Source organism: Coregonus clupeaformis, chromosome 14 (genome assembly GCF_020615455.1).
Source record: "Coregonus clupeaformis isolate EN_2021a chromosome 14, ASM2061545v1, whole genome shotgun sequence".
NCBI lineage: Eukaryota > Metazoa > Chordata > Actinopteri > Salmoniformes > Salmonidae > Coregonus > Coregonus clupeaformis.
Genome location: NC_059205.1, coordinates 26,061,630 through 26,177,832, shown reverse-complemented (window position 1 = coordinate 26,177,832; position 116,203 = coordinate 26,061,630). Strand labels below are relative to the sequence as shown.

At 43.8% G+C, this 116,203-nt stretch overlaps 2 protein-coding genes and 1 long non-coding RNA gene across 6 annotated transcripts; all 3 read left to right on the top strand.

Moving 5' to 3' along the window:
* Nucleotides 1-40,078: 40,078 nt before the first annotated feature.
* Nucleotides 40,079-47,899, top strand: LOC121581553. 2 transcript variants are annotated; one of them, XM_041897051.1, is made up of 13 exons: nt 40,079-40,254; nt 40,380-40,457; nt 40,717-40,794; nt 40,875-40,934; nt 41,055-41,144; nt 41,436-41,489; nt 42,742-42,822; nt 43,018-43,077; nt 45,111-45,173; nt 45,795-45,869; nt 46,059-46,098; nt 46,177-46,228; nt 46,370-47,899. In XM_041897051.1, exons 1-13 carry the CDS (start codon nt 40,213-40,215, stop codon nt 47,358-47,360), a joined length of 1,764 nt encoding a protein of 587 aa, XP_041752985.1. In that variant the 5' UTR covers nt 40,079-40,212; the 3' UTR covers nt 47,361-47,899. The 2 variants fall into 2 exon arrangements, with proteins under 2 accessions (XP_041752985.1, XP_041752984.1); XM_041897050.1 differs by having other exon boundaries at nt 46,056-46,098.
* Nucleotides 47,900-58,487: 10,588 nt separating this feature from the next.
* Nucleotides 58,488-65,266, top strand: LOC121581704. Its single transcript, XR_006003240.1, has 3 exons — nt 58,488-58,554; nt 65,022-65,081; nt 65,191-65,266. It is a non-coding gene; the product is annotated as an uncharacterized LOC121581704 (long non-coding RNA).
* Nucleotides 65,267-65,461: 195 nt separating this feature from the next.
* Nucleotides 65,462-83,743, top strand: LOC121581112. Of its 3 annotated transcripts, XM_041896496.2 has the most exons (35): nt 65,462-65,512; nt 65,620-65,664; nt 65,835-65,900; nt 66,028-66,123; nt 66,250-66,321; nt 66,430-66,489; nt 66,744-66,812; nt 66,908-66,982; nt 67,453-67,521; nt 67,598-67,669; nt 67,820-67,876; nt 67,965-68,036; nt 68,289-68,357; nt 68,481-68,552; nt 68,656-68,724; nt 68,869-68,940; nt 69,026-69,091; nt 69,208-69,282; nt 69,396-69,464; nt 69,564-69,635; nt 69,744-69,812; nt 69,904-69,972; nt 79,190-79,237; nt 79,322-79,405; nt 79,501-79,569; nt 79,664-79,735; nt 79,837-79,896; nt 80,051-80,125; nt 80,317-80,376; nt 80,507-80,569; nt 80,657-80,740; nt 80,822-80,861; nt 80,980-81,031; nt 81,147-81,561; nt 81,694-83,743. In XM_041896496.2, exons 1-35 carry the CDS (start codon nt 65,465-65,467, stop codon nt 83,440-83,442), a joined length of 4,374 nt encoding a protein of 1,457 aa, XP_041752430.2. In that variant the 5' UTR covers nt 65,462-65,464; the 3' UTR covers nt 83,443-83,743. The 3 variants fall into 3 exon arrangements, with proteins under 3 accessions (XP_041752430.2, XP_041752431.2, XP_041752432.2); XM_041896497.2 differs by lacking the exons at nt 68,656-68,724; nt 68,869-68,940; XM_041896498.2 differs by lacking the exons at nt 68,481-68,552; nt 68,656-68,724; nt 68,869-68,940; ... (3 more) ...; nt 69,564-69,635; nt 69,744-69,812.
* The last annotated feature ends 32,460 nt before the right edge of the window (nt 83,744-116,203 follow it).

Here is a 116,203-nt window from a genome sequence, read left to right as displayed (position 1 = left end):
TACGACAGAGCCTGGATTCAAACCAGGATCTCTAGTGGCACAGCTAGCACTGCGATGCAGTGCCTTAGACCACTGCGCCACTCATAAAGCATGTCTTGTCTACTACGTGAGCTAAAGGACTGGAGATTCATCTTCTTCTTTGTCTTCTTTCGGTTTTATTGCGAACTACGCGCAAAAAGGTGTATCGTCGCTTCAAACTGGACGGGGGTGAAGAAATTCACAAAAGAAAAGTAAATTCCATTATGGGGAAGAGAAAATGTTAATTCATCCACACAAACTACAAAATAATTTGAAAAATAATAATAATATACACTACCAGTCACAAGTTTGGACACACCTACTCAGTCAAGGTTTTTTATTTATTTTTACTATTTATTACATTGTAGAATGTCATCAACTCGAGTGAGGCCCAACACATGTTCCTTCTGATCAGCAGAAACACAAGAAATCAAAACATGCGTGCTCCTCGTAATCTTCACTGATGGTACTTTACCCAAAGCTTTCATCACCATTTTTTATATTTTCAACGTATTCATCAAGTTGGGGACCAATACTCCCAGAAAACATAGGCTACTAGATACTGTACAATGGGGTATTATCAACACTGGACGTTTTCTCTCCCACAACAATTTTGTTTATTTTTCCATTATTTTGGACAAAAGTCTATTCATCCTTATTTCCACCGCCATCAGATTCAAACTCCATACCCACTTCTGCCATTGACTCATCGCCCGCTGAATGTCAAATGCTAATGCTCTGCCGCCCAGAGTTCAGTTTCCATTTGCGCTTTTAGAATTACATTTACTGTAGGGCAGGCCCCGTTTGAATACTTTTAAGCACACCCTTCCTTCTCCCCTACCTTGAAATATCACTGGTCTGATGACTGGACAGTAAATTTGATTTAAATTGTATACCCTCTCCATATCCCTCTCATCTCTGCTAGTTGATGAGAGAGGTCGAAGGAGAATGGCAAGAATCGTGCAAGCTAACAGGCGGGCCACAAACAGACAAATAACGGTGCAGTACAACAGTGGTGTGCAGAACGGCATCTCGGAACGCACAACTCGTTGATCCTTGTCACGGATGGGCTATTGCAGCAGACGACCACGCCAGGTTCCACTCCTATCAGCTAAAAATAAGAAGAAGCGGCTTCAGTGGGCACGCGATCACCAACACTGGACAATTAAGGAGTGGAAAAACATCACCTGGAACATGACAGCGAGGGGGGTCCATTTCAATATACTGTTGAGGAGCCCCTCCACCCCACAAAAGGGGACATTTTCCCATGGACATTACATGCTGATTGATTATTATTATCCCATTATTGAAAATATTTATTTCATGTACGTTTTCATTTCAGGAAATTATGAAATATATAGGCCATATAAAGTTGGTTTTAAAGCTATAAACCTTAGTTCAAACAATAACGAAGCGGGCCCTGTCAGCCCCTGTTTTGGTAAAAAGCTGAGGGATGTGCCTGGAGAAATGTAACCACTCTCAAATTCATTGACAGAGCTATGGATGCAAGGACTGACCATCCATGATATAAAAATTATAGTTTTAACCATGTTTTGAGGCTATACAGTGTTTGTTTACATTTACATTGTTTACATTGGAGAAAAACAAGCGTATATTTTGGGTTCTGATGGGGTACGACAGTTGAACTAATTAAGCTCATGAGGCATTTATAAGTTATATTCTTTAAGAATCAATAGGTATATATCATTAAGATTGATGTAGCAATTAAGGAATCTAGATTTAACACGTGCGTTAAAAATCTGTCAGTGTGGGTCCCCTGGGCAGCTGGGGCCCGTTTCAATTGAAATCCCTGAAACATATCAAAGCCAGCCCATGGAAATATAGGGCAGGCCTAGTTCTATCACATTATTTTGTCATTTTCTTACCGTTATTAGGAGAGTTGGGAGACTCAACTCTCTTATTGTGACCTATTTATTATATGTTAAAACTTTGATGTCCTCTATTGACAAGATACAGATCTTTATGTCTCCAGGGTTGGATCTCAATATAGCTTCCTCTCCACTTCCGCTTTAATAATCTACACTGATTGAAATAACTGAACAGGTGAAACCAAAATCCCAGTATCCACCATATTGCTTTCACCTGTCCAGTGTTTTCAGGTCTGCGCAGCTGAAGGGAAGGAGCCAAGGAGATGAATCCAAGAGTATTGAGATGCACCCAGTTTTAATACAATGTTGCTGAAAAATATGCTCTTCCCAGTGTAAGTGTATGAAAAGGACTCAAATGAAGTAGGCTTAGTATGCTGCCTGCCAATTATTCTTATCAGCAGTTCATAGATAAATACCAACTTCAGTTTGCAGGTGACGAACGCGCCCTATTTCAGCCAACCTTTCTTGGTGAGGTAAGAGGAACCCACCTTACTGGTTTGATCGCTTGCTTATGTTCTTCAAGAGAAATAGTCAATAAAGGGAGGTGAGGGAAGTAGATTACGTTTTACAGCCTAGCTCAAATAATCAATGGTTAGTGCTATCTGGGACATCCCTACCTTAAACCCTAACCCCTACCCTAACCCTAACCCTAACCTTAACCTTAACCATAACCCTTACCTAAACCTAACCTTAACCGTTCTAAATGTCAGCTTCAATTGGGTGACGTCAGAGTTTGGACGTCCCAAGGATCCCGTTTAGACTTTTCAAAGAATCAAGTCCAGACAAAAAAACAACTATTCGGCACACCCTCCCTTTCAGCAACAACAGCAACTGCTTTTACAATCGGTTCAAAGACGCTTTTACAAAAAAGTTCAAAGACAAACAACCACCGCAGGCAGTCCTAATGGTAAGAGGTGGAGCGCTGCTCTCGCTCGATGCATAGCCGCGGGAAGTAGTTTGGGGGTGGGGGTGCTGCGATTTTTTGAGGGGGAATGAAGAAAAAAAAAAGCCCATGCTGAAGATATCTATTTTGGTCTCTAATACAGGACTAGTAAAGGCCCAGTGCACTACTTTTGTGAACAAATTTAAACTAAATGTATTTAAATGTTTACCAGCATTTGGAACTTGAGTCTGATCATTATCTGTACAAAAAAGTGAATATGATAATAGTTGTGGAATATAAAAATACTTGCTTGATATATGGTTTCCAGTTTCTTTAAATACTTTGCAAATGCAGCTTATTTCTCTGTGAAAACTGAAATGGTCTATTCAATCCTTTTCCATTTTAGTAGACACTTTTATCCAGAACAACTTACAGTAGTGAGTGCATACATTATCATATTTTTTCGAACTGGTCCCCCATGTGACTTCAACCCACAACCCTAGCATTGCAAGCACCATGCTCTACCAACTGAGCCACATCATCACATCACATCACATCATCACAAACTAACTTTGCACCGTTTGATGTAGCCTAAATGTTTGAGGACAGGGTTTTGTTCTTTCTGGATTCCATTATAATGACAATCGCAGAGAAGGGGACAAGGCAACAACTCTTACAATTCCAACTATTGAATCGTGCAAGATACTGTTCTTAATTATGCAACTACCTTTTCTGCCAAAGCTGAGATGCGGAAAGATGACAGCGCTACAGATGTATATATCGTCCGCTAATACTAGTAAAGGCAAAGTGCACTACTATTGGAATGTTTTTAATATATATATATATATATATATTTTTATAAGCACCCTCAGCACCCCTACTTCCCGCGGCTATGGCTCGAAGGGATGTTGTTGTGAATATTGGAACTATTTTGGTTATAAGTTTAAGTGATGTTTTGATCTGTGGTGTCAGCCGAGATGGATTATTGATTGGGGGAAATACAATGCTGTAAATTGTAAACTGATGGCAAATTGCTCTTGCGTTATTATGGGAGATTAATAACATTGGTTAACATTTGTCTTGACAGGATCAGAAAGGGCAATATGATGCCATGGTGGATTTGGAGTGTGAGAGAGAAGTTATGGTGACACTTGTGCTGTTGAATAGCATCATTATATTCTAATCTGAGTAGACTTCGTATGTTTTCTTGAATCCAAGAGCCAGGACCAATCCTTCTGTGTAATTTTATAAATCCTCTGTGAATGAATGCACATAGGCTACCTAGCCCAAGAATGTACTGTTAAGAAGTGTAGCCTACCCTTCCCAGTGGGCAAAACCTGATTTGAATTATGACATATCATCTTGGACATAAAAAAAATTAAAATACTGACCATAATATGACTTACACTATATGACCAAAAGTCTAGAATGTCATTGTATGCTGTAGCATTAAGATTTCCCTTCACTGGAACTAAGGGGCCTAGCCCGAACCATGAAAAACAGCCCCAGACCATTATTCCTCCTCCACCAAACGTTACAGTTGGCACTATGCATTGGGGCAGGTAGCGTTCTCCTGGCATCCGCCAAACCCAGATTCGTCCGTCGGACTGCCAGATGTTGAAGGAGGTGAGGGCTCTGGGAGTGTGGTGCCAGGAAAATAACCTCTCACTCAACATTAACAAAACAAAGGAGATTATCGTGGACTTCAGGAAACAGCAGAGGGTGCACCCCCCTATCCTCATCGACGGGACCGCAGTGGAGAAGGTGGAAACGCAGACAGTGTGGTGAAGAAGGCGCAACAGAGTCTCTTCAACCTCAGGAGGCTGAAGAAATCCGGCTTAGCACCTAAAACCCTCACAAACTTTTACAGATGCACAATTGAGAGCATCCTGTCGGGCTGTATCACCGTCTGGTACGGCAACTGCACCGACCGCAACCGCAGGGCTCTCCAGAGGGTGGTGCGGTCTGCCGAACGCATTACCGGGGGCAGACTACCCGCCCTCCAAAACACATACAGCACCCGATGTCACAGGAAGGCCAAAAAGATCATCAAGGACATCAACCACCCGAGCCACTGCCTGTTCACCCCGTTATCATCCAGAAGGCGAGGTCAGTACAGGTGCATCAAAGCTGGGACCAAGAGAATGAAAAACAGCTTCTATCTCAAGGCCATCAGACTGTTAAATAGCCATCGCTAGCACATTAGAGGCTGCTGCTGCCTATTGAAATCACTGGCCACTTTAAGAAATGGAACACTAGTCACTTTAATATTGTTTACATATCTTGCACTACTCATCTCATATGTATACACTGCATTCTATTCTATAATATTCTTCTGTATCTTAGTCCATGTCGCTCTGTCATTGCTTGTCCATATATGTATATATTCTTAAATCCCATTCCTTACTAGTTTTGTGTGTATTAGGTATATGTTGTGAAATTATTAGATACTACTTGTTAGATATTACTGCACTGTCGGAGCTAGAAGCACAAGCATTTCACTACACCCGCTATAACATCTGCTAAACACGTGTATGTGACAAATACAATTTGATTTTATTTGATTTGCAGCGTGTTTCATCACTCCAGAGAACGCGTTTACACTCCAGCCGACGCTTGGCATTGCACATGGTGATTTTAGGCTTGTGTGCGGCTGCTCAGCCATGGAAACCCATTTAATGAAGCTCTCAACGAACAGTTATTGTGCTGACTTTGCTTCCAGATGCAGTTTGAAACTCAGTAGTGAGTGTTGCAACCGAGGACAGACGATTTTTACGCGCTACACGCTTCGGCACTCAGATGTCCCGTTCTGTGAGCTTGTGTGGCCTACCACTTCGCGGCTAAGCCGTTGTTGCTCCTAGACGTTTCCACTTCACAATAACAGCACTGACAGTTGACCGGGGTAGATCTAGCAGGGCAGAAATTTGACGAACTGACTTGTTGGAAAGGTGGCATCCTATGACGGTGCCACGTTGAAAGTCACTGAGCTCTTCAGTAAGGCCATTCTACTGCCAATGTTTGTCAATGGAGATTGCATGGCTGTGTGCTCGATTTTATACACCTGTCAGCAACAGGTGTGGCTGAAATAGCCGAATCCACTAATTTGATGGTGTGTCCACATACTTTTGTATATATAGTGTATTTTTCTGACCACCATACGACCTGTGCTGTTTGTGCTGTATTTTGTAGCCTACTGGGCATAGGGGTGACGTCAGAGTTTGGACGTCCCAAGGATCCCGTTTAGACTTTTCAAAGAATCAAGTCCAGACAAATAAACTATTCCGCACACCCTCCCTTTCAGCAACAACAGGCTAGGCTGGCAAATCGTATATTGCCACTAGTTCACAGACAAACAACCACCGCAGGCAGTCGTAATGGTAAGCGGCGGAGCGCTGTTCTTGCTCGAAGCGATTCATGTCATTGTGAATATTGGAACTATTATGGTTATACATTTAAGTGATGTTTTGATCTGTAGTGTCAGCCGAGATGTATTATTGGTTAGGGGAAATACAATGCTGTAAATTGTAAACTGATGGTAAATTGCTCTTGTGTTATGGGAGATAGCCTGACATTGGTTAACATTTGTCTTGACAGGATCAGAAACGGCAATATGATGCCATGGTGGATTTGGAGTGTGAGGGAGAAGTTATGGTGAGACTTGCACTGTTGAATAATATAATTATATTCTAATCTGAGTAGACTACATCTGTTTTCTTTAATCCAAGAGCCAGGACCAATCCTCTGAATGAATGCACATAGGCTACCTAGACCAATAATGTACTGTTAAGGTGTGTAGCCTACCCTTCCCAGTTGGCAAAACCTGATTGAATTATGACGTATTATTATTATTCTGGTTGCAAACTGGTTGAATTTTAATTAGATTTTTTTCAGCTGGTCATAATTCTGATTTTCAAGGAGAAAAAGGTGTTGATTCACGCGCAGAGCGCGGTAGGTGTTTATTTCGCCTTCGCAGAAGGCAGGAATCGTGGTCACAGGCAGGCAATGGTCATACGCAAACAGGCAGGTGAATCAAAACTAGGACTGAAGACTATAACTGGGTCTCACAAACGAGCTAGGAAAAGGCTTAGTAGAGTAAAAACGAACAATACCTCACAAGGCACAAACAGAATGAACTGAACTAAATAAGGAGCTGATGAGACCAGGTGAGTAACACAGGTGAAATCAATGAACAAAAATGAAAGACAGGGCTACGTTCAAGAACACAAAGAAACAAGGCTACGTTCAAGAACACAAGGTTGACTAAGAAAATAAATACAGAACCTTACACCCATAGACTTCCAGTCATTGCGCTAACCCTAGTCTGACTCTGGGGAAATATATAAAGGGCCTGAAGTATCATTTGAAAAAGAAAAGGTAAAGAGGCAATAAAGCGACAAAATATAATATTTTTCAAAAGTTATGTGTCTGTCATATCATTCCTGCAACAAACATTGTCAGAAATGGGTGTAATTGGAAAATCTCTTCCTCTTCTCTTCAACTGCACGTGTGTGAGTTTGAGTGAGCGAAAGGGAGAATGAGCTAGAGAGAAATGGGATACATTTTACATGACTTACCAAGGGAGGTGTCTGTTGAATCAAGACACAAGGGTTTTGCACCTGGAAAAAAAAAAAGGCGAGTTAAAATAGGATTTTATTTGCTTTACAAACGTATATTATTAGAAGCGGTGCTATTTCAATTGGATCTGCTTACACTACCCTCTTATATAAAAGGGTTCCAAAAGGGTTCTAAAGCTGTCCCCATAGGAGAACCCTTTTGGGTTCCATGTTGATTTTTCTGTGGAAAGGGTTCTACATGGAACCAAAAAGGGTTCTTCAAAGGGTTCTCCTTTTTTTTTTTGAGCGTAAGATCAGGCAATCATGGGCAGCTGAATAGCATGTCTCTTGGGAAATCCAGTCTCAGTGAGACCTGATGCAGAGAAAAAACATTAGTGATCCTCAGCATAGCTAGTAAAAACGTAGCTCTTACAAAGCTGGTTAGTAGGAATTAATACACGTTGAAGATCAGAGTATCAAACAGAAAAAAACACAATTTTGCACAAAAAAACACTGTCAATGACTATGGATTTAAGGAGTAGTAGTGCTGCTCTCTCCTTTCCCTAAGAAGTGGCAGAATAGGTCACTGGTAACTGAGTGTGTGGCCAAGCATTGCTGTAGAGGCCATGCATCAGGTCATTGACATGTTTGAGGAACTGTAAAGACAGAGACAAAACATGACTAACCATTACCTAAGGTCTTCACTAAGTTAGACTTAGCCTACAAGTACATTGAATATGTTGCCCCTCAGCAATCTGGCAGTCAGGCAGACATACGGAGATATATATATATATATATATATATATATATATATATATATATATATATATATATATACACATACTCTACCGTTCAAAAGTTTGGGGTCACTTTCCTTGTTTTCGAAAGAAAAGCAATTTTTTAACATCAAATTGATCAGAAATACAGTGTAGACATTGTTAATGTTGTAAATGGCTATTGTAGCTGGAAACGGCTGATTTCTAATGGAATATCTACATAGGCGTACAGAGGCCCATTATCAGCAACCATCAGTCCTGTGTTCCAATGGCACGTTGTGTTTGCTAATCCAGGTTTATCATTTTAAAAGGCTAATTGATCATTAGAAAACCCTTTTGCAATTATGTTAGCACAGCTGAAAACTGTTGTGCTGATTAAAGAAGCAACAAAACTGGCCTTCTTGAGACTAGTTGAGTATCTGGAGCATCAGCAATTGTGGGTTCGATTACAGGCTCAAAATGGCCAGAAACAAATAACTTTCTTCTGAAACTCGTCAGTCTATTCTTGTTCTGAGAAATGAAGGCTATTCCATGCGAGAAATTGCCAAGAAACTGAAGATCTCATACAACGCTGTGTACTACTCCCTTCACAGAACAGTGCAAATTGGCTCTAACCAGAAAAGAAAGAGGAGTGGGAGGCCCCGGTGCACAACTGAGCAAAAGGACAAATACATTAGAGTGTCTAGTTTGAGAAACAGACGCCTCACAGGTTCTCAACTGGCAGCTTCATTAAATAGTACCCGCAAAACACCAGTCTGAACGTCAACAGTGAAGAGGCGACTCCGGGATGCTGACCTTCTAGGCAGAGTTGCAAAGAAAAAGCCATATCTCAGACTGGCCAATAAAAAGAAAAAATTAAGATGGGCAAAAGAACACAGACACTGGACAGAGGAAGATTGGAAAAAAGGTTTATGGACAGACCAATCGAAGTTTGAGGTGTTCGGATCACAAAGAAGAACATTTGTGAGACGCAGACCAAATGAAAAGATGTGAAGTTGTCCTGTCCAATTAGCAGAAAAACACCCCCAAAGCATAATGTTTCCACCTCCATGTTTGACGGTGGGGATGGTATTCTTGGGGTCATAGGTAGCATTCCTCCTCCTCTGTCACGGATTCAGCCGAGGCTGCTCCTCCTCCTTGCTCGGGCAGGCTTCAGCGTTCGTCGTCCCCGGAGTACTAGCTGCTACCGATCTATGTGTCGGTGGTTGTCTTCTCTGGTCTTTATTGTTTACACCTGTTTCCAATTATGTTGTATTTTATTCCCTTTATAACCCTCTGTCTCACATTGTGTTTTGTGTGTGATTGTTTTTCGTCATTTTTGGCTGTTGCTATTTTGTGTGCGGGTTAGTTGTTCCTCTCTGTTTGGAGGTTTGTTTTGTTACTTTGTATTTACTGTGTACAGTAAAGTACGTGCCAGTAGCTCGGTGTCCTGCTCTTGACTTCACCCACCGCATACACGTCGCACTGACAGAATCACACACCAAGACATGGAGTCAGCAGGAGCGGCGGTGCCAGCTGGATCAATGGAAGAACGCGTAGAACAACAAGCGGCCATGATCCAGGCTCTCGGCACCGCCATGGAACGGGTGGTGAGCACCATGGAGCGATGGGAAAGAGTAGGTTTGCCTTCACCTCCTCCGACGATACCACCACCATCAGCGATGCCACCACCATCAGCGATGCCCATCGCTTCACCTCCGGGGTCCAGTGGGATTCGGCTCTCGCTCCCGAGGGCTTATGATGGCACAGCTGCCGGGTGTCAGGGTTTCCTGCTCCAGGTCGAACTCTACCTGGCAACCATCCACCCGGTGCCCTCGGGATACGAGAGCGTGTCCGCCCTCATCTCCTGTCTGTCCGGCAAGGCGCTGGAGTGAGCCAATGCCGAGTGGGGGGGAATAGACGCCGCTACTGTCAACTATGCAGAGTTCACCCGCCGCTTCAGGGCAGTATTCGATCATCCACCAGAGGGTAAAGCGGCGGGTGAGCGTCTATTCCACCTCAGACAGCGCAGGAGTTCGCACTGGACTTCTGGACGCTGGCTGCCAACGCGGGATGGAATGAGAGGGCCCTCATCGACCACTACAGATGTAGCCTGAGGGAGGACGTGCGTCGGGAATTGGCCTGCAGGGACACCAACCTTCGACCAACTGGTGGATATGTCGATTTGCCTGGATACCCTGTTGGCTACCCGTGGACGTCCGCAATCGGGGCCGTCCATTCCATCCCCCAGCACCTCCGAGCCGACCCCTATGGAGCTCGGAGGTGCTGGTACTAGGAGAGAAACCGGAGAGAGGCCGTCCCCTGCACCAACTGTGGCCGCAGAGGACACACTACTGGTCGGTGCTGGGGAGGGTCTCCTAGGAATTGAGGCAGTAGGCAGCGCACTGAGGAGTCATTCCAGGTGAGTAGGCACCCAACTCACCCAGAGCTCCCTGTTGCGCATATGTGTTTTAAAGTTGTGTTCCCCGAGGTTTCTCCTCATTCCCAGCATAAGGCGCTAGTAGATTCAGGCGCAGCTGGGAATTTTATCGATCGCCAGTTCACCTATAAGTTAGGGATTCCTATTGTTCCAGTTGATGTGCCCTTCCCTATCCATGCCCTAGATAGCCGCCCTTTGGGGTCTGGGCTGATAAGGGAGGTCACGGCGCCTCTCAGGATGAAAATGCAGGAGGGCCATGAGGAGATAATTCGTTTGTATTTGATTGATTCTCCTGCGTTTTCCGTGGTGTTGGGGCTTCCCTGGTTAACTTCTCATGACCCCAACATTTCATGGCAACAGAGGGCTCTCAAGGGATGGTCTGATCAGTGTTTTGGGAGGTGTGTAGGTGTTTCCGTAGGGGCAACGACGGTGGAAAGTCCGAACCAAGTTCCCACCATGCACATTCCACCTGAATATGCCGATTTGAAGGCGATTTTGAAAGCGACTCAATTATCACCCCATCGACAGGGGGATTGTGCGATAAACCTCCAAGTAGGCGCTGCGCTTCCCCGAAGTCATGTGTATCCTCTGTCTCAGGAGGAGACGGCGGCTATGGAGACATATGTCACCGAATCTCTGAGACAGGGATACATACGGCCATCCACTTCCCCTGCGTCATCGAGTTTATTTTTTGTGAAGAAGAAGGATGGGGGTTTACGGCTGGTCTCAACCAGATCACAATCAAATACAGCTATCCTCTCCCTCTGATTGCTAGTATGACGGAGTCATTACACGGGGCGCGATTCTTCACAAAATTGGATCTCAGGAGCGCGTACAACCTGGTGCGCATTAGGGAGGGAGATGAGTGGAAGACAGCATTCAGTACCACCTCGGGTCACTATGAGTACCTCGTCATGCCATACGGGTTAATGAATGCTCCTGCAGTCTTCCAATTGTTTGTGGATGAGATTTTCCGGGACTTGCATGGACAGGGTGTAGTGGTGTATATTGATGACATTATAATATACTCCGCTACACGAGCCGAGCATGTGTCCCTGGTTTGTCGGGTGCTTGGTAGACTGTTGGAGCATGACCTGTATGTGAAGGCGGAGAAATGTATGTTCTTCCAGGAGTCCATCTCCTTCCTGGGACACCGGTTGTCCGCATCAGGGGTGGAGATTGACCGCGTTTCAGCCGTGCGCAATTGGCAGACTCCCACCACGGTGAAGGAGGTGCAGCGGTTCTTGGGTTTTGCCAATTACTACCAGAGGTTTATCCGGGGCTTTGGGCAGGTAGCAGCTCCCATTACCTCCCTGCTAAAGGGGGGTCTGGTGCGTCTGCAGTGGTCGGCTGAGGCGGACAGAGCTTTTAGGCATCTGAAGGACCTGTTTACCTCGGCTCCAGTGCTGGCACATTCGGATCCCTCTTTGGCATTCCAAGTCGAAGTGGATGCATCCGAGGCTGGGATCGGTGCAGTACTGTCTCAGCGCTCGGGGACGCCACCTAAACTCCGCCCCTGTGCTTTCTTTTCTAAGAAGCTCAGTCCGGCGGAGCGCAATTATGATGTGGGGGACAGGGAGCTGTTAGCTGTGGTTCAAGCCCTGAAGGTGTGGAGACATTGGCTTGAGGGGGCTAAACACCCTTTTCTCATTTTGACTGACCATCGTAACCTGGAGTACATCCGGGCGGCGAGGAGGAAGAACCCTCGCAAAGCAAGGTGGGCTATGTTTTTCACCCGATTTGTATTTACGCTCACCTATAGACCAGGGTCACAGAACGCTAAGGCAGACGCCCTGTCCCGACTATATGACACAGAGGAGAGGTCCATTGAGCCCACTCCTATACTTCCGGAGTCTTGTCTGGTGGCACCGGTGGTATGGGAGGTTGATGGGGACATCGAGCGGGCGTTACGTACCGATCCTACTCCCCCACAGTGTCCAGAGGGTCGGAAGTACGTGCAGCTCGAGGTTCGTGATCAATTGATATATTGGGCTCACACGTCACCCTCCTCTGGTCATCCTGGGATTGGTCGGACAGTGCACTGCCTTAGTGGGAAGTACTGGTGGCCCACTTTAGCTAAGGACGTGAGGGTTTATGTTTCCTCCTGCTTGGTGTGCGCCCAGTGTAAGGCGCCTAGACACCTGCCCAGAGGGAAATGACAACCCCTACCCGTTCCACAACAGCCGTGGTCTCACCTATCGGTGGATTTTGTCACGGACCTTCCCCCTCCCAGGGGAACACAACGATCTTGGTCGTCTCATTCCTATGCCTGGTCTCCCTACAGTCCTACAAACTGCTGACGCCCTGTTTACACACGTCTTCCGGCACTACGGGGTACCTGAGGATATAGTGTCTGATCGGGGTCCCCAGTTCACCTCTAGAGTCTGGAGGGCGTTTATGGAACGTCTGGGGGTCTCGATTAGCCTTACCTCAGGCTTTCACCCCGAGACTAATGGGCAGGTGGAGAGAGTGAACCAGGATGTGGGTAGGTTTCTGAGGTCCTATTGCCAGGACCGGCAGGGGGAGTGGTCGGGATATATATCCCCTGGGCAGAGATAGCCCAAAACTCACTCTGCCACTCCTCAACTAACCTTACGCCTTTCCAGTGTGTGCTAGGTTATCAGCCGGTCCTGGCACCTTGGCATCAGAGCCAGATCGAAGCCACTGCGGTGGGGACGAGTGGTTTCGGCGCTCGGAAGAAACCTGGATTGCTGCGCATGTCCATCTGCAGCGGGCTATCAGGCGGCAAAAGGCGAGCGCCAATCACCACCGCAGTGAGGCTCCGGTGTATGCACCGGGAGATCGGGTCTGGCTCTCAACCCGAAACCTGCCCCTTCGCCTGCCCTGCCGGAAGCTGGGTCGGCGATTTGTGGGGCCATTTAAAGTCCTGAGGAGATTGAACGAGGTCTGCTATAGGTTACAACTGCCCATTAATTACTGCATTAACCCCTCGTTCCATGTGTCTCTCCTCAGGCCGGTAGTAGCTGGTCCACTCCAGGAGAGTGAGGTATGAGAGGCTCCTCCGCCCCCACTGGACATCGAGGGGGCTCCGGCGTACTCAGTCCGTTCCATCTTGGATTCGAGGCGTCGGATGGGGGGCATGCAATATCTCGTGGAGTGGGAGGGGTACGGTCCGGAGGAACGATGCTGGGTCCCTAGGAGGGACATCCTAGATCCCTCCATGTTGAGGGATTTCCACCGGAGTCATCCGACTCGCCCTGCTCCGCGTCCTCCTGGCCGTCCCCGAGGCCGGTGTCGGCGCACGGCTGGAGCCGCACGTCAAGGGGGGGCTACTGTCACGGATTCAGCCGAGGCTGCTCCTCCTCCTTGCTCGGGAAGGCTTCGGCGTTCGTCGTCCCCGGAGTACTAGCTGCTACCGATCTATGTTTCGGTGGTTGTCTTGTCTGGTCTTTATTGTTTACACCTGTTTCCAATTATGTTGTATTTTATTCCCTTTATAACCCTCTGTCTCACATTGTGTTTTGTGTGTGATTGTTTTTCGTCATCTTCGGCTGTTGCTATTTTGTGTGCGGGTTAGTTGTTCCTCTCTGTTTGGAGGTTTGTTTTGTTACTTTGTATTTACTGTGTACAGTAAAGTATGTGCCAGTAGCTCGGTGTCCTGCTCTTGACTTCACCCACCGCATACACGTCGCACTGACATCCTCCAAACACGGCGAGTTGAGTTGATGCCAAAGAGCACCATTTTGGTCTCATCTGACCACAACACTTTCACCCAGTTCTCCTCTGAATCATTCAGATGTTCATTGGCCAACTTCAGACGGGCCTGTATATGTGCTTTCTTGAGCAGGGGGACCTTGCGGGCGCTGTAGGATTTCAGTCCTTCACAGGGTAGTGTGTTACCAATTGTTTTCTTGGTGACTATGGTCCCAGCTGCCTTGAGATCATTGACAATATCCTCCCATGTAGTTCTGGGCTGATTCCTCACCGTTCTCATGATCATTGCAACTCCACGAGTTGAGATCTTGCATGGAGCCCCAGGCCGAGGGAGATTGACAGTTATTTTGTGTTTCTTCCATTTGCGAATAATCGCACCAACTGTTGTCACCTTCTCACCAAGCTGCTTGGCAATGGTCTTGTAGCCCATTCCAGCCTTGTGTAGGTCTACAATCTTGTCCCTGACATCCTTGGAGAGCTCTTTGGTCTTGGCCATGGTGGAGAGTTTGGAATCTGATTGATTGATTGCTTCTGTGGACAGGTGTCTTTTATACAGGTAACAAGTTGAGATTAGGAGCACTCCCTTTAAGAGCGTGCTCCTAATCTCAGCTCGTTACCTGTATAAAAGACACCTGGGAGCCAAAAATATTTCCCTCATTAAAATGCAAATCAATTTATAGCATTTTTGATATACGTTTTTCTGGATTTTTTTGTTGTTATTCTGTCTCTCACTGTTCAAATAAACCTACCATTAACATTATAGACTGATAATTTTTTTGTCAGTGGGCAAACGTACAAAATCAGCAGGGGATCAAATACTTTCTTCCCTCACTGTATATATATATATATATATAGCGAGAGAGAGAAAGACATCAAAACATAGGCTATTTAAAATTTTTTGTCTGCAGGCTGGATAACTTTTGTACTTCCCTTTGTTCCCTTCAAAAACAGAGAATCAAGAATTGAAAAAGGCAGTTGAGAGTTGTAACGTTAGAATGAGTGTTGAGGGGGAGCAGGGATAGGCAAATTGTATCCTATTGTCAAATACAAAATTAACAAAAATACAAGGATCCCTGATGAATCAAGAAAAACTTCATATTGGGGGTTACACGTTTCAAGAATAAGGCTAGTTTACAATGTCTCTCTCACACACACACACAATCAAGGTTTCCAGTATGTATATTCATCAGGAACTGATATGCATACCTCCTTATTTATCTACTGAAATGTAAATACAATTACTGCACGTATTATGTTAATTGCTTAAAATCTTTAAGGGAAAATATAATAGTCATATTTTCAGGGTCAAATTCAGGTGCAATCATTTTTGACTGATTATTGATGGAAATAAATGTGATTTAAAATAGGGTTTTGTAAATCCTGGTGGATTGTAGTAGGATGTTGAAATAAAAGACATAGGCCTACGTGTTATTTGTTCAATTCTGAAAACAAATTTAGAAAGTCATATTAGAACATCAAAACAGCATTCAGTGGAACAGAAGAAAAGGTACAGCACTATAAACAGTGCAATTAGCTAACACTGACAAAATATTACCATTAGAAGCCAACACACACAGCAAGCTACCAGATATCATTAATTAAACAACCATTATTTAATTGTACTGCAGTTTTACTGCATTTTAATGGCAGTGATTTTTTTGTAAGGGTATCCTGTATTATTGTACATGTTTATCTTACATGCTGGTAGCCTAGAACAAATGTTATGGAAGTGAATGTGCACTTTTCAATTGGGTGGACTGAAGTTATGAAAAACACTGCCATAGCCTGTAGTAAAAGTAAAAGCATTTATAGCATCAGAGATTTTCTAAATTAGGGACCCTTTCTGATAGCTATAGGATCACACAGACTGTCACAAATGTTTGCTTTTTATTAACTATCAAATGCGATGATTTGGAGGTGAAATATCACATTTCTTTGTTTTTCGAAATAGTATTTCATCACCTGCCGAATGAAAACCTAAAATGGCCCTACTCCTGAAAATATTAATCTGTCCGGATAAGCTGAAGTGGACTCGGCCTGAGTTCAATTATCAAATCAAATCAAATTTTATTTGTCACATGAACCGAATACAACAGGTGTAGACCTTAGCGTGAAATGCTTACTTACAGGCCCTTAACCAACAATGCACTTGTTGGCACAAATAAGAGTTAAGAAAATATTTACTAAATAAACTAAAGTATATTTAAAAAAAGTCACACAATAAAATAACAATAACAAGGCTATGTACAGGTGGTACCGGTACTGAGTCAATGTGCGGGGGTACAGGTTAGACGAGGTAATTGATGTAATATATACTCCTGAGTGGCGCAGTGGTCTAAGGCACTGCATCGCAGTGCTAACTGTGCCACTAGATCCTGGTTCGAATCCAGGCTCTGTCGCAGCCGGCCGCGACCGGGAGACTCATGGGCGGCGCACAATTGGCCCAGCGTCGTCCAGGATAGGGGAGGGAATGGCCGGCAGGGATGTAGCTCAGTTGATAGAGCATGGCGTTTGCAACGCCAGGGTTGTGGGTTCGATTCCCATGGGGGGCCAGTATAAAAAAAAAAAATGTATTCACTAACTGTAAGTCGCTCTGGATAAGAGCGTCTGCTAAATGACTAAAATGTAAATGTAAAAAATGTACATGTAGGTATGGGTAAAGTGACTATGCATAGATAATAAACAGCAAGTAGCAGGGGTCAATGCAAATAGTCCAGGTAGCCATTCGATGAACTGTTCAGCATTCTTATGGCTTGGGGTAGAAGCTGTTAAGGAGCCTTTTGAACCTAGACTTGGCGCTCTGGTACCGCTTGCCGTGCAGTAGCAGAGAGAACAGTCTATGACTAGGGTGGCTGGAGTCTTTGACAATTTTTAGGGCCTTCCTCATACACCGCCTAGTATAGAGGTCCTGGATGGCAGGAAGCTTGGCCACAATGATGTACTGGGCCATACGCACTACCCTCTGTAGCGCCTTGCGATCGGATTCCGAGCAGTTGCCATACCAGGCGGTGATGCAACCAGTCAGGATGCTCTCGATGGTGCAGCTGTATAACTTCTTGAGGATCTGAGGACCCATGCCAAATCTTTTCAGTCTCCTGAGGGGGAATAGCCATTGTTGTGCCCTCTTCACGACTGTCTTGGTGTGTTTGGACCATGACAGTTTGTTGGTGATGTGGACATTTACATTGTTGACACTGGAGCACCTGTCAGTACATCAGGAGTAAATGTCACTTGGCTTTTCATAGCCGGGCATTTAAAGGTTGAAATAGCAGGTGCGGTAGAGAAAGAGAGTTGAAAACAGGAGGTCTGATTGTGAAGTCGTATTTTTGTAGTTGAAGGATCATTCTCTGTAGCCTTGGTGTAGCTGCGGCTAGCAGTTTTCTCATGATTGACTCGAGGGGCTTGTGGTCGTATTCTACAATTACTTGTCATCCATAGACATACTGATGGAAACGGTTACATCCAAACAGAATGGCGTACAGCTCCTTTTCGATTTTAGTGTAGTTGTTTTCACAATCTGTGAGAGATTTGGAAGCGTAGCCGATGGGCTTTCCTTCTTGCAGTAGCACTGCACCTAGTTGGGGTCGTAGTAGGCAAGGATTCATCCTGGTTCTCTCGTGAACAAGTCTTACACTTTCTGGAAAGCCATGTTGTGTTGCTTGCCCCAGAGAAACTTGTTGGACTGCTTTAGCAGCTGACGCAGGGGTGCGTTGGCATTGGAGAGGCTGGGTGCGAACTTGGCTAAGCAGTTGACGATGCCAAGCACTGTTTCCAGCTCTGCGTGGTTCTTTGGTGGCTCCATCTCCTTTATGGCTGAGATCTTCTGTGGATCTGGCTTGATTCCATTCACTGTGAGACGATGTCCAAAGTAGCTGACCTCTGTAGCGCCGACTGTGCTCTTCTCGGGGTTGAGCCGGACTCCTCTCTCGCGGGACCTTTGCAGCATCGCGACCATAGACAAGAATGTCGTCCACAATTGCCACAACTCCGTCGAGTCTTTCGTACATCTTATCGATCTTTTGCTGAAACTCGTCTTGGGCTGAGATAATCCCAAAAGCCAGGCGACGAAACCTGTAGCGTCCAAACGGTGTGTTGAACGTTGTGAGCTTAGATTACTCTTCTGTGAGCATGAAAGCCCAGTAGCCTGATTTGGCGTCCATGACACTGAAATAGCGTGCTCCCGCTAGCTTGTGTGTGATGTCATCTAGTGTCAGTAAGGGATAATAGGGGTGTTTGATAGCCTTGTTCAAGTCTCTTGGATCGAGACGTACTCTGAGCTTGCCTGTGCGTGGTTTCTCCATCACCACTAACGCGTTGACCTAATCCGTCGGTTCAGTAACCTTGGTGCTCCATGCTTTCCAACTCTTTCTTCAGACGGGCACGGAGAGCAAGGGGAATCTTTCTCTGTTGGTAGACCACAGGGGTTGCGTCTGGGTCAAGGTGAATGGTATATTCTCCTGGGAATAGTCCTATTCCTGTAAAAACATTTGCAAACTCCTCCATGACCTTCTTTGTCTCCACTGGTGCTGTCACTGATAGCACTAGCTTGATGAGGTCCATGTCGAAACATGCTTTAAGCCCTAGCACTGCAGGTGCTCCAGTGTCAACAATGTAAATGTCCAACATCATGTCACTTTCCTTGTATTTGCATTTGAAAGTGCATGTGCCTTTTACTGTGAGCTGTTCACCACCATAACCAGTCAGTGTGCGAGTGGTGGGTTTTAGCTCGCACTCAGATGTCAAGCTGCAGTACTCATTCAATAACGTTTACTTGTGCACCAGTGTCTAGTTTGAACTTTAGATCTGTGCCTTGTGTTCCTATCTCAATGTCAGCAAAGGCTTGCTCTGTCTCTGATATCTGACTTTTCTGTGTCACTGAACTAATAAACAGTTCATCAGCATTTGACTCTTTGATTTCATCTTCATTCACTGTGTGTACTGTTTTCCCATGGTGAGCTCTGCACACCTTTGCAAAGTGATTCCATTTTCCACATTTAGTACACTGTTTGCCTTTAGCTGGGCAATTTTCCTGTTCGTCATGCTCTTTGTATCCACAATATCCACATGGTTTGGGGCGTTTTGAGTCTCTGTCACTGTTTTGGAGTTCTGTCTCTCTCCGTTCTGAAGCGCGCTCTCTGGGCACCCGAGGTGTGCTTTTATGTCTGCCTGACTGCTTGCACTGTTTGTTCATGTGATGCGCTCGTGCTGCCGCCCGAAATGGTTTTCATCTGAGCCTGTGCTAGCTCGTGAGATCTGGCTATGTCGATAGCTTTGTCCAGCGTTAGCTCAGACCAATCATTCAAAAATGTCTCTCTCACTCGCGGTGAGTGTATTCCAAATACAATACGGTCCCTGACCATCTCATCTTTGTTTGCATAATCACAGTCTTTCACATGCAGACGCAGCTCAGTCACAAACTGTTCAGATGATTCGCAAGCTCTCTGTACTTTCTCATGGAATTTGTACCTAGCAAAAATCATGGCCCGAGACCTCTGTTTCAGGAAGTGATGTCACTGAGTACTGCCCCTATATATAGAACCTTCCACCCCCACCTGGGATATGGATGCCTGGTGAATACCTAAGGGTCGAAACGTTCTTAGAAATAAAATCACCTGGAAGCATGAGCAGCACTGTGCGGCATTTCCCAATCTGTTTTCCATGAATTTGCCTACAACTCCAGCACCTGCGGAAAGTACCAGGATGTGCTACGACTGCGGAATCTTCAGCTTTTGGCTTTGAGACAGCTGTCGGCTAATTGTGATTTTGGACAATATCTTGGAGATGCACTGAGAGATTAGCTTGTAAGTAGGGCTCTGCTCTGAATCTTTACCGCACAAGATGCTAGCAGAGAAGGATCTAACATTCAGAAAGGCATGTGAGATGGTTTTGTCAATGGAGTTAGCTTCTAAGAACACCAGGGAGTTTTCAGGGAAAACAAAAGAGGCTCAATCAGTAAATGCAGTGAACAAAAATGCAAAAACATTTCCCATGAGAGGAAAAGGTCAGTTCAAGCGCAGCAATGACACTGGCAAGGAACAGTATCAGAGAAATGACAAGGCAAGAGAATGCAGGTCAGCAACCATGCTACAGGTGCAGAGAAAACATTCTGCTGGTGATTGCAGATTGAAAAATTTGAAATGCCATGTCTGTTCTAAAGTTGGACAGATAGCCTGTGCATGTAGGAACCACAGAGCGGGACAGATACAGTATGTTGAAACTACTGACAAAAATTACAACAAGAAAAACGAGGATGATTTAGAGCTGTTTGGGGTGTATACAGTTTACACTACCTACAATGGGAAAAAGGGCATTACAGTGAATGTCACTTTGTATGGAAAGGAGTTGCATATGCAGTTAGACACAGGGGCCGCTGTCTCTCTGATCTCAGAAGTGTGTTACCAGGATGTTCTGTCTCACCTCCCGTTAAAGAAAACGCAGTTACAGCTGAATACCTACTCAGGTGAGAAAATCCCTTCGCTAGACAACCTAGACCTACTCCAATTCCAATACCGCCCCAACAGATCCACAGGTGATGCAATCTCTATTGCACTCCACACTGCCCTTTCCTACCTGGACAAAAGGAACACCTACGTGAGAATGCTGTTCATTGACTACAGCTCAGCGTTCAACACCATACTGCTCTCCAAGCTCATTACTAAGCTAAGGACCCTGGGATTAAACACCTCCCTCTGCAACTGGATCCTGGACTTCCTGACGATGGGCCGCCCCCGGGTAGGCAACAACACATCCGCCACATTGACCGCCAACACGGGGGGTGTTGCTTAGTCCCCTCCTGTACTCCCTGTTCACCCACGACTACGTGGCCGCACACAACTCCAACACCATCATTAAGTTTGCAGATGACACAACGGTGGTAGGCCTGATCACCGACGATGATGAGACAGCCTACAGGGAGGAGGTCAGAGACCTGGCAGTGTGGTGCCAGCACAACAACCTCTGCCTCAACGTCAGTAAGACCAAGGAGTTGATTGTGGACTACAGGAAACAGAGGGCATAGAAAGCCCCCATTCACATCCACGGGGCTGTAGTGGAGCAGGTTGAAAGCTTCAAGTTCCTCGGTGTCCACATCACTAAGGTCCTATCATGGTCCAAACACACCAACACAGTCATGAAGAGGACAACGCCTCTTCCCCCTCAGGAGGCTGAAAAGATTTGGCATGGGCCCTCAGATCCTCAAAAAGTTATTTAGCTGCACCATTGAGAGCATCTTGACTGTCTGCCTCACCGCTTGGTATGGCAAGTATGGCCCAGTATATCACTGGGGCCAAGCTCCCTCCCACCCAGGACATCTATACCAGGCAGTGTCAGAGGAAGGCCCTAAAAAAGGCATCTTGACTGGCTGCCTCACCGCTTGGTATGGCAAGTATGGCCCAGTATATCACTGGGGCCAAGCTCCCTCCCACCCAGGACATCTATACCAGGCAGTGTCAGAGGAAGGCCCTAACAAAGGCTCCAGCCAAGTCAAAGACTGTTCTCTCTGCTACCACATGGCAAGCGGTACCGGAGAGCCAAGTCTGGGACCAAAAGGCTCCTGAACAGCTTCTATACCCAAGCCATAAGACTGCAGAACAGTTCATCAAATGGCTACCCAGACTATTAGCATTGACCCCCTTTTTTTTTTTTCACTGACTCTCTTGCACTGGCTCTCTGCACACTCACTGGACTCTACCCCACACCCTCACACATACTACACTGACACGCCAACACACACATACACATACACACACACTCACACACACACACACACAGACACACTTTTACACTCTTCACACGCTGCTGCTACTCTGTTTATTATCTCTCCTGATTGCCTAAGTCACTTTTACCCCTACTTCTATGTACATATTATTTCAAATTAATTGTGTGTCGTCTGCGTAGCAATGATAGGAGAGACCATGTGAGGATATGACAGAGCCAAGTGACTTGGTGTATAGAGAGAATAGGAGAGGGCCTAGAACTGAGCCCTGGGGGACACCAGTGGTGAGAGCACGTGGTGCAGAGACAGATTCTCGCCACGCCACCTGGTAGGAGCGACCTGTCAGGTAGGATGCAATCCAAGAGTGAGCAGCGCCGGAGATGCCCAAATCGGAGAGGGTGGAGAGGAGGATCTGATGGTTCACAGTATCAAAGGCAGCAGATAGGTCTAGAAGGATAAGAGCAGAGGAGAGAGAGTTAGCTTTAGCAGTGCGGAGAGCCTCCGTGACACAGAGAAGAGCAGTCTCAGATGAATGACCAGTCTTGAAACCTGACTGGTTTGGATCAAGAAGGTCATTCTGAGAGAGATAGCAGGAGAGTTGGCTAGAGACGGCACGCTCAAGAGTTTTGGAGAGAAAAGAAAGAAGGGATACTGGTCTGTAGTTGTTGACATCGGAGGGATCGAGTGTAGGTTTTTTGAGGAGGGGTGCAACTCTCGCTCTCTTGAAGACGGAAGGGACATAGCCAGCAGTCAAGAATGAGTTGATGAGCGAGGTGAGGTAAGGGAGAAGGTCTCCGGAAATGGTCTGGAGAAGAGAGGAGGGGATAGGGTCAAGCGGGCAGGTTGTTGGGCGGCCGGCCGTCACAAGTCGCAAGATTTCATCTGGAGAGAGAGGGAAGAAGTCAAAGCATAGGGTAGGGCAGTGTGAGCAGGACCAGTGGTGTCATTTGACTTAATAAATGAGGATCGGATGTCGTCAACCTTCTTTTCAAAATGGTTGACGAAGTCATCCACAGAGAGGGAGGAGGATTCAGCAGGGAGGAGAAGGTGGCAAAGAGCTTCCTAGGGTTAGAGGCAGAGGCTTGAAATTTAGAATGGTAGAAAGTGGCTTTAGCAGCAGAAACAGAGGAAGAGAATGTGGAGAGGAGGAAGTGAAAAGATGACAGGTCCGCAGGGAGTCTAGTTTTCCTCCATTTCCGCTCGGCTGCCCGGAGCCCTGTTCTGTGAGCTCGCAATGAGTCATCAAGCCAAGGAGCAGGAGGGGAGGTACGAGCTGGCCGGGAGGATAGGGGACATAGAGAGTCAAAAGATGCAGAAAGGGAGGAGAGGAGTGTTGAGGAGGCAAAATCAGGAGATCGGAGGGAGAAGGATTTAGCAGAGGGAAGAGATGATAGGATGGAAGAGGAGAGAGTAGCGGGAGAGAGAGAGCGAAGGTTGCGACGGCACATTACCATCTGAGTAGGGGCAGAGTGAGTAGTGTTGGAGGAGAGCAAGACAGAAAAGGATACAAAGTAGTGGTCGGAGACATGGAGGGGAGTTGCAGTGAGATTAGTAGAAGAACAGCATCTAGTAAAGATGAGGTCAAGCGTATTGCCTGCCTTGTGAGTAGGCGGGGACGGTGAGAGGGTGAGGTCAAAAGAGGAAAGGAGTGGAAAGAAGGAGGCAGAGAGAAATGAGTCAAAGGCAGACGTAGGGAGGTTAAAGTCACCCAGAACTGTGAGGGGTGAGCCATCCTCAGGAAAGGAACTTATCAAGGCGTCAAGCTCATTGATGAACTCTCCAAGGGAACCTGGAGGGCGATAAATGATAAGGATGTTAAGCTTGAATGGGCTAGTGACTGTGACAGCATGGAATTCAAATGAGGAGATAGACAGATGGGTCAGGGGGAAAAGAGAGAATGTCCACTTGGGAGAGATGAGGATTCCTGTACCACCGCCGCGCTGTCCAGATGCTCTCGGGGTATGCGAGAACACATGATCAGATGAGGAAAGAGCAGTAGGAGTAGCAGTGTTTTCTGTGGTAATCCATGTTTCCGTCAGTGCCAAGAAGTCGAGGGACTGGAGGGTAGCATAGGCTGAGATGAACTCTGCCTTGTTGGTCGCAGAATGGCAGTTCCAGAGGCTGCCGGAGACCTGGAACTCCACGTGGGTCGTGTGCGCAGGGACCACCAGATTAGAGTGGCAGCAGCCGCGGGGCGTGAAGCGTTTGTATGGCCTGTGCAGAGAGGAGAGAACAGGGATAGATAGACACATAGTTGACAGGCTACAGAAAAGGCTACAATAATGCAAAAGATATCGGAATAAAATGAACTAAACATCTGGGGAAGCGACAGAGCGGGGCCTCCCTCACTTACCCTTCACTGAAACACTCAAATATAACTCTCCCAACTTCCACTTTAGAAATTATAATTGTTGTAAACTACAGTGGTTCAATGTTTTCTAGGGATAGACTCTAACTTAGTTTATTCAGCTAGCTAACTTGGTACAGTATTCTTCCGTGAAAACCGCCCAGGGCACCGTATCCTATGACGCCATAGCTAACTAGCATGCTAGCATCCAATAACACACGGTTTAGCACCAATACTTGGTTACAACAAACTACCAATAGTGTGTTAACACACTAAACAGATCATTTGTGTCCGTGTCTAGTTCCTTTCATAACTCAGAAATAATTAAATGTTGGCTAGCTAGCACAAAGTCAGTCTTGCTAGCTACACAAGTGGACTACACATCTCGAATGTTCAGAAAGTGAAGTTTTACGTTGCAAAATTCTCATTGACTAAAATGATATTGTATTTAGTTGCTACAGTACTGCTAGATGGTAGTGTTGGCTAGCTAGCAATGGCTGCGGTGTTGACTTTGTTTGAAAAACGGCGTCGCTGCGAACGAATGTACCTGGCTAGCTAAACTCGATAGTTTCTCTATACTACACCTTTATCTTTGATACAAAGAGAACTATGTAGCTAGCTAACATTACACTAATCAAATCGTTCCAATGTAATGTGTGTCATATTACCTGCGGAGCGAAGTACAGCATGACTACTCACTCCAACTCCAAAATCTCAACAAACAAAAAAAACATATATACCATGCACAATGCACATCCACTAATGATGACAACTTCTGGTAGCAGGTGTTATAGAAAATTAACACAGGTCTCATAAATAATCTCTCAAGCACAAGCCCACAGCTAGTGAGTAGCCAGCTAATCTTTATATTTAAAGTCTAGCCAACTTGGATCTATTTGCTTGCTAACAAGGTAGAATAGTTGAACTGTTATGAATACACACTCCTGTCCATCTCCAACTGTTTGAACAACATAGCCTGTTCACTTTGTTTGGATGTTGAAAGCAAGTGGTCTACCTGGATAAGAATATGCTTATTTCTCAGAATGAGAATGACAGTTGTGGCTAGACAGAACATAAGTCTGTGGCTAAAATGCTGCTAGCGGTACATGGAACCGCAATGCCGCACACTACAGAAACTGAGCATTAATTTTCCACAATCAAGTTAATTGATACTCATTTTACATTTACATTTTAGTCATTTATCAGACGCTCTTATCCAGAGCGACTTACAGTTAGTGAGTGCATACATTATTTTTTTAATACTGGCCCCCCGTGGGAATCGAACCCACAACCCTGGCGTTGCAAACGCCATGCTCTACCAACTGAGCTACATCCCTGCTGGCCATTCCCTCCCCTACCTTGGACGACGCTGGGACAATTGTGCGCCTCCCCATGGGTCTCCCGGTCACGGCCAGCTACGACAAAGCCTGGATTCGAACCAGGATCTCTAGTGGCACAGCTAGCACTGCGATGCAGTGCCTTAGACCACTGCGCCACTCGGGAGCTTATACTCCCGTCTGCTCTGTTAAAAATGTTGGGAGTTGAGACAAAAAGGGTATCGTTACAAAGGTTAGGTTCTCCTTTATTACAGTACAATAATGTCTCAATGTGTTTTGGTGTCCATATGACCGATTATGTCGTACCAAACCTCAAATGCAAATAGCGAGTTGAAACTGCTTGTTGTCAGAGAGGATGAAGGTGATCTTTCGTCTCTTTGTTGTTGTGAGTGGCAGGGGGAGGGGCTTGGTGTCTGTGTGCGAGTGGGAAGGTGCACAGTGCACACAGCACAGAAGGGTCGAAGGAGACGAGACCAAAAAGACAAACACTCATAAAAACTGAAAAAATTTAAACCTCGATTCTTGCGATACAGGCGTTTGGAACATAGCACAAAAACATTAATTCGAAATAATTAAATATATCGCCCAGCCCTACATCAAAGATTTCAAGTAACGATAAGGACACGCCCTGACACTCATTTTCCAGAAGGCAAGAACAGTGCCATACGCATTGAAGGAAGCTGTGGACAAAAGTTGGATATGTTCGAGGAGACAAAGATCATCACCAAATTGACTGTCGTTCCAAAGAGTGTAGCGATTATAAGGCCACCAACAACCAGTGTGGAAGAGGAGACTTATCCCTTACCAAACAGTGAGGACTTAATCGCTCAACTAGCTGTATGGACATCAGTCAGCAAGTTGGATCTCTCGCACGCCTACCAGCAGCTCCAGAAGGATGCAGATTCTGAGAAAAATCTGACAAACAACACTCACCGTGGGCTGTACAAGTATCATCGCCTTAGCTACAGTGTCTCAAGTGCTACTTACATTTTTCAGTTGGTCATGGACCTACAAGGAATCACTGTACGGTGTGGACACTGTGATCTCCCACATCATGGACAATTGAGAAGAAAAACCCATTGTGTTTGCTTCGCAGACACTATCAGACACAGAAATGAACTAGGCCCAGATTGAAAAAGAGGCCCTGCCAATCATCTTTGGAGTCAAGAAGTTATCTATACGGACAAAAGTTCACGTTGATCACATACCACAAGCCTTTTCTGGCTATCTTGGGACCCAAGTCTGCAGTTCCAACCTTAGCAGCATTGAGAATGCAAAGATGGGCACTCATACTCATGGCGAACAACTACGACATCGAATACAGAAAGTCAACTGATCACATTAACGCGGACGTGTTGTCAGGACTACCAAGAGAAGACAAAGACATCACAGCTGAGGAGGGAAGCATATTCTACTTCTCACATGTGGATGAGCTGCCAATTTGTTCAAAAGACATTGAGCAAAGTACAAGTAAATATCCTCTACTCAGCAAAGTGTGGATCACAGTAAATGGGTGACCGTGCTACGTGACCGATGAAACCATACTTCATGAGAAGAAACGAGTTGTCTAAAGACCAAGGCTGTGTACTCTGGCGCTTACAAGTGATCAACATTCTGGCACCTGTCGTATGAAGGCCTTAGCCCGTAGTTACATCTGATGGCCAGAGTTGGACAGTGACATTCGGAAGAAAGTGCAGAGTTGCCAAATCTGCCAAGCAGTACAGAAGATGCCAGCTGTCGCATCACTTCACCCTTGGAGAGGGCCCAAGAGGGTGTGGCAGAGAATTCACATTGGTTTAGCTGAAAAAGACAAGCAGTACTTTTTAGTGATCATCGACAGCTATTCAAAGTGGTTGGAAGTTATTCACATGACTTCAATGACATCAGCGAACCTCATCGAAAATCTACGAAGCCTACTCGCATCCTATAGATTGTGCGAAGAAATCATCTCAGACAATGGACCCCAGCTGGTCTCTTCAAATTTCAAACAATTCATGAAAAACAATGGAATCAAGCAGACCCTTCTTCCCGCCTACCATCCTGCCTCGAACAGCCAGTGCTTAATTTGTGCCGGTGTAACAATATACACTGGGAGTCAGGAACCAGGTGCAGAAGGTGAGTTTAATGATAAGAATAAGGCAGGTTCACAAAACAGGAGAAGTGTACTGAACGTGACCAAAACTGCCTGATGACTGAGGCTACTGAGGGCTAAATAAAGGGAGAGCAATCAAGGTGATGATGAGGTCCAGGTGTGCGTAACGATGCAGGTGTGCATAATGATGGTAGCCAGGACCGGTGGTTAGTAGACCGGCAATGTCGAGCATTGGAGCGGGGGAGAGGGAGTAGAGCTCCCTAGGTCACCACCCTCTCGCGCTCACATTTTGCTCCGGCACCTCCCGATTTACAAATTAGGCACTGCGAACAGCGCAGCAGAAAGGTCAGTCCAGATACTCAACCGAGCTCTGATGAAAACGTCTTGGAGGACAACTGACAATCTAATGTCGCTCTCAAGCATCGCCTAGACAACTTTCTTCTCAAGAAGCTTTTTTTTTTTTTTTTCCTTCAAGCTCTATCAAATTGATTGTTGATCATTGCTAGACAGCCATTCTCAAGTCTTGCCATAGATTTTCAAGCCGATTTAAGTCATAACTAAGCCACTCAGAAACATTCAACGTCGTCTTGGTAAGCGCTACATGATGGAAATGGTGGTCACACCAGATACTGACTGGTTTCCACGCCCCTACTTTTTTTTTAAAGGTACTATATCTGTGACCAACAGATGCATATCTGTATTCACAGTCATGTGAATATCCATAGATTAGGGCCTAATGAATTTATTTCAATTGACCGATTTCCTTATATGAACTGTAACTCAGTAAAATCTTTGAAAATGTTGCATGTTGCGTTTATGTTTTTGTTCAGTATATTTTCAAACCCTAGCGCCAGGATTGATAATGTACCTGTTTTATATGAGCTCACTTGCGCTGAGGTGAGAGGGGTGGCAATATCTGAGGTGTGTCCTCAAAAACGTGTGCCAAAGTTCCAATTTCAGTATTCCTGGTGGGGATATTTAAAACCAACCGAAAGATGGTCTTAGAGGTAACGTGGTTGGTTATGGTATTGATTTTGACAACGGAAGCGCAACCTTTACAGACGTGACGCATAGTGCCCATATGCACATGGAGAGATGTGCTTTTTTATGCCCGTAAACATAAAACATTTCCCATTTCGTTTCATTTGATTAAAAACCAAGCATAGCCTCCCCACCTCTCAATGAAGGCTGTTTTTTTTGGTCATGGCCAATCCATTCGCCAAGTAGTCAAGACTATCAACAATAAAGTGTTTAGCTCAGAATACAGCTTTGAAAGAAATCTTAATCACCAAAGCTTTATTAAAAGATCAAGTTTTGCAGCAGCCAAACATCACATTTTTATCTATGTAGGCTATTACATTATTGTAGGATGTGTGTAAAAACCTCCATGTTGGCCACAAGTGTCAAACTCATTCCACCTAGGGCCCGAGTGTCTGCGGGTTGTCGCTCCTCCCTTGTACTTGGTTGATGAATTAAGGTCACTAATTAGTAAGGAACTCCCCTCACCTCGTTGTCTAGGGCTAGCCAAAAACCCACAGACACTAGGCCCTCCATGGAATGAGTTTGACACTCCTGATGTAGGCTATATGCCCATCATGGGACGAGATATGATATCATCTGGGGACAATGGTATTTGGAAACATTGAAGTTATTTTCCTGTAACAATTGTTTGTTTTCCATTTCGTTTGATTACAAAACAAGCCGTTAGTAGGCTACCCTTACCCCACTATAACGAAAGCTGGTTAAACAGCAATGCGTCTGGTGTCTTTCTTATCCTAGCCATGCATTAGCCAAATAGCCGATCCATAAAAGGTTTTTAAATGGTCTACTCGTGAGGCTTTTGCAGACATACTTTTGCATTATTGACAATTCACATAGGCCTACCTGCAGTGCATACTCCATTCGGCTTGAATCCATCCCCATTTCCAAAGAGCGCCTCTTGTCTGGGTTACCAAAGACACGCTTGTCCAAACATAGGCTTTTCAAAATGTTCAGTCCTAAACGGCATATCAACGGTAGGCCTACTATATTTTGCTTATTGAGAACATGCCTCACACATACAATACAATTTACGGGAGCCTAGTATTTTTTATTTGAGGAGAAGTGCGATGTGTAAAGGTTTATTCTTGTTGAAATCAATTACAATAATGTTAACTGTCAACACTCCAAACATATTGAGCAAACACTGGATGTTTTTTTTTTTACTGTTGCTCTCACTCGTTACTGTAGCCTATGTGATTTAATAGACTGTAGTATCAATCCACAATGGACTAGGACGAGAATATTCCGTGCCCCCAGCCAAATTGGAGTTGATGACAACGCAAAGACTGTCAATAACCTACAGAACTTGATACAAACACATGCATTATTAAGCCATGGAACGCCTTGATTGGCCAGTGAGTGGCCAAGTCCTCCTCACACCTACAACTTGTTTATTAATCAAAACCCAGAGCTTTTGCACCACAGCCAGCTATTGCGCTCATAATAATGGCTGTGAAATTAGCAAAAATATTTCTGACACACCCCCGGACCTATAGCGCTACCGCCAGTGGTTAGATTTACCATTATGTTAGGGTTGTTAAAATAGAGCCCTATAGGTCATTAACCAATCACAGCCCTCCTTTAGAATTGCACATTCAGCAAATCACAAGCAGAGGGAGTTCCCTTTGAATCCATTTTCCCATTCAATGTGTTGGTGGTGCTCATAAAATGTATCATACCTTCAGAATTAGCCAAGAGCCAACTCTTGTAGAGTATATTGTTCCAAACAATGTCTTAAAATGAACACAAAAAAATAGTACATTTGAGATATTAATATTTTTTATGTTGAATAAATGAATGTGAATTTTTTTATTTCAGAATCAAGACATACTCCATATTTTAGAGCACACTATAAGGAGTATAATGACACCAAGATGTTGTTTGTATCATGTACAGTAAGGTTCAAAGATCATAGGGTCTTACAGGAGGCATGTATAGGTCTAAAAACAGCCCAAAATGTCCACTTTCATCATGATTTCCTAAAAAATGCTGACACAATGTATATTTCTACCAGGGGACAACTACTGCCCCCTCTCATTGAAGCCATGGAAGTTGAAGGCCGACCGCGGTACTGCAGGTATTGTTAGCGGAAAACAGGATCCCTCATTATAGTGAATGGAAAAATGGCAATCTTCGTGAGAAAAAAAAAATATATCAAAACAATCATGGTACCAATAATTGCTTGTAATACACCAGATGTATGTCCTTGAACGGATTATTTTAAAATTGCACACAGATGAAGTTATAAGGATAATTTAGTTGCTAATGGCAGCCTGCAGTACCCCGGTCGGTCTTCAACTTGAGTTATTCAATGAGAGGGGGCAGCACTGAGCTAGCCTGCAACGTCACTTCCTGGAGTAGCTCAAACTGAGCATGTTATGTCTCCATGAGACGCCATCTTAATATGCCATTTAGCAGACGCTTTTATCCAAAGCGACTTACAGTCATGCATGCATAACATTTTTTGTGTGTATGGGTGGTCCCGGTGATCGAACCCACTACCCTGGCGTTACAAGCGCCGTGCTCTACGACTTCATTTGGCTTCAATCCGCTATTGGCTGCAGTCCAAACGCAAAGTAGATAGCCCTCGGCCCCTGAATGACATTTTACAGCGTCACATCCGAGTGTACTTCAAATGTCCCTTGCCCAAGAGAGGGAGATTGATGATCGGAGAGGCAATGTCCTTGGTGGAAATCTTGAAGCTGAGCTTAAAAACAACCAACCTAAAGCTATTAATGTACCTAGCAAGCTAACGTAGCTAGCTATCACTCCTGTCAGGTAGCTAGCTACAGTTACCAATAGCTGGCTAGCTAGTTTTATAGTTTGGGTAATTTATTCCAATACATTTCAGAATTCCCCAAGATATGTTTATGAAGCTAGCTACTTTTTATAAATTCCTCACTACGAGACTAAGCCAATTTGAGCATAATTCTCATTTGCCAACGCTAAAATCAATGTAATCTATTTATATATATATATATATATATATATATATATATATATATATATATATATATATTAGCAAGCTAGCTTCATAATTATGTCTCACATGCTGAAAATGCAGCGGTGTTGATTAAATTTCACACTTCGTGGGCACCGGAGTTTGACACGTGACATTGCATTAACCCTCCCGTTGTCCTAGGGTCAAAATTACCCGCCACTGTGTTGAACCAACTTTATTTAATTTTTATATTTTTTGGATCATTTGTGAGAAGGAGGCAGTGATACTTTCTTTAAAGTCTCACTGCCTCCTTCTCACAAATGATCCCCAAAATATAAAAATGTAATAAAGTTGGTTCAACACAGTGGCGGGTCATTTTGACCCTAGGACAACGGGAGGGTTAAACTGTGAGTCATATCAACCCCACAAATGATCAAAGTTCTTCACTCGCTCCCTCTGTGGGCCGAGGGGGCAACGTTTGTGAATTGGACCTCGACTTAAGATGGCAATCAAACTGCATCCGGTTTCGACAGCGATCCCCCTGAGGGAAAGTAGCTAGCGCGACGGCTGAGGGGGTAAAATTAACGTGTTTAGACTGCAGCCATTGAGTCTTCGCATAGGAATGAATGGTGTCACGTGATCGATGGCTTTCTCCATTCATATATACAGTCATTGATTTCTACTCTTCCCCCACTCTTTCCCAGAAAAAAGGAGGAAAATTCAGTGGGATGTTCAAAAGATCCTCTAAACCAGCAGAACGCTCAGTACCTGTGCAGGTGATAGTGATGTCAATATATTAAACTATTACAATGTATCTACATCTTGATTTGATGAAGTCTGACTGTATTGACTTAACATACATCCTATTGATAGGATCATTTGTCTGTAAACACTGAGCTCTCAGCCAGCAATGACAACAACACTAAGGTGAGTATGAGGCTGGGGGAGACTTTCATCAATGCTCATTGATCAATGGGCATAATTATCAACTTACCTCCTACTTTGTTAGTTGTTGTTTTTTCAGGAAAAAGGCATTTTAAAGAAGTCTCCCAAGCCTTCCCAAGATGTAACACATGCTCAGGTGTGTGTGTCCATGTCTCAAGGCTTAGAAATAATTGTTTAACTGATTGAAGTGGATTTAACAAGTGACATCAATAAGGGATCATACAGTAGTTTTCACCTGGATTCACCTGGTCAGTCTATGTCATGGAAAGAGCAGGTGTCCTTAAGGTTTTGTATACTCAGTGTATATTATCATAACTGATATTTTTCAGTATTTGGAGGATATTGTATGAAAAATGTTTATATGCAGAAGTATTTTTATAACACTTTACTGTGTCTCAGGATCATTTGTCAATAGACGGTGAGCTTTCATCCAGGCGAGGCAGTAATTACAGTCTCGTTGACAACATCAACACTAAGGTTAGTCTTCAGTCAACAGATTCCTAATTGGACTATTTCCAATGGTATACAGTAGGATCCCCACTGACCTGCCCTTGTTTTACAGGAGAAGGGAGGAGTGTTCAGTGGAATGTTTAGAAAATCCCCCAAGCCCCTGGGGACTAGGACACATTCTCAGGTGAGTGTGGTGTCTCTTCAGAGGTATACTTTACCTAACAGAAAAAGTAAACAACCTTGTAATGGAATACTATTGTTTTTAACATGGCAACATTGATAGTCACAGGTAAATCTAAAACGCATGTTATCATCTTTGTGTCTTTTAGGATAATCTGTATGACCTATCTACTCACAGTGGTCTCTCAGCCAGCACTGACAGTCTTTCGGAAAATACCTCAAAGGCGAGTCTTGCCCATAAACTTATCCCAGTCCTCATATTGCTTTTATAATTTCTACTTAACGTTGATTTATCCTATTTGCTTGTACCTGCACTAATTCTCTGTATAATTGTCTTTTAGGGTGGAAAGATGGGGAAGATTAAAAAAAATCAATTTAACTCTTCAACTCAGTTAGTCCATTACTATATGTAGGGTGTCCACCCACTCTATCCAAAGCGGGTGAAACCACGCTTTTATGATATTTTACTTCCTTATGTTATAAAATACCTTTTCCAAGACAAATATGATTATTCATGTTCTGAATCGTTCATTGGGGTCTTTCTCTAACATTTCATTAACATTATATCCCAAAATTAGGATTTCATAACCTAATAAATCGATATCTGATCTTTATGTGGTTTTATGTCCTGCAGATTTGAGAAGAAAGATTACGAGTTCAACGGGAAAGTAATGTGATCTGATTATAATAGACCAATGACTGTTCGTCTGGGTAAGGGGATGGGCTCTAGACCATCCTATCAGGGCTGTGTATGTAAATGTCTTCAAATTAGTTTCCTAATGCCCACACAATCAAATTGAGCATTTCAAGGGCCAAAGGAGGCTCAGGGAAATAAAATATTGCAAATATATTTTGGAATTATTTTAATTAAATAAACAAATACAGTGATTTATTAGACATACAGTGCATTCGCAAAGTATTCAGACCCCTTCACTATTTCCACATTTTGTTACATTACAGCCTTGATTAAATAGTTTTTTTCCCTCATCAATCTACAAACAATACCCCATAATGGTTTTTATAAATTTTTGCAAATGTATAAAAAATAATTAAACAGAAATATCACATTTACTTAAGTATTCAGACCCTTTACTCAGTACTTTGTTGAAGCACCTTTGGCAGCGATTACATCCTCGAGTCTTCTTGGGTATGACGCTACAGGCTTGGCACACCTGTATTTGGGGAGTTTCTCCCATTCTTCTCTGTATATCCTCTCAAGTTCAGTCAGGTTGGATGGGGAGTGTCACTGCACAGCTATTTTCAGGTATCTCCAGAGATGTAAGTCCGGGCTCTGGCTGGGCCACTCAAGGACATTCAGAGACTTGTCCTGAAGCCAGTCCTGCGTTGTCTTGGCTGTGTGCTTAGGGTCATTGTCCTGTTGTAAGGTGAACCTTCGCCCCAGTCTGAGGTCCTTAGCGCTCTGGAGCAAATTTTCATCAATGATCTCTCTGTACTTTGCTCCGTTCATCTTTCCCTCGATCCTGACTAGTCTCCCAGTCCCTGCCACTGAAAAACATCCCCACAGCATAATGCTGCCACCACCATGCTTCACCGTAGGGATGGTGCCAGGTTTCCTCCAGACGTGACACTTGGCAATCAGGCCAAAGAGTTCTATCTTGGTTTCATCAGACCAGAAAATCTTGTTTCTCATGGTCTGAAAGTCCTTCAGGTGCCTTTTAGCAAACTCCAAGCGGGCTGTCATGTGCCTTTTACTGAGGAGTGGCTTCCGTCTGGCCACTCTACCATAAAGGCCTGATTGGTGGAGTGCTGCAGCGATTGTTGTCCTTCTGGAAGGTTCTCCCATTTTCCACAGAGGAACTCTGGAGCTCTGTCAGAGTGACCATCGGTTCTTGGTCACCTCCCTGACCAAGGCCCTTCTCCCCCGATTGCTCAGTTTCGCCGGGCGGCCAGCTCTAGGAAGAGTCTTGGTGGTTCCAAACTTTTTCCATTTAAGAATGGTGGAGGCCACTGTGTTCTTGGGGACCTTCAATGCTGCATACATTTTTGGTACCCTTCCCCAGATCTGTACCTCGACACAATCCTGTCTCGGAGCTCTACGGACAATTCCTTCGACCTCATGGCTTGGTTTTTGCTCTGACATACACTGTCAACTGTGGGACCTTATATAGACAGGTGTGTGCCTTTCCAAATCATGTCCAATCAATTGAATTTACCACAGGTGGACTTCAATCAAGTTGTAGAAACATGAGGGATGATCAATGGAAACATGATGCAACTGAGCTAAATTTAGAGTGTCATAGCAAAGGGTCTGAATCCTTATGTAAATAAGGTATTTCTGTTTTGTATTTTTTATAAATTTGCTAAAATTTCAAAAAACCTGTTTTTGCTTTGTCATTATGGGGAATTGTGTGTAGATTGATGATGATTTGTTTTTATTTAATCTATTTTGGAATAAGGCTGTAACGTAACAAACATTTTGAATGTGGAAAAGGTGAAGGGGTCTGAATACTTTCCGTGATGATTTAAAAAATACAATTACAAAGACTGCTTGGAGGTTTTAATTTTAGCTGACATAATGCTGTGCAATTTTCCTTATTTTTGACAACTTTTTTTCTGGCCTCCATTGATTTAGTCACCCTAATTGTGGCCATCCTCCAATAACTTTGGAACAAATTATGATATAGACATGAGGTTTGGACCATTGGTTTTCTTAGAGGAGTATCTACACCAGGGGTGTCAAACATCCGGCCCGTGGGCCGGATCAGGCCCGCAAACGGGTTTAATCCGGCCCGCGAGATGATTTTATAAAGTATAAAAATGAGCTGCAATTTTTCAATAAAAGAAACTGCTGTTCCAATTGTGTCCACTGGATGGCGCAATAGCAATTGTGTTAAGCAAGCAAACTGTTAATACCGGGGCAGAGCAAATAGGTCAAGCAAGTGCAGCCAGTCCGGATGAGCTACTTTGTTTTGCCCGCGATATTTATTACGGCTTCTACTTTTAACATTATGTGCTTTGGCACCCTCATTGCCCCAATATGTCTCTGTCAAAAAAGAGAAAAGTGGTGGCAGAGTGCAGCGTGTTCCAAGAAAAATTGTCATCCTTCTATTTATTCACGGAATTGAATGGGAAAGCTGTATGTTTGGTGTGTTCACAGCATGTTGCAGTGCTGAAAGAATATAACCTTCGTCGCCACTATGTGAGTCTTCATGCCGACAAATATGAAAACTTTCAAGGACAGCGGAGAAGAGAGAAGGTGAATGAACTGTTGGTGGGTCTGAAGAAACAGCAGTCTGTGTTTACTCACAGCCGAGACATCAGTGACGCTGCAGTGAAAGCTAGCTACCTCATTGCTAATGAAATCGCAGTGGCTTCAAAACCATTTAGTGAGGGTGAATTTGTAAAAACATGCATGATGAAGGCAGCAGAGATTGTGTGCCCTGAAAAGCACCAGGCTTTTGCAAATATCAGCCTGACAAGAAACACAGTTGCAGACAGGATTTCCGATCTTTCAGTGGATTTGGACAGCCAGTTGAAGCAAAAAGTAAAGTCATTTATTGCGTTTTCGGTTGCAATTGATGAAAGCACGGACATTACAGATGTTGCACAACTGGCCATTTTCATCCGCGGAGTTGATGACACATTGACCGTCACCGAGGAGTTCGTGGAGTTGGTGCCGATGACAGATACAACGACAGCAGCTGATATTTTCACTGCACTCGTCGGCGCGCTGGACAGGGTCGGAGTGGACTGGTCCCGCGCTGTCAGCCTGGCTACAGATGGTGCGCCCTCAATTATCGGGAAAAAAGCAGGCGTTGTGACAAAGTTCAGAGAGAAAGTGCAATCTGCAAATGGAGGACGTGATTTTTGGACTTTTCACTGTGTTTTGCACCAGGAGGCTTTGTGTTGCAAGTCATTAAAGATGGATAACGTCATGAATAAAACAAAGCTGCGCTCAAGGCTCACGCACAAGCACTTGAATCACATCCTGAAGTTGGCTGCCACTCAGGATGTGACGCCTGATATTGATGCGCTGGTGAAAGCTAAAAGATGCCAGGTATCAGGAGTCAAATAAACTATGCAACCCCACTTAAAGTGCTGCATGAGACACCCTGATATAGTTCTGTGATCTGTGATATACTTCTGTGAATCACTGAGGCATTGTGTGTTTGTGTGTTGTTTGTCCTCAGAATTTCAAATAACTTGAGGTGTTTTATGATTAATAGTGATGTTGTGCTTTTGGACACACTGTCCTCAGGCTCCAGCTTTATGTTTATATGTTTTTATGTTGATGTGCTATTGTTTTTAATTGATTTTATTTTATTTGTATATTTAACCTATTCTTGACTCTGTGGTTCTTGCACTTGTTTGGGGAACAGGATTTAATTATTTGTATCTACATTTCTGCCTGAGAAATGACACCCTGATATAGTTCTGTGATCTGTGAAACAGTTATGTGAATCACTGAGGCATTGTGTGTTTGTGTGTTCTTTTTCTTTAGAATTTTCAAATAAACTTCAGGTGTTTTATGATTAATAGTGATGTTGTGCTTGTACTATTTTGGACACACTGTCCTCAGGCTCCAGCTTTATGTTTTATGTTGATAGTATTAAAACAAAGAAAACAATCTGAAGTTGTTGTTTGTAAGTTATATATACCATGATTTTACTGGTCCGGCCCACTTGGGAATTTCCTCCATGTGGCCCCTGAGCTAAAATGAGTTTGACACCCCTGATCTACACAATTAACATACCCATTGGTCTAAATATACATTTTTGATTGGACACCCTACTATATGAAAAGGACAAGGCTTTCACTCCTTTAGATGCTTTTGATGTTGATGAGTGATGACATTTTATACTTTATTGCAGGATAAGGAAAGGGATGAAGACCTATCAGACTCTAGGGAGAAACTCACCTTTTATGACAAACGCTTTGAAGTCATGCAGTTGAGGATTTTGATGGGGTTTATTTTTGTACTATCTTTGGTACATTTACATGTACATTTAAGTCATTTAGCAGACGCTCTGGGTTTGGCGAATCTGGGTTTGGCGGATGCCAGGAGAACGCTACCTGCCCGAATGCATAGTGCCAACTGTAAAGTTTGGTGGAGGAGAAATAATGGTCTGGGGCTGTTTTTCATGGTTTGGGTTAAGGCCCCTTAGTTCCAGTGAAGGGAAATCTTAACGCTACAGCAAACAATGACATTCTAGACGATTCTGTGCTTCCAACTTTGTGGCAACAGTTTGCGGAACTTCAGTCCTCAAAATGTACTTAGTATTTCTTTTTCATATGGCAACCTTGGTGTTCAGGTCAAGTCTTAGGTACTTGTTCTCTCTCTGCTTGTGTCAGGACGACCTGTCTACAAATAGTGATCTCTCAGCCAGCAATGACAGTTTATCAGAAAAGACCTGCCCACCAACCTACACCAGTCCTTACATACACTATATATACAAAAGTATGTGTACACCCCTTCAAATTAGTCGATTCAACTATTTCAGCCACAGCTGTTGCTGACAGGTGTATAAAACTGAGCACACAGCCATGCAATCTCCATAGACAAACATTTGCAGTAGAATGGCCTTACTGAAGAGCTCAGTGACTTTCAACGTGACACCGTCGTAGGATGACACCTTTCCAACAAGTCAGTTCGTCAAATTTCTGCCATGCTAGAGCTGCCCCGTCAACTGTAAGTGCTGGTATTGTGATGTGGAAACATCTAGGAGCGACAACGGCTCAGCGGTAGGCCACAAGCTCACAGAATGGGACCGCCAAGTGCTGAAGCGTGTAGCACTGTCCTAAGTTGCAATTTGTTTTTGATTTAACCTTTATTTAACTAGGCAGGTCAGTTAAGAACAAATTCTTATTTACAATGACGGCCTACCCCTGACAACGCTGGGCCAATTGCGCGCCACCCTATGGGACTCCCAATCACGGCCGGGTTGTGATACAGCCTGGAATCGAACCAGGATCTGTAGTGACGCCTCTAGCGCTGAGATGCTGTGCCTTAGACCACTGCGCCACTCGGCAGCCACTCGGAAGCAACACTCACTACCGAGTTCCAAACTGTCTCTGGAAGCAACGTCAGCACAAGAACTGTTCGTCAGGAGCTTCATGAAATGGGTTTCCATGGACGAGCAGCCGCACACAAGCCTAAGATCACCATGCGCAATGCCAAGCGTCGGCTGGAGTGGTGTAAAGCTCACCGCCATTGGACCCTGGAGCAGTGGAAACACGTTCTCTGGAGTGATGAATCACGCTTCACCATATGGCAGTTCAACAGACAAATCTGGGTTTGGCAGATGCCAGGAGAACGCTACCTGCCCGAATGCATTGTGCCAACTGTAAAGTTTGGTGGAGGAGGAATAATGGTCTGGGGCTGTTTTTCATGATTCGGATTAGGCCCCTTAGTTCCAGTGAAGGGAAATCTTAACACTACAGCATACAATGACATTCTAGACGATTCTGTGCTTCCAACTATGTGGCAACAGTTTGCGGAAGGCCCTTTCCTGTTTCAGCATGACAATGCCCCCATGCACAAAGCGAGGTCCATACAGAAATGGTTTGTCGAGATCGGTGTGGAAGAACTTGACTGGACTGCACAAAGCCCTGACCTCAACCCCATTGAACACCTTTGTGATGAATTGGAATGCCGACTGCGAGCCAGGCCTAATAGCCCAACATCAGTGCCCGACCTCACTAATGCTCTTGTGGCTGAATGGAAGCAAGTCACCACACAGAAGAGTGGAGGCTGTTATAGCAGCAAATGGGGGACCAATTCCATATTAATGCCCATGATTTTGGTATGAGATGTTTGACGAGCAGGTGTCCACATACTTTTGGTCATGTAATGTACCTTTATATAATTTAAATATATATAATAATAAATAATATTGATGTATCTTATTTGCTTAGAAACCCATGCAGATTTGAGGGAAGGATATACGTGTTTATATGGCTATTCAATCTTGTTCTGTTTTAGGGTGGCATAATGGGGAAGATGTTCAGGAATCCATTTAACTCCTCAACTCAGGTAATCAATCACTATATACAAATGACTAGACTGTATGACCCAGTAGGCTATCACTCTTCTGGATGCTTCGAGTAATGGTATTGATGATGATGATGAGATTGATAACATTCCTTCTTCAATCGCAGGATAAGGAGAGGACTGAAGACACATCAGGATCAAGGGACAAACTCACGTCGTCTGAAAAACATTCCAAAGCCAAAGATGTAAGCATTTTAGTGGAATGTCTTTCAGTACTCTTAAATTCTTCAATATGGAATCTCAATGCTGAATATATACTATTACTTACCTTTGATAGAGTATATTTCTCATGGCAATATAAACATTCAAAGGTAAAAAACAATGAGTTTGTTACATAATTTATACGACACACACACATACACATTCCCACCAGTCTTTGCTTCTCTCTATCTCCCACAAAGAGGCAGGACCAGAACAGTGAGTGATTGTGCATGTCATTGTCAGGTCAAAAGCAATCTGATCCAGAGAGAGAGGAAGGAGAGAACTGAAACACCGGCAGTTCCTCCTACACCCACTGAAGAGGTAGGCAGATGGATCAAACTGTATGTATGTCTAATTTTATAATATCTCTGCTAAGGTTGTCTGTCACCTCTCCTCCATAGGAGCTGAAGGGTACAGCCTTACATGACCGACTGAAGAAGAGAGAGACGGGCGACAATCAGGTACAGTTTACACCAATCATCTTAATTTGTTGATGTATGTGTAATAACCCCCTATATGTAGCGTACCGGTATCTCTGTAAATTAATGCACAGCTTAGAGTGACTATATTTGTCCTTCTAGCTAATTCAGGCTAACAGGAATATGATCCTGAGAGAGAGGACAGGGCAAACTGCTGAAACTCCAGTGGTTCCTCCCAGACCAACAGAAGAGGTAGGCTAGGAGTATTCTGACTGATCAGGATTGAAATTCATATCTAAATTATCTGTAGCTATCAGTTGTCCTGTGTAATGGTGGCTCATAGGCTGCGTTTAGACAGGCAGCCCAATTCTGATCTTTTTTTCACTAATTGCCTCTGGTCTTTTGACCATTCAGATCTGAAAAAGGTCTGATGTGAAAAGATCTGATGTGATTGGTCAAAAGACCAATTAGTGGAAAAAATATCAGAATTGGGTTGCCTGTCTAAATGCAGCAGTATAGGAGGATTTGGTCTTCTTATTCCAGGAAATGAACAGACCAGCCAGACGTGGTCAGCAAAAAATTCAAAAAGACAATCAGGTACACACACAACTATCCTTGTCGGAACCTACAATGTATTTCCATTCAAAATCCTATTTTCCTTAACCCCTAACCCTAACTCGTAACTCTAATTCTAACTGTGATGAGGCAGCCTTTGACTGGCCTCATCACCACTTTTAAATGTATTTCATGAAGTTAATATTATCTAAAATGCTTAAGTATATACATGTGTGGTTTGGATAAAGTGCACTAGTCCATTGCCATGCATACCGTAGTTATCCACCAGTTTAGGTGTGCCTGACCTTAATTATTTGCTAACGAGTTGATTGCGCTGGTTTAAGACAGGTGTGGTGGGTTAGATAATTAGTGCGTAGTTCACCCATGCTTTCAGTCTCCCTGATTAGTAGTTCTAATCATGTTCTATTTAATGTAGCTCTGTCTTTGAAACTAAAGTGTAGTTGACTAAATATGGTAATTTAAACTAATGAATGCAATTAACTTAAATCATGTTTTCCATAGTATTGCCCGGTCTAATTAACAAAGTAACATTCAGCTAATTAAATGTACAGTACATTCGCATTGGTTAATCGTTATGGGCAAAGTTTATGTGCAAATGCTGTTCTTTTCTCTCAACTTGGTTAGAACACCATTTTACAATATGCTCCTTAGCAGTTTGTTTGTTACATCCTGTACAGTCAGTTGAGTTTAGCTGTCCTGGTAGACTCTCTTTAGTCCCAGTAAGGGGGAGAGTAAGGCTCTGTTTAGAGCTAGAAAAGGGGTAATCCCTAGTTATGCTGTTTAACATTTAGGCCTCGTTTTAGCTGCAGTAGAAACCCTATTGAGGGGCTGAGCTTTAGACTCGCCATCATCCTTGTCAGTTTTCGTATCCTGAATGTTGCTGCTATGGACAACTGTTTGTCAAGCCAAGCCATGTTTCCTAAAATCGTTCATCTGCAATAAATCAAGTACTATTTTTCTACAACCATGGCTCCTCCTCATTCCCACCTATCACCTCCCTTGGCTACTCTGGGTCCACTATTCTACACTAACCCTAACCCTAATTGTAACCCTAAACCTAAGCCCTAAGCCTAAAATAGCCTTTGTCCTCGTGGAAACCTGGGAAATGTCCCCAAAAGGGAGAATTTTTTGTTTTACTAACTTTGTTGGTATTTCCAGTACCTACGATGATAGTAATACAAGCCCACACACATCACACACTCTGTCATATTTTCTGTAATATGATTTCGCCTGACAATCTATCGGAATGACATTTGTTTGTTGGTTATTTCAGGACCAATCTGATGAATGCCTTAAAGAGGGTGAATCGCTCCTCACTGGGGAGAAGGAGGAGGGAGAAGACAAGGACAGAGAGGTAGTGGTTAACCCTACGGATAGCACAGCTTCCACTAGACCAGTGTTCCTTACTATGGCCATGCAAATATCAGGGTTTCGCTTTAATTTAGTTGGTTATTATTCCATTGTAAAATGCTGGTACTTTCCAGATTTTCTCACAAGGTTTCTCACTTCCCCTTGCATTAATGTGTACTTTTTATTCTATTGTTCTTAGGCAAATATTAAAAAACCTAAGAGACACAATCCGTTCATGCCACACGGTGCTGGAGGCAAGGTAACATACAAACCTCTATTTTCATATGTACAGTCGTATGAAAAAGTTTGGGCACCCGTGACAATTTCCATTTATAAATAATTGGGTGTTTGGATCAGCAATTTCATTTTGATCTATCAAATAACTGATGGACACAGTAACATTTCAGTAGTGAAATTAGGTTTATTGGATTAACAGAAAATGTGCAATGTGCATCAAAAACGAAATTAGACAGGTGCATAAATTTGGGCACCCCAACAGAAATATCACATCAATATTTAGTAGAGCCTCCTTTTGCTAAAATAACAGCCTCTAGACGCTTCCTATAGCCTCTAATGAGTGTCTGGATTCTGGATGAAGGTATTTTGGACCATTCCTCCTCACAAAACATCTCCAGTTCAGTTAGGTTTGATGGTTGCCGAGCATGGACAGCCCGCTTCAAATCATCCCACAGATTCTCAATGATATTCAGGTCTGGGGACTGGGATGGCCATTCCAGAACATTGTACTTGTTCCTCTGCATAAATGCCCGGGTAGATTTTGAGCAGTGTTTTGGGTCATTGTCTTGTTGAAATATCCAGCCCCGGCGTAACTTCAACTTTGTGACTGATTCTTCAACATTATTCCCAAGAATCTGCTGATATTGAGTGGAATCCATGCGACCCTCAACTTTAACAAGATTCCCAGTACCGGCACTGGCCACACAGCATGATGGAACCCCCCACCAAATTTTACTGTGGGTAGCAAGTGTTATTCTTGGAACGCTGTTTTCTTTTGCCGCCATGCATAATGCCCCTTGTTATGACCAAATAACTCAATCTTTGTTTCATCAGTCCACAGCACCTTATTCCAAAATGAAGCTGGCTTGTCCAAATGTGCGTTTGCATACCTCAAGCGACTCTGTTTGTGGCATGTGTGCAGAAAAGGCTTCTTCCGCATCACTCTCCCGTACAGCTTCTCCTTGTGCAAAGTGTTGAACGTTGCACAGTGACACCATCTGCAGCAAGATGATGTTGTAGGTCTTTGGAGGTGGTCTGTGGGCTGTTTTTGACCGTTCTCACCATCCTTCGCCTTTGCCTCTCCGATATTGTACTTGGCCTGCCACTTCTGGCCTTAACAAGAACTGTGCCTGTGGTCTTCCATTTCCTCACTATGTTCCTCACAGTGGACACTGACAGCTTACATCTCTGCGATAGCTTTTTGTAGCCTTCCCCTAAACCATAATGTTGAACAATCTTTGTTTTCAGGTCATTTGAGAGTTGTTTTGAGGCCCCCATGTTGCCACTCTTCAGAGGAGAGTCAAAGAGAACAACAACTTGCAATTGGCCAACTTAAATACCTTTTCTCATGATTGGATGCACTTGTCTATGAAGTTCAAGGCTTAATGAGCTCACCAAACCAATTGTGTGTTCCAATTAATCAGTGCTAAGTAGTTACAGGTATTCAAATCAACAGAATGACAAGGGTGCCCACATTTTTGCATAGTCTATTTTTCACATCTGATTTAATTTCATACAACTTAATATTGCTACACTAAAAATCTTTGTCTGGACAATACCCCAGTACTCAGCTTTTATTATAAAATGAATGGCATGCCACTGTGATCATTTTCTGTGACGACAGAGTAAATTATTATGCAGCCTCAGAGGGGTGCCCAAACTTTTTCATACGACTGTATCTGTTGATCTCCCATCATATTGTGTACATTACATTTAACTTCCTCCAGGTGTTAACCATAGTTTGTGTCTGGGTTTACAAGATGTATGTTATGGTTGCGTTGTGGGATAACTGTATAATACTGTAGAGTAAAAGTTTTATATTTGATTTAAAGCTGAGATCCGCGATAGGCGAAACAGCGCCACTTGCCCCCCTAAGCGTATTTGTTATAGTTTTTGTTTTGAGGAAATGAGCATCCAGCATCATGGTTCTATCGCGCGTGCAATGATGTCCAAGTTTGTTGTTTGAAGTAACGTCTTTGTTGTTGTAATATAGCAAACGTACGTGGCAGTTTCACCGCTATGGATTCCACCTTTTTAACTGAGTGTCTGTTTCAGGGTAAAGCCATGCAGAAGAAGGGTGAAACCCAGCAGGGAGCTACAGGCAGTGACTCAAAAGAGGTAGCTCTGCACCATGATTGTCCTACTAACACTGTTCTTCCACATACCGGTACCATTGTAATGGATACCTAGGTTTTGTTTTTGTATCTGAAGGCTTGACTGCCACGGCTGACAGACTGAAAAGTGGTCCAGGATTGCAAAATGGCCGTTACATTGGCCGGTCTATTAGGTCCTTTTTCTAGCTCTTTGACTCCTAACTAAGAACATTATGTTCAAGTGGTGTTTTTTTCTCTCCTGTTCTTTTTATTTATTTCTCTACCTACCAAACCGCCACCCACACCACCACTTCCAGATTGTTGTGCTCGTTCCTTTGTACTGCGGATTAGATTAGATTGCTATGTGCCCAAACTTGTTCCCCTGCTTCCTTGTTCTTTGAACCCAGGAATATTTTAATGTCCCACTTCTGCAAAACAGCAGAGCTAATATGTGCGATTTCCCTCTTTGTCAGTCTGCTCATGAAATCTGAAATTGTCCACACATTTTCTATTTTCATTTTTGGCCTGTGAATCTGGCATGACAAACATTGTTTTGCCAAGACATATTCTATGTTTCTTTACTGTGTAGAATGTATAGACAGACCTACATAACAGCATGTATTCATCACCCCCCTTCCTATCTCAGAATGATGGTGGAAATAAATCTTTATTCGACCAATTGGAGGAACTCCGTATTAATCCAGCAGAGCCAGAGGAGCAGGTTGGTTGCTGTAAACAATGTTAATAATGTCAATCTGTACTCTTAAGATGACTTTTCAAACTTGGTTTCCACTCACTAACTGCTAACTGCCATCGAGTTTTGCATTTGATTGAAATAGAGTTTTGATTGAAAAGTATGACTTTCTAAAGTGGTGATTCAAAGCTGACTTAGAGAAATGTCTCTCAGCAGGATATGTATGGCCTGATGGAGTGGTGGGGCACAGTGGAGCGTGAGTCCCACACACACACACACACACACACACACACACACACTTCATCCAAATGATGCCCTTTTTCTTTTGCTACAGAGTGGGAAGACATGCCTCAAGATGATGACTTGACTGAAAAAGAGGAGGCCAAGTAAATGATGCTATAGTTGGGTCTCATTTTGTGTACATGCACACACGTACAGAAGAGCCTTGTTATAAAGCCCCTGGGTAAACAGGTAATTCACACTGTAGTAAGCGTTGATGATGATGATTATATGAACTTGTTTTCCAGGGCATTTGCAGTGACAGCTGAGAAGGTGCAGAAAGGTATACGTGTGTTCAACAAGCTGTTCTCAGAGCGTGCAGAGAGCCTGTGGCAGCACGTCATTAACCTGAACAGCATTGCAGACGCCCTCGACTGCTTCAACAAGAAGACCAAGATCGCCCAAATCACTGGCGGCTCCACCAGCGCTGTAGGAGGCGTGTGTACCATTGTAGGCCTCGCCCTGGCCCCTGTCACCATGGGAGCCTCCCTGATCGTCACGGCGGTGGGACTGAGCGTGGCCACAGCGGGCGGCCTGACCTCAGCCGGAGCCGGACTCTCCAACACGGTCAACAACTCCATGGACCGTAAGAAGGTGGAGGCCATTGTGGTGGACTACCAGGAGAAGATGACCGACATCAACAAGTGCATGCTGTTCATCAAGCAGGGGATTGAGAGCTTGCGCAGGTTCGACCTGCTGAAGATGAAGAAGCACGCGTACAACCGTGACTTCCCGGGCCTCAACAACATCTATGAGGACGGTGCCATGGCTGGGAAGGCCATCCTCATCAACGCCAACGAGATCATGCGTGTGGTGCAGATAGCCAACGTGGCTGGCAGCACCGCGGCCAGAGCTGTCCAGATTGCCAGCATGGCCACCGGAGTGCTCACCGGCCTCTTTGTGGGCATGGACATCTACTTTGTGGCGAAGGACTCCAAGGAGCTGAAGAAGGGAGCCAAGTCTGAGTTTGCTGCCAAGATCAGGGAGGTGGCGACCCAGCTGCATGATGGACTGGTGGAGCTTAATTGCATACGGGTTGAGCTGCAGTCCACAAATCCAGACAACACCAATGACACCAGCATTAAGACCAACAATGACACCAACACCCCAGACAGTACCAATAATAGAAAAAAGCTGGACAGTGATGATGATGCAGACAATTATAAAACTTCTGACAGCAAAAGCATTGTTGATAACAGCAATACTTCAGATAACAGCCATAAGACCAGCAAAGCCTAACTGTATTTCATTCCAACTCATCTCTACAACTACACAAACTATCCTGTCAGAATTAAAAATACTAGAATCCGGAACTCTGAGGATCTGATTCATATGTCTCTCTTTGATGGCACAAGCACCAATGCATGAAACTTTTGTTTTACATAGACTGTGCATAGGCAGGTTAAAAGATGACATCACCAGTCATCACTGGCTAGGGAGAAGAATTGTTATTAAAACTTTTCTCTCTGTAATATCGGGGGAAATTATATGTTGTACGACAAGCCCATGTCCACATTTTGTAATTGTAGTTGTGTGCATTGAGCCTGTCTTGACAACACTATCTACAGTACTTTATGAACAGTAAGGGTTGTGAGCTAAAGCTGTTTGTTCATGGAGGCGGGAAACTGTTCAGAGATGCGAATTATGAAATGAGGTTACAAAATGTTACAAATACATTATCATGCACATTATTGAAGGGATCATGCTAACAATCTTTTCCTAAGAGCCACATTTATTTTGATGGTTTAGATTTTTGATAGCCTACACTACTGGTCAAAAGTTTTAGAACACCTACTCATTCAAGGGTTTTTCTTAATTTTTACTATTTTCTACATTGTAGAATAATAGTGGGCATCAAAACTATGAAATAACACATGGAATCATGTAGTAACCAAAAAAGTGTTAAACAAATCAAAATATATTTTTCAAATAGCCACTCTTTGCCTTGATGACAGCTTTGCACACTCTTGGCATTCTTTCGACCAGCTTCATGAGGTAGTCACCTAGAATGCATTTCAATTAACAGGTGTGCCTTGTTAAAAGTTAATTTGTGGAATTTCTTTCCTTCTTAATGCATTTGAGCCAATCCGTTGTGTTGTGGCAAGGTAGGGGTGGTATACAGACGATAGCCCTATTTTGTAAAAGACCAAGTCCATATTATGGCAAGAACAGCTCAAATAAGCAAAGAGAAACAACTGTCCATCATTACTTTAAGACATGAAGGTCAGTCAATATGGAAAATTTCAAGAACTTTTAAAGTTTCTTCAAGTGCAGTCGCAAAAACCATCAAGCGCTATGATGAAACTGGTTCTCATGAGGATTGCCACAGGAATGGAAGACCCAGAGTTTCCTCTGCTGCAGAGGATAAGTTCATTAGAGTTACCAGCCTCAGAAATTGCAGCCCAAATAAATGCTTCACAGAGTTCAAGTCACAGACACATCTCAACATCAACTGTTCAGAGGGGACTGTGTGAATCAGACCTTCATGGTCGAATTTCTGCAAAGAAACCACTACTAAAGGACACCAATAAGAAGAAGAGACTTGCTTGGGTCAAGAAACACGAGCAATGGACATTAGACTGGTGGAAATGTGTTCCAACCGCCGTGTCATTGTGAGACGCGGGGTGGGTGAACGGATGATCTCTGCATGTGTATTTCCCACCGTAAAGCATAGAGGAGGAGGTGTTATGGTGTGGGGGTGCTTTGCTGGTGACACTATCTGTGATTTATTTAGAATTCAAGGCACACTTACCCAGCATGGCTACCACAGTATTCTGCAGCGATACGCCATCCCATCTGGTTTGGGCTTAGTGGGACTATCATTTGTTTTTCAACAGGACAATGACCCAACACACCTCCAGGCTGTGTAAGGGCTATTTTACCAAGAAGGAGAGTGATGGAATGCTGCATCAGATGACCTGGCCTCCACAATCCCCCGACCTCAACCCAATTGAGATGGTTTGGAATGAGTCGGACGGCAGAGTGAAGGAAAAGCAGCCAACAAGTGCTCAGCATATGTGGGAACTCCTTCAAGACTGTTGGAAAAGCATTCCAGGTGAAGCTGGTTGAGAGAATGCCAAGAGTGTGCAAAGCTGTCATCAAGGCAAAGGGTGGCTGTTTGAAGAATCTCAAATATAAAATATATTTTCATTTGTTTAACACTTTTTTGGTTACTACATGATTCCATATGTGTTATTTCATAGTTTTGATATCTTCACTATTATTCTACAATGTAAAAAAAAATAAAGAAAAACCCTTGAATAAGTAGGTGTTCTAAAACCTTTGACCGGTAGTGTATGTATTTACAGTATGAAGGGTAGGGGTTTAGTCACTATTTGATTCCTAAGAGTATTGCTTGTTGCATTGCTTTGTTATATTTTTAGGTTGGTAGGGGAATGTTAGTTCATATTGAAACGTTCAAGCTTTTATGAAGTCTAATTTGTATTTTAGATTAGGAATGTATGTTCTATTACTGAGGAGTGCCTTCCTCATTTATATGATGCCTTTCAAGCACTTTAGGATTGTTCTATTTCCCTGCATGGTCAGTCCTTGCATCTTTAGCTCCATCTATGAATTTGAGATTAGTTACATTTCTCTAGGCCTATCCCTCAGCCCTAACCAAAACAGAGGCAGGGTGACCGGTTTGTTATTGTTTCAAATAAGGATTCTAGTTTTAATTCTAGTCTTTTTTTGTTGTTCTTTTTTTAATGAGCAGGAGTACTTTTCCATTGGTCAACTTTAGTAAAAGTTTTTTGTGCCAATTGAGTATTTATCTAAAGATATATGAAATGTAATAAGTTGCCAATAAACTTTTAAAAGTATATTAACATACGGTTCTTTGAATTAAATGAACAGGGTTGCAGATATTTCCTTCTTTCTGCCACTGCTGCTGTGTCAATAAGCCTTTGATATTGTATTTGTTCAACAAATCGCTGAGCTCATTTGTCAAATTGCCCTCTATAGCAATGTTTGCTGTGGCAAGGCAGTATATATCTGTATGTGCTGCACTTGAAAGGCAAAGATTGTAAAAAGAGAAGCCATTGATTTAGTGGCTGCAGGGAAGGGGCAAAGGCAAGGGGGTTGTTTTTATTGACTAACACTATTTTCTGCTTCTGAAAATCTAAAATAAGGTCACACGATCCACAGACCTAGTTTTAACAGAACATAGGATCAGAAGTACAGTACAATTTCACCTGGTCACCTGTGGGCCAGTGAAACAGATGAGCTAGGTTTCCTATGTGACTCTGACTCATAACTGGAGTTTCACTGTCTGCCATCTACACAATGGATTATGTCTGAAAACTACATTAACAATAAGAAAGGTCTTATCAGGAATAAATAACTAGATGAGATTTTAATAGACAAGATTTAAAGCACAAGTGTAAATTAACAGTAGTTGAAACATCCTGCTCACTTTTCCTGGCTAGATTCAAGGGCTGGGAATAGTTTGTCTTGGTACCAAAATGAGAGACCATCTGGGAAAATGGAAATCAAATGGTAGAATTGTTGGCAAACCAGTGAGCACATACAGTGCCTTCGGAAAGTATTCAGACCCCTTGACTTTTTCCACATTTTGTTACATTACAGCCTTATTCTAAAATTGATTAAATACATTTTTAAAAAACTCTGCAATCTACACACAACACCCCATAATGACAAAATGAAAACAGGTTTTTAGAAATTGTTGCATAAGTATTCAGACCCTTTGCTAAGAGACTCAAAATTGAGCTCAGGTGCATCCTGTTTCCATTGATCATCTTTGAGATATTTCTACAACTTGATTGGAGTCCACCTGTGGTAAAAATCTATTGATTGGACATGATTTGGAAAGAAACACACCTGTCTATATAAGGTCCCACAGTTGACAGTGCATGTCAGAGCAAAAACCAAGCCATGAGGACGAAGAAATTGTCCGTAGAGCTCTGAGACAGGATTGTGTCGAGGCACAGATGTGAGGAAGGGTACCAAAAAATGTCTGAAGCATTGAAGGTCTTAAATGGAAGAAGTTTGGAACCACCAAGACTCTTCCTAGAGCTTGCCGCCTGGCCAAACTGAGCAATCGGGGGAGGAGGGCCTTGGTCAGGGAGGTGACCATGAACCCGAGGGTTACTCTGACAGAGCTCCAGAGTTCCTCTGTGGAGATGGGAGAACCTTACAGAACGACAACCATCTCTGCATCACTCCACCAATCAGGCCTTTATGGTAGAGTGGCCAGACGGAAGCCACTCCTCAGTAAAAGGCACATGACAGCCCGCTTGGAGTTTGCCAAAAGGCACCTGAAGGACTTTCAGACCATGAGAAACAAGATGTTCTGGTCTGATGAAACCCAGATTGAAATCTTTGGCCTGAATGCCAAGCGTCTCGTCTGGAGGAAACCTGGCACCATCCCTATGGTGAAGCATGGTGGTGTTGTGGGGATGTTTTTCAGCTGCAGGGACTGGGAGACTAGTCAGGATCGAGGGGAAGATGAACAGAGAAAAGTACAGAGAGATTGTTGATGAAGACCTGCTCCAAAGCGCTCAGGACCTCAGACTGGGGCGAAGGTTCACCTTACAACAGGACAATGACCCTAAGTACACAGCCAAGACAACGCAGGAGTGGCTTCAGGAGAAGTCTCTGAATGTCCTTGAGTGGCCCAGCTATAGCCCGGACTTGAACCCGATCGAACATCTCTGGAGAGACCTGAAAATAGCTTTGCAGCGACGCTCCCCATCCAACCTGACAGAGCTTGAGAGGATCTGCAGAGAAGAATGGGAGAAACTCCCCAAATACAGGTGTGCCAAGCTTGTAGCGTCATACCCAAGAAGATTCAAGGCTGTAATCGTTGCCAAAGGTGCTTCAACAAAGTACTGAGTAAAGGGTCTGAATAATTGTGTAAATGTGATATTACTATTTTTTTATACATTTGCAAAAAATTCTAAAAACCAGTTTTTGCTTTTTCATTAAGGGGTATCTCTGATGGGAGAGCATAATATACAAGGAAATTCTCAAAGCTGCTAATGAGAACCTTGACGACCTTTTACCTAGCCGGTGGGGATTCCGGTGGGGTACGCCCACCCAGGTAGTGGCAGTGCTGGCAACACTGGCTGCAGTAACCCATGGGGAGGGGGTCACACTCGGACAATCAGAGAGGGGGTTTATCATTGTGGCCCAGGTGGCACAAAATAATCAAAGGTCTGACCGCATGGAGATGCTTGGGAAAATGGTTACAACAGGGGATCAGAGTGTTTGTGTCTCAGGTGAAGAGGGTGGATCTGATCTCCATCACCTAGGACTTGACATAGATTAAGTAGATTAATCAAATCTCACATTGTTATCAATTTCTGCTCAATCTGCATGCTTTCTCAATCAGCTTTAACTGTATGTCCACTCGTAGATCAAGTTATTTCTCGAGTTGGGCTCTGGGGATATAACAGCCGTTGAGTATCGGATTTTATGGTGGATTGTGGAGGAGGGGGGGTTGAGTGTGTTGGAGTATGTGAGTATGTGCGTGTGTGCTTGTCTGGCATCTGTTGTGGGGGGTGGGGATGTTGGGGGGGGGGGGTATGGGATGGACCGCGGGAATTATTTGCTAGGATAATAATTGCTTGTCAATGAATTAAATGTAATACAATGGCAATCCTGGTTATATGTTAGAATCCTATGCGTGAACTGCCGACATTATTACGCATATTAATTGATAATGATGGAAAATAGGATATGCATAATAAAAAATAAAAAAATAGTTATATAGATATATATATATATAGAGGTGAAAGCATTGGAAATGCTTTTGGCGGTTAACCTGCTTTTGTTTTGTGGGTGGCACTGTGTGCTGTTTTTGATGGATGGGTCCTGGCCTCTCGGGGCCTTAGGGATATGGAGGGACGTGGGTGGGATGCTGATCACTGGGATGACGGCTCAACTTGGGATGGGGAGGGGCTTTAGCGGGGGAATTAGTGGAGAACAATTGAAGGGTTACTCCGTAGCAATGCAAATATCACGGTACAGCTATATGGACACTCAATCATTACGCTATTTTTTATTGGTAAATTTACAAACATATATAATGATAAATAGACTTGAAACTTGTATCTCATTATGGTGTATGGTGAAATAAGTATAGCCAGTTATAATTGTAATGGCTTAGCTGATAATAACAAAAGAAGAACAATATTTACATGGCTCAAAGAGAAGGAGTATAATATCTATGGTATACAGGAAACTCATTCAACAATTCGAGATGAAGTAGCGTGGAAAAAAGAATGGGGGGGGGGAAATATACTTCTCCCATGGGCAAAGAAATTCAAAAGGGGTGATGATATTAATTAATAGTAATTTCGATCCGAATGTGCAAATTGTCCAAATAGATACGCAAGGTAGATGGAGTATTTTAAATATGGTATTGGACCATAAACAGATATGGCTCATTAACCTTTACGGACCAAATAATGATGATCCACAACTCTTTGACAATATATATAATAAATTATCAAGCCTGCAAGCAACTCAAGACAATATTATTATGGTGGGGGATTATAATACTGTTTTAAATAGCTCAATGGACCGAAAAGGAAATCACACCACAAACAATCACCCACATGCTCTTAAGGAAATTGTGAATGTCATGGATACATTAGAACTAGTAGATATATGGAGGCTTAAATATGCTGATCTAGTGAGATATACATGGCGGAGACTGAATCAAGCTAGTCGTCTTGACTTCTTTCTTATCTCATTCTCGTTGGCACCAAAAGTAAAAAAAAGTGTTGATAGGGGACAGAATGCGGTCGGACCATCATATAATAGGCATATACATTACTCTGACTGAATTTCCACGTGGGCGAAGATATTGGAAATTTAATCAAAGCCTATTAGATGATAATTTATTTATAATTAGAACAAAGGAATTTATAACTGACTTTTTCCAACATAACATAGGTACAGCGAATCCCCTTATTGTATGGGACACCTTTAAATGTGCCTTTAGAGGCCATGCAATTCAGTACTCATCTCGAAAACAAAAGCAATTTAGGTCAAAAGAGTTTATACTAAGAAAGGCAATAAAAAGGCAATAAAAACTGTAACATAGAGGCTCAGAATAAATTAGAGGAAAAACAAAAAGAAATGGAAAAACTTATTCAAGAAAGATCAAGTGTAATATATTATAAAAATAAAGCAAACTGGATGGAATATGGGGAAAAATGCACAAAATTCTTTTTTAATCTTCAACATAGGATTGCTACCAAAAAGAACTTAATGAAACTGGTTACAATTGACGGAGTCACCCATAATTCACCTAATGATATTTTGAAGGAAGAAACAAAGTATTTTAAGCATATGTTTTCTTTCAGTCGCCTCCATCTCCTCTAACTGAAGCTAATTGTAGAGATTTTTTTTCTATTGATAATGTCAAATTAACAGCCACACAGAAAGACTCATGTGAAGGTGAAATTACAGAGGAGGAACTTCTGGATGCAATTAAAGACTTTAAGTCCGGGGAAAACTCCAGGGTTGGATGGCATACCAATCGAGGTATACCAAACCTTTTTTGATATACTAAGAGGACCGTTATTAGCATGTTTTAACCACTCCTATGTAAATGGTAGATTATCTGACACTCAAGAAGAAGGTCTGATCTCATTATTACTGAAACAGGATACAAGTGGAAAATATAAAGATCCAGTCCATTTACAAAATTGGAGGCCCCTTACACTTCAGTGTTGTGATGCAAAAATCCTAGCAAAATGTATAGCGCATAGAATTAAAAAGGTATTGTCGGATATTATTCATTCTAATCAGACAGGTTTTTTACATGGAAGATACATTGGAGATAATATAAGGCAAGTATTGGAAACAATAGAACACTATGGAAAATATGGGAAACCAGGCCTTCTATTCATAGCAGACTTCGAAAAGGCATTTGATAAAGTTCGACGAATTTATATATAAATGCCTGGAGCATTTCAATTTTGGAGAATCTCTTATAAAATGGGTCAAAATCATGTATAGTAACCCTAGGTGTAAAATAGTAAATAATGGCTATTTCTCAGAAAGTTTTAAACTGTCAAGAGGAGTGAAACAAGGTTGTCCACTATCGGCATATCTATTTATTGTGGCCATCGAGATGTTAGCTATTAAAATCAGATCCAATAATAATATCAGAGGATTAGAAATACAGAGCTTAAAAACAAAGGTGTCATTGTACGCAGATGATTCATGTTTTCTTTTAGATCCACAACTAGAATCCCTCCACAGCCTCATAGAGGATCTAGATACATTTTCTAACCTCTCTGGATTAAAACCAAATTATGACAAATGTACTATATTAGGTATTGGATCACTAAAAAATACAATTTTTACATTACCATGTAGTTTACCAATAAAATGGTCTGATGGTGATGTGGATATACTCGGAATACATATCCCAAAGGAAATAAATGATCTCACTTCAATAAATTTTAATAGAAAGTTAGCAAAAATAGATAAGATCTTACTACCATGGAAAGGAAAATACCTGTCAATTTGTGGAAAAATCACCCTGATTAACTCTTTAGTATTATCCCAGTTTACCTATTTGCTTATGGTCTTGCCTACGCCTAGCAAACAGTTTTTTTTTATTATATGAGAAAAAAATATTCAATTTTATTTGGAACGGCAAGCCAGACAAAATTAAAAGAGCATATTTATATAATGAATATGAATTCGGAGGACAGAAATTATTAAATATTAAAGCATTAGACCTATCACTAAAATCTTCAGTCATCCAAAAGTTATACTTAAATCCGAACTGGTTCTCAAGCAAATTAGTAAGATTGTCTCACCCACTGTTCAAGAAAGGCCTTTTTCCCTTTATTCAGATTACAACCTCTCACTTTCAGTTATTTGAAAAGGAAATAATCTCCCAAATGTCACTATTTCTAAAACAAGCCATAGAAAGTTGGTTGCAATTTCAATTTAATCCTCCAGAAACGACAGAACAAATAATGCAACAAATATTGTGGTTAAATTCAAATATACTAATTGACAAAAAACCTTTATTTTTTGACAGAATGTTTAAAAAAGGTATAATCTTCGGTAAATGATATCATCGGTAGGACTGGTGGAGTTATGTCGCACATGCAGCTAACAAAAACATATGGAAATGTCTGCTCTACCCAAAATTACAACCAAATAATTGCAGCCTTACCGCAAAAGTGGAAGAGGAAAGTTGAAGGGGGAGAAAGTAAGGAACTTGTCTGTCGGCCTTGCATTAAAGAACATAATTGGTTAAGGAAAACAGTGATAAATAAAAAAGTATATCAGTTTCACTTAAGGACCAAAGGATTGACAGCCGTCCCATATAGATTGCAAAATAGTTGGGAAGAGATCTTTGACGTACCGATCCCATGGCATAGTGTTTATGAACTGACACGCAAAACGACACCGGATTCAAAAATTAGAATCTTTCAATTTAAATTATTATATAAAATTCTTGCTACCAATAGAATGTTATTTATATGGGGGATACAATCTTCCCAGCTCTGCAGATTTTGCTGTGAAGAGATAGAATCATTAGATCATTTGTTTTGGTTCTGTCCATTTGTAGCTTGTTTTTGGACACAGGTCCAGGTATGGCTAAAGGATTGCAATATTTACCTGGAACTAACCTTGCAGATAGCATTACTGGGTGATCTGAAAAGTCATAGTCAATCAATCAATAATATAATAATACTTTTAGCAAAAATGTTTATTTTTAATTCACAATCTGTAGAAGCAATGAGAATAGAAAGGTTCAGAACTTTTGTAAAACATCACAGTACGGTTGAAATATATATGGCAAATAGAAATCCTATATGGATGGTGTGAAGAGATAGATGGGAGGTATTGAATAGAGTTGAAGGATGGGACTAATAACAAATAACAACAAATAATAACAAAGATAGCTAATAATGTAAGCATACTGTGTCCATAATAAGTATATAGGTTGTATGTTGGGAGCTTTTGGGAAAGAGCACAGTTAGAAATATATGGCATTTAGAAGCAAACCGGATGGACATCATGAAAATGATCGGAGAGGTTGAGAGTAGAAGAAGTTCAGGAGCAAAAAAATAAATAAATATATATATATATATATATATATATAGAGAGAGAGATATAGAATTATTGTAAAATTAACTCTGTCCATAAGGTGTAGATAGTAAGTATAGACCGGAAGTAGAGGCCTGGGCGTTGTTGTTCACTAATTTACTCCAAGTAGGGAAAGGATGGTGGGGTTGAAAAGTAATAAAGGGGAATATATATATAAAAAATAAAATAAAACATGGGGGATTGGAAGTGATGCAGACAATTACATTGATAGAAGATACAATCTATCTGCAATATTAAGCTGATCCATCCCCCCCCAAAAAAAAATAAAAAATAAAAAAAGGGGTATTGTGTGAAGATTGATGAGCATTTTTTTATATTTTTTTATACATTTTAGAATAAGGCTGTAACGTAACAAAATGTGGAAAAAGTCAAGGGGTCTGAATACTTTCAAAATGCACTGTATAACACACATTTCTATGTGAATTTGGTCGGGTCGCCTAAAAAGTTACATATTGCAGCTTTAAGTCAAAACAGAAGGAGGGTGGTTGGTTGGGTGGACGGGTTAGCGTATAGCGATAACGCGTAGCAACCCAAAGGTTGCGTGTTCTAATCTCATCACAGACAACTTGAGCATTTTAGATAATTAGCAACTTTGCAACTACTTACTACATTGCAACTACTTTGCAACTAGCATGTTAGCCAACCTTAACCCTTTAACCTCATTCTTAACCTTAACCCTAATCTTAACCCCTAACCCTAACCCCTAGCGTAGCTAACGTTAGCCACATAGCTAATGTTAGCATTAGCCACCTAGCTAACATTAGCCACAACAAATTGGAATTCGTAACATATCCCACAGGAGGCTGCTGAGGGGAGGATGGCTCATAATAATGTTTGGAACGGCGCAAATGGAATTGCATCAAACACATGGAATTGATACTATTCCACTCCAGCCATTACCACAAGCCCGTCCTCCCCAATTAAGGTGCCACCAACCTCCTGTGTCTCACATGTATTGCAAATTCGTAACATATTGTATGAATTGCAATTTGTAACATACTATATGAATTGTAATTCGTAATATATCATACAAAATGGTTGATGGACTTCCACAAATTAATACCCACCATATGAAACGCTAAATACTAAATGGAGGGAGAAAGATTTACGTTTACTATGTTACGTCTACCCCTGACTCCATGTTGCAGCAGGCAGCCCAACCCATTCCCAGGTGAATTGGGACTGCAAGGCACAGAGGTAAGAAAAACAAAAAGGTGAGTTTCGTGTCTCACACCCTCATCACCAGAGAGGAACAAGAAAGAAAGCGTTTTGACGAGTTTCGGACTGGGATCCCTCTTCACTGGATAGCGACCCTTTCCTGTGTGTAAGTCACTTCTAAAATAATCAAATGTGCAGTGGTGTAAAGTCCTTAAGTATAAATACTTTAAAGTACTACTTAAGTAGTTTTTTGGGGTAACTGTACTTTACTATTTATATTTTGTACAACGTTTACTTCTACTCCACTACATTCCTAAAGCAAATATGTAAATTTTTATCCAATACAGTTTCCCTGACACCCAAACCTCCATGTTACATTTCGAATGCTCAGGCAGGACAGCAATATGGTCTAATTCACGCACCTACCAATATAACACGTTGTCATCCCTACTGCCTCTGATATGGCGGAATCATTCAACACAAATACTGAGTTTGTAATTTATGGCTGAGTGTTAGTGTGCCCCTCCTTGTCTGTCCGTAAAAAAATTAAATAAAAAGGAAATTGTGTTGTCTGGTTTGCTTAATTAATATAAGGAATGTGATGTATAGCATTTACTTTAACTTTTAACTTTTACTCAAGTCTGAAACCAGATACTTTTACTCAAGTAGGCTAGTATTTTACTGGGTGACTGACTTTTACTTGAGTCATTTTCTATTAAGATATCTTACTTTCATTTCAATATGACGATTGAGTACTTTTTCCACCACTGCAAATGCGCTATAGTATTATGCAAAGGACTGGCTTGTTTTTTAAAGCAAGATTAGGCTATTTGACAAGGCGTTTTGTTATAAGAATGTGTTGCTTGTTGCCGTGGGTTGGTTTGACTTAACGCAATACAGATGTGCCGGGCTGTCGGGCAGTTGCTGTTGGTATGAGCTCCTGAAAAAGATGAGTGTTGCTGAAATTCTGGGAGTTGCCTCCCACTGAGATATATATATATATATATATATACAGTTGAAGTCGGAAGTTTACATACACCTTAGCCAAATACATTTAAACTCAGTTTTTCACAACTCCTGACATTTAATCCTAGTAAAAATTCCCTGTCTTAGGTCAGTTAGGATCACCACTTTATTTTAAGAATGTGAAATGTCAGAATAATAGTAGAGAGAATGATTTATTTCAGCTTTTATTTCTTTCATCACATTCCCAGTGGGTCAGAAGTTTACATACACTCAATTAGTATGTGGTAGCATTGCCTTTAAATTGTTTAACTTTGGTCAAACGTTTCGGGTAGCCTTCCACAAGCTTCCCACAATAAGTTGGGTGAATTTTGGCCCATTCCTCCTGACAGAGCTGGTGTAACTGAGTCAGGTTTGTAGGCCTCCTTGCTCGCACACGCTTTTTCAGTTCTGCCCACACATTTTCTATAGGATTGAGGTCAGGGCTTTGTGATGGCCACTCCAATACCTTGACTTTGTTGTCCTTAAGCCATTTTGCCACAACTTTGGAAGTATGCTTGGGGTCATTGTCCATTTGGAAGACCGATTTGCGACCAAGCTTTAACTTCCTGACTGATGTCTTGAGATGTTGCTTCATTATATCCACATAATTGTCCTTCCTCATCTATTTTGTGAAGTGCACCAGTCCCTCCTGCAGCAAAGCCCCACCACAGCATGATTCTGCCAGCCCCGTGTTTCACGGTTGGAATGGTGTTCTTCGGCTTGCAAGCCACCCCCTTTTCCTCCAAACATAACGATGGTCAATATGGCCAAACAGTTCTATTTTTGTTTCATCAGACCAGAGGACATTTCTCCAAAAAGTACAATCTTTGTCCCCATGTGCAGTTGCAAACCGTAGTCTGGCTTTTCTATGGTGGTTTTGGAGCAGTGGCTTCTTCCTTGCTGAGCGGCCTTTCAGGTTATGTCGATATAGGACTCGTTTTACTGTGGATATAGATACTTTTGTACCTGTTTCCTCCAGCATCTTCACAAGGTCCTTTGCTGTTTTTCTGGGATTGATTTGCAGTTTTCGCACCAAAGTCCGTTTATCTCTAGGAGACATACTTCCTGAGAAGTATGATGGCTGCGTGGTCCCATGGTGTTTATACTTGCGTACTATTGTTTGTACAGATGAACGTGGTACCTTCAGGCGTTTGGAAATTGCTCCCAAGGACGAACCAGACTTGTGGAGGTCTACAATTTATTTTCTGAGGTCTTTGCTGATTTATTTTCATTTTCCCATGATGTCAAGCAAAGAGGCACTGAGTTTGAAGGTAGGCCTTGAAATACATCCACAGGTACACCTCCAATTGACTCAAATTATGTCAATTAGCCTATCAGAAGCTTCTAAAGCCATGACATCATTTTCTGGAATTTTCCAAGCTGTTTAAAGGCACAGTCAACTTAGTGTATGTAAACTTCTGACCCACTGGAATTGTGATACAGTAAAATAATATGTCTGTAAACGGTTGTTGGATAAATTACTTGTGTCATGCACAAAGTAGTCCTAACCGACTTGCCAAAACTATAGTTTGTTAACAAGAAATTTGTGGAATGGTTGAAAAACAAAGTTTTAATGACTCCAACCTAAGTGTATGTAAACTTCCAACTTCAACTGTATATATATATATATATATATATATAGAGAGAGAGAGAGAGAGAGAGAGAGAGAGAGAGAGAGAGAGAGAGAGAGAGAGAGAGAGAGAGAGAGAGAGAGAGAGAGAAAGATAGATATTACACACACTGAACAAAAATATAAATGCAACAGGCAACAATTTCAAAGATTTTACTGAGTTACAGTTCATAGAAGGAAATCAGTCAATTGAAATATATGTATTAGGCCCTAATTTATGGATTCCACATGATTGGGCAGGGGCACAGCCATGGGAGGGCACAGGCCCACCTACTCGGGAGCCAGGCCCACCCACTAGGGAGCCTGGCCCAGCCAATCAGAATGCGTTTTTCCCCACAAAAAGGCTTTATTACAGACAGAAATACTGGATGTGGAGGTCCTGGGCTGGCGTGGTTACACGTGGTTGTGAGGCCAGTTGTAAATACTGCCAAATTCTCTAAAACGACGTTGGAGGCAGCTTATGGTAGAGAAATTAACATTAAATTATCTGGCAACAGCTCTGTTGGACATTACTGCAGTCAGCATGCCAATTGCAATCTCCCTCAAAACTTGAGACATCTGTGGCATTGTGTTGTGTGACAAAACTGCACATTTTAGAGTGGCCTCCAGCACAAGGTGCACCTTCTGTTTAATCAGCTTCTTGATATGCCACAGCTGTCAAGTGGATGAGTTATCTTGGCAAAGGATAAATGCTCACCAACAGGAATGTAAACAAATGTGTGCCAAAAATTTGAGATAAATAAGCTTTTGTGCGTATGGAAAATTTCTGGGATCTTTTATTTCAGCTCATGAAACATGGGACCAACACTTTACATGTTGCGTTTTATATACAGTAGGAGACAGGAATTGGGGTTCACAGCATGATCTCTCTTTGAATTGTCTCCATAGCGAGACTTTATACCACTTTGTGCAGCCACAGTCGGTATTTTGCGTAGTTTCAACAGTCACTGTTATTTTAGAACTTCTCCTACTTTTAGGGAAGAAGTGGTCTCTGTGGGTTTCCTCTGAACTAAATTGTAATTTTTTGGGATTGACTGATAAGATAATGATCTTGGTTGAGTTGTCTGTTGTGAGATCTGAGCGTCTTAATCGGATCCTATTCCCCTCCCTTTCTTTTTTGGACTGACATTCTTGCTGCTTGCCCTGGGAGGGGGCATGAACTGGGGCATGAACTGACATGTTGTCTACCCAATCAAAGGATCAGAGAATGAATTTAGTACTAAAAGAAAAAGCTACAGATAGCTAGCACTGCAGTGCATAAAATGTGGTGAGTAGTTGACTCAAAGAGAGAGAAAGACAATAGTTAATTTCTTCAAAAATGAAGGAGAAGCAAGAGAGAGATCGAGAGAGCTATATTTCGTATTTTTTTTCAACATTCACTTACTTAGCTAGCAAATGCAGCTAACATTAGCTAGCTAGTTTAGCCTACTCAAACACCCGGCTCAAACAGAGAGATGCTATTTACCTAGCTGGCTATGGCTATCCAACACTGGAACTCTTCCAAGTCAAGGTAAGCTTTTGGTTTGATTAATTTATTGCCACCGGGGCCCGCCGGTGTAACTGCTAAACTGCTTGCTAACTGTACACTCTACTGCATGATTGTAGCTGGTTTACTAACGCATTAGTTCTAGTAGCTACAGTGGGGGGGAAAAGTATTTAGTCAGCCACCAATTGTGCAAGTTCTCCCACTTAAAAAGATGAGAGAGGCCTGTAATTTTCATCATAGGTACACGTCAATTATGACAGACAAATTGAGAAAAAAAATCCAGAAAATCACATTGTAGGATTTTTAATGAATTTATTTGCAAATTATGGTGGAAAATAAGTATTTGGTCACCTACAAACAAGCAAGATTTCTGGCTCTCACAGACCTGTAACTTCTTCTTTAAGAGGCTCCTCTGTCCTCCACTCATTACCTGTATTAATGGCACCTGTTTGAACTTGTTATCAGTATAAAAGACACCTGTCCACAACCTCAAACAGTCACACTCCAAACTCCACTATGGCCAAGACCAAAGAGCTGTCAAAGGACACCAGAAACAAAATTGTAGACCTGCACCAGGCTGGGAAGACTGAATCTGCAATAGGTAAGCAGCTTGGTTTGAAGAAATCAACTGTGGGAGCAATTATTAGGAAATGGAAGACATACAAGACCACTGATAATCTCGATCTGGGGCTCCACGCAAGATCTCACCCCGTGGGGTCAAAATGATCACAAGAACGGTGAGCAAAAATCCCAGAACCACACGGGGGGACCTAGTGAATGACCTGCAGAGAGCTGGGACCAAAGTAACAAAGCCTACCATCAGTAACACACTACGCCGCCAGGGACTCAAATCCTGCAGTGCCAGACGTGTCCCCCTGCTTAAGCCAGTACATGTCCAGGCCCGTCTGAAGTTTGCTAGAGTCCATTTGGATGATCCAGAAGAGGATTGGGAGAATGTCATATGGTCAGATGAAACCAAAATAGAACTTTTTGGTAAAAACTCAACTCGTCGTGTTTGGAGGACAAAGAATGCTGAGTTGCATCCAAAGAACACCATACCTACTGTGAAGCATGGGGGTGGAAACATCATGCTTTGGGGCTGTTTTTCTGCAAAGGGACCAGGACGACTGATCCGTGTAAAGGAAAGAATGAATGGGGCCATGTATCGTGAGATTTTGAGTGAAAACCTCCTTCCATCAGCAAGGGCATTGAAGATGAAACGTGGCTGGGTCTTTCAGCATGACAATGATCCCAAACACACCGCCCGGGCAACGAAGGAGTGGCTTCGTAAGAAGCATTTCAAGGTCCTGGAGTGGCCTAGCCAGTCTCCAGATCTCAACCCCATAGAAAATCTTTGGAGGGAGTTGAAAGTCCGTGTTGCCCAGCGACAGCCCCAAAACATCACTGCTCTAGAGGAGATCTGCATGGAGGAATGGGCCAAAATACCAGCAACAGTGTGTGAAAACCTTGTGAAGACTTACAGAAAATGTTTGACCTGTGTCATTGCCAACAAAGGGTATATAACAAAGTATTGAGAAACTTTTGTTATTGACCAAATACTTATTTTCCACCATAATTTGCAAATAAATTCATTAAAAATCCTACAATGTGATTTTCTGGAAAATGTTTTCTCATTTTGTCTGTCATAGTTGACGTGTACCTATGATGAAAATTACAGGCCTCTCTCATCTTTTTGGTGGCTGACTAAATATTTTTTTTTCCCACTGTATGTTGTTGACTTGAAGTTAGCTAATGGTGACAACGATGTAGGCTGTATGTAGCAGTTAGTGTTTATGATATGAAGGTTTGGCTTGGAAAGGTTTTTTCGCCTGGTCACAGACAGCTTATGTTTTGTGCACTGAAGTCCACAAGCGAAGGGAAAAGGTGAGAGGAGGAGAGCGCATAGATGCGAGAAGGAATTATACGATGATCTGGCTTCTATGAAAGTGAACTGATTTTCATGTGATCAGGCGTGTATTCATTCCTCCGATTCTGTTGGAAACGGAACGAAAGGCGATAAACATACCTGAATGTGTCCAGTAGAAACTCTTGTTTGCAACTGTTGGACTAATGATTACGCCCTAAATCAGCTAGATGCAGGCAAGATTGTGCAAAGCGGTATTGAATGCGTCAATGTCTGTCACCTTGATTATTCAAATCTCTCTCGACCTATGTTGTAAACTTTCATTCATAGGCTAGGTTGTAGCAACCTCATGATGGGTATAGGTAAAGTTTGAGTATCATGTAGTAAGTTGCCTAAACATATCCATGTTACATTGAGCTGGGTGAACGGAATATGAATGACAGTCATCGAATATGCTGTAATATAAATAAAGCCATGCTCATAAAAAGATTATCGTCCTCCCTCATCTGAAAAGGTACCGACCACCACTGCTTGAATTCAGACATTGATTTATGTGGGATGTGTCTACCTCCTGGTTATATTTCATATATTACATTTAATTTAGCAAAGATATAAAGTTTTTGACCTGACAAAGATTTTTCTCATTAGGAACTGAACAACATAACCACACTGAGCCGGATCAGAAGGGCTGCAATGGATGATAATCAGGTATATACCTTTAATGTATTTGTGTCTGTGAGTGTTCAAATGTCCCCATCAGTTGGATCGGGTATTCACTTAAGCTGAAAATAAAAGAGGGACTATTTTTGGCCGTCAGGCCAACAGGAACTTGATCCAGACAGAGACTAGAAGAAAACAAGCCAGAACTCCAGTGGTTCCATCCAGAGTCAGACCCACTGCAAAGGTAGTCCTATCTGCTCCCACCATAACCACCACACTACTGCATCCCCTTACACACTGCTGGCATAAACGTGTACTGGCAGAGAGATTCCATAGAGAGACATGGCCAGTAAATCTAAATGTTTCATACCTCAGTGAATTCTTATCTTTTTTGCTCATGGGTATGCGGGTAATATCAGGAACTGAATGTTATGGCCAGAAACAGCAGTCGCAAGAGGACGCAGGCAGAGCACATAAAGGTACATGCACACACGCACAGATTTCAACAATGACGTGTCATGTTCCTCTGCCTTAGTTTGAACCGTCTCAGGCCTTTAGTCTCAAACCAGAAATTGACATTTCACAGATTAAGGCCTCTGATCCCCAAGAAGATGAGACCGACTTCAAGCACGTATGTGTTTGGTGGTTCTGGTTTCATTTAAGAGAAATGTGTCATAGAATAAAACTATGTTTTCTACAGGTCTCTCTTGTAAAATAAATTTGATCTCAATTAGAATAATCTGTATAAATAAAGGTTGAATACAAATGCACCACTCTCTTTATCATGGATATCTTTTTTAGGACAAATTTGGGGGTCTTGGTGGAATGTTTCAGAAATCACAAAAAGAGCCAACCCCTACCTTCACAGTGAGTGGACAGACCTGTGTCTGATTATCTTTGTAATGGTGGATGCAGAAACACCTGTCAGTTAGTTTGCTCACCAATCACCCATGTTTTCCTTATGATTGATCTTATAGTTTCTCTTCTCTCTCAGAGCTACCTGTCAGATAACGAGAAGCCTGAAGCGCCCACCCTAGAAAAGGAGCAGTCCTCAGAGAACACCAAGAAGAGACTGACTCAGGCCAAACAAGTGTGTGTGAGAGAGGAGAGTGATATCTATAGACTACTAAACATATGCGATTGTATTAGAGAAACAATGAGAGACAAAGTTTGCTATTAAATAGTTGAAGTTTTTCAACATATATCACTCTTTCAGGACAAAGGAGGACTGATGGGAGGAATGTTCCGGAAAGCAACTAATGACAAACTCTCTTCTCCTTCACTGACGGTAACATTTTCCTCTTGTTTATCTGTTGTTAGCTTCTCTGGTTGGGTGCTCTAATACAACTATGATTTTGAAGCGCTTACAAGGTGTCATTGTTTTCATTGGTCCTAGGTCAGCAGAGTAAATAGTGATCCCAATGACACACAAGAAAAGACAGCTGAAAGCACTCATGTATGTATCATGCTAGGATGATTAAAAAAACACTTCAAGCCTGGGTATTTTGTCATCTTGAAATATGCAAATAAGTCTAACTGCATTCATGTATCTCCTCTATTGTTCTGGAGAAGTGGGGTTGTTTAGTGGAATCCTCAGAAAATCCCCCAAACCTGCTGGAGAAGGGACACCTGCACACGTGTGTAGCATATGTAGATACCCAGTTGTGCACTAATCCTTTTTTGTACTGAAATAGTAATGTTCTGTTCCAGGACAATCTCTCAGTTCACAGTAAGCTTTTAGCCAGCAACAACAGTCTCTCTGACCACAACGACACCAAAGTAAGCTGGTTTAAGGAACGTTAAACTCTATTAATTTGATCCTCTGATAACTTCATGTTGATGTTTTGTGTAAACGGTCCCTCTGTGTGTTTCAGGAGAAGGGAGGTATCTTCAGTGGAATGTTCAAGAAGTCTTCCAAACCTGCGGAAGAACCACCTCAAGCAGAAGAGGTCAAGTAATACGGTATACTATTTACCTGTAGTGGATAGGATGTATAAGATTTCTGTTCTCTTGAAAATCTACAATCACAACACTAAACCACTATTGTAGTGACTTAGGAATGAAAAGGTGCTGTATTGTATGTTGCCATTAAACTTGATTTAATATCAATGAACTGTAAAGCGAACAGATGAATAATTCAATTGTTCATGAATTGTCACTGTGCAGGTAACATCAGCTTAAAGAAAAAAGGGAATCAGGTGCTGAGGGACTTGAAAATTCAAAAAACATTCCTTACCCCAGGACACTTCAACTGGTGACTCTCCAAGAGAATAAAAGGAAAAGGATCACTCAGTTTCTGCATAAATCTGATAGATTTATTGACGGGACAAACAAACAATAGGCTTACGTTTCGGAATGAATCGACTTCATCAGAGCATAACATAATTTCCTCTTTGTGTTTCCTGTCATTGTCATACAGGACCAGCAGTCACTACACAGTGAGCTCTCAGCCAGCAATGACAGTCTCTCTGACAACAATAACCCTAAGGTGAGGCAGAGTTGAGAACTATTCACTTGCTCAGTAAGAGGGTTATGACTAAAGTATTATGTTCTGATGCCATTAGGCAAAAGGAGGACTTTTCAGTGGAATCCTCAAAAAATCCCCCAAAGCTCCTCAAGAGGGCACACTTGCAGAGGTGAGTGTTCTGGAGATCAACACGTGACTCTAACTATTATTTCCGACCTACTTGTAAATATGCTGACTTGTGTAGCAAATGTACCCCATAGCAAATGTTATTATGCATTCTCACTGGCTGAACAGGTATCTCGATCTGTTTCTCAACCAGACATTACACAGTGAACTATCAGCTAGCAATGACAGTCTTTCAAACAACAACAGTAAAGTGAGTAAGGTTTGACAGTTCTTTACATCTGCTGAAGTGTCCTTCACAAAATAGCCTCTGTTATTTATTGCAAACTATTGTGTTTCAGGAGAAAGGAGGCATATTCAGTGGAATGTTCATAAAATCTCCCAAGCCTGCTGCTGATGCTTCTCAACCTGAGGTAATATAGCGAAGTCAAGTGTTTGGCTTGGACCAGTCTTACATTTTCTATTTGTTCAGCTTATGATATGCGAACATACTACTGGTAGCTAGTTACGTAACCTGAGTTTGCTCATGTTACAACACACTTGTGTGTGCAAAACAACTCAATGTGCGTACAAAACAAATTAACTCAACTAGAAGGGGGTATCTTAAATTGGAGCACTGTTGTTTAAGTAACTGTTGTTCATAACTCTTCCCTGTTATGTCCCAGGACAAGCGGTCATTACACAGTGAGCTCTCAGCCAGCAACGACAGTCTGGCTGACAACAACAACCCTAAGGTAAGGCAGAGTTACTGCATTTAGACTTTGAAACCACTTGGGTCTTCTGCACAGAAATATCATTATGAACATGAGTATACAAGTGATTTACGATCAATTGAAATGACAGTCTTCTTCTAACAGGAGAAAGGAGGGATGTTTAGTGGAATCCTCAGGAAAAAAATGAAAGCGTCTGGAGATGGAACACCTGCACAGGTGAGTCTAAGTTCATCTGGTGACCAACATGTGTCTGTTTGTTTCAGTTACTTACAGTAAGAGTCTGATCATTTTCTAAGTGCTCTACTGTTTTCTGTTCCAGGAAAACCTCTCTACATATTACGAGCTCTCAGCCAGCGATGACAGCCTGTCTGAAAACAACAAAAGTACAGTGAGTCAGAGTTACTGCATTTAGAAGATTAGAAAACCACTTGGGTCACTGGAAAGATTATAACCATTATGAACATGACATAAGTAACCACATTTTTATACTTATTCAAATGGCAATTCAAATGACACTGTCTTCTCCTATAAGGAAAAAAAGGGGCTATTCAGTGGAATACTCAAAAAGACCCCCAAAGCATCTGGAGATGAAACACCTGCACAGGTGAGCTCTAACATGTCTGTTTGCTTTAGTTACTTACTGCAAGAGTCTGTTAATTGTCTAACTACAGTACTGTGTTCTGTTCCAGGACAACCTTGCAACACGCAAGCTCTCAGTCAGCAACAACAGCATTTCTGATACCAACAACACCAAGGTGAGGCGGTTTGGTGGAGTATTGTCTACAGACAAAACAATATGTATCCAGATAACATTATATGGCAACACGGTAAAAAAAAAAAACGGTTTCTAAACTGTCTTTTTGTATTTCAGGAGAAAGGACGTTTCTTCAGTGGAATGTTCACAAAATCTCCTAAACCTGTCGATGAAGGCTCTCAACAAGAAGAGGTAAGGTATCTAGAGATGACTATATTGGCTCTTAATTTGACCATGATTAATTATATTTATCAGTCTATTATTAACCGTTGTTATTGTTAAAGTAGAACTTAATTGTCTCATAGGACAAGCGGTCATTACACAGTGAGCTCTCAACCAGTAATGACAGTCTCTCTGACAACAACACTATTAAGGTGAGCTGGTTTGTTGAGTATTATCTATGGTCAGTAGAATAGATGTCCAGACACCTGTATTAGGATATTGCCATTATCAGTTATCGCTGTGTGTTTCAGGAGAGAAGTAAATTCAGTGGAATGTTCAAGAAATCTCCTAAACATGCTGCTGAAGGCTCTCAACCAGAAGAGGTAAAGTATCACTACACATGACTACATTAGCTCTTAATTTGACCATGACTAGTCAGTCATATTTATAACTTTTGGTGATTGTTATAGTAACACTTGATTGTCTCATAGGACAAGCAGTCATTGAACAGTGAGCTCTCAGCCAGTAATGACAGTCTCTCTGACAACAACAACCCTAAGGTAAGACTGTGTATGAAGAGAACTCCGCTAACTTGATCTCCAGATGACATGATTTTAGTTACACTTTCTAAACTGCATCCGTGTGTTTCAGGGTAAAGGTATATTCAGTGGAATGTTCAAAAAGGCTCCTAAAACTGCTGAAGCCTCCCAACCAGAAGAGGTAAACATGTTCGTCCTGAGATTGAATATAAATTAATCTCTATGGGATATACAGTGCATTCGGAATGTATTCAGACCCTTTCCCTTTTTCCACATTTTGTTACATTACAGCCTTATTCTAAAAAGGATTAAATAAATAAATATCCTCATCAATCTACACACAATACCCCATAATGACAAAGCGAAAACAGGTTTTTAGACATTTTTGCAAATGTATTCAAAATAAAAAACAGAAATACCTCGTTTACATAAGTATTCAGACCCTTTGCTATGAGACTCGAAATTGAGCTCAGGGGCATCCTGTTTCCATTGATCATCCTTGAGATGTTTCTACAACTTGATTGGAGTCCACCTGTGGTTCATTCAATTGATTGGACATGATTTGGAAAGGGACACACCTGTCTATATAATTTCCCACAGTTGACAGTGCATGTCAGAGCAAAAACCAAGCCATGAGGTCGAAGGAATTGTCCGTAGATATCCGAGACAGGATTGTGTAGAGGCACAGATATGGGGTAAGGTACCAAAACATTTTTGCAGCATTGAAGGTCCCCAAGAACACAGTGGCCTCCATCATTCTTAAATGGACAAAGTTTGGAACCACCAAGACTCTTCCTAGAGCTGGCCGCCCGTCCAAACTGAGCAATCGGGGGAGAAGGGCCTTGGTCAGGGAGGTGACCAAGAACCCGATTGTCACTCTGACTGAGCTCCAGAGTTCCTCTGTGGAGATGGGAGAACCTTCTAGAAGGACAACCATCGCTGCAGCACTCCACCAATCAAGCCTTTATGGTAGAGTGGCCAGACAGAAGCCACTCCTCAGTAAAAGGCACATGACAGCCTGCTTGGAGTTTGCCAGAAATGCACCTAAAGGACTCTCAGACCATGAGAAACAAGATTCTCTGGTCTGATGAAACCAAGATAGAACTCTTTGGCCTGAATGCCAAGTGTCACGTCTGGAGGAAACCTGGCACCATCCCTACGGTGAAGCATGGTGGTGGCAGCATTATGCTGTGGGGATGTTTTTCAGCGGCAGGGACTGGGAGACTAGTCAGGATCGAGGGAAAGATGAACGGAGTAAAGTACAGAGAGATCCTTGATGAAAACCTGCTCCAGGGCGCTCAGCACCTCAGACTGGGGAGAAGGTTCACATTCCAACAGGACAACGACCCTAAGAACACAGCCAAGACAAAGCAGGAGTGGCTTCGGGACAAGTCTCTGAATGTCCTTGAGTGGCCCAGCCAGAGCCCCCCCTTCCCTGATACATGTGTCAAAAGTGTGGACACAGCTACTAATTTAAGGGTTTTTCTTTATTTCTACTATTTTTTACATTGTAGAATAATAGTGAAGACATCAAAACTATGAAATAACACACATGGAATCATGTAGTAACCCAAAAAGTGTTAAACAAATCAAAATATATTTTAAATTTGAGATTCTTCAAATAGCCACCCTTTGCCTTGATGACAGCTTTTCACACTCTTGGCATTCTCTCGACATTCATGAGGTAGTCACCTGGAATACATTTCAATTAACAGGTGTGCCTTCTTAAAAGTTAATTTGTGGATTTCTTTCCTTCTTAATGCGTTTGAGCCAATCAGTTGTGTTGTGACAAGGTGGGGGTAAAAGACCAAGTCCATATTATGGCAAGAACAGCTCAAATAAGCAAAGAGAAATGACAGTCCATCATTACTTTAAGACATGAAGGTCAGTCAATCCAGAAAATGTCAAGAACTTTGAAAGTTTCTTCAAGTGCAGTCGCAAAAACCATCAAGTGCTATGATGAAACTAGCTCTCATGAGGACCACCACAGGAATGGAAGATCCAGAGTTACCTCTGCTGCAGAGGATAAGTTCATTAGAGTTACCAGACTATGAAATTGCAGCCCAAATAAATGCTTCACAGAGTTCAAGTCACAGACACATCTCAACATCAACTGTTGAGAGGGGACTGTGTGAATCAGGCCTTCATGGTCAAATTGCTACTAAAGGACACCAATAATAATAAGAGACCTGCTTGGGCCAAGAAACACAAGCAATGGACATCAGACCGGTGGAAATTTGCCCTTTGGTCTGGAGTCCAAATTTGAGATTTTTGGTTCCAACTGCTGTGTCTTTGTGAGACGTGGTGTGGGTGAACGGATTATCTCTGCATGTGTAGTTCCCACCGTAAAGCATGGAGGATAAGGTGTTATTGTGTGGGGGTGCTTTGCTGGTGACACGGTCTGTGATTTATTTAGAATTCAAGGCACACTTAACCAGCATGGCTACCACAGCATTCTGCAGCGATATGCCATCCCATTTGATTTGGGCTTAGTGGGACTATCATTTGTTTTTCAACAGGACAATGACCCAACACACCTCCAGGCTGTGTAAGGGCTATTTTACCACAAAGGAGAGTGATTGAGTGCTATATCAGATGACCTGGCCTCCACAATCCCCCGACCTCAACCCAATTGAGATGTTTGGGATGAGTCGGCCGGCAGAGTGAAGGAAAAGCAGCCAACAAGTGCTCAGCATATGTGGGAACTCCTTCAAGACTGTTGGAAAAGCATTCCAGGTGAAGCGGGTTGAGAGAATGCCAAGAGTGTGCAAAGCTGTCATCAAGGCAAAGGGTGGCTATTTAAAGAATCTCAAATATACTTTGATTTGTTTAACACTTTTTTGGTTACTACATGATTCCATATGTGTTATTTCATAGTTTTGATGTCTTCACTATTATTCTACAATGTAGAAAATAGTAAAAATAAAGAAAAACCCTTTAATGAGCAGGTGTGTCCAAACTTTTGACTGGTACTGTACATCACATGCAACTTGTAATAAGACTAAGTGTTATGATGAGTTTCTCGGGTATCAAGTAATTAAGGATATACTTAGAGACTTTTGATGGGGAGTTCATATGAGTATTTAATAGGTATCATGGTTCGTTATAACAACAGAAGGACATAGCTTTGCCTCTTGCTTTTCCGAACTCTCTGAACACAGAAGATATATCAGCTTATATACACTCTGTTACACGTTTCTTCAACACATCTGGTACCCATCAGTGGGCACTCCCTTCTTTGATGTTATTACCCTTTACCCCAAGTCAGTATATCCTGTCCATCAATCATTCTAAAATCAACATCAGTAATCTCCTTTGACATAAGGAATGCAGACTCTGTAGCACCAAGTCACTTATCCACTAACTCTACCTTGGTTTCCCACAACACTATAAAAACCTCATATCACTAAGCAATTAGCCTATTCAAATGTTTATCTGACTCCATAAAGATAATTAGCTATTTGCAAGGGACTATGGTTGAGTTACAGTAATAGGCAATGAAGAAATATCTGAGAACAGAATTCTAAATACAAGTGTATTGTAGCTTAAGTTACAAGGCATTAACAAGCATTACAAGTCATTATTCTAAGCATGGTCAGAGAGAGAGAGAAATCATAGCCTGAAAGGCCATGCCCCAAAAGTCCATGGGGTGGAGAGAGAAAGAAACAGAGAGAGTATCTCACCACAGCAGTTCAGGAACAAAAAATAAATAACAATGAATTGGAGACCCTTTTATAAGCATCTGAGATGTTTGGATTCAAAAACTGAGTTGTAGACCAATAATATTACTGTAAAGTTAACCTCCAATCAGATATCAGACTTACAGGATGTAACCTCTGCATCTCAGAGGTGACACAATGGGGGTTGGAGAGATAATACAGAAAATGCTGAATTCCTAAGACAACATAGAGGAAATTCTTGCATACAGTTGATAAGAAGAGTAACTTCGGGGTCTGCCCTACAATGTCACCTTGGTTTTCTTGGGCGCTGGGATGATGGTGGTCTCCTTGAAGCAAGTGGGGACTACAGCCTGGGACAAGGACGGGTTGAAGATGTTTGGTCAGCGAACACTCTAGCCTCGTTTATACCTGGTGCTAACATGCTTCCTTTGTCCTGATATTATCCACATTCTGATCGTGCACGTCACATCTTATCTGTCCACTGTGTCCTTATTGTGACCAAATATCCTGGTCCCCCCCTGTATGCAAATTGTTTGACAGATATTATTTCAAAATAATATTTATTGATTTATTTTAAGACATTGATGCCTTAAGTCAATGGCATCACCTGTCCATGATTTTAGAGGGTGGGATAATGATGATTTAAATAGTTTCACTGTCCAGATCCGTCTACACTTCTAAGATATCCAAATACAATGCGTGTCTGTCTACCTCTTGAAGTGGTCAGGAAGATCTGATCACAATCAGATCACAATTAGTATGTTTATCGTCTACACCTGTCCAAAAATGTGGGCAGAATCAAAATGTGGACAAGATCAGAATAAAGGACGTATGTTAGATCCACGTATAAATGGGGCTTCTGAGGACATGGCCATGGATTTTTGTTGGGGTATGTCTGGATTGTTATTGTGGGTACAACATCAACACATTTCCTAATGAAGCCTGTGACTGAAGATGTATATTCCTCAGTGTTGAAGGATGAGTTCTGGGTGGATGAATCTTTGAACATATTCCAATCAGTATTCTCAAAACACTCCTGCAGCATTGAGTCTGCCTCCTCTGTCCAGGGCCTCATTATTCTCTGTGTTGGTGGCTCCCTCTTGAGTTCCTGCTTGTAGGCGGGGGGTAGGAACAGAGAGATGTGATCTGATTGGCCGAAGTGGGGGTGGGGGATGGTTTTGTATGCATCACGGGTGTTTGTGTAGACATGGCCCAGCACGTTGTTTCCTCTCATGGGGCACGATACACGTAGGCAGAGTTGTGGAGTCTGACTGGAGTCACAAATCTGATGACTTGAGGCTCGACTTGATTGAAAATAAATTAGAGACTTGACATGGACTTGGAGCCTCAAGACTTGGGACTCGACTTTGACTTGAGACTGATGACTTGAAATCATCTGGTCAGGTTTTGTAATGTTTTGTCACTCATTCTATGGCACAGAGTCTCTGTGGATTACTCTCCACGAAGCCAAAGACAGTAGCCGCAGCATCGCCCTTGCAAAAAGAACATGCACAAGGCTAGTGAAATGCACACTCTGCCCTCGGATTGGACCAGCAAACTGTCAATCAACACAGGTTGGGTGAGCTAGTGAACAGATTGCTGATTTGCTGTACAGCTATAGAATCAGGTGCAGCGCAAACATGAAATTGTAGGGAGAGAGGATTGCTGAAAGAGAGCGACCCGGCTCTACGTATTTTACTGGTTTATGACACCGCCCCCGGTTAGAGGGGAATAAAGCAACCCAAGAGTTAATACACACAGGAACTTTATTTAAACACACTGAGGAAGATGAACATGGGGATGTACATGGGGATGGTTCTGTAATGGACAGAAACGGAGAGATAATGAATATGATATACAGGAGATAAATACACTGGCCTGAATAGATACAGCCAGACAGGCCAATTTGATCCCCTCAATAATATACCATGATGAATTTGATGGATTGGAAATAAGTTTCCCACTAAAGCTACTGGCTTTCTGTGACTTTACACTACACAGTACTACTCAATTCCTCATTTGATTATGCTTTTGGTTTGGCCCGGTGCTCAGAGGCCATGGTTTGTGAAGGGGGAAAAAAGTTGCATAAGGCTTGTAAGTGAAATTGAGCAATAGCTCCTTTCTTTCTCTCTCTCTCTCCTCTCTCTTCTTAACAAACTCTTAATTATGTGAGCTAACTTGAAACAAATAAAGAAGTACAGTCACATTTAACATGGTCAATTCATAACAATTATATAGAAAATTATATTTTTCAAATGGAGAAAGTTTCTATTGCAAGATGATGAGATGTGTATCTCGAGTGTGAGCAGTATTTCTAAAACAAATAGTGATAATTGGTCATGGTTATATTGGGCTCAATTTTGTGTGTTCAAAGACAACTTTGCTAGTATTATAACAACTGGTTTCCAGTAGGCTACATAATTGGAAAAGGCCTGTTTCTCTGAATCTCAGGCCTGTTTCTCTCACCAGTCAGAGGCAGCATGCCTGTCTCACAGACTCTGACCAGCAGCAGCAACCTATCCTCCTTATTTAAAGTGCATTCGGAAAGTATTCAGACCCCTTCACTTTTTCCACATTGTGCTACGTTACAGCCTTATTCTAAAATTGATTTTTTAAAACAAATCCTCAATCTACACACAATACCCCATAATCACAAAGCGAATAGGTTTTTATAAATATTTGCAAATTTATAAAAAATAAAAAACATACCTTATGTACATAAGGATTCAGACATTTTGCTATGAGACTCGAAGTTGTGCTCAGTTGCATCCTGTTTCCATTGATCATCCTTGAAATGTTTCTACAACTTGATTGGAGTCCACCTGTGGTAAATTCAATTGATTGGACATGATTTGGAAAGGCACACACCTGTCTATATAAGGTTGACAGTTGACAGAGTATGTCAGAGCAAAAACCAAAGCATGAGGTCGAAGGAATTGTCCGTAGAGCTCCGAGACAGGATTGTGTCGAGGTACAGATCTGGGGAAGTTTACCAAAAAATCTCTGCAGCATTGAAGGTCCCCAAGAACACCGCGGCCTCCATCATTCTTAAATGGAAGAAGTTTGGAACCACCAAGACTCTTCCTAGAGCTGGCCGACCCAGCCAAACAGAGCAATCAGGGGAGACGGGCCTTGGTCAGGGAGGTGACCAAGAACCCAATGCTCACTCTGACAGAGCTCCAGAGTTCCTCTGTGGAGATGGGAGAACCTTCCAGAAGGACAACTATCTCTGCTGCAATCCACCAATCAGGCCTTTATGGTAGAGTGGCCAGATGGAAGCCATTCCTCAGTAAAAGGCACATGACAGCTGCTTGGTGTTTGCCAAAAGGCACCTAAAGGACTCTCAGACCATGAGAAACAAGATTCTCAGGTCTGATGAAACCTAGATTTAATTATTTGGCCTGCATGCCAAGCGTCACGTCTGGAGGAAACCAGGCACCGCTCATCACCTGGCCAATACCATCCCTACAGTGAAGCATGGTGGTGGCAGCATCATGCTGTGGGGATGTTTGTCAGTGGCAGGGACTGGGAGACTAGTCAAGATCAAGGGAAAGATTAACAAAGCAAGGTTCAGAGAGATCCTTGATGAAAACCTGCTCCAGAGCGCTCAGGACCTCAGACTGGGGCAAAGGTTCACCTTCCAACAGGACAACGACCCTATGCACACAGCCAAGACAATTTAGGAGTGGCTTCGGGACAAGCCTCTGAATGTTCTTGAGTGGCCCAGCCAGAGCCTGACTTGAACCTGATCGAACATCTCTGGAGAGACCTGAAAATAGCTGTGCAGCGACGCTCCCGATCCAACCTGACAGGGCTTGAGAGGATCTGCAGAGAAGAATGGGAGAATCTCCCCAAATACAGGTGTGCCAAGCTTGTAGTGTCATACCCAAGAAGACGCAAGGCTGTAATCGCTGCCAAAGGTGCTTCAACAAAGTACTGAGTAAAGGGTCTGAATACTTATGTAAATTATTATTTTATTTTTTAAAACCTGTTTCTGCTTTCTCATTATGGGGTATTGTGTATAGATTGATTGAAAACAATTTAATCCATTTTAGAAGAAGGCTGTTACGTAACAAAATGTGGAAAAAGTGAAGAGGTCTGAATGCTTTCTGAATGCACTGTATGTTTAGAAAACATTGACGAGGTGAGGAGGAGGATTATTTAAGATACTGTTTGAAGAGGTAGGATTTCAGATGTTTTCTGAAGATGGGCAGGTACTCTGCTGTCCTAGCTTCAGGGGGGAAGCTGGTTCCACAATTGGGCTGCCAGGACAGAGAAGAGATTGGACTGGGCTGAGCGGGAGCTGCCCTCCCGTAAGGGTGGGAGGGCCAAGAGACCTGAGGTGGCAGAACGGAGTGCTCGGGTTGGGGTGTAGGGTTTGAGCATAGCCTGAAGGTAGGCAGGGGCAGTTCCTCTTACTGTTCCATAGGTAAGCACCATGGTCTTGTAGTGGATGCAAGCTTTGACTGGAAGCCAGTGGATTGTGCGGATGAGTGGGGTGACATGAGACAACTTGGGAAGGTTGGACACCAGGCGGCCTGCAGCGGTTTGCAGGGGTTTGATGGCACAAGCGGGAGAGAACAAGTGCCTGGATTAGGACCTGTGTCGCTTCCTGTGTGAGGTAGGGTCATACTCTACAGATGTTGTAGAGCATGAACCTGCAGGAGTGGGTCACTGCTTTGATGTTTGCAGAGAATGACAGGGTGTTGTCCAGGGTCACGCCAAGGTTCTTTGCACTCTGGAAGGGCGACACTGTGGAGTTGTCAACCGTGATGGAGAGGTCTTTGAGCGGGCAGGCCTTCCCCGGGAGGAAGAGCAATTCCGTCTTGTCGAGGTTGAGCTTGAGGTGGTGGGCCGACATCCAAGTTGAGATATCTGCCAGGCACGCAGAGATGTGTGTCGCCACCTTGGTGTCAGAAGGGGGGAAGGAGAAAAGTAGTTGAGTGTCATCCGCATAGCAATGATAGGAGAGACCATGTGAGGGTATGATGGAGCCAAGTGACTTGGTGTATAGAGAGAAGAGGAAAGGGCCTACGACCGAGCCTTCTGGGACACCAGTAGTGAGAGTACTCCACGTCACCTGGTAGGAGCGGCCTGCCAGGTAGGAAGCAATCCATGAGTGTGCAAAGCCTGAGATGCCTAGCCCTCAGAAGGTGGAGCGGAGGATCTGATGGTTCATGGTGTCGAAGGCAGCGGATAGATCTAGGAGGATGAGTACAGAGGAGAGTCAGCTTTGGCAGTGCGGAGAGCCTCCGTGACACAGAGAAGAGCAGTCTCCGTTGAGTGACCCGTCTTGAAGCCTGACTGGTTAGGGTCAAGAAGATCGTTCTGAGAGAAATAACGAGAAAGTTAATCAGAGACAGCATACTCAAGTGTTTTGGAAAGAAAAGACAGAAAGGATACAGGTCTATAGTTTTTGACGTCAGATGAGGGAGTGTTGGTTTCTTGAGGAGGGAGAAACTCTGGCCATTTTGAAGTCAGAGGGGACACAGCCAGTCGTCAGGGATGAGTTGATGAGGGAAGTGAGGAATGGGAGAAGGTCTCCAGAGATGGTCTGGAGAGGGGATGGGGTCGAGCGGGCAGGCAGGTTGTCGGGCGGCCAGACCTCACTAGTCGCAGGATGTCATCTGGAGAGAGAGGGGAGAAAGAGGTCTCTGCTTCAAGATATCTCTGATTCATTCACATTGAAGGCTTACTGTACTTTTGTTTTGAATTCAGGATTCAAATTTGGGAACAGACTGTAATGACAACCGCTCAGAAAGCAAGGTAATCTACTCTGAAAGGGTTGCCTCTGTTGTCTGGAACTTCTAGTAGCTGTTAGTGTATTAACTCCCTCTGTATCTGATGTAGGACAAAACAGGAGGACTCACTGGGATTTTCAAAAGGTCTCCAAGGCCGTCGCCAAAGCCATCCCCACGATCCACTGTTACTAAGGTAGTAAAGTTGTCACTCTTCCGGTGTTCTTTGTAACAGTATCAATGTACAATCAAATTAATGTTTATGGTGACCCTGTGTTCTACATTTGTCAGGACCCTCTCACTGAGTACAAGGAACTCTCTGCCAGCAATGACAGCCTCTCAGACTTCACCACAATTAAGGTAAGATTTTGTATACTTACATTTATGTATTAATACATTTGATTTCATATAATTAAGTATGTTTTAGAAAATGACACCTTTATCTTTTTTGTAGAAAAATCTCTCTGCACAAAGAGGACTTTCAGCCAGCAATGATAGTCTTTCCGACACTACAACCACCAGCAAAGTGAGTCTTTCACCTTATTTTACCTACACCTACCTTTATCATCACTTTGTTAACCCACCAATTTGCCTTGTGTGTTTACTGTGTATGTCTTTTTGACACAGGATAAAAAAGGAGGGTTTGGAGGAATCTTCAGGAGAACTCCTAAACCTGTCGAGCAACAGGTAATTACAGACATGTAACATGAGCATTAGCATGTAGCATTAGCAACTGTAGCCAACTAATACATGTTACTATGCAGTTTACACACTTGTCAGAACAGAGAACAATGTACACAACATGTCATGTTAACACGTCCTATCTTTCTCTCTCTATTAGGACAGTACGGACACAGAGACACCTGTGAGGGGTAGTCAGCTGAGGCACCGGAGGACAATCAAGAGGAAGAGACGGGTGAGTGATCAGTTATTTAGGTGAATCGACCCATGATTGACCCATGATTTCAGAGATTTCACTCATGTCACTACTCAATACAGTTGCTTAACTTGTCCCAGTTGGTTTTAATTGAGGCCATACTTTTACTATGTACTATGAATGATTTTGTTATTTGTTATGTTGAATATTAAATCATAGTTGCTTCTCAGGTTGTGTCATTCCAAGTGAAAAGAACACTCCCAAGGATTCCAAAACGTACTGCTGCTCGGGTATTGCTATTTCTTCTTACGTTCCTCAACCCCTCCAACTCAGTCCATCACTTAATACCCCTATATGTAAAATCGTTTGTAATACCGTAGTAGTAAAATAGATGCTGTGTTTTTCTGATTTCCCCCTCAGGACTCTGATAAGGTTTCTATCATTGAGGAGGCTGTGGAGATGCAGTGGCTGGCCCCACTGCAGGTCAGCTATAGAACATGTGTATCATGCATACTGGTGCTGTATATGTTGCCTGTGTCCAGTGGTCTGATGTGTGCCTGTCTGTTTCAGGAGAGCACAGTAGAGATCCAGCCTGTGGAGATGGCAGCATACCCCACTGACGGAATCAACCTTTTGGAGTCTGAAGAGATATCTGTGTGTCTGTCACTCATTCACACTCTCACTCTCTGATTTGGAAATGACTGACATGTTTTCTCATTGTTGTTTCTTTTCCAGGAGAGTGATGGCCTGTTGGACTGGTGGAGAGCAGTCGAAGGTGTGTTTCCACATCAAACTATTTCTGTATGTCTGTGCGTGCATTTAAGTGGCTGAGGGAATATTTATGTGTTGGAGAAGTGTGATAAAAGTCTAACTCTTGTGTTGTGGGTTACCAGGTTGGGAGCAATGGAATGAAACATCCAATTTCCAAGAGGATGAAGCAGATATGTGAGTCATTCATCTCTCTGTCTCTTACGCTTAAGTTCAAAAATTAATTGTCCATCTTCTGTTGAAATGGAAAGTTTTTAAAACGTCTTTGTCTCTCCCTCCTTCTTTCCCGCAGGGAGGTGGAGCAGGTGGCTGACCGTGTGTTCATGGCGGCTCAGCTGTTTGTGCGTCTCTTCAACCAGCGGGGAGCGTCGCTGCAGGGCCGTATCCTGGAGCTGCTGGCCCAGGCCGATGCTGCTGACCAGTTCCACAAGAGGACGGTGGCGGCCGCTGTGGGGGGAGGCGTGGCCAGCGTGTGTGGCAGTGTGGCCACCATCACCGGCCTCATCCTTGCCCCCTTCACCTTCGGAGCCTCCATCATCGTCACCGCTGTAGGCATCTCCGTGGCGACCGCTGGAAGCATCGCCTCGGCAACGGCCAACATCACGGATACAGTGCACTCCAACATGGACTGCAAGAAAGTGGCGAAGATGATCCAGGGCTACCAGGAGGAGATCAAGGACATCAGGGAGTGTATGGAGTTTGTACAGGTAGGTTACTGTTCTTTCTCTCTCACTTACTCACTAACTGGCACACGCATGCATATTCACATACTGTATACACATACACACTCCTCCCCCTCCTCTATCTCTCAAATGTCCTTTCTCTCTGTGTGTCTGCAGGAAGGTATGGAAGCTCTGCAGGAGGGGAACTTTGAAAAGTACACTGAGAGTGCCAACAAGAAGGCTCTGAACCACAACATAAAGCATGTGATGAAGGAGGGGGGGCGGGCCGGAAAGAAACTGATGATCAACACAGACAAGCTCATCAGCACCGTGCAGGTTCTAGGCGCGGCAGGTGGGGCCGCCAAAGCTGTTAAGGCCATCAGCGTCACCACAGGTGTCATGTCGGCTCTCTTCCTCGCACTTGACGTCTTCTTCCTCGCCAAGGACTCTCACGAGCTGTCCAAGGGCGCCAAGACAAAGTTCGCCACCAAGATCCGAGAGATGTGCAAGGACCTGCAGGACGGGCTACTGGAGCTGAACAAAGTGAAAGCCCAGCTGCAGAAAACCATAGATGGGATCGAGCTGGAAGAGTACGAGGAGGAGGAGGAAGTGGAGGTGGAAGTGGATGATGAGCTAGAGTCAGACCCAGTTAAACTAGCTCAGCTGGAGCAGGACCTGGACCAGTTAGAGGAGAAGTTGAACAAGAAGGTCCAGGAGGAACAGAAATTGAATAAAAGCAAGAAGGAGTCAGATAAGAGTGAGGAAAGGGAAATTAAGGAGGAGAAGAATAGTAAAAAGAAGGATAGTAAGAAAGAGAACAGAGAGGAGGAGGCGAGAACTAAAAGTAAAACAATCGAATTGGAGACGTTGTGTGAGACTGAGAAAGTGGAGATGGAGAAAGAGCGGACGAGTGAGAGTGGAGACACTAGTGGTAGTGTGAAAGGTGATAATAGCAGTGTTCCTAATAAAAAAGGATCTGAGAAAGGGAAAAAGAAAGAGGAAGGAATAGAGAGTAGAAACGCCAATGAAAAAGGAAATGTTGAGAGCAAAAACGAGAAAGGAAATAACAGAGGCAGTACGAATGAGGAGGGTGAAGAAAAGGCAAACGAGATTGAAAAACAAAAAGGTAGAGGGAATAAAAATGAGCCAGCTGATACAAAGAGAGGGATTTCGAATGAAAATGTAGAGTCTGAAAGGGGGAAGAGTGAAAGATTGAAGGAACAAAAAGTAGCTGGATTGGAGACTAAGATACAAGTGGTTGTGGTGAGGGAAACTTCTGAAAGAGGAAACTCAAGCAGACATAGCAGCAAGACTGACAAAGAGAAAATCCAGAAGAGGAGTCAGAGGGAGAGAGGCAGTAGAGATGAAATACCAGAGATTGTTCCAGGGAGAAGACGCAGTAAAGATCTGAAGAGTGGGAGCATAACTGAAACAGGTGAAATGGAGAGAAGGAGGAAGACTCAAAGGGGGGAGGTAGAGAGGGGGGTTAGGAACTGGAGAGCAGAGATGGATAGGGGAAGTAAAGATAAGTACAGTGCTGACTTAAAGGGAGACTCGGAGAGGGGGAAGACAAAGGAGGAATCTGAGGTGAAAAGAAAGAGTGGGGTTGAGAGAGAGACAGCTAAATGGGCCTTTAAGGAGGAAGGAGTGACAGAGAGCATGTCCAGGAGGGAAAACAAAGACAGGGAGTTGGGGAGTAAGCGGGAAAGAGCTGAGCAAAAGCGTGGGAGTAAGATTAAGAAAATGCAAAGAAAATGTGGTAGCGAGGGGGGCATCAGAAATGAAGATGGGGAGGTTCATCAGAGTGAAAGGGACAGGAAGGAGGGTGATGTTGAAAGGAACAAGAGAGATTGTGATGCTGAGCAGAAGCCTCTACGCCAAGGCTCTCGTCCACGCTCCAAACCTATCTGCCAATTTTACATCTGATGCATTATTAACTGAGTACTTAAAGAAGTATTCTAAAAGGGATTAACCTAGTGTTTGGTTTTATATGATTTATTTGGGGACATATTAAGAGAAAGACAGTCATTGTGTTTTTAATATTTGATAGAGCAATGGAACTCCAAAATGTGCCTTTTTATACAAATTTTTCATGACAATGTGATTTTCTAAACTTTTTTTAAACAAGTTCATTGTAAAGATTGTTGTATGATGAAGTGTGAATATTTCTGCCACCCACATACAGGAAAACGGTTCCAAATAAATGACATTATTACATGCTCCACCACCCATGTTATCTACATGATTAAATGTCCATGTGGGCTTTGTTATGTAGGTAAAACCTCTCGTTCTCTCAAACAGAGAATTTGTGAACATAAAAGTTAAATCAGGAGAAATGACAGGGATTATCCAGTCGCAGTACATTTTTGTCACGCCCTGACTCAGGGGACTCGTATATGTTGAGTCAGGGTGTGTATATTCCTTGTTGTGCTTTTCTATGTGTGGTATTCTAGTATGTGTATTTCTATGTTGGCCGGTGTAGTTCCCAATCAGAGGCAGCTGTCGCTAGTTGTCTCTGATTGGGGACCATACTTAGGCAGCCTTTTGGCACTGTCTAGTTGTGGGAGCTTGTTCCGTGTAAGGTTTGTTGTGTTGTACCTTTGGACTTCACGTTTCGTTTCCTTTGTTGTTTTGTCGTGTGTTTATCGTTAAATAAACATGTACGCATATCACGCTGCGCCTTGGTCCGACCCGTCTTTAAACGAACGTGACAGAAGATCCCACCAAACGAGGACCAAGCAGCGTGCCCAGGAGCAGCAGACACCCTGGACACAGGTGGAGGAGCAGAGAGTATGGACTTGGCGGGAGATAAGAGATTAACTGGCAAGGCAGATGGAGGCCCTGAAAGGGATCAGGGTGGAGAAGGAGAGACAGCCCCAAGAAAAAAAAATGTGGGGGCTAAAAGGGTGGTCGGGGAGCGACAGAGAGGAGCCCCGACCACTGCACTCATGGGGGCTCAAGGAGGAGTCCTCACTGGAGGAGGATGGGGCGCGGAGTGTAAAGGACGGAGACAGTCATAGACCTCCAGCGCCGGTTCCCAGTCCGGTACGCCCCGTACCTGCTCCCCGCACCAAGCCAGTGGTGCGTGTTCCCAGTCCGGCCCGGCCTGTTTCTGCTCCTCGCACCAAGCCAGTGGTGCGTGTTCCCAGTCCGGCCCGGCCTGTTCCTGCTCCTCGCACCAAGCATGTGGTGCGCGTCGCCAGTCCGGCCAGGTCTGTTCCTGCTCCTCGCACCAAGCCAGTGGTGCGTATTCCCAGTCCGGCCCGGCCTGTTCCTGCTCCTTGCACCAAGCCAGTGGTGCATGTTCCCAGTCCAGCCCGGTCTGTTCCTGCTCCTCGCAGCAAGCCAGTGGTGCGTGTTCCCAGTCCGGCCCGGCCTGTTCCTGCTCCTCGCACCAAGCCAGTGGTGCGCGTCGCCAGTCCGGCCCGGCCTGTTCCTGCTCCTCGCACCAAGCCAGTGGTGCGCGTCGCCATTCCGGCACGGCCCGTGCCCGTTCCACCGGTGCCTGGTTCGGCACCGGTCAGCGGCTCCACTCCGGAGCCAGAGCAGTCCGCTCCACCGGTGTCCAGCTCCGGTCAGCGGCTCCAGTCCAGACCATGACGTCAGCCCCTCTCCAGGTTCGGGGTCTCCCACACCAGGGTCCAGACGTGGCCTGGCGTATCACGGGAGGAAGGAGAGGGGAAGCAGCGCGCCGAGGTCCAGACCAGACCAGGGGCGAAACAGGGAGGCGGAGAGTAAGAGGTTGTCACGCCCGGAGCCGGATCCGCCTCCGAGGCGGAATGCCCACCCGGCCACTACCCTGTTATGTTTATGTTGTGCGGTCGGAGTCCGCAGCTTTGGTGGGGGTTTACTGTCACGCCCTGACTCGTATATGTTAAGTCAGGGTGTGTATATTCCTTGTTGTGCTTTTCTATGTGTGGTATTCTAGTATGTGTATTTCTATGTTGCCGGTGTGGTTCCCAATCAGAGGCAGCTGTCGCTCGTTGTCTCTGATTGGGGCCCATACTTAGGCAGCCTTTTGGCACTGTCTAGTTGTGGGATCTTGTTCCGTGTAAGGTTTGTTGTGTTGTACCTTTGGACTTCACGTTTCGTTTCCTTTGTTGTTTTGTCGTGTGTTTATCGTTAAATAAACATGTACGCATATCACGCTGCGCCTTGTTCCAACCCGTCTTTAAACAAACGTGACAATTTTAATGACCTAAAACATTACATTTCTACCTTTGTGGCATGGAGAAAGTTAAGATATCAGACAGGGGAGATTATATAAATAATACTCTGAGCAAAAGAGAATGTTTTTGGATTTTCAACCTTCAGACATTATTTCCTAAAGGTCTTAATGATGAAATGCCTATGTATGTTGTGAATATGAATTAATGCCCCCATTTCAGATTACTCTGATGTATTTCTTGCGCTGTACCCAATGATTTATGAAAACTTGTTTAGTGGGTCAATGTCCTCATTGGTGTTTAATACGTTTATGTATACACTATTAGAATATTTATGAAATGCACATTGTTATATTTGGTAGCACTTACTTGTTTTCCCTCAACTCCAAGACCATTCAATGCGTGAAACGGATGTGGGTGGGGCTATGTCTACATAAGGGTGCTAATAAAAAAAACTCACAAAAGCTCTGATGAAGGCCTTGAGGCTGATACGTAAAGCTTATTAAAGAGCAGTGATACTATCAAGAGCAGTGTGCAGGTTTCTTCTTTTTTTGTCTCAAAGATTGTTGTATGAAAATTAATTTCTCGTGGACAGATCTACGTAAACATAACTGTGGGGAAGGAATGGGATGCGTGGGATAACAAGCAGCAGAAGTTCCGGTGTTTGGGTTTTTCGGCACTGGTTATTTGGACAAATCACGATTTCACAGGTGTTTGCATCTTTAGATTTTCGGAAGTGGAGTGGACATTCTGCCATAACTTTCAAAGAGATAGGGTGGAGCTCCTTGTTCCGCTCCTCATTCTAGCATCTCTTAATCTCTTCTCTTAACATGTATGGACCCAGAACTTAATCAAGCAGCTGACCAATTGCTGGGGACTTTAGTTCTCGGTTAACCGACATTATATGAACAAATCGCTGTCCGAAAGCTGGTAGCCATTCATACAGATGTCCATTAACTCCATAAGAAGAGTCACACTGACTCATAGCACTTTATAGAACAATGCCTGCTGCTCATGGGTCCGATTCTGACCTGAATTAAGAGCACATAAATGGAACGTAATTCCCTTTTTATGTACTTTTCTCTCTATGAGAAAAGCATGCTATTCACCCGCTATTTGTTCAGGGTGGAGATCTAAGAAATGGAGGTGTGGCGGAGGTGTGTCCACAGATACGCCATATTCTGACTTTGACTTAATTCCCTCATAATTCCACCACCTTTATGCCAAGGAAACCATGAATAAGGTCGAACGAATCTGCCGGTTTCAAGTGGGAAAAGTATCTACTTTTTTTTTTTTTTTATAGAAATAACAGCATTCTCCATGCACTGTAATTTATAAAATGATAAGAGCTATTGATAAGAGCCAGGTAAGTGAGTAATCCGTTTAGAGAAGGGGATTGTAAATACTGTGATGTCACGAGAGGCTACACAGCTTTCAGCGGGATTGCTCAAGTAGTGCAAGGAGACCAGGTTCAACCAAAACAAGGATTTTATTAAAGGTCTTGGGAAACTAACGAAAGTATAACAAAATACTGTTCTCTGGTGGCTCTTAAGGGTTAACAGTTCAGGGATGTCTCTTCCACATCCAAAATCATAACTCTCCCTCGCTCAAATAACTTTTCCCCAGTCTTACTGTATTCCACGTTGCAGCTAGTGGCCAACCCAGCAAAACGTCCTTCCAAATGTCCCACACGTATTTCCACAGGTGCATATATCCAAAGGTGAGTATTTCCCAAAGGTAAGTATCTCCAAATCCTTATATTCCTCATGGAAGTGGACGTGCAGCACTCTTGTCCTCCAGAGAGCCCAGCTTGGAGACTGTGTCTCTTCCCTTCCCAAACCTTCAGCTCATCAGCTCCTGATTGGTTTCAGCTGCGTGGGAAGATTGGCCATAGAGGGTTGGAGTTCCCGACCATACCAGCAGATGGAGCCATAGCTGTCTGGGTTTGCAGCCATCTCAGGGGATGTAACGTCCCTCCAGGACACAGCCTCTCGTGACATCACACATCCCCCTCCTCGGGACCGACGTCCTCGTCGGGTAAAGGCAGCGAAGAAGGCATCACGCCGGGAGAGGGCGTCCGCATTGCCGTGGTGCTTGCCAGCCTGCTCTCTCTTCAACTCCTCCACCTCTAGGACCAGGGACTCAGCCTCCTGTTGTCTCTCCTTGAGTTTCTTACTGAACGCATCAGCCTTGGTTTTAGCAGAGTTTAGCTTCTGTTGAGCAGCTTTCAGTTCCTTCTCTCTCTCTGCCTCCGCATTCTTCATCTTGTTCTCCAACACCTTGTACTTCTCCTCTGCCTTCTTCTGGACCTCCTTACTACTGCGCAGGGTCTCCTCACACTCCTCGATGGTCCTGCGCAGCCTCTCCAGCTCCTCCTGTTGCTTATGGAAGGAGCTCTGTTGGAGTTTAGCCTGGAGGATATCTAACTCTTCTGTCTTCATGTCTAACTGTTGCTTTAACAAACGATACCTCTCAGCGGTCCCCTTCAGACCAGACAGTTCTTTGTCCAGATTCTGTAGCTCCGTCTCTGTGTCGGTCTGGGCACCTGCCATCCCTATCAGAGCCCGGGCGGGAGTGAGTAACTCGGAGGATTGCACCGGAGCCTTCCCAGGATGAGTCTTGCCTCTCCGTTTCCGAGGTACTCGGGTTATCCTCTCCTGAGACTCTCTCCAGAGTGGGTAAAAGGCTGGGCAGTCTCGTCCAATTAGGACAGGGACGGGGAGGGAATCAACCACCCCCGCCGTCGTGTGTATGGTTCCCCGTGTGCTGGTCATTGTAAGTTCAGTAATGGGGTATTCTCTGGTGTCCCCATGGACACAGGAAACTGGGAGGACTTTCCCCGGGGTCAGACACGTTGGGCCCACCAAATCCTTACGCACCAGGGTGGCCCGGCTACCAGAATCCAGTAAGGCCTCCACATCATGGTGATTCACAGTTACCGGGCAGGTGGGGGGGTCGATCTGGGCCGCCATCTACGACTCCCAAGAGCGAGGCAAAACGGTGTGTGGGTGCTGAGCTGGAGGACTCCGCAGTGGGCATAGGTTCATCGGCTGGTTTCCCACACTGCCAGGAGATATGTCCCATCTCCCCACACCGGTAACACTGTCGAGTTTCCCCTCCTGGTGTACTCTTCTTGGACCCGCCTGGTTTCTGGCTCCCCCCTGGAGCCGGGATAAGTCCTGACGTGGCTGGGTTCGAGACCTTGGGGTCCTTTGGACGGGTTCTTCCCATTTGTGGTGGGCCCGCCCTCCTGGGGTCTTTTCGGGAAGCATTCAGCATCTCCGCTGTGGCCTGGTACTTTTCCACAGCTTCCACGGTCAGATCAGCCGTGGTCAAGGCCTGTTGACTGATGAACCGTTTTGCCTCATAAGGCAGGGGCGCGTAGGTAACGATCCACCACAACGGCCTCCACCACCGCCGCTGCTGTATTCCTCTGCGGATCCAGCCATTTCCTTGCGATTCGGACAAGTTCATGCATCTGCGCCCGAGGAGGTTGGTCTGGTTGGAAGGTCCAACTGTGAAAGCGCTGGGCCATACCAAACTTTGTGAGTCCATATCTGCTGAGGATCTCAGACTTCAGGGCATCATAGTCAGTAACCTGGTCAGGGCCCAGGTCCCGGACAGCATTCAGCGCTTCCCGGTTAGAAAGGGGGCTAACAGACCAACCCACTGTTGCTTGGGCCAGGCTTCCCTAGTGGCCGTGGCCTCAAATGCATGCAGGTATGCCTCAATGTCATCGGTAGCTCCCATCTTAGATATAAAGTCACTTGCCTTTATTGGGCGGGTATTTTGGACAACCCTCTGTCTCTGCAACTGCAATTCCTCTGCCTTCAGAAGGTTGGCTTTCTTTTGCTCCTCCAAGAGAGCCACGTTTGCTTGCATCTGGGCTTGCTGGCCAGCAACAAGGGCTTTCAATATGTCCTCCATTTCAGTCGGCGGGGAGCCTACGGCCAACTTGGAAAACTGGGTGATCAAACCTTCGGTATCCTCCTCTGACATGCACTATTAACGCTTGAGCGTGCCCGTATTCTCCACCATCTGTGACGTCACGAGAGGCTACACAGCTTTCAGCGGGATTGCTCAAGTAGTGCAAGGAGACCAGGTTCAACCAAAACAAGGATTTTATTAAAGGTCTTGGGAAACTAACGAAAGTATAACACAATACTGTTCTCTGGTGGCTCTTAAGGGTTAACAGTTCAGGGATGTCTCTTCCACATCCAAAATCATAACTCTCCCTCGCTCAAATAACTTTTCCCCAGTCTTACTGTATTCCACGTTGCAGCTAGTGGCCAACCCAGCAAAACGTCCTTCCAAATGTCCCACACGTATTTCCACAGGTGCATATATCCAAAGGTGAGTATTTCCCAAAGGTAAGTATCTCCAAATCCTTATATTCCTCATGGAAGTGGACGTGCAGCACTCTTGTCCTCCAGAGAGCCCAGCTTGGAGACTGTGTCTCTTCCCTTCCCAAACCTTCAGCTCATCAGCTCCTGATTGGTTTCAGCTGCGTGGGAAGATTGGCCATAGAGGGTTGGAGTTCCCGACCATACCAGCAGATGGAGCCATAGCTGTCTGGGTTTGCAGCCATCTCAGGGGGATGTAACGTCCCTCCAGGACACAGCCTCTCGTGACATCACAATACACATAGCAATTGTTTTAGATTATTTATCCTTATGATCCCTGGAGAAGAATGTGAAGCCAGTCATATGGAAGCAAACTGAAAACATATCAACATGACATGTATTGCAGCCCCATTTCCACAGTGAAATAGGCTATAAATAGCTGTGCCGTTATTCCGAATTTTAATTGTGTGCCCTCATAATTTGCGTCAATGAAATTTGAAGAAACAAGCTATAGGCTTCTGTAGAGCTGAACCTGCCGAGTTGATTTATGCGCTTTCTAATGTTTTAATTGTACAGTTGAAGTCGGAAGTTTACATACACCTTAGCCAAATACATTTAAACTCAGTTTTTCACAATTCCTGACACTTAATCCTAGTAAAAATTCCCTGTTTTAGGTCAGTTAGGATCACCACTTTATTTTAAGAATGTGAAATGTCAGAATAATAGTAGAGATAATGATTTACTTCAGCTTTAATTTCTTTCATCACATTCCCAGTGTGTCAGAAGTTTACATACACTCAATTATTATTTGGTAGCATTGCCTTTAAATTGTTTAACTTGGGTCAAACGTTTCGGGTAGCCTGGTTTGTAGGCCTCCTTGCTCGCACACGCTTTTTCAGTTCTACCCACAAATGTTGAATAGGATTGAGGTCAGGGCTTTGTGATGGCCACTCCAATACCTTGACTTTGTTGTCCTTAAGCCATTTTGCCACAACTTTGGAAGTATGCTTGGGGTCATTGTTCATTTGGAAGACCCATTTGCGACCAAGCTTTAACTTCCTGTCTGATGTCTTCAGATATTCACATAATTTTCCTTCCTCATGATGCCATCTATTTTGTGAAGTGCACCAGTCCCTCCTGCAGCAAAGCACCCCCACAGCATGATGCTGCCACGCCCGTGCTTCACGGTTGGGATGGAGTTCTTCGGCTTGCAAGCTGCCCCCTTCTTCCCTCCAAACATAACGATGGTCATTATGGCCAAACAGTTCTATTTTTGTTTCATCAGACCAGAGGATATTTCTCAAAAAAGTACGATCTTTGTCCCCATGTGCAGTTGCAAACCGTAGTCTGGCTTTTTTATGGCGGTTTTGGAGCAGTGGCTTCTTCCTTGCTGAGCGGCCTTTCAGGTTATGTTGATATAGGACTTGTTTTACTGTGAATATAGATACTTTTGTACCTGAACCAGACTTGTGGAGGTCTAACATTTTTTTTCTGAGGTCTTGGCTGATTTCTTTTGATATTTCCATGATGTCAAGCAAAGAGGCACATAGTTTGAAGGTAGGCCTTGAAATACATCCACAGGTACACCTCCAATTGACTCAAATTATGTCAATTAGCCTATCAGAAGCTTCTAAAGCCATGACATCATTTTCTGGAATTTTCCAAGCTGTTTAAAGGCACAGTCAATTTAGTGTATGTACATTTCTGACCCACTGGAATTGTGATACAGTGAATTATAAGTGAAATAATCTGTCTGTAAACAATTGTTGGAAAAATTACTTGTGTCATGTACAAAGTAGATGTCCTAACCGACTTGCCAAAACTTGTGGTTGAAAAACAAGTTTTAATGACTCCAACCTAAGTGTATGTAAACTTCTGACTTCAACTGTATGCCCGGGCTTTTCTTTTTCGTTTTCTTTTACAATTTGTATCATGTTAAATATTAGCCACTATCGGTAACCACCGTCAGTAATACCCTCATACATTTATAACTGTCACTTTAGTGTTCGTTTTCTTCAATTTGTAGCTTACATTTTGCATCATTCCATTCTGTTTACCTTTCTTTCCTCTGTCACGTCTGTGGAGTTGTTCCTGAGGGTTGCTAGTATTAGTGGATCATATTAGGCTAATGTTGTGCAATAATTTGGGACATGTAGCCTATTTGAATCATTATGTAACTCAGACCACACGTAGCAGGTTAAACCTGGAGCCTGGCACACGGTTCACGACTGGACCATTGTCATACAGTTCCATGATTAGTGAGGAATAGGGTAGATTTATATCATTATTGTTCAACTCTTATTGTGCACTTTTCCCCACCTTCCAATATTTAATGGATTGAACTTGAATATGACAACTTTCAGGATGTATTTTTGATTCATCAATATATTCCCTGCGTAAAGGCTCTCCAATTTTTTTTTTTTTAATGATTAAATCATACTTTCCAATCCCTAAAATGGGCCTTAATAATCGGAGTATTTTTTAATCTACCAGTTGGTGCTGAAACGGAGACAAATATGCATATATTTAGATGGCTTTCTTTTATTGATCTCTATATTCCGAACCCGTTCTCTCAATGTATTCTAGTCAGTCTGTTGACAGAATTCGAATTAAAAAGGTACACAGTATTTAAAGGGATGGCTTAAAATGAACGTAGGATACTGAAAACCCTATTGAATGAAAACTCCACAAGAAAATCTGTTGACCAGGAAGTGGGGGGGTTTTCAGCAGTTGAATTAACCTTTTCATGTATCTTTAACGGTCCCCCCAGTGTGAGTTTTTTTTATGCAAGTGATGTCAGAATGCACTCACTAGCTTGGTTTCCATCCAATTGGCGACAGATTTTCATGCAAATATTCTAAAATCAGCATAAAGAAAATATGCGCATTTTCACACCGGTGGTGTTTCTACCAAATGGACTTGTTGTGGATAAAAATCAGTGCGTGATGACGTAGGGCAGACAAAATGTACCTGTTTACTTAAGTTTTCATGTACTGAATAAAAATCTAAAGTTCAATGTGTTTCCATTGCATTTTAAACTCTACCGATAGTTTTGTCACAGAAAACTTGTGTTAAATAGCAAATGTACAGCTGGCAGGGAGGGCACAATGAGTAGCTACAGCGCAGGCTGCTATGGAATGTTGAGTGGAAGTTTATGTGGAATGACTAGATAGTGTAGTCCAGGAAATTGAATGGAAGGTAAGAGGTCGGATGTTGTGATCGCGTGCTGCTAAAATTGCTTAATTATTTTGGTTGGTTGGTTCAGCGTTGTAATTTGTTTGTTATTGCTAGATAGCTACCTAACGAGCTAACTGTAGCTAGCTATATGCTAACAGCAGCTAGTTAAACTAGCTAGTTAGCTAGATTACATTCAATTCGGCTCCATTGTGGCTACCTAGCTAACTCTCTCTCACTAACGTTAGCTAGCTAGCCAAGCTAAACTGAAGTCTATCGTAAATCATGGAGTTGAGTTAGCTAGCTGTTCGATGCTGACCAGATGGGCCACTTCGCTTTTCTAGCTAACCTAGGTAGCTAGCTAGCTATATAGCAAACACAAGGGCTAATGTAACCCACTGAATTATGTTTCCTAAGCTTGCTAAGTTGAAGCCATCATTGTGTGTGTCTGAGAGAGAGAGGAGGAGCTAGCTAGTATGAGAGGGAGAGAAATAATGAATCTGGAGAATAACTTTGCCTCACATTGAATCTGATGACCACAATACTGTAGTTTATGCATGGCAACACATGATGTCATGACACATTCTTATGAGGTATAGCTGAGCTAAGTTATCAGTTACCTGGGCTGATTCCAGACCAGCTAGACAGGACATATTTATATCAGACTTCAAGGGGAACCCATCTTCAGCTTTTGTCAGGTCACACATAAGTTTACATACACAAACTTACAACATGTCTGCATCATAAATTACAGTGTCTTCCCCAGCCCAATCTAGTGACCACCATCCTCTGGACTCAGCCAGCCTAAACGGACAGGTATACACATCACTGGGACATTGTTATTACTAGGGCTGTCCCTGACTAAAACAAATCTTGGTCGACCGAAAGTCGTCTGTTCTTTTGACCAATCGTTTGGTTGAAATTTTAAAACGTGTATTTTTCCATTTGTAGACACACTCTACAGTGCCTTGCAAAAGTACTCATCCCCCTTGGCGTTTTTCCAATTTTGTTATATTACAACCTGTAATTTAAATGGATTTTTATTTGGATTTCATATAATGGACATACACAAAATAGTCCATATGGACAAAATAGTTATGTACATACACAAAAATAAATAACGGAAAGTGGTGTGTGCATATGTATTCACCCCCTTTGCTATGAAGCCCCTAAATAAGATCGGGTGCAACCAATTACCTTCAGATGTCACATAATTAGTTAAATAAAGTCCACCTGTGTGCAATCTAAGTGTCACATGATCTCAGTATATATACAGTGGGGAGAACAAGTATTTGATACACTGCCAATTTTGCAGGTTTTCCTACTTACAAAGCATGTAGAGGTCTGTAATTTTTATCATAGGTACACTTCAACTGTGAGAGACGGAATCTAAAACAAAAATCCAGAAAATCACATTGTATGATTTTTAAGCAATTAATTTGCATTTTATTGCATGACATAAGTATTTGATAACCTACCAACCAGTAAGAATTCCGGCTCTCACAGACCTGTTAGTTTTTCTTTAAGAAGCCTTCCTGTTCTCCACTCATTACCTGTATTAACTGCACCTGTTTGAACTCGTTACCTGTATAAAAGACACCTGTCCACACACTCAATCAAACAGACTCCAACCTCTCCACAATGGCCAAGACCAGAGAGCTGTGTAAGGACATCAGGGATAAAATTGTAGACCTGCACAAGGCTGGGATGGGCTACAGGACAATTGGCAAGCAGCTTGGTGAGAAGGCAACAACTGTTGGCGTAATTATTAGAAAATGGAAGAAGTTCAAGATGACGGTCAATCACCCTCGGTCTGGGGCTCCATGCAAGATCTCACCTCGTGGGCCATCAATGGTCATGAGGAAGGTGAGGGATCAGCCCAGAACTACACGGCAGGACCTGGTCAATGACCTGAAGAGAGCTGGGACCACAGTCTCAAAGAAAACCATTAGTAACACACTACGCCGTCATGGATTAAAATCCTGCAGCGCACGCAAGGTCCCCCTGCTCAAGCCAGCGCATGTCCAGGCCCATCTGAAGTTTGCCAATGACCATCTGGATGATCCAGAGGAAGAATGGGAGAAGGTCATGTGGACTGATGAGACAAAAATAGAGCTTTTTGGTCTAAACTCCACTCGCCGTGTTTGGAGAAAGAAGAAGGATGAGTACAACCCCAAGAACACCATCCCAACCGTGAAGCATGGAGGTGGAAACATCATTCTTTGGGGATGCTTTTCTGCAAAGTAGACAGGACGACTGCACCGTATTGAGGGGAGGATGGATGGGGCCATTTATTGCGAGATCTTGGCCAACAATCTCCTTCCCTTAGTAAGAGCATTGAAGATGGGTCATGGCTGGGTCTTCCAGCATGACAACGACCCAAAACAGCCAGGGCAACTAAGGAGTGGCTCCGTAAGAAGCATCTCAAGGTCCTGGAGTGGCCTAGCCAGTCTCCAGACCTGAACCCAATAGAACATCTTTGGAGGGAGCTGAAAGTCCGTATTGCCCAGCGACAGCCCCGAAACCTGAAGGATCTGGAGAAGGTCTGTATGGAGGAGTGGGCCAAAATCCCTGCTGCAGTGTGTGCAAACCTGGTCAAGACCTACAGGAAACGTATGATCTCTGTAATTGCAAACAAAGGGTTCTGTACCAAATATTAAGTTCTGCTTTTCTGATGTATCAAATACTTATGTCATGCAATAAAATGCAAACAAATTACTTAAAAATCATACAATGTGATTTTCTGGATTTTTGTTTTAGATTCCGTCTCTCACAGTTAAAGTGTACCTATGATAAACATTACAGACCTCTACATACTTTGTAAGTAGGAAAACCTGCAAAATCGGCACCACTTAAAAAGATGAGAGAGGCCTGTAATTTTCATCATATGTACACATCAACTATGACAGACAAATTGAGAAAAAAAAATCCAGAAAATCACATTGTAGGATTTTTAATGAATTTATTTGCAAATTATGGTGGAAAATAAGTATTTGGTCACCTACAAACAAGCAAGATTTCTGGCTCTCACAGACCTGTAACTTCTTCTTTAAGAGGCTCCTCTGTCCTCCACTCGTTACCTGTATTAATGGCACCTGTTTGAACTTGTTATCAGTATAAAAGACACCTGTCCACAACCTCAAACAGTCACACTCCAAACTCCACTATGGCCAAGACCAAGGAGCTGTCAAAGGACACCAGAAACAAAATTGTAGACCTGCACCAGGCTGGGAAGACTGAATCTGCAATAGGTAAGCAGCTTGGTTTGAAGAAATCAACTGTGGGAGCAATTATTAGGAAATGGAAGACATACAAGACCACTGATAATCTCCCTCAATCTGGGGCTCCACGCAAGATCTCACCCCGTGGGGTCAAAATGATCACAAGAACGGTGAGCAAAAATCCCAGAACCACACGGGGGGACCTAGTGAATGACCTGCAGAGAGCTGGGACCAAAGTAACAAAGCCTACCATCAGTAACACACTACTCCGCCAGGGACTCAAATCCTGCAGTGCCAGACGTGTCCCCCTGCTTAAGCCAGTACATGTCCAGGCCCGTCTGAAGTTTGCTAGAGTGCATTTGGATGTTCCAGAAGAGGATTGGGAGAATGTCATATGGTCAGATGAAACCAAAATATAACATTTTGGTAAAAACTCAACTCGTCATGTTTGGAGGACAAAGAATGCTGAGTTGCATCCAAAGAACACCATACCTACTGTGAAGCCTGGGGGTGTAAACATCATGCTTTGGGGCTGTTTTTCTGCAAAGGGACCAGGACGACTGATCCGTGTAAAGGAAAGAATGAATGGGGCCATGTATCGTGAGATTTTGAGTGAAAACCTCCTTCCATCAGCAAGGGCATTGAAGATGAAACGTGGCTGGGTCTTTCAGCATGACAATGATCCCAAACACACCGCCCGGGCAACGAAGGAGTGGCTTCGTAAGAAGCATTTCAAGGTCCTGGAGTGGCCTAGCCAGTCTCCAGACCTGAACCCAATAGAACATCTTTGGAGGGAGTTGAAAGTCCGTGTTGCCCAGCGACAGCCCCAAAACATCACTGCTCTAGAGGAGATCTGCATGAAGGAATGGGCCAAAATACCAGCAACAGTGTGTGAAAACCTTGTGAAGACTTACAGAAAACGTTTGACCTGTGTCATTGCCAACAAAGGGTATATAACAAAGTATTGAGAAACTTTTGTTATTGACCAAATACTTATTTTCCACCATAATTTGCAAATAAATTCATTAAAAATCCTACAATGTGATTTTCTGGATTTTTTTCCCTCATTTTGTCTGTCATAGTTGACGTGTACCAATGATGAAAATGACAGGCCTCTCTCATCTTTTTAAGTGGGAGAACTTGCACAATTGGTGGCTGACTAAATACTTTTTTCCCCACTGTATATACACCTATTCTGAAAGGCCCCAGAGTCTGCAACACCACTAAGCAAGGGGCACCACCAAGCAAGCAGCACCATGAAGACCAAGGAGGTCTCCAAACAGGTCAGGGACAAAGTTGTGGAGAAGTACAGATCAGGGTTGGGTTATAAAAAAATATCTGAAACTTTGAACACCCCACGGAGCACCATTAAATCCATTATTAAAAGATGGAAAGAATATGGCACCACAACAAACCTGCCAAGAGAGGGACGCCCACCAAAACTCACAGACCAGGCAAGGAGGGAATTTAATCAGAGAGGCAACAAAGAGACCAAAGATAACCCTGAAGGAGCTGCAAAGTTCCACAGCAGAGATTGGAGTATCTGTCCATAGGACCACTTTAAGCCGTACACTCCACAGAGCTGGGCTTTACGGAAGAGTGGCCAGAAAAAAGCCATTGCTTAAAGAAAAAAAATAAGCAAACACGTTTGGTGTTCGCCAAAAGGCATGTGGGAGACTCCCCAAACATATGGAAGAAGGTACTCTGGTCAGATGAGACTAAAATTGAGCTTTTTGGCCATCAAGGAAAACGCTATGTCTGGCACAAACCCAACACCTCTCATCATCCCGAGAACACCATCCCCACAGTGAAGCGTGGTGGCAGCATCATGCTGTTGGGATGTTTTTCATCGGCAGGGACTGGGAAACTGGTCAGAATTGAAGGAATGATGGATGGCGCTAAATACAGGGATATTCTTGAGGGAAACCTATTTCAGTCTTCCAGAGATTTGAGACTGGGACGGAGGTTGACCTTCCAGCAGGACAATGACCCTAAGCATACTGCTAAAGCAACACTTGAGTGGTTTAAGGGGAAACATTTAAATGTCTTGGAATAGCCTAGTCAAAGCCCAGACCTCAATCCAATTGAGAATCTGTGGTATGACTTAAAGATTGCTGTACACCAGCGGAACCCATCCAACTTGAAGGAGCTGGAGATGTGGCTAGATGTGCCAAGCTTATTTTGTACGTTTGCCCACTGACAAAGACATGATCAGTCTATAATTTTAATGGTAGGTTTATTTGAACAGTGAGAGACAGAATAACAACAAAAAAATTCAGAAAAACGCATGTCAAAAATGTTATAAATTGATTTGCATTTTAATGAGGGAAATAAGTCTCAGATAGAGTTCAATGTGTCAAATCGGAGGGCCTGTTGTCTGGACCTATGGCAGTCTCTATGGGGGTGCCACAGGGTTCAATTCTTGGGCCGACTCTTTTCTCTGTGTATATCAATGACGTCGCTCTTGCTGCTGGTGACTCTCAGATCCACCTCTACGCAGACGACACCATTTTGTATACATCTGGCCCTTCATTGGACACTGTGTTAACAAACCTCCAAACGAGCTTCAATTCCATACAACACTCCTTCAGTAGCCTCCAACTGCTCTTAAACACTAGTAAAACTAAATGCATGCTCTTCAACCGAACGCTGCTTGCACCCGCCCACCCGACTAGAATCACTACTCTCGACGGGTCTGACCTAGAGTATGTGGACAACTACAAATATCTAGGTGTCTGGTTAGACTGTAAACTCTCCTTCCAGACTCACATTAAGAATCTCCAATCCAAAGTTAAATCTAGAATCGGTTTCCTATTTCGCAACAAAGCCTCCTTCACTCATGCTGCCAAACATGCCCTCGTAAAACTGACTATCCTACCGATCCTTGACTTCGGCGATGTCATTTACAAAATTGCCTCCAACACGCTACTCAGCAAATTGGATGTAGTCTATCACAGTGCCATCCGTTTTGTCTCCAAAGCCCCATATAATACCCACCACTGTGACCTGTACGCTCTTGTTGGCTGGTCCTCACTACATATTCGTCGCCAAACCCACTGGCTCCAGGCCATCTATAAATCACTGCTAGGCAAATCCCCGCCTTATCTTAGCTCATTGGTCACCATAGCAACACCCACCCGTAGTCTGCGCTCCAGCGGGTATATCTCACTGGTCATCCCCAAAGCCAACACCTCCTTTGGCCGCAATTCCTTCCAGTTCTCTGCTGCCAATGACTGGAACAAATTGCAAAAATCTCTGAAGCTGGAGACACTTATCTCCCTCACTAACTTTAAGCATCAGTTGTCAGAGCACCTTACCGATCACTGCACCTGTACACAGCCCATCTGAAATTAGCCCGCCCAACTACCTCATCCCTATATTGTTATTTATTTTGCTCATTTGTACCCCAGTATCTCTATTTGCACATCATCTCTTGCACATCTATCATTCCAGTGTTAATACTAATTGTAATTATTTTGCACTATAGCCTATTTTATTGCCTTACCTCCATAACTTGCTAAATTTGCACACACTGTATATTATATGTATTTCTGTTGTATTTTTGACTTTGTTTTGTTTTACCCCATATGTAACTCTGTGTTGTTGTTTTTATCGCACTGCTTTGCTTTATCTTGGCCAGGTCGCAGTTGTAAATGAGAATTTGTTCTCAACTGGTTTACCTGGTTAAATAAAGGTGAAATAAAATAAAATAAAAAATAAAAAGTTTTTGACCCCCTCTCAATCAGAAAGATTTCTGGCTCCCAGGTGTCTTTTATACAGGTAACGAGCTGAGATTAGGAGCACACTCTTAAAGGCAGTTTGTTACCTGTATAAAAGACACCTGTCCACAGAAGCAATCAATCAATCAGATTCCAAACTCTCCACCATGGCCAAGACCAAAGAGCTCTCCAAGGATGTCAGGGACAAGATTGTAGACCTACACAAGGCTGGAATGGGCTACAAGACCATCGCCAAGCAGCTTGGTGAGAAGGTGACAACAGTTGGTGCGATTATTCGCAAATGGAAGAAACACAAAATAACTGTCAATCTCCCTCGGCCTGGGGTTCCATGCAAGATCTCACCTCGTAGAGTTGCAATGATCATGAGAATGGTGAGGAATCAGCCCAGAACTACACGGGAGGATCTTGTCAATGATCTCAAGGCAGCTGGGACCATAGTCACCAAGAAAACAATTGGTAACACACTACGCCGTGAAGGATTGAAATCCTGCAGCGCCGCGCAAGGTCCCCCTGCTAAAGAAAGCACATATACAGGCCCGTCTGAAGTTTGCCAATGAAAAACATCTGAATGATTCAGAGGAGAACTGGGTGAAAGTGTTGTGGTCAGATGAGACCAAAATCGAGCGTCAAATCTTGGGTGAGTACCTCCTTCCTCAGCCAGGGCATTGAAAATGGGTCGTGGATGGGTATTCCAGCATGACAATGACCCAAAACACACGGCCAATGCAACAAAGGAGTGGCTCAAGAAGAAGCACATTAAGGTCCTGGAGTGGCCTAGCCAGTCTCCAGACCTTAATCCCATAGAAAATCTGTGGAGGGAGCTGAAGGTTCGAGTTGCCAAACGTCAGCCTCGAAACCTTAATGACTTGGAGAAGATCTGCAAAGAGGAGTGGGACAAAATCCCTCCTGAGATGTGTGCAAACCTGGTGGCCAACTACAAGAAACGTCTGACCTCTGTGATTGCCAACAAGGGTTTTGCCACCAAGTACGAAGTCATGTTTTGCAGAGGGGTCAAATACTTATTTCCCTCATTAAAATGCAAATCAATTTATAACATTTTTGACATGCGTTTTTCTGGATTTTTTTGTTGTTATTCTGTCTCTCACTGTTCAAATAAACCTACCATTAAAATGATAGACTAATCATGTCTTTGTCAGTGGGCAAACGTACAAAATCAGCAGGGGATCAAATACTTTATTCCCTCATTGTACAAACCCCCCAAAAATCCATTTTAATTCCAGCTTGTAAGGCAACAAAATAGGAAAAATGCCAAGGGGGTGAATATTTCGCAAACCACTGTATGGGTTTGAATAAAATCAACTCTATGCATTCAGCTTGTCTGATGCTTTAAGGTTACTGTTTGATGAAATAAGACACAAATGACTCAAGAGGGTGCCCAGAGATCAAGATAACCAGAAGAAAAAAACCTTTACCTGACCCAACCATTCTCCTCCTACTCCTGCTGGCTTTCGCAGATTCTGCCATTACTCTCCTGAAGTTGCCTGTAATAGGCTACACGAGGAGTCGGCAACCTTTCTCATGTTGAATGCCAATTTATCTTAACATTTCTACCAATCTGTGTGCCAGTTATGGTTTTCATTTGCACATTTTCGTGGAACAGTTTCATTTCATTTATAATAGCCTAATGTCTTCATATCTCAAGATCATTGTGATGTGATTAATCAAAATTCTATCAAATTCTAAATAAAAATGATAAACCTAAAAAGTTACTTCTATTGCCATTGTCAACTATGTAAAAATAGACTACATAAAGCCAACAAATAAAAACATTGCAGCCTGCAGGTAGAAAGTATCCTGATAAAAATAAATATCCTATAAATCACATTGGCTATGCATGTGTCACGGTTTCGGCCGAGACTGCTCCTCCTCCTGGTTCGGGCAGGCTTCGGCGTTCGCCGTCCCCGGAGTACTAGCTGCCATCGTTGAATGTTTCGTGGTGTGATTGCTTTGGTCTGTCTTGTACACCTGTGTCTGTTTGTGTTCTGATTACGTGTCCTATAAGTTCCCTGTTTGGTATTGGTTAGATTGTGTGTTGTTGTCTGCCTGTATTTCCGGAGCTGCGTTTTGACGCTCTGTTTGTTTGTTTAGTGTTTACGCATGGTTTACGTATTCACTCGCCTCTGTTTGTTTTCGAGGCCGTGTATTGTAATTTAGCACTTTTGACTAGTAAAGTCTGTTGGACGAAGCCTCTGTGTCCTGCGCCTGACTCCTCCACCACATCCACATCGGTTCTACTGACAGAACAACACACCAACTATGGAGTCAGCAGGAGCAGCTGCGACACCCAAGTCGCTGGAGGAACGGATCAGCTATCAGGACACCATGATCCGGCAACTTGGGTCCGCCATGGACGAGGTGTCCAACACTCTGCGCCGGTTGGTTACTGGGGAGGTTCCCACGTCTTCTTACACCATCCCATCACCAACGGCCAGTCCTCCTCTCTCAGCACCAGAACCCAGGGGCATTCGGCTCTCGCTCCCGAGGGCATATGACGGTTCTGCAGCCGGGTGTCAGGGGTTCCTCCTGCAGGTGGAACTTTACCTGGCTACCCTACACCCAGCGCCCTCGGGATACGAAAGCGTCTCCGCCCTCATGTCCTGTCTATCCGGCAAGGCGTTGGAGTGGGCCAACGCCGAATGGAGGGGAATAGACGCCGCTACCATCACCTACGCGGAGTTCTCCTGCCGCTTCAGGGCTGTCTTCGATCACCCACCTGAGGGAAAGGCGGCGGGGGAGCGTCTGTTCCACCTCCGACAGGGGAAGAGGAGCGCACAGGAGTTCGCCCTGGAGTTCCGGACTCTAGCGGCGGATGCGGGGTGGAATGAGAGGGCCCTCATCGACCATTACCGGTGTAGCCTACGAGAGGACGTTCGTCGTGAGCTGGCATGCAGGGACACCAACCTATCCTTCGACCAGTTGGTGGACATCTCCATCCGTCTCGACACCCTGCTGGCTACCCGCGGACGTCCCGAGTGGGGGTCGTCCATTCCACCCTCCAGCACCTCCGAGCCGATTTCCATGGAGCTCGGGGGTGCTGGCACTAGAGAGAGGAGGAGAGAGAACCCGAGGGGGGCCATCCCCTGCACCAACTGTAGCCGTGGAGGACACACCGCGGCCAGGTGCTGGGGAGGGTCTCCTGGGAGAGGGGACAACAGGTCACGCACTGGGGAGTCATTTCAGGTGAGTAGGCGCCCCACTTACCCAGAGCTCTCTGTTGGTCACATGAGTATTCCTGTGAGATTTCCACAGGTGGCACCTCATTCCCAGCATAAGGCGCTAGTAGATTCAGGCGCAGCTGGGAATTTTATTGATCGTGCATTTTGTCATAGGTTAGGAATTCCCCTTCGGCCGGTAGAAGCCCCCTTTCCTGTCCACGCCCTAGACAGCCGGCCGTTGGGGTCGGGGCTGATCAGAGAAGTCACAGCACCACTTAAGATGACGACGCAGGGGGTCATGAGGAGATCATTCAGTTTTATCTGATTGACTCTCCTGCGTACCCCCGTGGTGCTGGGGCTTCCCTGGTTAAGCGCCCATGATCCTACCATTGCGTGGCAACAGAGGGCTCTTATGGAGTGGTCTGCCCAGTGTGTAGGGAAATGTCTAGGTGTTTCCTTAGGGGCGACCTCGGTAGAGAGTCCGAACCAAGTGCCCGCAATGCGCATTCCCCCTGAGTATGAGGACTTAGCACTTGTGTTCAGCAAAACGAGGGCAACACGGCTACCACCTCATAGACAGGGGGACTGTGCGATAAATCTCCAAACAGGAGCGGCACTTCCGCGGAGCCGTGTGTATCCCCTGTCTCAAGAGGAGACTGCGGCTATGGAGACTTACATAGCCGAGTCCTTGGCACAGGGATACATTCGGTCCTCCACTTCCCCGGTTTCCTCGAGTTTCTTCTTTGTGAAGAAGAAGGACGGGGATTGCGCCCGTGTATTGATTACCGTAGTCTCAATCAGATCACGGTTAAGTACAGTTACCCTCTTCCACTGATTGCGACTATGACGGAGTCATTACGCGGAGCGCAGTTCTTCACAAAGTTGGATCTCAGGAGCGCGTACAATCTGGTGCGTATTAGGGAGGGGGATGAATGGAAAACGGCATTTAGTACCACCTCGGGTCATTACGAGTATCTCGTCATGCCATACGGGTTAATGAATGCTCCTTCAGTCTTCCAATCCTTTGTTGACGACATTTTCCGGGACATGCATGGGCAGGGTGTGGTAGTGTACATCGACGACATCCTAGTGTACTCTTCTACACGAGCCGAGCATGTAGCCCTGGTGCGCCGAGTGTTGAGAAGACTGTTGGAGCATGACTTGTATGTCAAGGCAGAGAAATGCCTGTTCTTCCAGGAGTCTGTCTCCTTTTTGGGTTATCGGTTGTCCGCGTCTGGTGTGGAGATAGAGGTAGACCGTGTGTCGGCCGTGCGTAATTGGCAAACTCCAACCACTGTAAAAGAGGTGCAGCAGTTCTTGGGTTTTGATAATTACTACCGGAGGTTTATCCGGGGCTTTGGACAGGTTGCAGCTCCCATAACGTCCCTGCTAAAGGGGGTCCGGTTCGTTTGCAGTGGTCAGCTGAGGCGGACAGGGCATTTGTCAAACTGAAGAACCTGTTCACCTCGGCCCCGGTGCTGGCGCATCCGGATCCCTCTTTACCATTCCAAGTAGAGGTAGACGCGTCCGAGACCGGTATTGGGGCAGTCCTGTCACAACGGTCCGGCACGCCACCTAAGCTCCGCCCCTGTGCGTTCTACTCCAAGAAGCTCAGCTCGGCGGAGCGCAATTATGACTTTGGGGACAGGGAGTTGTTAGCTGTAGTCCAGGCCCTAAAGGTGTGGAGGCATTGGCTTGAGGGGGCTCAACACCCTTTCCTCATTCTAACTGATCACTGTAACCTGGAGTATATCCGGGCAGCTAGGAGATTGAACCCTCGTCAGGCTAGGTGGAACATGTTCCTGACCCGGTTTGTTTTTAAGATCACATACATCCCAGGGTCCCAGAACGGTAAGGCAGACGCCCTGTCCCGGCGGTATGACACAGAGGAGAGGGCCATTGAGCCTACTTCCATACTGCCGGAGTCTTGTCTGGTGGCTCCGGTGGTATGGGAGGTCGATGCGGAAATCGAGCGGGCACTGCGTACCGACCCTACTCCCCCCGAGTGTCCTGTGGGGCGGACGTACGTTCCGCTCGAGGTTCGTGATCGTCTTATTTATTGGGCTCATACATCACCCTCCTCTGGACATCCAGGTATTGGCCGGACAGTGCACTGCCTTAGCGTGAAATACTGGTGGCCAACGTCAGCTAAGGATGTGAGGGTTTATGTCTCCTCCTGCTCGGTGTGTGCCCAGTGTAAGGCGCCTAGACATTTGCCCAGGGGTAAGTTACATCCCCCTGCCCGTTCCACAACGACCATGGTCCCACCTCTCGGTGGATTTTGTAACCGACCTACCCCCTTCCCAGGGGAATACCACCATTTTGGTCGTTGTGGATCGGTTCTCCAAGGCCTGTCGTCTCCTCCCAATGCCGGGTCTCCCTACTGCCCTACAGACCGCCGAGGCCCTATTTACCCACGTGTTCCGGCACTATGGGGTCCCCGAGGATATTGTGTCTGACCGAGGTCCCCAGTTCACCTCCAGAGTCTGGGGGGCGTTCATGGAACGCTTGGGGGTCTCGGTGAGCCTTACCTCGGGGTACCACCCAGAGAGCAATGGGCAGGTTGAACGAGTCAACCAGGATGTGGGTAGGTTTCTGAGGTCCTATTGCCGGGACCGGCCAGAGGAGTGGTCTAGGTATATCCCCTGGGCAAGGTTTGGCCCAGAACTCTCTCCGCCACTCCTCCACCAACTTAACACCTTTCCAGTGTGTTTTAGGGTATCAGCCGGTCCTGGCACCGTGGCACGAGAGCCAGATCGAGGCCCCTGCGGTGGACGAGTGGATTCGGCGCTCGGAGGAGACGTGTGACGCTGCCCATGTCCATCTGCAGCGGGCCATCCGTCAACAAAAGGCGAGCGCCGATCACCACCACAGTGAGGGACCGGTGTGCGCACCGGGAGATCGAGTCTGGCTCTCGACTCGAAACCTGCCCCTCCGCCTGCCCTGCCGGAAGCTGGGTCGGCGGTTTGTGGGGCCCTTTAAAGTGTCTCATGCAGCACTTTAAGTGGGGTTGCATAGTTTATTTGACTCCTGATACCTGGCATCTTTTAGCTTTCACCAGCGCATCAATATCAGGCGTCACATCCTGAGTGGCAGCCAACTTCAGGATGTGATTCAAGTGCTTGTGCGTGAGCCTTGAGCGCAGCTTTGTTTTATTCATGACGTTATCCATCTTTAATGACTTGCAACACAAAGCCTCCTGGTGCAAAATTCAGTGAAAAGTCCAAAAATCACGTCCTCCATTTGCAGATTGCACTTTCTCTCTGAACTTTGTCACAACGCCTGCTTTTTTCCCGATAATTGAGGGCGCACCATCTGTAGCCAGGCTGACAGCGCGGGACCAGTCCACTCCGACCCTGTCCAGCGCGCCGACGAGTGCAGTGAAAATATCAGCTGCTGTCGTTGTATCTGTCATGGGCACCAACTCCACGAACTCCTCGGTGACGGTCAATGTGTCATCAACTCCGCGGATGAAAATGGCCAGTTGTGCAACATCTGTAATGTCCGTGCTTTCATCAATTGCAACCGATAACGCAATAAATTATTTTACTTTTTGCTTCAACTGGCTGTCCAAATCCACTGAAAGATTGGAAATCCTGTCTGCAACTGTGTTTCTTGTCAGGCTGATATTTGCAAAAGCCTGGTGCTTTTCAGGGCACACAATCTCTGCTGCCTTCATCATGCATGTTTTTACAAATTCACCCTCACTAAATGGTTTTGAAGCCACTGCGATTTCATTAGCAATGAGGTAGCTAGCTTTCACTGCAGAGTCACTGATGTCTCGGCTGTGAGTAAACACAGACTGCTGTTTCTTCAGACCCACCAACAGTTCATTCACCTTCTCTCTTCTCCGCTGTCCTTGAAAGTTGTCATATTTGTCGGCATGAAGACTCACATAGTGGCGACGAAGGTTATATTCTTTCAGCACTGCAACATGCTGTGAACACACCAAACATACAGCTTTCCCATTCAATTCCGTGAATAAATAGAAGGATGACAATTTTTCTTGGAACACTCTGCATCCACTTTTCTCTTTTTTGACAGAGACATATTGGGGCAATGAGGGTGCCAAAGCACATAATGTTAAAAGTAGAAGCCGTAATAAATATCGCGGGCAAAACAAAGTAGCTCATCCGGACTGGCTGCACTTGCTTGACCTACTTGCTCTGCCCCGGTATAAACAGTTTGCTTGCTTAACACAATTGCTATTGCGCCATCGAGTGGACACAATTGGAACAGCAGTTTATTTTATAGAAAAATTGCAGCTCATTTTTATACTTTACAAAATCATCTCGCGGGCCGGATTAAAACCGTTTGCGGGCCTGATCCGGCCCGCGGGCCGGACGTTTGACACCCCTGTTCTAATATTTATACATTTCTTAATTCCTTTCTTTATATTTTGGGGATTTGCATGTATTGTTTTGTATTATTAGGTATTACTGCATGTTGGAGCTAGGAACATAAGCATTTTGCTATAACATCTGCAAAATATGTGTACGTGACCAATAAAATGTGATTTGCTTTTATTTGGAATATTATCTTGTGTTTTTTCTTTTTTCATGGCTGGTATGATTTTTATGACTGTTATTTTGCCCTCAGGGTGAGAATACAGAAGTTATAAAATACTGTCTTACTGGAAACAAGGTTGAATCAGTATAAAGATGGTACTGACCAGCAGGACCCAGTCACAATCATTTCTGTATATCATCCACAGTTTACCTAATGTCACTGTCAATCAGACAGTTAGACACAATACAGTATACCATGCTTTTTAGAGCTGTCAGTCTTGGCTGCACTAGGGTAGCACCAGCACGGCATTATTTGGAGGACACATAAGACCCTTGTACTGACAGATGGACATACAATAGTAGAACAGGATGACAGACAGTTGCATACCAATAACCAATGCAAACATGGACCAGTGGCTGTCATAACAAAGTCCAAATGAAAACCCTGTGGATGCTGTAGACAGTGGTGTCAGTCATCACCTCTGTCACTACACCCTGTTTCGGGCTATTTACTGTGTAATTACACGCACACGCGTACACACACAAACCTACACACAGGAAAATCTATATAAACCTTTAAACCTAATTCACATTGATACATTCTATTACATAATCTGTTCACAGATGTAATGGTATGATCCTCTTATTTGGTCTACATACAGTATGTTGTAATAGCATTCCCCACTCTGTCACAGAGTAAAATCCACTACTACAGTAGGCTACTATAAACTAAATAAACACATATGTTTGCCAATGTGTTGTAATCACACACACCCAAGGGTCGATAGGTAGACTACTTACTGGATCACAGATAAGCTTGTCATTTCATAGCACTCTGGCTCCATAGTGGCAGAGATGCAATCAATAGAGGAGTGATAAACTACCAACTGAACTGCACCACAACAAAACTAATCTATCAGATTAGTCAGATTATATTAAACCCTTGACCAGAATCATAGTACTGCATCATCCTACCACCCCTATCTTGTAGTTATTCCAAGGTCTTTGGTACACAAAAAAAGGTGCTATTTAGAACCTAAAAGGTTATTTGGCTGTCCCCATAGGATAACCCTTTCAAGAACCCTTTTTGGTTCCAATTAGAACCTTTTTGGTTCCAGGTAAAACTATTTTGGGTTCCATGTAGAACCCTTTCCACAGACGGTTCTACATAGAACCCAAAAGGGTTCTACCGGGAACCAAAAATGGTTCTATCTGGAACTCAAAAAGGGTTCTCCTATGGGGACAGCCGAAGAACCCTTTTTTGAACCCTTTTTTCTGAGAGTGTATAATGACATCCACTCTGAACAGTGTGACTTGTAGCCCTATTTTAGTCACAGACAGTCGGTTGTTGGCAAAATAAATGCTTTTATTTCTGGCCAGGGAATTACAAAAGCATGTTAATGATATGGTGCATGCACTGTGTTTGCTCCCACAAACCTCTGTACCGGTCAACACAATTCAAGAGGAAAGAAACAACCTTCTGGATCTACAGTGAAAAACACAGCTCAGATAGCTGTTATAGTGGGGGAATAAGGCATTATAAAATTATTCTACAGTTGGAGTATTTGAGATATTATCTACACACCCTCCCCTACCACCTGCTCTAGCCCTTCCCTATCCTCTCTCCTGCCCCCTAGGCTCGACAAAACATACCTTCTAATGTTACATCTAGTACAGGTTTTGAATTGAATCCCATTCCATACACTGTAACCATTAATCTGTCTTCTGTATTGACAGAAATGCATAATTTCTACTTGATTCGACCTACATTGACATATGACGTTGGGAGAATGTTCACTCACCGTGTTATTGCCCCATGGGTAGCATCTGTTGGTGGGCAGGATGGCCTAGTAACAGTATTATAATGTACATTTAGCCAGCGGGCTGCTACAAATAATGTTACATTACACACTATCGCAACATACTGTATATGTGGATCTGTTCATCTTGTGTAGTGTAATGTGTTCACGTCACCCAATTTCAATTGTATTGTGTTGCAGATTCATTTGTAAAAGAGCGTTTATATTCCACTGTTTCACCTATTATTTAATTACTAGTGTGTGTTCTTTTGACAGTGTACGCAAATCAGTAGGACAGTAGACTTACAGCTTTTTCAATGCTCTGACATCCTATCAGCAGAGACGGTAGAGAAAGCGAAACATCTCACAGGCTAATTGTTTTCTGATTGGGCGTGGCAGGGTGGGGTGAGCGGGGGTGAAGGGGGAGTAAGTAGACCAGAGCCAGCTGTTATCGGGCAGTTTCCCATTGAAAAGAAATGGTCAAGGTTCCTGTCTGTGTAAGTGGGTGTTCCCTCTCTCGTGTGACCATCTTTGAGCATGCATGCCGGAAAGCATTCTCATGTGAGAACCGGAACGCCCACTTACACAGACAGAAACCTTGACCTTTAAAAAAAAAATGGTAAACAGCCTTTATGCAACATCTTCATTATTCACCATCTTTGTCATCTGTATGGGAGAGCATGGGGAGGCAGTACTGTGCTGCTATACCTTAAAAGGCCACCAGAGAGCATCAAATGACTACATACAGTATGTCAATGACCAAATGTTGTATGTAAAGCAATCATGAATGGTTTTCTAATATACTGTTTAGTACAACACATATCATAAAATAGTCTACACATCATAACATAGGCTACACACAAGTGCAAGTTTCAGTGGGGTAACTGAATTGATTCCCTTCAAAAATGTCAGTCCATTTATCCAATGAATCCTCCTGTTTCTCCCTCTCTCTCTCTCTCTCTCTCTCTCTCTCTCTCTCTCTCTCTCTCTCTCTCTCTCGCTCTCTGTTAAATGGCTGCAGAGTCTTTTATCCTCCCAAGACTGTTACATGTGTAATATGTTTTTTATCCAATGATAGTAAAGATCATTAATGTTGCCATTAATTTGAAAACGATAAAAAACTGCCAGTTCAGTGTTTGGCTACAGTTTAGCCCTGCAGCTCTCTGTAAAGGCAGTAAGGCTCTTGCAGTCCAGTGAAGATTAAATTGCTTTACAGGGCAGTGAGCCTGGGTGAATCCACAGAGAGCCGCACACAAAGACTGGCACAGAGAGATCAGAGTGGTGCCTCCTGGGTAGTGATGATGAACAAACCTTGGCCTCTCCTGAAGACGATAACAAATGCCTTCATCCTCCAGCCAAGACCATTAGTGGCCAGATAAATGCAGGGTGTGTGTATGTGTTTCAGAGGGTTAATGTACATGTGGGTGTGTTGGTAGTAAGTGTTCTATAGAGGGACGATGTGTGTTTTCTTCTATGTGTGTCTGTCAGTGTGTTTACGCACTCTACCTAGTCTTCCTTTCAGACCCCTAAACACTTGTATGGCCACAGGGTGCATCCTTATGGCTTATTGGATTCCTTTTAGTGAGGGCCAGTAGCTAAACAAATAAAGGCAGCCATGTCTCTGTGTTATGACCTCCACCACTGTGGTCACAGCCGGCATGAAGTCAATTATACATTTACAGGATAAACATTTTAACTTCAAACATTAAACCAAGCAGAACTAGGTAGGACGGGGAATCATATACTGTACCTTGGGACTCTGGTCTAGTGGTGTTATCTCAGTGAATAGTGCAAGGTGTTGTAATATCAGAATCAATACACAAATATATGTGTATGTGCGTGCATGCATTCCTGCCTATCTGCCTGCGTTTGTGCTGTGTGTGTACGTGCATGCATATGCCTGTGTGATTGAGTGCTGGGTTTAGTGAACTTGTCGTTCCATCATCATGCTGGCACTGACCTTCTCTCGACCAATGTGTTTTGGCTAATGCAGTTTTCAGAGACTGGAGAAATCAATTGCTCAGTCAGGACAGGAGGTGGGCTTGCACACTGTAGTCAGTTTACTGAGCACAGCCTATCCCCTCTTGATTTGATTTGATTTATTAGGATCCCCATTAGCTGACATCAATGGTGACAGCTAGTCTTACTGGGGTCCGACACATAACGAACAAGACATTACAGACAAAATACAATTGACATACATTTAGAAACATGAACATGTCGTGTGTGTGTGCATATATCAGTTACACATACATGTCAGTACATACAGTCGTGGTCAAAAGTTTTGAGAATGACACAAATACTAATTTCCACAAAGTCTGCTGCCTCAGTTTTGATGATGGCAATTTGCATATACTCCAGAATGTCATGAAGAGCGATCAGATGAATTGCAATTAATTGCAAAAGTCCTCTTTGCCATGAAAATGAACTTAATCCCCAAAAAACATTTACACTGCATTTCAGCCCTGCCACAAAAGAACCAGCTGCCATCATTTACATTTTAGTCATTTAGCAGACGCTCTTATCCAGAGCGACTTACAGTTAGTGAATGCATACATGTTTTTTTGTGTTTTTTTCATACTGGCCCCCGTTGGGAAACGAACCCACATCGCTGACGGCCAAACCCTCCCCTACCTTGGACGACACTGGACCAATTGTGCGCCGCCCATGGGTCTCCCGGTCGCGGCCGGCTGCGACAGAGCCTGGACCTCTAGTGGCACAGCTAGCACTGCGATGCAGTGCCTTAGACCACTGCGATGCAGTGCCTTAGACCACTGCGCCACTCGGGAGTATATGATCAGTCTCTATACTGTATGTTGCATAATTATAATGGCATATATTAGCATATACAGTGAGGGGACAAAAGTATTTGACCCCTGCTGATTTTGGACGTTTGCCCACTGACAAAGAAATTATCAGTCTATAATTTTAATGGTAGGTTTATTTGAACAGTGAGAGACAGAATAACAACAAAAAAATCCGGAAAAACGCACGTCAAAAATGTTACAAATTGACCTGCACCTCAATGTCAGTGATTCTCTCATTAACACAGGTGAGAGTGTTGACGAGGACAAGGCTGGAAATAATATAATAATGATAATAATAATAATAATATAATTATAATTATAATTATAATTATATTATAATAATATTATAATAATATAATTAGCATGACAGATCACTCTGTCATGCTGATTGAGTTAGAATAACAGACTGGAAGCTTTAAAAGGAGGGTGGTGCTTGAAATCATGTTCTTCCTCTGTTAACCATGGTTACCTGCAAGGAAACATGTGCCATCATCATTGCTTTGCACAAAAAGGGCTTCACAGGCAAGGATATTGCTGCTAGTAAGATTGCACCTAAATCAACCATTTATCGGATCATCAAGAACTTCAAGGAGAGAGGTTCAATTGTTGTGAAGAAGGCTTCAGGGCACCCAAGAAAGTCCAGCAAGCGCCAGGACCGTCTCCTAAAGTTGATTCAGCTGCGGGATCGGGGCACCACCAGTGCAAGGCTTGCTCAGGAATGGCAGCAGGCAGGTGTGAGTGCATCTGCACGCACAGTGAGGCAAAGACTTTTGGAGGATGGCCTGGTATCAAGAAGGGCAGCAAAGAAGCCACTTCTCTCCAAGAAAAACATCAGGGACAGACTGATATTCTGCAAAAGGTACAGGGATTGGAGTGCTGAGGACTGGAGTAAAGTCATTTTCTCTGATGAATCCCCTTTCCGATTGTTTGGGGCATCCGGAAAACACCTTGTCTGGAGAAGACAAGGTGAGCGCTACCATCAGTCCTGTGTCATGCCAACAGTAAAGCATCCTGAGACCATTCATGTGTGGGGTTGCTTCTCAGCCAAGGGAGTGGACTCACTCACAACTTTGCCTAAGAACACAGCCATGAATAAAGAATGGTACCAACACATCCTCCGAGAGCAACTTCTCCCAACCATCCAAGAACAGTTGCTTTTCCAGCATGATGGAGCACCTTGCCATAAGGCAAAAGTGATAACTAAGTAGCTCGGGGAACAAAACATCGACATTTTGGGTCCATTGCCAGGAAACTCCCCAGACCTTAATCCCATTGAGAACTTGTGGTTGATCCTCAAGAGGCGGGTGGACAAACAAAACCCCACAAATTCTGACAAACTCCAAGCATTGATTATGCAAGAATGGGCTGCCATCAGTCAGGATGTGGCCCAGAAGTTAATTGACAGCATGCCAGGGCGGATTGCAGAGGTCTTGAAAAAGAAGGGTCAACACAGCAAATATTGACTCTTTGCATGAACTTAATGTAATTGTCAATAAAAGCCTTTGACACTTATGGAATGCTTGTAATTATACTTCAGTATACCATAGTAACATCTGACAAAAATATCTCATATCACTGAAGCAGCAAACTTTGTGAAGACCAATACTTGTGTCATTCTCAAAACATTTGACCACGACTGTACACACAACAAGTAGGCCACATGGGGGAGAGGCGTGGTGCCAAGATTTGTTGCTTTATTTGTTTTTTTGAAACCAGGTTTGCTGTTCACTTTAGCTGCGCTATATGAGATGGATAAAATAATACTGTATGTTTCCTTGAATTTGTTCTGGACCCAGGGAGTGTGAAAAGACCCCTGGTGGCATGTCTGGTGGTGTCACACCCTGGCTCTGGGACTCTATATGTTGAGCCAGGGTGTGTTCATTCTATGTGTTCTGTTTCTATGTTGGGGATCTAGGTTGTTTATTTCTATGTTGGCCTGAGTGACTCCCAATCAGAGGCAACGAGTGTCAGCTGTTGGCTGGTTGTCTCTGATTGGGAGCCATATTTAAACTGTCGGTTGTCCCTTTGTGTTTGTGGGTTCTTGTTCCGTGTCGGTCATTGTTACCGTGGACTTCACGAGTCGTTTATTGTTTTGTTGGTTGTGTATGTTATCACTGAAGATAATAAATAACATGTTCGTTCAACACGCTGCGCATTGGTCTCTCCCTGACGATCGTGACAGAAGAACCCACCATACCAGGACCAGCAGCGTGTCCAGGAACAGGCAGCCTGGACGTGGGAGCAGATTTTGGACGGGCAGGGTCCTGGACCTGGGAGGAGATCCTGGCCGGGATGGATCGCCGGCCATGGAGTGAGACAGTTGAGAGGCGACGGAGAGAGGAGCAACGGCGTAAGCAGTGTCAGCGTCGGACGGTCGAGAGGCAACCCCAAATAATTTTTAGGGGGGGGCACACGGCAGGGGCGACTGGGCAGCAGGAGGCTGCCACAGGGCGATTAGGTGAGGAGGCCACCAGGTTAAGGGGGCTACTGGGCGCAGAGGGAGCAGGAGTTAGTGTTGCAGAGGATGGAGCTATTGGAGGCGATAAGGGAGAGGGTGAGAAATGAGGCACGGCGAGAGGAACTCGGTAGGCAGCTGAGGGAGCGGGGGGTTATGACGAAACCCAGTCCCGCTCCTCACACCAAGCAAGTGGTGTGTGTCACCAGTCCGGTCCGGCCCGTTCCTGCTTCCCGCACTAAGTGTACGGTGCACGTCGCCAGCCCAGCCCGGCCTGTTCCTGCCCCTCGCACCAAGCCTAAGGTGTGCGTCGCCAGCCCGGCCCGGCCTGTCCCTGCTCCACGCACCAAGTCAGTGGTGCGTTTCGTCAGCCCGGTTCGGCCCGTTCCTGCTCCCCGCACCAAGTCAGTGGTGCGTTTCGTCAGCCCGGCTCGGCCCGTTCCTGCTCCCCGCACCAAGTCAGTGGTGCGCTTCGTCAGCCCAGTCCGGCCTGTTCCTGCTCCACGCACCAAGCCTAAACAATTTGGAATTTCCAACACATTAATGTTTCTTATAAAACAAGATGTGATGCAGTCAGTCTTTCCTCAGCCATAGTATTAATATTAGCCCTCTGACTACAATGAAGAGCAAGATATGCCGCTCTGTTCTGGACTAGCTGCAGCTTAACTAGGCCTTTCTTTGCAGCACTTGACCATATGACTGGACAATAATCAAGATAAGATAAAACTAGAGCCTGCAGGAATTGCTTTTTGGAGTGTGGTGTCAAAAAAGCAGACTTCTCCCCATCTTTACAACCATTGAATCTATATGTTTTGACCATGATGGTTTACAATCTAAGGTAACACCAAGTAATTTAGTCTCCTCAACTTGTTCAACAGCCACACCATTCATTACCAGATTCAGCTGAGGTCTAGAACATAGGGAAGGATTTGTACCAAATACAATGCTCTTAGTTTTATAGATGTTCAGGACCAGTTTATTACTGGCCACCCATTCCAAAACTGACTGCAACTCTTTACTAAGAGTTTTAGTGACTTTATTGGCTGTGGTTGCTGATGTGTATATGGTTGAATCATCAGCATATATGGACACACATGCTTTGTTTAATGGCAGTGGCAGGTCATTGGTGTTAATAGAAAAGAGTAGAGGGCCTAGAGAGCTGCCCTGCAGTACACCACACTTTACGTTTGACATTAGAGACACTTCCGTGAGTTCTATTAGATAGATAGCTCTGAATCCACGATATGACAGAGCTTGAAAAGCCATAACACATACATGTTCTCAACAACAGGTTATGG

What these genes read in the sequence shown, in the direction of transcription:
- LOC121581553 (XM_041897050.1), top strand. Translation starts at nt 40,213, where the DNA reads ATGGGGAAGATGTTCAGGAATCCATTTAACTCCTCAACTCAG. An exon ending in CAGCAGAGCCAGAGGAGCAG is followed by an intron (nt 45,870 to 46,055) that starts GTTGGTTGCTGT and finishes AATGTCTCTCAG; the next exon opens with CAGGATATGTATGGCCTGAT. An exon ending in GTGGTGGGGCACAGTGGAGC is followed by an intron (nt 46,099 to 46,176) that starts GTGAGTCCCACA and finishes CTTTTGCTACAG; the next exon opens with AGTGGGAAGACATGCCTCAA.
- LOC121581112 (XM_041896496.2), top strand. Translation starts at nt 65,465, where the DNA reads ATGGCCAGAAACAGCAGTCGCAAGAGGACGCAGGCAGAGCACATAAAG. An exon ending in ACAACCGCTCAGAAAGCAAG is followed by an intron (nt 79,238 to 79,321) that starts GTAATCTACTCT and finishes TATCTGATGTAG; the next exon opens with GACAAAACAGGAGGACTCAC. An exon ending in CAAGAGGATGAAGCAGATAT is followed by an intron (nt 81,032 to 81,146) that starts GTGAGTCATTCA and finishes TCTTTCCCGCAG; the next exon opens with GGAGGTGGAGCAGGTGGCTG.